Genomic DNA, 144,179 nt, shown 5'->3' with positions numbered 1-144,179 from the left:
TGCACTTGAGAGTGTCAGCAGAATCCAGGGAGCAGGTGTGCTTTGAGGTGGCATGGGTGGGGATGCAAGGTCAAAGACGCAAGAGGATGGAACAACTTGCCTCTGAGGAAAAGTATGCCAGTGTTTGGGGCTTTTTAGTTTAGGGGAAAGGTGAATCAGGGATGGTATGATACAAGTCTATAGAATCATACCTGGCACAGAAAAAGTGGATGCAGAAATGTTTTCCCCCTCTCTCTCATAACACTATAACGTGTGGACATTCAATGAAGTTGAGTGTTAGAAGACTCAAGAAGGGCTTCTTTACACAGCCCATCGTTCAACTATGGAACTCCCTCCTGCAAGGGAGGCAGCAATTTGGATGGCTTTAAAAGAGGACTGGACAAATTCATGGAAGATAAAGCTATCAACTCCTATGCTCTGCCTCCTTGGTTGGAAGCAGGAATGTTTCTGAATACCAGTTGCTAGAAGTTTCAGGAGGGGGAAATGCTCTCGTGCTTGGATCCTGCTTGCTGGTTTCCCATTGGGGCATCTGATTGACCACTTTGAGAACAGGATGCTGGACTAGATGGGCCACTGGCCTGATCCAGCAGGCTCTTCTTATGTTCCAGAAGGGTGGCAGGCAGGATGACCAACAACCAGAGGCAGAATATGGCCAATTGAAGACCAAAGAGTGGTCATTGCCCAAGCCTGACTTGGAAACATTATAGTTCGGCCAGGTCAGGTAGAAACAATGCGCTCTCTGGAGAGCATCCCTATGGTGTACCAGTTAGTTTTCTTACTCCTATATTCCACCTTCTTCCATTGTGGAACTCAAGGCTGTATACATGTGGTCTCCAGGCAGTCACCCATCTATCCACTGACCAGATCCAGTTTTGCTTCAGTACCGTATTTTTCGCTCTATAAGATGCACCTTTTCCCCTCCAAAAATTAAGGGGAAATGTGTGTGCGTCTTACGGAGCGAATGCAGGCTCCATGGCTTCAGCGAAAGCAACGCGAAGCCTCCGAAGTGCAGCAGGAGCGTTCCTGCCACGCTCCGGAGGCTTCGCGTTGCTTTTACTGAAGCCTGGAGAGTGAGAGGGGTTGGTGCGCACCAATCCCTCTTGCTCTCCTGGTTTCGCTTCGCTGGAGAGGCACCGCACAGCTTTCCCTCTGTGCACAGCACCCCTTCAGCGAAGCGGGAGGAGAAATGGAAGGGGCTCTGTTTCTCCTGCTGCTTCGCTGAAGGGGCGCTGCGCAGAGAGGGAGAGGGTTTTTTTTTCTTGTTCTCCCCCTTAAAGCTAGGTGCGTCCTATGGTCGGGTGTGTCCTATAGAGTGAGAAATACGGTAAATTTCCATTTGTTGCTCTGCTCCCTTTCTGCCTCTGGCATTGCCCACCACTCACTCCCGCATGGCCCTTGGGAGAATGCCCAGAAAGGAAGGTGGCCCTCAGGTTGAAAAAAACACCACATTTTCTCAGCCCTGCCCTGTTATCTTTCTTGGTTCATATCCGCACCATACATTTAAAGCACATGACACCCCTCCAAGGAATCTTGGGAGCTGTAGTTTATGCCCCAGACAGCTGGAATTCTCAGCACCCTTAAACAACTACCGCTCCCAGGATTCCCATGGGGGAAGCCATGTGAGTGATGCGGATGTGACCTTAGAGCCACCCTACCTGATCACCATTATGGTGCAGCAGTGAACCTTAAGAAAATAGTAAGACTCCAGGAAGCTCATAGGTAGGGCATGGAGGCAAAAGCCCTCCTTTACTGAACATAAGTAGAGCCTTGCTGCTGGGTCAGGCCAAAGGCCCTTCCAGTATCCTCTTCCCACAGTGGCCAACCAGATGCCTATGGGAAGCCCACAAGCAGAACCTGAGCATAAGAGCCTTCTCCCCTCCTGTGGCTTAAGACCATCACATAAGGGCAAAAAGAGAGCCTGCTGGTCCATCTATTCCAGCATCCTGTTCTCACGGGGTCAGCCAGATGTGCAAAAATTGCCTTGATTGGGGGGGGGGGAGAGATGCTCAGGGACCACCAGTGAGGAGCATCCTGCCTCCTGCCCCTCTGAGCACCGGCCGTTTGACACTCGAGCCGCTCGGCAGTTTGATGGACGAGGAAGTGCTGATACAGCCAGCACTGTCTTCCGACTAACATCGCTCGATACTTTGCCGAATGCATCCATTTATACGCCGTGATATATAAGGCTATCAAGCGGGTGCAGTAATAGCTCCTGCGAGGATTGGGTTGGGCTCCCCTCCCCTCCCTTCCCGCAGTCCAGGGAGGAGGCGTAAATTTAGCAAAACAGCTTCACTAACCTTTGCCTGTCTATTATGCCCAGGCCTCTGGGGCCTGGTTGGAAATTCATATGTTGCCTGGGCTGGCCAAGAGTGGAGATGTTGGGGCCTCTGCCTGGCTGTAGCCAGCACCACACTGCATGGAGGACTGGTCTGCTAGGAAGAATGAGGCACTGCCCGCACCAACTTCACTCTGTGCTGAGCCAGCCTCCACCTACCTGCCTTCTTACACAAGCAGTCCAGAGGGTGGCCCTAGCTATTAGCATCCTCCCCTTTCCATGCCTTTGTAGAACTCAGCATGGAGGAGGGGAAAACTAGAACTGGCTCTGCCTGTCATTGCCTCTGGTGCCACCTACTGTTGGCCTCCTGCCTTGCACCCTGCTTTTCCCAATGGATGCCAGGCCACGGCCTTTGCTAGCCCTGCTGTGCACCCTCCTTGAGTGTCTTTGACTTGCTGGTTGTGTCCTTGAACTCTGAACTTGCCTCCTGCTTGTGTGAGAGTGTGCCTAGAAACCAGTCTGTTGTCTTTCTCGCTCCACCCACTTTTGCCCTGTGACTGGCATGTGGCCCCCTGAAGGTTGCCCAGAAAGGAATGACAACTGTCCTCCACTTCTGCCCTTTGTCAAAGGTAGAATCTAGTTCCACACCATCATCCTTTCTGCTGAGTAAGTTGCTAAGGCTCTTCTGGAGAGATGGCTCTGTATTGTTGCACCAAGCTGGCTCTCACTCCATTCAATCAGTCAATGACTCAGTTCAATGACAGGCGTGGGGGGGGGAGATTAATTGGACCTTTTAGTGTCAAGAAAAGGCAAGTAGAGACTTAATCTCAGGGGTTTGGGTTTGAGTCCCACATTGGGTGAAATATTCCTGCATTGCAGGGGGTTGCACTAGATCAGCCTTTCTCAACCTGTGGGTCCCCAGATGTTGTTGAACTACAACTCCCATCACGTCTAGCTAGCAAGGCCAGAGCTCAGGGATGATGGGAGTTGTAGTCCAACAACATCTGGGGACCCAAAGGTTGAGAACCACTGTGCTAGATGGTCCTTGTGGCCCCTAACAACTCTGCAGTTTATGACTGTAAAATTACGCATGAAGAAGAGTTTGGAAGAAGAAGAGTTTGGACTTGATATCCTGCCTTTCACTCCCCTTAAGGAATCTCCAAGTGGCTAACAAGCTCCTTTCCCTTCCTCCCCCACAACAAACACTCTGTGAGCTGAGTGAGGCTGGGAGACTTCAGAGAAGTGTGACTGGCCCAAGGTCACCCAGCAGCTGCATGTGGAGGCACGGGGAAGCGAACCCGGTTCACCAGATTACGAGTCCACTGCTATTAACAACTATACCATGCATGGTGCAGAGAAAATGGATAGAGCAAAGTTTTGCTCTATCAGGACAATAAAAGAAAGAATTTATTCAGGCAGCACAGAGTTAACTCACTCCCACTGGAGGCATCTATGCCCATCAACCTGGGTGGTTTTAAAAGAGGATTGGGCAAATCAGGTGGAGAATAAGGCTATCTATGCTGGCTATGCATTGCTTCCACAGTTGTAGAGATTGTGCATCTGATGACCAGTTGCTGGAGCCCTCAGGAGGGGAGAGTGGCTCTTGTGCTCATGACCTGCTTGCAAGATGGGGACGTTTCCCACAGTTGTCAGGGTGGCCACCATGAGAATAGGATATGGACATGTGGATAGCACAGTTGGGTAGAGCGTGGTGTTGATAACGCCAAGGTCACAGGTTCGATTCCCTTATGGGACAGCTGCATATCCCTGCACTGCAGGGGGCTGGACCAGATGGTCCTCAGGGTCCCTTCCAACTCTATGATTCTGAGTGCACTAGATGGTTCCTAAGTTGTTGGACTATATGGAAATGGCAAAAATGACCAGGAAAATCAGGAGGACCAAAACTTCAGCAAAGGATGAAGGAGATTTATATTATATTTGGGAGACCACTGTAAACAGTAGAACTCTTTAGCAGGTCTTAAATAACTCTTGTAATGAAACAAAGACTTTGGACATAATGGAGAACTGGAAAATTAAAGTGACTTATAGTATGCAGTTGAAAAGGTTAAGTAAAGAACCTACGGAGGGGAGGAAGGGAGGCTAGAGATTCGGAAGAATATGGTGCATTTGTTATTATTTGTGATTTTGAATGTGAATATTAATTTGTAAAACCAAATAAAAACTATTAAAAAAGAAGAAGGATGGGCCACTCTTCTTATGCATATTAGTCGGTTTAATGATTAACCACCTAAAGCCCTTGACTGGCCAACAGTCCTCACTTTGACATATGAGTTAAACCACAACCCTTCTGGTTTCTAACTGGCTTGCAAAATTGGCAGAGAGGCACGGCTTAACCTGGCCTTTGTGGACACCTCCCTTTCAGGCACAGATTACCCTGCGGATGTAGTCAAGAGTTTCCCCTGTTTAACCAGCCCGGCCACCGTGGCTTTTTTTGTGATAGGCGTATAACGTCGGCGGCTCCATCTCATCCTCCTTGCGCGAGAGCAGATAACATTCTGGGGTCAGTTTGCCCGGTGGAGTGTTTTCCTTGGGGACAGTCTTCGCCGGCTGCCAATATTGTTCTTCTCTTCCAGAAGTGAAGCTTCCCTCCGCCCCCAACCTTTGAAGTCCCCAAGGTGGTGGGACGGTGGGAGGGAGGGAGGTGTGATTCCAGAATCAAATATTCTGATTGTTTTGCGGGGAGACGATGCCATGCCACCCCTGTCCGAAACAAAAGAGGAAATCACCATAAACTGGGGGTGGGGTGGGTGTTGCACACAGCTGAGATTAAAATGCAGCAATTGACTCGGGTCCCTCTCAGCTGTGGGGCAGGCCGAGTGGGATTAGATATGATTCACAAAGGAAAGAGATTGTTTTATCGGGGGCGGGGGGGGGGGAGAAGGAAGCAGGGCCAGGAAGGGTCTGCTCAGAACACATGTCAAAACCCATCTTTACATTCCAGTGTCAAACCGTTTTGCTGAGAGAGAGAGAGAGAGAGAGAGAGAGAGAGAGAGAGAGAGAGAGACGGCAAGGCGAATGGCATTTAACTGCCTGGTGAGAAGAAGGAAGAGGCATTTCGAAATCAGCTGCTTTTCGGGGGCTGGGAAGAAGGCAATGCAACAGCGAGAAGGCAGTAGCTGAGTTACTTGAAAGGCTATGTAACCCCACCATGCAGGCGGCTCAGGATTGGTGGTGGTCCTACTCCAGGGGCCCTAGCTCGAGGAAATTCGGCAAGTATCCTCTAGGAGCTAGGCTTTTTCACAATTCCTTACTAGTAATGGGACGCGGGTGGCGCGGGTGGGTTAAAGCCTTAGCGCCTAGGGCTTGCCGATCGAAAGGTCGGCGGTTCGAATCCCTGTGGCGGGGTACGCTCCCGCTGTTCGGTCCCAGCGCCTGCCAACCTAGCAGTTCAAAAGCACCCCTGGGTGCAAGTAGATAAATAGGGACCGCTTACTAGCGGGAAGGTAAACGGCGTTTCCGTGTGCGGCTCTGGCTCGCCAGAGCAGCGATGTCACGCTGGCCACGTGACCCGGAAGTGTCTTCGGACAGCGCTGGCCCCCGGCCTCTTTGAGTGAGATGGGCGCACAACCCTAGAGTCTGTCAAGACTGGCCCGTACGGGCAGGGGTACCTTTACCTTAATACATACCCTCCAACATTGCTCTGATGAAAGTAGGGGTTAATAATAACAACAACAATAATACCCTGCCCATCTGACTGGGTTGCCCCAGACACTCTGAGTGGCTTCCAACATATATAAAAGCATAATAAAACATTAAACATTAAAAAAAACCCACCTTCCCTATACAGGGCTGTCTTCAGATAACTAGGGGGCTGGATAACTCCACACCCTCCAACATTTCTCCAATGATAAGAGACGCGCCCTAAGGAAAAATGGGACATTTTGGGATCAAATCAGAAACTGGGACAGATTCTGTAAATCTGGGGGTGTCCGTGGAAAATAGGGACACTTGGAGGCTCTGGCCATATCAATATACCTCCCTCAGCACACCTACATTCCACTTCTATTCAGTTGACATTCTGTGACATCACAGCAGCTCAGCGAATTGGTTTTGAGCATGGGAGGAACTTGCCAATATCTGCTAGATGGCAAACATTTTCAAAGCTCTCACTCACTCACTCACTCACTATATCAGTAGCTTAGTAATAAGAGCACCTACTTTGCATGCACAACATCCTAGGTTCTAGGTAGGGTTAGGAGATACTCCTGCCCGAAACCTTTGGACAGCTGCTGCCACTCAGCGTGGGCAAGACTGAGCTGGATGGACCAATGGCCTGACTCTGTACAAGGCAGCTTCCTCACATCTGTGTTAAAAAAGGCTTCTGAGTCTCACGGCACAAGGCAGAAATTGGAAACATCTGAAATGTATGGATGAGCATGGAGAATATCTGGCCGGGGTTCCATGGCGAAGAGCTTAAGAACAATACAGGACAAAACTGCCTGTGTCTCTTTGCAATTGGATGTGCAGCTAAACAGGCCCCTGCAATTCTAGCTCCTTGCCTCCCGCTAGCTCAGATGGAGAAGTTTGCTCAGGCGGCCTGACGCTGTGCACCTCAGGATGCGCAAGGCTGTTAAACAGCTGCCCAGCGTCCTCCAGGCCACGTGCCCTGCAGGCAGCAAGCCTGCGCCTGCGACAGCTTTGCAGTTTTATCAAGTGCCCAATTAAAATACTCTCACTCTGGTCGGAAGACAGCTGTGTCCTGCAAAGGCTGGGGTGACTTGACGTGTCCAGTCCAGCCTCTCACACTCTCCCATTTGCAGTAACAGGGGCTGCCCTGTTCCGAGATGAGGGTCCCCTCCTTCCTTCTTTCCCATCCTGCTGAGTTTTCAGCTTTGCACATCAGATACCATTTTTGTCTGAACTGCATGCGGTCATGACGATCGAGGCTGGAGGTTTCGCTCCGCGGGATCATCGCCGACCATTTACATAGCCCCTTTCCCCCCACCCTCCAGATCATTGCTGCATCTCCCCTGAAGTAGAATATGAAGCCCTGCAGAGGCAAACCAGCCTTCGGATATATTGGAAAATATTCCTGGAAAATTGCAAGAAGGGTATATAAGAAAGAGCTCTGCTGGATCAGAGCAACCGCCCATCTAGTCCAGCATCCTGTTCTCACAGCGGCCAACCAGATTGCTCTCTCTTATTGTGGCTTCCAGCAATGATCAAAACCTGTCCTGCTTTCATCAGACTACCAAGCCCATAATGCAGTGCAATTGTGAAGGACAGACCCCCACCCCCACGGCAAGACACGGCTCAAGCACTTTACCTGCACACACGCCAAAAATTTCAAGCACATGGCTTCCCCCAGAGAATACTGGGAAATGTAGTTCACCCTTCGTAGAGCTACAAACCTCAGCTCCCTTAACAAGCTACAGCCCCCAGGAGTCTTTGAGGCAAGTCATGTGCTTGAAATGTATGGCAGGCACATGGCCTTAGATAATCATCTGAGGCTCTGCTCCAGATCTTTTCTTCCCCACTGTCTGAGATTAGATTCCTGGTAAGCAAAGGCAGTGTCAGGAGTTCAGCCTACACTCGAGTAGGACTCTGGTAGAGACACATGCCTGACTGGCATGTTCTCTCCCTTCTGGTCAATCGTTCGGGAGCTTCAAAAGCTTTCTTCAGCCCGAACATCACAGCAACTGATGCCAACAGACATCGGGATCCGCAGAGTCTGTGCAGTTCGCGTGACAGACCTCAGCAACTCAGCATATTGGCTGATCTACTTTATTTACATATAAACACACACGGAGCACTACAACATGGCTCCCTCTCTCTCTAGCATCAGACAGCAAAGAGAAAAAACAAACAAAGGACAATAGTCCCACTTCATGGAACACAGCAACACAAACATCCTGTCTCTGTCACTTCCCACTCTGTGGAGTCAAAACATATACCGTCATGTGAAAGACAAAAATCCCATGACTGCAATCATAGATCAGGAATTCTAACAGGGAGGGCCTCCTCAGAGGTGGCACCATGCTTATGGAATGCCCTTCCCAGGGAGACTTGGCTAGTGTCAACTGTGTTATGATTCTGGCACCAGGAGAAAAATGTTTTATTTGCTCTGAATTTCCAGCATGCAACGTTTACTGGTTTAAATGACTGTTCTATCCACCTTGCGGAATTTTTATCTGATCTGCAGTTTTCTTTTAATAGTGATTTTTATCTATATTGGAAGAGTGTGTCCTCTTAGCCGAGGGCACTTTTTCTTATACAGAGTGCGCAGTGTTTAGCTAGTGAATCTTGTCTAGAGAGCAGGCTTTAGTTGTTACAAGCACACAAACACTCAGAGACGCTTGTAGGTAAGAAAATAATAAAGTCGTCTGTTGTAGGAAATGCAAGTTGGACAGAAAAGTTTCTAGTTCTCACTGAACTAATCTAGAGAAGGACAAGGGAGCCATCGTTGTGCCTTTGTTCTCTCAGATGATAGCTCCTGAGTGACCTCTCATCCTGAGATCCAAGAAGAAGTTGTAAAATAAGATGCCCCCTAAGACCTATCAGTCTAAACAACAAAGAGACAGAGAGAGAAGTCAGCATAGAGATCAAGGTATGGAAATTAGGCTAGAAATCTGGACGTTCCTCACCTTCTCTGTCTTAACTCCATGCATTCCCCTCTTTTGCAAGATGAGTTACACCCAAACTTCTAACCATCTACAGTGGTACCTCGAGTTACGTACTTAATTCGTTACGGAGGTCCGTACTTAACCTGAAACTGTTCTTAACCTGAAGCACCACTTTAGCTAATGGGGCCTCCCGCTGCCGCCAGAGCACGATTTCTGTTCTCATCCTGAAGCAAAGTTCTTAACCTGAAGCACTATTTCTGGGTTAGCGGAGTCTGTAACCTGAAGCGCATGTAACCTGAAGCGTATGTAACCCAAGGTACCACTGTACCTATTATTCATTCATTCTGTTGCTTTCTCTGTTTTTAATTCCCCGAGCGCTGTGCCACGGAGCTCCTGATATAGCTCGATCTCTGAGCAAATATGGAAGAGCGCTGTTAGTCTTCCTCCACGTTACAGAGGCGTGGCTGGCCTCATCTACAAATCAGGCTGGTGTTCTAAGAATTCTAAGGTCCCAAATATAAAATAAACGTTCCTAAATGTACAAGGCAAACACATACGTAAGTATATAAACCACAAGTGTCTGAAATAGTACAGGAGAGCAATCTTGAAGCCATTTTGACTCTTCCAGTGACCTCAAATATTTCTCTGCAAGGAGGAAGGAAATGGGAAACGCCCGCCCCCCCATTGTCTATTGCTTGCCCATCTAAAAGGCATATGCGTGTGTGAATAGGGTGAGCCTGTGACCTGGATTCAGGAATTAAAGTATTTACCATCACATAAGAATGGCCAGGCTGCCAAGGTAGAGCAATCAGTGACCATTATCAAGTATCCTGGCAAACAGGATTTCTGCTGGAGACCTCCTCTTTCTGTTATGTTATGTATGATGTTTCGGGGGGTGGTCTTGAGTTACAGGGTGGGCAATTTCAAAAGTCTATATAAGGGCTTGCACACTATTGTCCTGGGTGCCCCCTGCCTCTTGTGTGTGGCAGTGAGCACCTTGCTGCAACAGTTATTAAAGATCAGGCTCACTAGCTGCCTTGCTTCTCAATATTCTCTGATTGGCCTCTGTTATTTTCTCCTTCCGATAGGGGACCTACTTGCGGACTCTATACGGGCTCTTGGATACCCCATAAGGGGAAAGGAGCAGTATTTTCTTATAACACTAGTCTCATACGATGGAACGCTCTTCCAGCAGAGATTCAGCAGGCACCCTTGCTTCTGACTCCCAAGAGACTTATTTTCATGTTAATCTATCCAGTCTTCCTCTCCCCAGTCTTATGGGTCCACTCTTTTGTGGATTTACTCATTTCATTTATTTATACTCACTCGTGAGAAAGGCTTCAGGAGCAAACCCTGAGGGGAAGTCAGTGGCGTAGCGTGGGTTGTCAGCACCCGGGGCAAGGCAAGTAATTTGCCCCCCCCCGCTGCACTGTCCCTCCCCCAGATAGTCCCTCGCTCTCTCTGCACCGCACCGCACGCCTGGCACCCTCCCCTCCACAGTGGGCGGCGACCCGGCGGCTCAGATCGGATTCGCACAGCCAGCACTGCAGTGAGAGAGAGTGAGTGAGCCAGGTAGGGGCAGAGAGCTGCGAGTGCGAGCGCCCCCCCCCAGATGTTGCGCCTGGTGCGGCCGGCCCCCCCTGCACCCCCCACGCTACGCCACTGGGGGAAGTCCCAGCCCATTGCCTTGCAGAAATCTTTGGGAGAGTAGAGTCCCTAAGGCGGTTGCACACCTCCTTCCAGCAACTCCTGCAGCCAAGTTGGTGCCAGATGTATCGCTCTGCTTTCCTTTGGACCACATCAGTGAGGCTGAGAGGGGACAACCCAGGACCTCCATACACACTGCCCAGAGAGGTCATTTTTGGTGCTGCTAATGCAGGAAAAACAATGCAGGAGGCAGCAGTGACGAGTTACTAGTCTTTGCAGCCACAGCAGGCGCTGTGATCCTCCAGCAGTTTGACTTCACCCCCAGAGGCACACTCCATTGTCTCTCAAGACAGATGGACATCACCAACAATGTATTTGTGAAATATTGTTGTACACTGCCTTGATGTTATGCATGAGATGGTGGTCTATAAATATTTTATAAATAAATAAATTTGATAACAAAAACCAACAGCCTTGCCGATCCTAAGGGGGGAGAAGTCCGGTAGTTTTGAGATTTTGGGGTGTGTTTGGAAGGGGTGGTGCAACCTTAGGACCCCCTGTGTTCCATATGTGAAATATTTATTTTATTTATTTCCTGAATTTTATATGCTGCTTGATTGTAAAACAACGAAATTATCAGTAAAAACAGTGAAAAACATTTTTTAAAAACATCCAATTTTTAAATGAATAAACTGAAATTCAGATTAAAATATTTGGAGAGGCTTGCCTAAACAAAAATAAGAACAGAAGAACAGCCTCCTAGATCAGGCCAATGATCCACTTAGACCAGCATCCTGCTCTCACAGTGGCCAACCAGCTACCCTTAATAGGAAACCAGTAAGCAGAATTCGTATAGTTAAAGCTATGGTTTTCCCAGTAGTGATGTATGGAAGTGAAAGCTGGACCATAAAGAAGGCTGATCGCTGAAGAATTGATGCTTTTGAATTACGGTGCTGGAGGAGACTCTTGAGAGTCCCATGGACTGCAAGAAGATCAAACCTATCCATTCTGAAGGAAATCAGCCCTGAGAGCTCACTGTAAGGACAGATCCTGAAGCTGAGACTCCAATACTTTGGCCACCTCATGAGAAGAGAAGACTCCCTGGAAATACACTGATGTTGGGAAAGATGGAGGGCACAAGGAGAAGGGGACGACAGAGGACGAGATGGTTGGACAGTGTTCATGAAGCTACCAGCATGAGTTTGACCAAACTGCGGGAGGCAGTGGAAGACAGGAGTGCCTGGTGTGCTCTGGTCCATGGGGTCATGAAGAGTCGGACACGACTAAACGGCTAAACAACAACAAGCAGAATTTAAGCACAAGAGCACTCTCCCCTCTGTGGTTTCCAGCAATGGGTATTCAGAAGCATTGTTGCCTCCAGCTGTGGAGGATAGAGCATAGCCATCAACTCTTGGTCTTCTCCTCCATGAATTTTTCCAATACTCTTTTAAAGTCATCCAAGTTGGTGACCATCACTTCCTCCTATGGCAATTCAATACAGTGGTGCCTCGCAAGACGAAATTAATTCGCTCTGCGAATTTTTTTCGTCTTGTGAATTTTTTCGTCTTGCGAAGCACCACTGTGTATTGACGGTTTCCCATAGGAATGCATTGGCGGTTTTAAAAAAAAAGGCGCAAGACGTTTTCGTCTTGCGAAGCAAGCCCATAGGGAAATCCGTCTTGCGAAGCAACTCAGAAAATGAAAAACTCTTTCGTCTTGCGAGTTTTTCGTCTTGAGAGGCATTCGTCTTGCGAGGTACCACTGTAGTTTAACTATCTGCGGTTTGAAGAAGTGCTTTCTGTTGGGCAGAGAGAGAGAGGTTTGGAAGAGATTCTTACTTGCTCATAGCAGAGTTAGCCCAATGGCAATTACTCCAAGCACATAAAAAATTGGTTAGATTTTCATCTGCCCTCATCCACCTTTAAACAAACATACCACACCAAAACATTTAGGTTAGAATAAATCACAGGCATTTAGCTTTGTAAACAGGTGAACTTTTTCACTTCCAAAAGCTTCAGAAGCTACAGCAACCAAATTTCCATCCATTGGCCGTAAAATAAGAAAAGGGGCTCCAAGTGACTTAAAAACAAAGGATTTAGTTTCTTTACAAAAAAAAATAATCATGTGGTTGTTGCAAATGCAGGCAGTAGAAATATCATTTTAGAGAGATTCATTCACTTGTTTTTTCTCTACAGCTGGTAGCCATGCTGCAGCTCCAGCTTCTTTGATGAAGCTCAGAGAGAGAGAAAGGGAGGAAGCAAAGCCTGCTGGAAGCCTGCTAAGTCTCACCCACTGGCTACTTGAGCTCAAGGCTCAGGTTAACCCTTTCATGAACACAAGCTAATAACTAACTGTTACAACATTCCTCCCCACCAGGTGCCAAAAAGAGTAAAGTGAAGGCATCTGCCTGACGTCATTAGGCAGGGAGTGGGTCAACAGACAAGTGTGGGTGCTTGATTTCATTATATATATGTAACATCACTAACAACAGAAAGTGTGGGTTTTTGCTCTGAGGAGCAAAATATATATAAAAGGATGTCACATAGAGGAGGGAGAAAGGTTGTTTTCTGCTGCTCCAGAGAAGCGGACACGGAGCAATGGATCCAAACTACAAGAAAGAAGATTCCACCTAAACATTAGGAAGAACTTCCTGACAGTAAGAGCTGTTCGACAGTGGAATTTGCTGCCAAGGAGTGTGGTGGAGTCTCCTTCTTTGGAGGTCTTTAAGCAGAGGCTTGACAACCATATGTCAGGAGTGCTCTGATGTTGTTTCCTGCTTGGCAGGGGGTTGGACTCGATGGCCCTTGTGGTCTCTTCCAACTCTATGATTCTATGATTCTATGATTCTATGATTCTATGATTCTAGGAGCTTGCAATCCAAAGGTATACAGTAAAGGAAACCAGAGAGGAAGGTGACAGGTAAGAAGGATCAGAATATTTTTCATTTCTGTGGGGGGAAATTTTGCAGATCCGTTTTTGCCTGAAGGCTGCTTTTATACCTTGAATACATCTGAATGACAAAAATCTCAAACGAAAAATCTTATTTGATTGCATTTGCATAAAAATTGACGCTGTATATAACACATTCTTTCTCTGAACGTTTTTGATATTCCTATTATAGGTATCATTGGGTTTAACAGTTTTAGGAAAAGAACTGAATCTTGTGCAACTGAATATGTTAAATATTGTTGCCTTAAATCTCACCACCTAACCTCACCAAGATAAATTACAAGAGCAAAACTTGGAAGAGTCATAAAGTTGGAAGGGAACCCCTAAGAGCCATCTAGTCTAATTCCCTTCAATGCAAGTATCACAGCTAAATAATCCCTGGCAACCTCTGTTTAAAAAACTCTAAAGTTTAGGTAGTTAATTTAAAAAAATCTGGATGAGGGATAAGGAAATATTTTGAGAGGCATTTCAAATTTCATATTTCATATTTTGAAAGACACACACACACACACACACACACACACACCACTTGTAGGAGAACTGAAACTGACCATGTGGAGAAACCTTACGCACTGTTCTGCTGATGCAAAACTTCATTCAAAAAATCAAAAATGAATCAGACCATTTCGACAAACTTCTCATCTTGTTTCAGCTCATTTCTCAACCTGCTTTTGGTGCTGTGGGTAAATAAATGTCCCTGAAGTTCAGATTTTTGGGTTTGTTTGTTGGTTCACATAATCAAGAAACTGGGTTCTTGGCTAGCAAACAATAAACCTCCAGTGTTCGGCTCTCGGTTTCACTGTTTGGATTGTGTGTCCTGGTGGATCAGTGAAAGAGGCTCCAGTGGAAGTTTGCTAGTTGAGACCACTGGTCTTCAACTAGTAGGTCAGAATCCTCTCCTGGGTCACGGCCTGATCCAAGCTGGGTCACAAGAGGAGCACTACCACCAAGCAGATACAGTGGAACCTCGGTTTTTGAGCGTCTCAGAAGCCAAACGATTTGGAACCCAAATGCTGAAAACTCGGAAGTGAATGCTTCCATTTTCAAACGCGCCTCAGAAGTCAAACAGCTTCAGGGGCGCATTTCTCCATTTTCTCAATGGACTTTGCCGACCGACCATTGCGCCTCGGTTGTCAAATGTTTTGGAAGCCAAATGGTCTTCCAGAATGGATTACGTTCAACAACCAAGGCTCCACTGTATAGGGGGAAAGAATAGGAATGAGTTCCAAAATACATAACTGGGTTTAAGGCAGGTCCTTGGTCTGAAATGGTTCAAGTCTAATGGTTTAAACTAATTTTGAATCTGGATCAGGGTTTGATCCCCCCCCCCCCGAGGTTTAAACTCCAAAGTCCACAGCTGGACAACACCTTTGTTGTCCAGTATGCAGATCCTCCAAGTGTCCCTATTTTCCAGGGACAGTCCTTGATTTACAGAAGCTGTCCCAGTTTCTAATTAGATGCAGGCATATGCATACCCCAAACATTTTGTGAATCTTTGTACTTTTGTCCATTTACTGTATTTATTTTTCCTGATTTGAACTATAAAGTGGTGATTTTCTTGAGTCAAAATGAGAGTACCCCTTAACATATTTTTTTAAGACAGAAAAGCACTGGATGTCCCTATTTTCATCCAAGAAAAGTTGGAGGGTATGGAGTTATGTGACTATACAACCTTTAGTAACTCTCTCCTCCGAGGAGATAAGTACCGGTAACTATACAACTTTTAGAAGACATCTGAAGGCAGCCCTGTACAGGGAAGTTTCTTTTAACATTTTGTGTTTTACAGTGGTACCTCAGGTTACAAACACTTCGGGTTACAGACTCCGCTAACCCGGAAGTAGTACCTAGGGTTAAGAACTTTACCTCAGGATGAGAACAGAAATTGTGCGGTGGCGGCATGGCAGCAGCAGTGGGAGGCCCCATTAGCTAAAGTGGCACCTCAGGTTAAGAATGGACCTCCGGAACGAATTAAGTTCGTAAGAGGTACCATTCTGTTATGTTTTTATATGTGTTGGAAGTTGCCCAACACATATAAAAACATAGTAGCCACAGTTGGAGGCAGCAATACTGGTATTCAGGAGAAAACCAGGGAGAGGGCTTTTCAGCATCAGTTTGTCCACTGTGAGAACAGGATGCTGGAATAGAGGGACCATTGGCTGGATCCAGGAGGAATCTTCTCATGTAGAGACATTCTAGGAGGGTGAAGGCAGGGCAACCCACAAAGTCTCGCTCAAGGGTGCATGAGGCTGGCCAGAGCCAGTGTGGTGTAGTGGTTAAGAGCGATAGTCTCGTAATCTGGGGAACCGGGTTCGCGTCTCCGCTCCTCCACATGCACATGGGTGACCTTGGGCCAGTCACACTTCTCTGAAGTCTCTCAGCCCCAGCACAGAGTGTTTGTTGTGGGGGAGGAGACTGTTAGCCGCTTTGAGACTCCTTAGGGTAGTGATAAAGCGGGATATCAAATCCAAACTCTTCTTCTTCTTCTTCACCACGAAAGCTGGACGCTGGGACATATGGGCTGCTGGCCTGATCTCGCAGGCCCTTCGTGTGCGCTCATGCATTCCCATGTATGGGCTTGCGGTCCTTCACCCCAAGATATTCACAGCCTCTCCCCCGCCATAGCCCCAGATGGAACCATCGCCCGGAATGGAGAGGTCGCTGGAAATGGCAGGCAAGGCAGGCCAGAAGTAATCAACCCGCCGGGCGACCCTTCACCCCTTCCTCGGCGTTACACATGCCCGGGCTAATACACTTGAGTCCAGCTGCTTGAGCAGCTGACCCCCCCTTCTCCCCCCCCAAAGGCCCCCTTGCTGACAAAAGGCCTATCTTCTCTCCACCTAAATGATTTAAATTCTAATCAAACATCATTTATAGTACATCTCGCAGCCGTCTCCTGGGAACGGCTCCCACGTGAGCTGTTGCCAGGGCAACCAGGGGGTCTCATTTCAGAAATGTCAGATTGCATTATTGTCTTCACACTTCTCTGATAACCTGGTGTCTCTCTCCTCCTCTCCACCATCCCTGTGGTTTTCACTGTCTCCCCCCCCCCCTTCAACTCCTCCCCGCACCAATCCGCCGCCCCCCCCTTTGCAAACCCCTGCATCCCAGGAGAAAATTACCAGCTCTATTTCATTACCTGCTCTAGCCTCCATCATCACCCCTCCTCTTACACACACACACACACACACACACACGCTTCTCCCCTTTGGGGCTTGACTGTGTGGTCTGGTGTCATTTCATTTCACTAGATATGAAAATGAGACATGGATTTTGTGTGTGCGCGCACCAGCGATGATAGCACAAGCACAGTTGTTCCTGCGAATCTCCCTGGAATCGGGCTGGGGTTTTTTTTGGGGGGGGGGGAGGTCGGGAGGCTACAGGTTCTAGACCTAGGTTCTGTCACCCATGGCTATGAGACCCGGGAGAAATCTGGGGCTATAGGAGCAAGGTGCGTGCCACAGGCCTCTTACGTGGCTTTTAAAGATCTGTTTCAAAAGGGAAAACATATTTTCAGCAAGGAACAGGGCTGTTCCTTGTACACCAAGTCATAAAACACACACATTTCAAGGACTCAAGGGAACTGTAGTTTTGTTAAAGGTGCTGGCAATTGCTGCTACATGAGGTGTAAACTATAGTTCCCATGGTTTTTTGGGGGTGTATGTGTGTGTGGAATGTGCTTTAAATTTGCAAAAGAGTAGTCTCTGTATAGGAGAAAGACCTCAGAGTAAAAGAGCAGTCTCGTCTAGGAGAAAAACCAGTCAGTCCCTCACTTTGATTTAGTCTGACACCTCATTGCATGGGACTGTCCTTTGGTTTGAGGGAGCCCAGAGCAAAATGCCCTCTGCAGAACGCCTCTTACATCAGTGAACCAGCAGTGGGTGCCCAGTTATGCCTCACCAAAGAAGGATGCACAGACTTGCACGTGCTATTTTTTCCCTCTAGATGCAAATTTAGGAAAAAAACTCCCCCAAATTTAAATAGAAATACAGTACAACTCACTGTACTGAGGAAGGTTGTCCTTCATTTGTGATGATTTGTGCTTGCGGCAGTCACACACGAACCTGCTTTCTTTTCTCTTCTATATAATTTTTTAATTAATTTTTCAACAATAAACGTACTTTTGCATCTTATACATTTTTTTTTACTTCCATCAATCACATCTGAAAACTTTCCAATCTATTCTCTTAATTTTCATTTCTTATTTTCACTATTACAATTAAATCTCATAACTAATATCTCTCTTCTTTCTCCTCTTTGCAATATTTCATATATTTCTCCTTACAAAACTTCTTGAAGTCCTACTAGCGTAATTTGTTGATTACAGTTGCTCTTCAAATAATTTGTATATTTCTTCCCATCTTCTGTAAATCTCTGGTCCCACAGGTTTCGAATCCTTCCTGTCATTTTATCCAATTCTGCATAGTCCATTAATTTTGTCTGCCATTCTTCTTTCGTCGGTATTTCTTCTTGCTTCCATTTCTGAGCCAACAATACTCTTGCCGCTCACCCACGGACCTGCTTTCAACACCATTGGTGCCTGCAAAAGTTTGCACACCCCATTGCTTCTTGCTGAAATCCAGTAACTTTTTAACACCACAAATGTTCCAGTTATTATTGATGACAATTGATATCCTGCCATTCCTCCAAGTTGCTCAAGGAGTGTTGCTCAGGGAGCTCTCCTCTTCCTCCCCTTTTAAATCCTTATGACGAATCTGAGAGGTAAACTTAGACTGAGAGACTATGACTAGCCTAAGGCCACACAGTGAGTTTTGTGGCTGAGCAGAGATTTGACCCCTGGTCTCCTAGGTCCTAGCCTGATGTTCTTAACCACTATGCAACACTGCCCTTCTCTTGTTGCACTGGGGCACCAGGGTGTCGCTCCAGACAGCAAGAATGTGGTAACGCTGGAGAATCGTGGCAGAACAACATGCAGCAGGCCTGGCATAAATTCACACTGAGGCACTCTTATTGCACCAATGACACGTTTCAGGCTACACCTGCAAAATAATCATAATAATCCTCTGGCCAGGAGGTCTATGGCCCCATTCACAGCTTGCATTTAAAGTGCTATGATATCACTTTAACAGTCATGGCTTCCCCCAAAGGATTCTGGGAGATTTAGTTCATTAAGGGTGCAGACAGTTGTTAGCAGGCACCCCCCCCCCCATTCCAATCACAGAGGTAAAATTCCCATAGTTCCCTGGGAAGAGGGATTGATTGTTAAACCACTCTGGGAATTGTAGCTCTGTGAGGGGAACAGGGGGCTCCTCACAATTCTCAGCACCCTTGCCAAACTACAGTTCCCAGGCTGTTTTGGGAGAAGCCATGTTTAAAGTGTCACGATTCTGCTTTGGATGCATAGTGGGATTGGGGCATTAAAGATCAACTTGTTGGAGTGGTCATGTTGTTCGGATGTCTGATTATCATCTTCCAAAGCAACTACTCTATTCCAAACTTTAAAATGGAAAGCGTAATGCTGGTGGTCAACAAAAGAGGTTGAAAGGCTGTCTCAAGGCAAATCTAACAAAATCTATAAACACCAACAATTGGGAAACACTGGTCTGCAAGCGCTCCAGTTGGAGAACAGCCTTTACCAATGGTGTCATGGGCTTTGAAGACACTCAAACTCAGGACACAAGGGAGAAACGTGCTAAGAGGAAGGCACGCTTTGCAAATCCACACCGTGATCAACTCCCACCCGGAAACCTATGTCCCCACTGTGGAAGGACACGTGGATCCAGAATTGGCCTCCACAGTCACTTATGGGCTCACTGTGTTTATGGAAGACAATCTTACTCGGCTACGAGTGATCGCCAAAGAAGAAGAAAGATTTACAAAATGTCATTGGAATGGGGAGCAGGCAGGGCTTGAAGTTGCCCACCCACAGGTAGCACCTTTATAGCAGACAAATCCAAGCTTTTATCCCCCCCCCAGCCATTATTTCTAAATTTGCATCTATACTTACGCTCTAAAACTTTTGGGCACACCCACATAGCACATTCCACAGAAAACCAATCCTTCGCCCTTCAAAATAAGGAAATGTTCCCTGAGAAAATTACACATTGTTTTAGCACATAGAATGATCCCATTTGTGACCTCTCTTAATTACTCTAAATATTTCCTCTACAGAAGGAGATATCTTGGAGACCCCTTTTCCAATAGTTCTTTCCCTTACAAACCCTACAAATTCTGTCTTAAGGGCATATTTTGTGTGTGAATAGGGTATGCGTGTGACCTGGATTCAAGAACCAATGTATTTGCCATCTCAAAAGAATGGCCAGGCTGCCCAGGTAATGCAATCAGTAAAACATTATCAGGGATCTTGGCAGACAGGAGAGAAGCTACACTCTCAAATTTCTGTGATAGACTGCCTATTTCTGTGGTGTATGTATGATGCTTTTAGGGTGGTCTTTGGTTAAGGGGTTGGGCAATGTCTAAAGTTTTTAAAGAGACTTGCAAGGTGGGGGTGGAGGGTGGGAACTCTGTTTTGCAACAGAAAAATAAAGACCTGCCTTGCTTTTTCTGGATCCTGCCTCCATCTATTCTTCTCTGACCAATCATGGACTTAGGGGACTCAGAGTCCCTTGGTGAGTTGAGCAGCAAAAGCCATCCCCCCAGTTTTTCTACAACACATATACATTAGATTTTGTGCAGCTTGTGTGCAAACTGGTCTCCTTTTACTTAGTGAGGCATCAGCGGCCAACCTGTTTAAAGGGCATCCCATATATATCTTCCCCAGGGACAAAATAAAGACACTGCTTCATCAGGGGCAGGGACCAGGAAACAGGGATTGTCCTTGGTTAGGGATGGGGGCAGAAATTAGATCCGGTTTGCATTCAAAGGCAAGCCTGCCTGATTTGCACCTTCCAGAGCAAAGGGAAACCGCAGCCCACCTTCAAAATTTGTCTTTCTCCAAATTCTGCAAGGAAGTTCCTCCTGCTAAGTAATGTGTGCGAAGCTGCATGGGTTCAAAAGTGTGAGTAAAAAGGTGTGCGTTTGTGAGAAACGAAATGCAAAAATTCATTGCATTGGGAAAACTGCTTTGCAATTTTGCAAAGTGTGCATTAGGCAGAAACCACAAACAAAAAAGGCCTATTTTCAGCATAGTGAATGCTACAATGCTGATGATTTTTCAAAAGGACTGTTTTTATATATTTTAAAAATTGCAAACTGCTTTGGAAATGTGGTGAAGTGAGCTTAAGTGTGGGAAAATGAGCTGCTGAAGGAAACTTATCGTAATCTTTGCTCTACAAGACTCACTTTTTCCCTCCTAAAAAGTAAGGGGGAATGTGTGTGCGTCTTATGGAGCGAATGCAGGCTGCGCAGCTATCCCAGAAGCCAGAACAGCAAGAGGGATTGCTGCTTTCACTGCGCAGGGATCCCTCTTGCTGTTCTGGCTTCTGAGATTCAGAATATATTTTTTCTTGTTTTCCTCTTCCAAAAACTATCTTACTTTCCAAAAACTAACTAACTTTCCAAAAACATGCATCTTATGGTCTGGTGCGTCTTATAGAGCGAAAAATACGGTAGTAAATAGGATGCCTGGATTTTGGGCAACCCCCCCCCCCGTTCTTTGGTTGCCCTTGATATCCAGCTCCTTCATTGGCAACCCTTTCCTCCTCCCTCCTCTTTCCTTTACCTTGTGTGTCATGTGCTTTTAAATGTTGGCCCAAAGGGCCGGACCCTTATTTACACACTGTGTGTGTCTGTGAGGTGAGTGAGGCTGAGAGACTTCAGAGCAGTGTGACTAGCCCAGGGTCACCCAGCAGCTGCATGTGGAGGAGCGGAGAAGCGAACCTGGTTCACCAGATTACGAGTCTACCGCTCTTAACCACTACACCACACTCGGTCCCTGAGAATCTTTTTGGCAAAGGGGTGTGGGGCATTGTTATTATTTTTTTAATGCCACTAATACAACATATGCCCCCTTAAAATCCCCCAATGCTTTTGGTTCCTGCCTGGCACCTGTGTGCGCCTGGGCACATTAGAAGGGAACACGTCCACTCGCAGACTGGCACTGCCAAGTCAGAGTGGGTGGGCTCTCTCTGATGAATGTGTGCGCCTGTAATGAACCTTCTCTGCGAAGAATAAACCCGCCCTGGCCCAGGCGGTTAATATTTAACTGAATCAAGAGCCATAAATATGGAAAATGGGACTTTTAATTAAATAAGCAGCTTTTAAAAAGACCCTTGGGCCGGAGAGGCTTTTGTTTAAATATGATTGATTGGTCTCCTTTTCTCGTCTGCTTGTTAAAAGTCCAATGAGAGGGGCTGCTTGGTCCCTGTCACACTCCAGAGGCCTGGCTGCTTACAGGGATGTCTTCCAGGTGGGCCGGGCACAGGGGGACAGTTTCTGAAAGAAGGAGGGTTTCGTATTTTAGTGGGGAAGGGCCTTAGCTTGGTGCTTGGAGAATCTCCTTTGCAAGCAGAAGGTTCACAGGTTCAATCCCCAACATCTGCAGGTGGGGCTGGGAATATCACCTGCCTAAAATCCCGGACAGCAGCTGCCAGTCAGTGCAGACAATACTGGCCTGAATGGACCAATGTTCAGACTGATATATGAGAGCCTCCTATGTTCCTATTTAATTCAGCACTTCGTTCATAACACTGAGGACTAGAACCTCATTTTTTTCCCTTTAGAGGAAGGGCTGCAACTCATTTCATTTCACTTTTAATTTGTATACAACCTTTCTATATTACTAAAAAAGGTAAAGGACCCCTGGATGGTTAAGTCCATTCAAAGGTGACTATGAGGTTGCAGTGCTCATCTCGCTTTCAGGCCAAGGGAGCCAGCATTTGTCTACAGAGAGCTTTCTGGGTCATGTGGTTTACAAGCTGAAGAAACGACAAAATATACAACCATCACACACCTTACAACAACATGATTCAATGCAAAGAATAATAATAATGACAACAACAACAACATAACTTTAACAACTTATATCAAAGTAATATTCAATAATCCATTAGGATATAATTCAATGGTACCTTGGTTTCCGAACGTAATCCATTCCAGACGACCGTTCGGCTTCCGAAATGTTCAAAAACTGAAGCGTTTTCTTCTGGAAGCATTTACTTACGGAAAACTCAATACGGAAGCCGCGTGGCATGTTCGACTTCCGAAAAGCGTTCATAAACCGAAGCAGTTATTTCTGGGTTTCCGGCATTCGAAAACTGAAATGTTCAACTTTGGAGACATTTGAAAACCGAGGTACCACTGTAGTACACAAAAAACAAATATCAGCAAATAATAATTAGAAATAAAATCCCTCTTAACAATTACAACAATTAATTACTAAATGATATGCAATGTAAATAACAGCAATAAGAATAATGCAATAAATAAAACCACAATACAGGCAAACCACGTTAAAGGATGAAATTGAGAAAGAGACATAACTTGCAAAATTAATGTTTTTTTTCAAACCCTGAACTCCTCCTCTCTCTTTTCCCAGCTGCTTCTGCTGTCATCGTCTGGGAGAGGCTCCTTGGACTGGAGGGTGGGGCAAGGCAGGTGGAATAAACCATTCCTTGACAGCCAGCACAAAACCTCTCTTTCCTCAGTAGTAGCACATCTGCTTTGCATGCAGAAGGTCTCAGGTTCAACCCCCAAGCATCTCCAGGGGTGGGTTGCAATATCCCCTGCCTCAAACCATGGAAACCCTGAGGCAGTGCCGGATTTACATATAAGCTAAACAAGCGATAGCTTAGGGCCCCAAAAAATTAAAGGAAAAGAAAACTGGATGTACATTTCCAAAATATAAGATAAAAAACAAATAAAATAAAACCTACATACAGTACAGCAACTGTGTTTTGTGTTGTGTAGGCTCCTTTGATGTAAGTAATGGGCCCCGCCTGCACCCTCAAATATCACCGGTTTGTTCATTTCTATATATAGGGTGCCTACATTCTGCATGGACTAGTTGCATAGCAACATGTGCAAATGGCTTTCGATACCTATTAGGTCCATCAATGACCATACAGCATATATTCAACACAAAAAACAGTGACAATTTGTTGTTGACAAAGGACAGCTGGACATATAAAAGGCCCCATTACTTTCAGTAGCTTAGGGCCTCATCAAACCTAAATCTGGCCCTGCCCTGAGGAATAGATGTGAGCATGCTGGCAAAAGTTGTGATGGCTTGAACCCTGGACAGGAATTCATACTGCAACAATTTGCCCGTGGTCTCATTTCTCCTTGTACTACATCAGTAAAGAAAAAAGAAATGTGTGTATGGATCTCTGCATTGCCTCATTTGCAGGTGCCTTAGTTCTGCAACACCGAACAAAAATTGCATGCAGAAATGCACAAGCCATGTGCTATTCTAAAAATACAGCTGGTTACTTTATACCGAGTAAAGAGTATCAGTCCACCCAGTTCAGCTCACACAGACTGGCAGCAACTCTCCAGGGTTTTGGGCAGGAGGCTTCCCCCAATGTATTTATACACACAGCCTATAGTTAAACTATGGAACTCCCTTCCACATGGGGCTGTGATGGCCACCAACTTGGATGGCTTTAAAAGAGGATTAGGCAATTTCTTGGAGGCTAAGGCTAGCCATGATGGAGGCTAACAAATTTCTGAGTTTGTTGTGAATAAAAAACAAACTAATAAACTTAGGATCAATCTTGGTTTGAATTATGCAAACAATAAATTTTGTTGGGTCAAAGTGAGGACTCATTTTCCAGAGGTAAAGGTAAAGGTAAAGGTACCCCTGCCCATACGGGCCAGTCTTGACAGACTCTAGGGTTGTGCGCCCATCTCACTCAAGAGGCCGGGGGCCAGCGCTGTCCGGAGACACTTCCGGGTCACGTGGCCAGCGTGACAAAGCTGCATCTGGTGAGCCAGCGCAGCACACGGAAACGCCGTTTACCTTCCCGCTGGTAAGCGGTCCCTATTTATCTACTTGCACCCAGAGGTGCTTTCGAACTGCTAGGTTGGCAGGTGCTGGGACCGAGCAACGGGAGCGCACCCCGCCGCGGGGATTCGAACCGCCGACCTTTCGATCGGCAAGCCCTAGGTGCTGAGGCTTTTACCCACAGCGCCACCTGCGTTTCCAGAGGTACGGCCATACTAAGTTTGACTTGCAAAGCAACTAATTATGGATCTCAGAAGTATCTCTTAGTCAAATGACCAGGACCAGCCCAACACGTTTTGCTGCCTGAGGCAAAGGTCAATATATCCCCTCTCTCCTGTTTCCATGTGCAAAAGCCAACCAGTTTGGCAGCTGCATCTTACTTGACACTGTAACTGGGTCAGGATCCCCCGCTGCACCTGAGAGACATTGGCGAGATTAGGGCTGTCCGTGTGACATATGCTTAAATGTCTCCCCATTAACTTGTCAGCTATTACACCTGAGCTCAGACAACTGCACTGGTCATCGTTTTGCTACCAGGATGAGCTCAAGGTGTTACTATTAGCATGTAAAGCTCTCAACATCGTGAGACCAGTTTACCAGCAAGATCACCTTGCCCACTTCAATCAGGTTACAGGTCCCACATAACACCATATTTTGGTATGGCATCACTTACAACGTTGGAACTCCTTGTTTGTTGACGCCAGGCAAACACCTTCACCATATTCTTTTTGGTGCCCGCGCAAAGCATTCTTGTTTAGACAAGACTACCCAAATGTTTACAAAACTGATGCGAGTTTTATTCTGTTTTTACTCTGTTGCCATTTTAACTATTCATTATTGCTCATTTTTCTTAGGTGCAGTCATACTTTGGTTTTCAAACAGCTTAGGTCTCTAACATATCGGTTCCCGAACGCTGCAACCCCGGAAGTGAGTGTTCTGGTTTGCTAACTATTTTTGGAAGCCAAACATCTGACAGGGCTTCCGTGCAGGAGCTTCCTGCAGCCAATCAGAAGCCATGCTTTGGTTTTTGAACATTTTGGAAGTCGAACAGATTCTGTTCTTCCAAGGTACGACCATGTGTGTGCGCGCGTGTGTGTGCGTGTGTAAACCACTTTGAGGTTTGTTTTCTGCAGTCAAGCGGCGTATTCCTTTTATGATATAAAATAAATTGCTGACCACCCTGCAAATTATGAGGCACCCATTGAAACCACCCAAATAGTCACATACAGTAAGCTGCCTTGTGATTGTGCTCAGGTCCTTCCTATTGTGTGCCCTGGGGAGACTATAATAATATAATAATAATAATTTATTATTTATACCCCGCCCATCTGGCTGGGTTTCCCCAGCCACTCTGGGCGGCTTCCAAAAGAATATTAAAATACTGTGATACATCAAACATTAAAAGCTTCCCTAAACAGGGCTGCCTTCAGATGTCTTCTAAAAGTCTGGTAGTTGTTGTTCTCTTTGACATCTGGTGGGAGGGCGTTCCACAGGGAGGGCGCCACTACCGAGAAGGCCCTCTGCCTGGTTCCCTGTAACTTGGCTTCTCGCAGTGAGGGAACCGCCAGAAGGCCCTCGGTGCTGGACCTCAGTGTCCGGGTAGAGCGATGGGGGTGGAGACGCTCCTTCAGGTATACTGGACCGAGGCCGTTTAGGGCTTTAAAGGTCAACACCAACACTTTGAATTGTGCTCGGAAACGTACTGGGAGCCAATGTAGGTCTTTCAAGACCGGTGTTATATGGTCTCGGCGGCTGCTCCCAGTCACCAGTCTGGCCGCTGCATTCTGGATTAGTTGTAGTTTCCGGGTCACCTTCAAAGGTAGCCCCACGTAGAGCGCATTGCAGTAGTCCAAGCGGGAGATAACCAGAGCATGCACCACTCTGGCAAGGCAGTCCGTGGGCAGATAGGGTCTCAGCCTACGTACCAGATGGAGCTGGTACACAGCTGCCCTGGACACGGATTTAACCTGTGCCTCCATGGACAGCTGTGAGTCCAAAATGACTCCCAGGCTGCGCACCTGGTCCTTCAGGGGCACAGTTACCCCATTCAGGACCAGGGAATCCTCCACACCTGCCCGCCTCCTGTCCCCCAGAAACAGTACTTCTGTCTTGTCAGGATTCAATCTCAATCTGTTTGCCGCCATCCATCCTCCAACCGCCTCCAGACACTCACACAGGACCGCCACCGCCTTCACTGGTTCTGATTTGAAAGAGAGGTAGAGCTGGGTATCATCTGCATACTGATGAACACCCAGCCCAAACCTCCTGATGATCTCTCCCAGCGGCTGCATATAGATGTTAAAAAGCATGGGGGAGAGGACAGAACCCTGAGGCACCCCACAAGTGAGAGCCCAGGGGTCTGAACACTCATCCCCCACCACAACTTTCTGAACACGGCCCAGGAGGAAGGAGCGGAACCACTGTATGACAGTACCCCCAGCTCCCAGCCCCTCAAGACGGTCCAGAAGGATGTTATGGTCGATGGTATCAAACGCCGCTGAGAGATCCAGCAGAACTAGGAAACAGCTCTCACCTTTGTCCCTAGCCCGCCGGAGATCATCAACCAGTGCGACCAAGGCAGTTTCAGTCCCGTGATGAGGCCTGAATCCCGACTGGAAGGGATCCAAATGGTCCGCTTCTTCCAGGCGTGCCTGGAGTTGTTCAGCCACCACTAGCTCAATCACCTTGCCCAAGAATGGAAGATTTGAGACTGGGCGATAGTTGGCCATTGTGGCCGCATCTAAAGATGGTTTTTTAAGAAGCGGTTTAATAACCGCCTCTTTCAGCGGGTCTGGGAAGACTCCCTCACGGAGGGAAGCATTCACCACCCCACGAAGCCCATCGCCCAGCCCTTCCCAGCTAGCTTTTATAAGCCAGGATGGGCAAGGATCAAGGAGACAGGTGGTTGGTTTCACTCGTCCAAGCAGCCTGTCCACATCCTCGGAGGTAACAGATTGGAATTGATCCCACGCAATTTGACTAGACAGGACTCTAGCACTCTCCCGCCCCGGCCCTGCTCCCACGGTGGCATCGACCTCTTCCCGAATCTTAGCGACTTTATCTGCAAAAAACTTTGCAAAATCATTGCAGGAGATCATGTGGCCCGTACTGGGTCCCGATGTAGCAGGTGGTTCCGCTAGATTGCGGACCACCTGAAAAAGTCTCCTGCTGCTGTTTTCTGCAGATGCAATAGAGGCGGTGAAGAAAGTCTTCTTCGCCGTCGCTACTGCCACTTGGTAGGCTCGACATTGAGCTCTAACCTGTATCCGGTCAGCTTCAGAATGGGTCCTCCGCCACCGGCGCTCTAGCCGTCTCAACGATTGTTTCATTGCCCTCAGATCCGTGGAAAACCACGGGGCTGTCCGGGCTCCATGCAATCGGAGAGGGCGCTTCGGAGCCAAACAGTCAATAGCCCTGGTTAACTCCACATTCCAGCGGGCCACCAGGGAATCAGCTGAAAGGCCATCAACATGGGATAAAGCATCCCCTACCACTCTCTGGAAACCATTTGGATCCATTAAGTGGCGGGGGCGGACCATCTGAATCGGTCCCACCTCCCTGCAGAGGGGAAGGGTTGCGGAGAAGTCAAGTTGCACCAGGAAGTGGTCTGACTAGGACAAACCCCTTCGCCGCATGAATCATTTCAAAGCGGACAGTGCCCTCCAGATGTGAAAAGGAAGCCCATGTCAAGTTCAAATGGCTTGATGAGGATTAATTGCCCCCAGCTGTTTTAGGAATAACAGAACTGGTAGCACAGAGGATGGATTGGTTGGATGGCTAGACAGATACACAACTAAGTTCTACTTAGCAGAAGTGTGCCTAGGACGCGGATAGCACTGTTGTCTAAACCACTAAGCCCCTTGGGCTTGCCAATCCGAAGGTCGGCAGTTCGAATCCCCGTGACGGGGTGAGCTCCCGTTGTTCGGTCCCAGCTCCTGCCAACCTAGCAGTTCGAAAGCACACCAGTGCAAGTAGATAAATAGGTACCACTGTGGCGGGAAGGTAAACGGCGTTTCTGTGCACTCTGGTTTCCATCACAGTGTTCTGTTGCGCCAGAAGCAGTTTAGTTATGCTGGCCACATGACCCGGAAAGCTGTCTGTAAGCAAGCACTGGCTCCCTTGGCCTGAAGTGAGATAAGTGCTGCAACTCCATAGTCGCCTTTGACTGGACTTAACTGTCATGGGGTCTTTTTTACCTAGGGTCCCTTGCACTCTTTGGCAAGGAGGTGTATCTGCACCCCCCCCCCCAAATCACTTTACTTGAATAGACGCATTAGAAATTCCTACATTTTACACAACCCAAGGGGAGTGGAGGAGGAAGGGCGGGAAAAATTCACACACCTTTGTGTCACAGTACAAGAAGGACATGAAGCTTCTTTTGCGGTGGAATCTACACGCATATAAAAAGTGTCCGGAAAATGCTTTTTTAAAAAAAGCGTTTTTAAAAATACATTGAATTTTCCATAAGGCTCACCATCACCATCTAGTGTCACATTGTATATTGCACTAAAAACACACTATAAACATTTTATTTGCGGCTGTATGGCTGAGTCCACATGGGTCTGATCCCGCTGAGGCAGCAGGGTTGTTTTGTCGCACAGTCCTGTGTCATACACTCCATAGGTGATTTTCGAGTCCCTCCCTTTGGCGAGCACCCGCAGCAGGGGCCGGTTTCGCTAACCCCTATGCACAACTCTGCTACTCAAGAGTAAACCTGAAGGAACCTCAGCTCATCACATCCATTATTTTTATGGATATGCTCTGAGCGGGACTAACATTGGATACAAATCCAGGTGAGGATGAAATAGTGATGGCCAGTAGCCATTCCCAATGAAACCTCCACACAGGTAGGAAACTTTAAGGCCACATTCACGCCATGCATTGAAAGCACTGTGATGCCACTTCAAATAGTCTCAGCTTCTCTCAAAGAATTCTGGGTGCTGTGGTTTGCTAAGGGTGCTAAGCATTTTTAGGTGACCCCCTTGTTCCTCTCAGAGAGCTACAATTCCCAGAGTTCCCTGGGAAGATGGATTGACTGTTAAACCACTCTAGGAATTGCACAATGCAGTGGTTCCTAATGAGTTCTTCAAAAGCCAAGCCAGAAGCCTAGGCTTTTGAAACTATTGACATTTCTACAGTAGTTTTTGTTATGTGAATGGTGCTACGGACCACCAACTGGGAACCACTGGTATATGATATAGTGGTACCTCGGGTTAAGTACTTAATTCGTTCCGGAGGTCCGTTCTTAACCTGAAACTGTTCTTAACCTGAAGCACCACTTTAGCTAATGGGGCCTCCCGCTGCCGCCGTGCCGCCGGAGCACGATTTCTGTTCTCATCCTGAAGCAAAGTTCTTAACCCGAGGTACTATTTCTTGGTTAGCGGAGTCTGTAACCTGAAGCGTATGTAACCTGAAGTGTATGTAACCCAAGGTACCACTGTATAAGGTTAGCTTCCTATGTCTTAAAAGAAGGACTGGAGAGCCTCTCTTCTATGTGCAGAAGGTCCCAGGTTCAATCCCCAGCATCTCCAGGTAGGGCTGGGAGGGACTCCTGCCTGAAACCCTGGAGAGCAACTGCCAGTTAGTGTAGGCAATATTGAGCTCAATGGTTTAGGGGTCTTACTTGGGATAAGCCAGCTTCTTTCTGCTGCCTTTTCAATCAACCTTTTGTTCGGAACCATGAGGGCTGGAATCTTGCATTATTTTCGCATATTTTGCATATCCGTATCAGAGCTTTGTGTACAGAAAGTCCCAGGTTCGGTCCCCAGGTACAGCTATGAGAGACTCCCTGCCTGAAACCACTACCTGTCAGTGTAGACATTGCTAGTGTAGATGGACCAAGGGCTAGGCTCAGTAGAAAGCAGCTTCCGAGGTTTCCTCTTGGGCAGCCGAAGTGATGGAGGTGACTGTAAGTTGCCTCTGGCTCAGCTAAGGTGGCTGGTCTTGCTGCAGCTGTGTGTGTGTGTGGAGTGACATTGGAGCTTAGATGTGAGACGGTTACACACACACACACACACCCTCCGTGGCCCCCTCCTCACACGCTGCTCATCTGTGGTGGTTCGCAGCTACCTGAGCTGAGAAAAAAGAGAGAAGGGGGGGAGAGAGAGGCAACTCATCATCCGAGGGGTCCAGCCACTCGCCCCGTTGCCATGGCAGCAGCTGTGGCTTGGCGGAGGCAGGCATGAGTGATGGCGCAAGGATGTGCCCCAAGGCTCTCTCCATAAAGCCGGGATACGGCAGCTGTAAATCGCCCTCCTCGGAGCCGGTGGGCCTGGAGGAGGAGGCAGCCTCGGCCCTTCCTGCCAGGAAAGAAAAGAGGGAAGAAAAGCAAAAAAGAAAGGGATGGGGGGAGAGCGCAGCGAGGAAATATTGAAGGCTGTCTGGGCCCTTTTGATGGAAGGCACATGCCATCCCTGAGCATCTTTGGGGTGTCCAGGTGCACACATGGATTGTGCAACAGACTGAACGCTGGCCTTGGATCTGGGAAGCAGGGGCATTGTTAGATTGCAGCTCTCTCTTCTGCCAGGAATCAATTGTCTTCGCTTCCCCCCTCCTCTTCCTCATCCAATTTCTTATTTCTTTCTCTTCATATGTGGCCACCAAAACTGGGCTGTTATCCATCCTTCCTTCCTTCCTTCCTTCCTTCCTTCCTTCCTTCCTTCCTTCCTTCCTTCCTTCTCCCTCCCTCCCTCCCTCCCTCCCTCCCTCTGTTTCTCCTTCCTTCCTTCCTTCCTTCCTTCCTTCCTTCCTTCCTTCCTTCCTTCCTTCCTTCCCTCCCTCCTCCCTCCCTCCCTTCTGCCAATGCTGTTTCCAAAGACCAATCCAACCCTTTGGCTTGGTTTTTATGTACTAAGATCAATTCAAATCTCAAATTGTGGGACGAGCCGTGGCTCAATGCCAGAGCATCTGCCCTGCATGCAAAACGTTCCAGGTTCAATCCTCAGCAACTCCAGGTAGGCCTGTGTGTCTCCTCTGCCCAGAAACGAAAGCGATTTGTTGGTCAAAAGGTTCATCAACCTAAAGCAGTAAAATGAATAACCTATGGGGTAGTGGTGGATTCGCGGAAGGTCAGGTCGTCTCAATTGCAGAGAAAAGTGAAACTGAAAGTGTTAACCACAGGCTGCCCCTGAAGCAGACCAACTGAAATCGACGGAGAGGATTAATTTCGGCCCATTGATGTCAATCAATTGTCCAAAACTGGGTGATGCCTTGTGTGTCTCCTTCCAGCAACTCCTGCAGCCAAGCTGGTTCCAAATGTCTTGCTCTGCTTTCCTTTGGACCAAATCCGTGAGGCCGACAGAGGGAGCGTTGTCATTGGGGCAGGCCAGGACCTCCATACACACTGCCCAGGCTTGCGCCCTGGGGAGGTCACTTTAGGGCTGCTAATGCAGCGGTTTGGCTTCTCCCCTGGAGGTGCACTCCATTGTCTCTTAAGGCAGATGGACGCCTACAACACCAACTTTTGAGTAGAACTTAGGCTACAGCCCTCTGTCTGCTATAGGACCGATCACATTTCAAACCATCCTCCAGTCGATTTGCAACAACCGGAGGGGCATGGCCCAGTCCAGTCACTGTCTTTCAGCCTAACCTACCTCGCAGGGTTGTTGTGAGGATAAAATAAGGAGGAGAATTGTGTGCACCAACTTGAGCACCTTGGAGGAAAGCTGGGGTATAAATGTAATAATAATAATAATAATAATAATAATAATAATAATAATAATAATACAGAAGGTCTCAGATTCAATCCCTGCAATCTCCTGGTAGTGCAAGGAAACTTCTCTATCTGAAACCCCAGAGTACTGCTGCTCAGTCAGTATAGATGGCAACTCATAGAATCATAGAATTGTAAAGGGACCCCACAGGCCATCTAGTCCAGCCCTCTGCAATGCAGGAATTTCAACTAAGGGAAAGGGACCCCTGACCATTAGGTCCAGTCGTGACCGACTCTGGGGTTGCGCTTTACTGGCCGAGGGAGCTGGCGTACAGCTTCCGGGTCATGTGGCCAGCATGACTAAGCCGCTTCTGGCGAATCAGAGCAGCGCACGGAAACACCGTTTATCTTCCCACCGGAGTGGTACCTATTTATCTACTTGAACTTTGACGTGCTTTCGAACTGCTAGGTTTGCAGGAGCAGGCACCAAGCAATGGGAGCTCACCCCATCGTGGGGATTCAAACCGCCAACCTTGTGATCAGCAAGTCCTAGGCTCTGTGGTATAACCCACAGCGCCACCCGCACCCCAATCTCAACTAAAGCATCCATTATATGCATACTGCTACCCTATGACTCAGATTTTCAGGAGCTTCAGTGTGACCAGTCTTCCCTGTTCCGTAGTAGACTGTTGGAGAGGCACCTTTCAGGGAGGGCAGAGCTTGCTACTGGAATACAATTTACCTGGGGATTGGTCCGAGTGTGTGATTGTTGCTGAAACTTGCCCTCTGTTAGTATTCAGCCTGAACCTTGCGAAAGGTTGCCTCGCCAGAGAGCAGAAGGGAGGGGGGGGAGAGATCTTTGCCTTTCATTCCATAGATTTATTCTGCATTCTCACTCCCTCGTCGTGAACCCAAGGCATCCTCAACGGACTGACTCAGTAGAGAACAGCTTCCTGTGTAAACTCATGATCCACAGATTATGAGCACTGGCGATTTTTGCGCCAGTGGTTTCCCTTCGGTCAAGGCACCACCTTAGCTTCCTGATTTATTTATTTTTTCTCCGTTGTGTTTTAGTGGGATTTTAGGATGGTGCTCGTACCCAATGCTTTTTTTCTAAATAAAAATATTTAGGGGTACTCTCATTTTCCTACTCATATTGAAATACTGCCCCTCAATGAGGCCAAACTTAGATTCAGGAAATGTTTAGGGGTCTGCGCCCCCCCCCCCCCAGAAATAAAGCACTGCTCGTTCCTTTGCCTCTTGGCTCTGATTCTCTGTGCCACAGCTCCTGGCTCCCCCGTGCCTGAAGGCTCATGCCTGATGGACAAAAAAACCCCAAGCAGAATCTATTCCGGCTGCTGGAGTAAACCTGCCCCCCCCCAAAGGTACTCCAAATCACTGGGAAGAACTGCAAGGGGGTTTTTCCAACCCCCTCCACATGCCCCCCCCCCAATCTCTAGGTAAGGAAGAGGAACAGAAACGGCACCCTCTGGTGGCGAGAGAGAATACTGCTAGACCTTCTTAGGAAGTGGCGGCTCCATATTCTCCGGTTAATGTCCCATTGCTCAGCCAACTCTAAATTATCACCTCTTCCTGTTGCCACAGGGAACTCCAATAAGGCGGCAGCGGACACAACCATTCCACCTCATATATGCCGCTTACTTTTTCTTTTTTTTTGTAAAAAAGAGGACTTAATAGCTCTGGCATTGTTTGACATTTGGGTTTTACTCACTGTAGAAAGCAGCACTAATTACTTCTGCGTCTCACTGCAGCGGCAGCAAGCTCAAGGCTTTTTATGGAGTGCCGGAGACAGCTGTGGCAAAGACCTACCTGCTGCCTGGTGTGGAACTGGCGAGATCCACATGCACCCCGATCCAACACCTCTTGTGCTATCAATACTTAGATCAGCCCAGAGGCAGTGAGGAGTAGTGGTTAGAGGGTTGGACTATGACCTGGGAGACCAGGCTTCACATCCCCACTGGGTGACCTTGCCCCAGTCCCCTCCTCTCAGCCCAACCAACTTCACAGGGTTGTTATGAGGACAAACAGCTCTGGCAGTAAGTCAGAGGGGAACGGTCTCCCACAGGAGGCTGAGGGCTCTCCTTCCTCGGAGGTTTTTAAGCAGAGGTTGGAGGAGCCACCTGTCATGGATGCTTTAGCTGAGATCCCTGCATTGCAGGGGGTTGGACTAGATGACCTTTGGGGATCCCCCTTCCAACTCTACAATTCTATGATTCTATGAAATGGGGCAGAGAACCATGTACGTCACCTCGGGTTCCCTGGGCAAGAAGGTGGTACATAGATAGTGACAAATACAATGCAATAAAAACACATCTCAAGTTGGGGCCTGGGGAGGAATAAAAGAATGAAATCATTAGGGCAGGGATGGCGAGCCTCAGAGCTGGGGAGCAATGTGGCGCTTCAGATCTCTTTCGCCCATGGGAATCCCCTCAGATCACACTTTTCAACATCCCTTCTTTTGCCTGGGTGGAATGAGGTGGAATGAGGACAGCTGAATGGGCTTGATGGACCACTGGCCTGATCCACCAGGCTCCTCTTATGTTCTCATGTTTAATTACAACTCCCGTCAGCTTTGGCCCCTGGCCATGCATGCTAGGACTGATGGGGTTTGTAGTTCCGCAACATCTGGAAAGCCAGAAGCTCCCCCACTTTTCTCCTACAATAATAATTTGTTACTTATACCCCACCCATCTGGCCAAGCCTCCCTAGCCACTCTGGGCGGCTTCCAACAAAATATTAAAATACAGTAATGCATCGAACATTAAAAGCTTCCCTAAACAGGGCTGACTTCAGATGTCTTCTCAAAGTCTGGTAATTGTTGTTCTCTTTGACATCTGGTGGGAGGGCGTTCCACAGGGCGGGTGCCACTACCGAGAAGGCCCTCTGCCTGGTTCCCTGTAACTTGGCTTCTCGCAGTCAGGGAACCGCCAGAAGGTCCTTGGAGGTGGACCTCAGTGTCCAGGCAGAACGATGGGGGTGGAGATGCTCCTTCAGATATACTGGACCAAGGCTGTTTAGGGCTTTAAAGGTGAGCACCAACACTTTGAATTGTTTGGGACCTATGCCAATTCCATTCTTGGTGCTGAACATCTCTGCCCTTTTCAAAGCAGGCTGCAGAAGAACTCCCGATGACCGTCCTGGCTGGATCTCCCTCCTCACTCCTTGTAAGATGCCTCCCTCCTCCGGCTCCTCCTTTCCCCAGCCAGGAAGCCGACAATGAAAATTCACACCTCCCGAGGAAATTATCTCCTCCTCGCTTAATTCTCAGGGCCGCAAGAGCTGCCTGGACAAGCCTGTGCAAGAGACAGCGGTGGCAAACCATCCCCCGCTTCTTTTTCTTCCTTTTTTTTTAAAAAAAAGGAGGGGAGGGAGCGAATCTTTCAAGGAGAAAATCCCCCACTGGCTCCACAAGGCAGAGGTGGGAATGAGATGCAGCTGTCTCTGGTGGGGCCCAGTGAGAGCTGCCGATTTCACGCTTCTGGATGCAGTAACTGGATTCGAAAGACGGCCAAGCGGATGCTCAAACGCCTCTCCTCTCCCAGCCCCTCGGTGGCTCAAAGAGCGCTATCAAATGGGGAGCAGCCTCTCCTCCCCACACCGCAAGGAGTGAAGGGCACCCATTGCAGCTGGACCACAGCCAAGAAGCCACAGCCAGCCTCCAGGAGAGATGAGCTAAGCTGTCCATTTTTTGTTCCTATCAGTTATTATTATTATATCCCAAGGTGGTGCACACAATTCTTCTTCTCCTCATTTTATCCTCACCACAACCCTGTGAGGTACGTTAGGCTGAGAGAAGGCGACTGGCCCAAGGACACCCACTGAGCTTCATGCCCAAGTAGGGTTTGAACTCTGGTCTCCCAAGCCCTAGTCCAGCATTCTAACCCAGGCTTCCTCAACCTCGGCCCTCCAGATCTTTTTGGCTTACAGCTCCCATGATCCCTAGCTAGCAGGACCAGTGGTCAGGGATGATGGGAACTGTAGTCTCAAAACATCTGGAAGGCTGAGGTTGAAGAAGCCTGCTCTAACCACTACACCACACGGGCTCCTGTTAATGCAGGTGGTGGTGGTGGGGAATGTTTTGCGCTCCAGACGTTGTGGAACCTTTGGCCCGCCATGCTTGCCAAGGGGTTTCTGGGAGTTGTAGTTCCACAACATCCAGAGCCAACTGTTCTCCACACCTGCATCAGCGCCAGACATTTACAGCTCTCTTATCCCATAGTCACAGATTCCCACAGAGAATCCTGGGAGATGTAGTTTGTGAGGGATTCTTGAGAGCTGTTAGGAGACCCATATTCCCCTAACAAGAGGCACCATTTCCAGAGTTCCCTGGCAAGAGGGGCGGACTGTCAAATCACTGTAATATAGTGTGTGTGCTTTCCAAAGGCGGCCGGTTGCGAAATGCAGAAACAGGATACTGGACTGAGTGAGCCACCAGCTTCATCCAGGACGGCTTGTCTTGCCTATCTTTGGGTGAATTTCTCCAGCTGAACCCATCTCCCATTTTGGACTCTTCTGCAGGGAGACTTTCTGTGATGGAAGGTTGCAGCATTTGGGACTTTTGAGTTCAGAGGAAAAGCGAGGGAGAGGTGACCTGGTCAGACAGTAATAAAATTACATATACTATGGAAAAAGTGGGTGGAGAACAGTTTCCTTTCTTTCTCTCCTAATGCTAGAACTCATAGATAACCCATGAAGATGAATGTTGGAAGAACGTTGGAGCAATTTCTTCACACAGCACATAGCTAAACTGTGGAACTCCCTCCCACAGGATACAGTGATGGTCACTGGTAGATGGCTTTAAAAGAGGACAGGACAGATTCATGGAGGAGAAGGCTACTATCCCGGATGGCTATGATCTGCCTCCACAGCTGGAGATAGTAAAATGCTTCTGAACACCACTTGCTGGAAACCACCAGAGGGGAGAGGGCTCTTGAGTTCAGGTCCTGTTTGTGGGTTACCCAAAGGCATCTGGTTGGACCCCATGAGAGAACAGGATGCTAGACTAGATGGGCCATTGGCCTGATCCAGCAGGTTCTTCTTAATGTTTTAATCTATTCTGGTGCCCCACACAACTCTGGTGCTTCCAACCCTACCAGGATTCCTATTTCTGTTCTTACATCCCTGGCTGCAAATGCTGGGAAACTGGAGGGAGAGCAAAATAATGGAATAGTGAACACTAGTTGGGAGTAAAACAGAGAAACCAGGCAGTGGGAACAAAGGATAGGTTGTTTTATATTAGGACGTGTTATGTAGGAATAAGTTATGTACACATTTTCTCTCTTTCAAAACTATACAAGTTATTAAGGAAGGGCAAAAACTGAACTGCGAATAGCTTTTTCTTCCTTTTGCTGGTTCATCAAGCCGAGTTGTTGCTTTTCCTAGCCAGGAAACGGCAGACAAATGAAAGTGATGAGTGCCATCGCTTCGAAGCTGCTTGTTCCAAGGACTCTCCTCTTCGGGGTTCACGGGACAGATCCACTTGGCTTCGAGGAGGGGCCAGGACCCCCTTGTTGTTCTCTCGGCCGTGACTCAGTTCTGAACTGGGGCTGGCGGGGGAGAGAAAAGATACAGAGTGTTACGTGGGTGGCTTGATCTTTGGAAGGGAGCATTCTGCCCAGCAGAACTTGAGCACCAGAGAAGGACCTGTGGAAGATCACGTAATTGGGACATGCCGACCCAATACCGCGGAGGAGGCTGTTTCATTTGGGCAAATGGGGGCACTGCCCCTCCAATTTCACGCTGCCCCCAGGCAGCCCCACCTTGCCTTTCTTCTTGCCTTACAGCTCTTCCAAGGGGTGGCACTGCCTGCCTCCTGCTCTTCCGTCTTAGGCCTCATTCGCATCAAATGTTTAAAGCAGTGCAATACCACTGTGGCTCCCTCCACAGAATCTTGGGAGCTATCCAGGGTGCTGAAAGTTGCTAAGGGACCTCCCCATCACCTTCCCCTTCCAGAGCTAAGCTTTCCAGAATTCTCTGGGAACAGGGAATGAAGGTTAAGCCAGACTGTTAAAGGGTCACGTAACAAGCACCCTTAAGCCTCTATCCCTCTTCCCAGGGAACTCTGAGAACTGTGGCTCTAGGAGAGGAATAGGGGTCTCCCAACAACTCACCATCCTGGACAACCCCCAGTTTCCCCAATGGTATGGCACGAATGTGGCTTCAGTGCTGCCCCTTGTAAGGAGAAGGATGGAGACAAAGTTGGAATTTGTTGGCTCCGCCTCTCAATGGCTCAGGCTCCGCCTACTGCATGGGCTCCCCACGTTCTGCCCCACCGGACTCGACAGGCACCTGTCGCCTCTGAAGCACACTGCAGCCGAGAAGGTTGAGACACAGAGAGAAAGCAGTTCCGCAGATGCAGATCTAGGTGCCTGCAAACTATAAATGCGAAATAATTGGTTTGAGGGCCACTGGCAGTGGCGAAGCAGCTCTGCAATGGCATCCGGCAGAGCCCACCACCCCACAACTCTCCCCCCCTCCCCACCCAGCAAGAATTGAAGAGCTTGGGGAGGGAAGAAAGTAAAGAAGGAAAGAGGGGAACGCAATCCCATCTGGGCAATGCATCACGCTGAAAACGGCGCCCCGCATTAAAAATTCACCAGCCAGTGAATTTTCAAGGGATTTGTAGTAATTAGATGACAAAATGCTGGCAAATCTCAAGCTTGCCGAAGATGTTACTGAGGGGTCAAAGACTCGACACTTTTGGCTGGGTAATTTGTAAGTGTCAATCACGCTCAGCCATCAGAGGGAGAGGCAAAGCTCTGGCGGCTGAATTCCAACTAAGTCCAAGGCTCCCAGCCCTTTAGTCACCCTCTCCCCTCCGCCTCCTCCCCGAATAATCTCAGAGGCCTGCATGCAAATGCAGAGGCTTCTCCTTCCCCTCTCAGACTTAATTCATTTATTTATACCCAGCGCCTCCAGAAGGAGAGAGTGTAAATTCCCTGTCTACATGTACCAACGATGCGCGCACACATATTCCCGTAGGAGGGCCACCAACTTGGGAGAGGATTAGCACAGGTTCATGGGGGGCAGGGCTACCAATGGCTACTGGCCATGATGGCTGTCTTTTGCCCCCGCTGTCACGAGGCAGTTTGGCTCCGAATGCAATAAATAAAGCAGGGATTGGAAATCTCTGACCCTCCAGACGTTGTTGGACTCCCAACTCCCATCAGCCCCAGCCCTCATGACCAATGGCCAGAGATGGTGGGAGCTGTGATCCAACAGCGTCACTGATTCCACAACCCAGTCTTACATTCTTAGGCATCCAGACTAGACTACTGCAATGTGCTCTGTGTGGGGCTGCCTTTGAAGACTGTTTTTGAAACTGCCAGTGGCCATGGATGGTGGAAGCTGTAGTTCTGCAACATATCTGGGGATAAAAGCTAAATCTTTGAGCTTTTCTTCTTCTTCTTTTTAAAAAAGTACAGCCAAAATAAATTGAGAGTAGCTTGCATGGTACTCTGAAGATTGCAATGAGGAGTGAATTCCCAGTTAATGCCAAGTTTCCCACTTAATGCCAAGGTGTGGCACCTATGCTTGACTCTTCCTCTGGTCTGGGACTCTTCCCACTGTCTGAGACTGCTGGACATGCTGGCTGGAGTTGATGAGAGTTGGGATCCACCAACACCTAGAGAGCCACAGGTTCCTTATCCTTGCCTTAAGTCAGGGGGATAGGGAACACTGGGGCCTTCCCAGCAGTGATGTATGGAAGTGAGAGCTGGACCATAAAGAAGGCTGATCGCCGAAGAATGGATGCTTTTGAATCATGGTGCTGGAGGAGACTCTTGAGAGTCCCATGGACTGCAAGAAGATCAAACCTCTCCATTCTTAAGGAAATCAAGCCTGAGTGCTCACTGGAAGGACAGATCGTGAAGCTGAGGCTCCAATACTTTGGCCACCTCATGAGAAGAGAAGACTCCCTGGAAAAGACCCTGGTGTTGGGAAAGATTGAGGGCACAAGGAGAAGGGGACGACAGAGGATGAGATAATTGGACAGTGTTCTTGAAGCTACAAACGTGAGTTAGACCAAACTGCGGGAGGCAGTGGAAGACAGGAGTGCCTGGCGTGCTTTGGTCCAAGAGGTCACAAAGAGTCGGACACAACTAAACGACTAAACAACAACAACAACCTTATAATGAGTCAGGCCATTGGCCTATGCAGGTCAGTATTACCTGCACCTCAGAAGGTGGCAGGCTCTCCTTCATCAGAGGCTTTTAAACCGAGATTGGATGGCCATCAGTTGGGGATTTTTCAGTTGCAATTCCTGCTACCACAGGGGGTTAGACAAGATGAGCCTTGGAGATACCTTCCACCTCTACAGTTCTGTGATTCTGTGAGAGCGGACGTTGCTGTGACTCAGCTGAGCAGGCAGCGGCGAGAGCCAGGAAGAAGTTAACCAGGGCCCCAGGCGCCAAATGGGAAGCCCCCGCCAAGGCTGCTAAGCTGTCAGCCTGCCAGCCTTGCTCTCTCCTCCGTCTGCTAACAGAGATGCCTATTATTTTGCTGGCACCCTGGCCCTGGTTTGCATATTTCACTGATTCAGGTCACATCGCCGTACACACACATGCCACAGCCAACGTCTGTTGATATTCTCGGTCTCTCGCCCAGCTCCAGTTTGAGGTGAAAGCCTTCCTTATTAGCCAATTTGGATACCCATTTACTGTGAATTGCTCAGCCTGATTATTATTCATGAATGGATAAATCTGAAATCTCAGCTCCCTGCTACGCCATTTCTCCCTCTCCCGAATGAATACGCTTGGAGGGGGAAAACAGGGAGGCAGAAGTGCCGCTCGTTCTCCGGGGCACAAGGGAGGAGGATGCCTTCTTCCCTGCAGCCCCAAATGGGGGGGGGCATTAAACCATATGGGATCCAATGCCCCCCCCCCACTGAGAAACACGTGGATTTTTAACTCCCACCCCCAAATGTAAAGGAAAGCATCATGGCAAAATGCATGTTTGCTCCTAACTTGGCAGCAAGGGCAAAGGAGCTTCCTGGATATATAACCCGAGGTTTGGAAATGAAGGTACTGTCTCTGTGCACCTGATGCCTCCCTGCAGGAAGCACAGGCAGCTGCCCTGTAATCCAATTAACGCAGCCCCTTGTTTAAACTTCCCGCTCCCCCCCCCCCATTTATTTTTGAAAGGACAACCTAAGACATGGCCATCCTCAAAAGGACCACCTGAGGCGCCTTGGACTCCCATCGCAGAGATTGTGTGTGATGCATGCTGCACCTGCCCTCTGGTTTTTCGAGTCAAGGTGTTGGTGTTAACTTTCCAAATACCGGGAAGGGGCTCCTCAGGCCTATTACAGTCATATCTTGAATCCTGAACACTTTGCAAGTTGAATGTTTTGGCTCCCAAATGCCACAAACCCATAAGTGAGTGTTCCGGTTTGTGAACGTTCTTTGGAATCCTAATGTCCAATGCGGGTTCCATGGTTTCCGATTGGCTGCAGGAGCTTCTTGCAGCCAATCAGAAGCTGCGCTTTTGTTTCTGAACGTTTTGGAAGTCGAACGGACTTCCGGAATGGATTTGACTTCCAAGGTATGACTTTATTATCCTCAGGCTTGTTTCTGCTGCTGCTGCTGTTATGCCTGAACAGGACTCAAGACAGCTAACAGGTAAAACCGGAACAGCTAAAACATTGGGGGGGGGGGGAGAAGCAATCATTTTAAAAAAACCTAAACATTAATAAAGTCAGAACTCTCTCTCTTTCTGATTTATTAAAACATAGATAATTACAATAAAAACAACACAGCACCATCCCTTTCCTTAGAAGAGCGAGTTCTCCAGAGCCTGCTGCAATAAAAAAAGTCTTCACCTGGCAGCAGAAGGACAAAGAGGGAGCCAGTCTGACTTCCCTAGAGAGGGAGTTCCACAGTCTGGGAGCAGTCACCGTGAAGGCCCTGTCCTGCAGACACCATGAGCCTGCCTGTGAGGGTGGCAGGATACAGCCCTCCAGGCCTCTCTAACTGGCCATTGGAACTCTCCCCAGGACATACCCCATCTCCCCAGACCCCATACATTTTCCCAGCCTTGCTTTCTATCCCCTGTTAGTAAGAAGGTAAGAAGAGCCTGCTGGATCAGGCCAATGGCTCAGCATCCTGCTCTCTCAGTGGGCCCAGAAAATGCCTTTGGGGTCCCGCAAGCAGGACCCAAGCACAAGAGCATTCTCCCCTTCCTGTGGTTTCCAGCAATAGGTTTTCGGAAACCTCTAGCCATGAAGGCTGAGCACAGCCATCATGGCTGGTCACCAAGAATAGCCTTATCTATGAATTTGTCCAATCCTTTTTAAAACCATCCAAGTGGGTACTCCTGTGGGAGTGAGTTCCGCAGATTAACTATACATGAAGCAGTCCTTCCTTTTATCTCTCCTGAACCTTCTGACACTCAGCTTAATCAAACGTCCACGAGTTCTACTGTTATGAGAAAGGGAGAGAAAAACTTTTCCTCTACCATTTTTTCAAACCTTGCTGGGTTGTGTCCTGGCTTAGCTGGATGGAGAATGGAGAGAGAGAGAGAGGAATGTGTACAGAAGCCAGTCAACTGTACAAAGGGGGCAGCAAGCGCATTATTTGCTTTGCGCACTTTTGCCTATGGCTATGCCCACCAATAAGGGACGCGGGTGGCGCTGTGGGTTAAACCACAGAGCCTAGGGCTTGCCGATCAGAAGGTCAGTAGTTCGAATCCCCATGACAGGGTGAGCTCCTGTTGCTCGGTCCCTGCTCCTGCCAACCTAGCAGTTCGGAAGCACGTCAAAGTGCATGTAGATAAATAGGCACTGCTCTGGCGGGAAGGTAAATGGCGTTTCTGTGTGCTGCTCTGGTTGGCGAGAAGCGGCTTAGTCATGCTGGCCACATGACCCAGAAGCTGTACGCCGGCTCCCTCGGCCAGTAAAGCGAGATGAGCGCCGCAACCCCAGAGTCGGCCACGACTGGACCTAATGGTCAGGGGTCCCTTTACCTTTATGCCCACCAATGTCGCTTACTTGAGCTACTGACCTTCCCCACTGATCCCCAACTGCCTCCTCCATTGACCAAGCAGCAAGTAGGTGGGAAAAGATCTCTCTCCGCCTGAGGCTCTGGAGAGCCACAGACAGTCAGGCTTAAGATGAACCTTGCAGGATCATGCCCAAGGCTCATCTGGTTCCAGTATCCTCTTCTCACCGTGCCCAACCAGATGCCCTTGGGGAAACCCTTGAGCAGGACCCGGGAGCAACAGCGCTCTCCCCACTTGCGATCCCCAGCAACCGCTGCTCAGAGGCATGCAGGCTCTCTCGGTGGATGCAGAACATAGTGGATGGGGCTAGTAGTCATCATAGATAGCCTCCTCCTCCATGAATTTCTCCAATCCTGTTTTAAAGCCACTCAAGTTGATGGCCATCACTGTCTCCCCTGGGAGTTTCATTGTCCACGAGTCCTAGTGTTATGCAAGAGGGAGGAAAGCTTTGCCCTATCCCACCTTCTCTGCACCAGGCACCACGGGATTAAAGACCATCTGAAGATGGTTCTTCAGAAACGTCAGCAAATTTTGGCAGCCCAGTTGCTCACTGGACATGCTTGGACTGCAACAATATAGCCCCTAACGAACTACTGCCATCATCCGATAATCACGAGTCCTTCCCTGGCTGAGGAACAAAAAAAGTTAACTCCTCGACCTCCACCACATCTTTCCCACCTCCGGAACCCAGACATCAGAAGGCAGCCCTGTGGAGGAAAGTTTTTAATGCCTGATGTTTCGCGGTGCTTTTATGTTTTGCTGGAAGCCGCCCAGAGTGGCAGGGGCAACCCAGTCAGATGGGCAGTGTATAAATAATGAAATTATTATTATTATTATTATTAATCTTCCGTTATGTTTTATCTTCCTGCTCGTCTCACTGAAAACAGGAGGGAGGTCCGTTAACAACAGGCAGATATAAGTCTAAAAAGCTCCTTTATTCTGGATTGCCTCAAGCAGGTGTGGGGAACCTTTAGTTCTCCAGATATCTCTTCCGAACGTAGCAATAACCCTTTTCTTTTGAGTAATTAATAACACAACAATCATTGAAACAAACAAGCCAACTGGAGTGTAAAATGTGAAGGGGCAGGATCCAGCCTTCCAGATATATAAAAGTGAATTATTATTATTATTATTATTATTATTATTATTATTATTATTATTACTACTACTACTACTACAATAATAATAATAATAATAATAATAATAACAATAACAACAACCTGCACTGCCTCAGTGTTATCTTCAATACAAGAAGAAAAACAGCCAACCAGCCACTGCTCTACTACTTAAAACTCTTAATTAAGATTGAAGTTTCACCCACTCTGGTGTAATTAATGAATTAACTTGCAATTCCCTCCCCCACCACTAAATTCAGTGTGATTAGAATATTTCAGGGGAGGAGGAGCAAGAGCAGCATTTATTTATTTATTTAAACCCGCCCTGCCCCCCGCCCCCAAAACTGATCACAGAGGCCAGAGTCTCCTTTTGACGGAGAAACTGCCAACAAGTGGTCCTTGCAGCTGTGTGTGCAATTGTCCATCAAAAGAGATTCCTTTTATACTTGTAACATTATTAGGACAAAACAAAACACTTTTTTAAAAAAGCTCCAAACAAACCCCTGGTGAAAGGAGATAAACATCATTATTGAGGGGATGTTGTGTGGTTTGAGATATTAAAAGTCTTCATCAAGGCTGGAAAGGGGGTGTGGGTGTGGGGGGAAAAACAAACCCAATCGCGTGCTGCGGGTGGGGAGGGGGGGGGAAACGGTTAAATTGATTTTCATAAAAATGCAAACTTCAGAAAGCGCTCTCTGTTCTCTTCAACCTCTCCCTCCTCGCCCCCCCATCCCAACCTCTGGTGCCTTTGAACATCTGACTGGCAAGCATTTCATATTTCAATCTCAGCAGAACAAATTGAATTAGATGTTGAAACCAAGCTCGCCTCTGTACGCGAAAGCCTACCTGCTCTGCCTGCACTAATCCTTTGCCTTGGTACTGCAGGGGAGGCAGCTGGGGGGGGGGCGAGGAATCCACCCTGCTATGGAAGACGGTATGAGGAGGGGAGATACATGCTGCCTGTGGCTGAACACTTTTGCTGCATGCTTGTTAGGGGTGTCCGTCTCGCTCGTTATTATCCATGAGCGTCACTTGCAGCTGGGAGTGCTGGAGTAAGAGGCCGGGAGGCCAACAGTAGGTGGCGCCAGAGCCAATGACAGGCAGAGCCAACTCAATCCTAGATGGGTTGCCTGCATTTGTATCTCCAAGGTAGCGTACATTGTTCTCTCTCCCCCTCCTCATTTAATCCCCACAACAAGCCTGTGGGGTAGGCTAGGCTGAGAGGCAGGCAGGGACTGGCCCCCTCCCCAAGGTCCCCTAAGAGAGCTTCGTGGCCAAGAGGGAATTCAAACTGCTCTCCAAGGCACTAATAGACCACTCTCCACTCTTGTCATTTATATGGGAGCCAGGGCTAGGCGATATCTGGTTTTCAACATCGTGATATATCACCAGCTGAACATTGCGATATACTGATAAATCGCGATGTCTGAAATAAGGATGGAGCTATGTAGAGGCAGTGGATGGCTTCATGGTTTTTGCGACAATGTGATTTTTGCATCAAACACACACACACCACGATTCGCAATATACTGCCAGGTCAAAAATTATGAAACCAGTATCACAATATGGACTTGAAACTTTTTTTGAACTATCTATTGATAACATCGCCCAGCCCTAAGGGGTGCATTCATTTCAGTACATGATTCTCAGTGAAGAATTGCCACCAACACCAGCTGAAGATTGATCTACGTTACATAGTGTGTTGACCAGAGTTGGCCACTGTGGTCCCCTCCCCCCGGATGACTCCAACTCCTATCATCCTTGACCATTAGGGCTGATGGGAGCTAGAGTCCAATGACACTTGGAAGGCACCATGTTGGCTGCCCCTGGTGTAAACCCAGAGGGAGGGAGGTCAACAGTAGGTGGCGCCAGAGCCAATGACAGGCACAGGAAATGAAATTCTAGTTTTGTCCCCATCCTCCTCCTCCCTGCTGAATTATACACCTCCTGAACTGCTTGCAAGTAAGAAGGCAGGCAGGTGGGGGCTGTCTGAGAGCAGACTACTAGCCATGATGGGTACATTTTCCAGTTGCTGGAGGGGAGAATTGTTCTCATGCTCAGGTCCTGTTTGCAGGTTTCCCAGGAGCATCTGGTTGGCCACGGTGAGAAGTGGATGCTGGGCTAGATGGACCTGATCCAGCAGGGCTCTCCTTGAGATGTTCTTGAGACTGAGCTTGGTGGAGCAGTGGTCCAGGAGCCCAAATGGACCAATCATCTCCACCGCTTACAAGGGCCAGAGGCTTGTGACTCAACTTCCTCTGGTGTTTTCTTTTGAAATTTAGCGTGGTGCAAAATTAGCAGTGCCTACTGATGTACAGAAATGGCTGTGAGCGTATGTGGGTTGTTGTTGTTCTAAAACAGGGATGTCCAACCGGTCGACCATGACCAACAGCTTGATCCCCTGGTGATAGCAGTCAATCGTGGTCTCATTTTCCTCTGCCGGGGAAAAAGAGCACGATTGCAAAAATGGAAGATGGAATTATCACTGCTAGCGTGTTTGGCAGAACTCTAGCGCCCCCGTCTAAAAAAATCTCAACAACTTTGGGTCATCCTCTCCATGGGTTGACCACTGCTAGTTTTTTCCCCAGAAGTAGGTCGCAGTCTCTTGGGAGTTGGATGTCCCTGATCTAAACCAAGGAAACATTTTGTCCCCAGAAGTGGAAATAATTATCCCAGCTGTTTGGGGGAGGAAAAGATATTTTACATACACTTGGCAAACAAAGCAGGCTTCGCTGAGAAGCGAGCAAACTCTGTCCTTAAGAAACAAGAAGGTTAAGGATCATAATGCATGTTGGTGCAGAAACGGTTTTAGACCCAGTCTGTAGGTGAATGTTTAGGGGACGCGGGTGGTGCTGTGGTCTAAACCACAGAGCCTAGGACTTGCCGATCAGAAGGTTGGCGGTTCAAATCCCCATGACGGGGTGAGCTCCTGTTGCTCGGTGCCAGCTCCTGCCAACCTAGCAGTTCAAAAGCACGTCAAAGTGCAAGTAGATAAATAGGTACCGTTCCAGCGGGAAGGTAAAATGCGTTTCCATGCGCTGCTCTGGTTCGCCAGAAGCGGCTTAGTCCTGCTGGCCACATGACCCAGAAGCTGTACGCCGGCTCCCTCGGCCAATAAAGCGAAATGAGCACCGCAACCCCAGAGTCGTCTGCAACTGGACCTAATGGTCAGGCGTACCTTTACCTTTAGGGGAATGTTGGATCAGCCTGGGTCACCCCATCCATAAATACATAAGCAGAGCTTTGCTGGATCAGGCCAATGGCCCATCTAGTCTGGCATCCTCTTCTTACAGTGGCCAACCAGACGCTTGTTGCAGGATTTGAGCACAAGAGCCCTCTCCCCTCCTGTGGTTTCCAGCAAGTTGCGTTCAGAAGCATCACTGCTTCTGACGCCTGCATTCTCTGGCTGCTGTCAAGGCATCTCTCCCTCTGCAATGGTTCGGAGTTTTCCCACCTCTCCCCTTTTGAGCCGCAGAGGTGCCATCACTGATCTGCATGGAAGACGGTCACAGATAACCTGCAATGGTGCGAGGAGCCCCCCAGCCAGAACCCAAATTACCCGAGACGATGTGCTCTCTCTCCCTCCCTCCTGCTCCTGGCCTATTGCTGCGCGGTACTCTTGCTGATGGGCCAAGCAGTGGGGTGGCCGCAACTCACTCCCCACCCCCCGGCAGATTACTGGGCTTTTTTTTTGGAGACCCCTCGGCGGCGGGGAAGCCTCTCGAGTGGCGGCTCAGGGCTCCATCTGGCCAACAATTGCCTCTCGAATACACCTGCCTCCTTGGTGGGAGGCATCAGGGGGCTCTCGTGATGAAAGGGAAGCTGCCGGCTAATCCCCGCCAGGTTAAGTCGCAGCCACCTTCCCACTGCGCTTCTGGAATAAGCACAGGGCCTCTGGAAGAGCTCTTAATTTCAGGGTGCCTCTGGATGCCTCTGACTCTGACATCTTCCTCTGGAGAGCACAGCTTGGATTCGGGGAGGGGGGGTGGGAAGAGAGGGGAGGGCGGGCAGCAGCCAATCTCGATGAGGGCCAGTGCTCAATGCCAGCAGCAGCAGCAGCAGCCAGAGGGAAGGTTGGGGAACGTCCGGGGTGGCCAAAGATCTGAGAGCAAAACACTGCCTTCTGGCCTATGAGGAGGCTTCACCATGAGCCCAATCAGTGGCCCAGATTATGAGGCTTGCCCACATGGGCGTAGCCAGGGGGGTGCAGCTGCCCCCTCTCCAAATCAAGTACAGTGGTACCTCGGGTTACAGATGCTTCAGGTTACAGATGCTTCAGGTTACAGATGCTTCAGGTTACAGACTCCGCTAACCCAGGAATAGTACCTCAGGTTAAGAACTTTGCTTCAGGATGAGAACAGAAATCACGCGGCGGTGGCAGCGGGAGGCCCCATTAGCTAAAGTGGTACCTCAGCTTAAGAACAGTTTCAGGTTAAGAATGGACCTCTAGAACGAATTAAGTTCTTAACCCGAGGTATCACTGTAAATCAATAAAAATACTTAACTAAAAAACTGACCAACCGAGTCGCAGATAGCTCGGTTCTGCCCCCCACACCAAAGTCCTGCCCTCCCCTATCATATATCCTGGCTATGCCCATGCTTGCTCACAAGTCACGGCTCTGCAGCAGTCCAGGATGAAATGGCAAGATTCGGGACAGGCAAAAGCAGGAATTTCTTCATGCACTGCACAGTTAAACTGTGGAACTCACTCCCACAGGAGGCAGTGACAAACAACACTTTGCAGGGCTCTCTCTGCCTCCACTGTCGGAGGCAGCGATGCTTCTGAATGCCAGATGTTGGAAACCACAGGAGGGGAGGGGCTCTTGTGCTCAGATCATGCTTGCTGGTTTCCCAGAAAAGGGAAACCAGGTTGGCCATTGTGAGAACAGGACGCAGGACTTGATGGGCCGCTGGCCTGATCCAGAAAGCTCTTCTTATGTTCGATATTTATTGAATTTACACCCTGCCCACAAGGAGGCAAACAGGCACACAATTCAAAAGCAAAAGCAACCTGAAACAGCTAAGACGTTATAACTTAAAACATGTAAATATGGTAGAGGAGGACAGCGCTCCCCAAACTTTGCAGGCCCCCTTCGGGTGGGGTGGGGGAATGAGGGAAAACAGCAAGCATGACTTCCAGAATCCAGGTCCTTCGTTTTAGAGAGAAGGAACGGTTTCGTCTGCTTTCTTCAATTGTTATCGATCAGAGGAGCTTGGTCCACTAGGGGGAAATTGGACAATGCCCCACTGTCCTCAACCAGCCCCCACTTGCCTGCCTCCTTAACTGCTACCAGTCCTGGGGGCAGGCTTATTATTTTTTGAATTTATATACCACCCTATACCTGGAGGTCTCAGGGCGGTTTCGGAGGTGTCAAGGCTGTTGGCTTCCTCCTCCTTAATCTCCGTATTCTCCTTTTTTAATTCAACAGGGAGAAGGATATGGGGACTAAACTAGGACCCACTCTGGCTATTGTTGGCTCTAGCCCCACCTACTGGTGGCCTTCCTCCCTTCTGCCCAATCGGAATCATCCGCTATTGCCTGTAAGTCTGGGGTGCCCTACTTTAAGCTGAAGCCTTGTTGCTCCAGGTCAAAGGCATCCTTCCAAACATGGCTGGCTTTCAGGACTCTCTCCTCTGCCATCCTTTGTACTTGCCCAAATCCACTTTCGCCCCTGGTCCTGTCCGTCTCTCCAAAGGTTGCCCACAGGGGGACGCAGCCCTTGGGCTTCAAAAAGACTGTTGACCTATTAGCAACATTATCTCCCACCTTCCCTCCAGGAGCTTAATCTGATGTTCAAGAGTCCTCTCCCCTGCATCTTTATATTTCACAATGACCCTACGAGGTAGGTTAGGCTGAGGGGCTGAGACTGTGGCCTCCAGGTCACCCAGCGTGCTTCACTTGAATGCTAGTCTCCCAAGGTCCTAGTCCAGCACTATGACAACTACACCTTACTTCACCCACCCAGCCTTAGTGGAATAGGAACAAAAGAGGTTTACAACTGGATGGAGGATCCTCTCTTACGTCTTCTTTCAAATAACCTTCCCTGTTATCAAGTTAACAGTAGAGAGGAAGAAAGAGAGAGATACCTCCCCTTACCTCATCCTTCTGGGGCCAGTGGCATCAGCTGCTTTCCTCACCCCCTTCATCCTCCAGCTTCTCCAGGATTTCTTCCAGAGCAGCTGATCGCTTTGTTTTCTTCGCGGTCGGGGAATCTGCAAAGGACCAAGCGAGAAAAAGTTGAGGTTGTGTTGAGGGGGAAGCAGGCAGCTGTCACTTCGTGCTCCCAGCAGCCAATCAGCATGAAGACATTTCACTGAGAATGTGTCCCACCTGAAACCTTGTTCTCTGGCAACACAAAGTTCGGTGGGTCAATTGTTTGGCTCAGTAGAAGACAGCTTCCTTTCCGTATGCTCTGCCAACGAGCTGTGGCTCTTCCCAATGGGGCACAACCCACCAGAATATTCTCCTGTGAAGATCCCCACATCTGTTATGGATGTTTGGCAACTGTGACGTATGTAACATGACCTCTGGAACTTTTTATTCATTGAGGAGGTCATGATGTGCTAACTGGCCCTAAGCCCAACCCCAACCTTTTCTGTGTTTTATATTCTATGGATTTTCTAGCAAGAATCTCCAGAAGAGCACACATGGTTGCTTTCTCTGTCCTTCCCTCCCCCAGTGTGAACAAATGAATCAATTTATTTCGCCCGCTGACCAGAGTTTTCTCCCAATGAAGCTCTCAGCAATCACTTCTTGCTGCAAGGGCAGAAAGGCGATGCCACTGCACAAAGACCGCCAGAAACCAAACCTGCCGCGGCGTAATGAGAGCACGGTGGCAGCAGCTGATGGCGGTGGTGGGAAGAATGGGGAACTGGTGTGCAGATGCAGGGAAATCCCCAGGCAAGTGAGCCAGGCTGTGGCTCTAAATGCGGGAGAGGAAGCAGCTCCCCACCCCCCCACCCTGATTCAGGTGGGGGTGGTGTCGGTAACATGGGAGGAACTGAGGCAGAAGGGTCACTGAGGCCGGTCCCCTCCTGCCGCGGCTCTCTCCGCAAGGCTGCTCCAGCCAGCAATCAGAAAAGACCCTCCAGGCAGTAACAGATGCTGCCGCCGCAGCCCAAATGTGGCCACCTCTGGGGCTGCGGAAGGGCAAGGCATGGTGGCTGCAGCTAAGGATGTAAGGAAGGTCCCCGTGGGGTCAGGCCAAAGGCCCACCTAGCTGGCGCTCTGCCCACCAAGTGCCACGCAGGAGCTTGCAAACAGGCCACAAGGGCAAAGAGTTTATCCTGCAGAGACGGTGGCGTTCAGAGCTGCACTCTGCTTTTTCCTGACTCTGACGGCTATGCCCTGTTGCAGGCAGCAAATGCTTCTGAATACCAGCTGCTGGAGACCGCAGGAGGGGAGAGGGCTCTTGGGCTTGGGGGTCCTGCTTGGCGGCTTCCTATAAGCATCTGGTTGGCCACTGCAAGAACAGGGTGCTGAAGAAGATGGGCCACTGGTCTGATGCAGCAGGCTCGCGCAATTCCGCTGGAGCCGCACCCGGATTTCCCTGGCTATGGCCTCGCAGTTCTGCCTTTATCTTTAGGTGGCTTTGCCAACTGCCTCACAGCAGCCCATGAGGAGCGTTTAAGATGCAGGAGGAAATAATTGCTCCCCGCTCTGACTGCTCACTGCTATGAACTTGAAATATTTCGCGGGCACCATGCAGACTTTTCTCGAAGGGGTGGAACAGGAGCTCTCAAAACCTCCACTTGCCGGAGGCGAAACTGAGGAAGGAGGTGACGAACCGGCTGGGTCGTAAAGCGGAAAAGAAGAGGAGGCGTATTCCTGCTCCCCCACCTGACCAACAGCCATTAGCACCACAACCACATTGCAGAATAGCAATGTAGAGCCCCACTAAGTATAATTAACGCCCAAAGGAGGACCTTCTGGCAGTTCCCTCGCTGCGAGAAGTGAAGTTACAAGGAACCAGGCAGAGGGCCTTCTCGGTAGTGGCACCCGCCCTGTGGAAAGCCCTCCCATCAGATGTCAAGGGAATAAGCAACTATCGTTTAGAAGACATCTGAAGGCAGCCCTGTTTAGGGAAGTTTTTAATGACTGATGTTTTAATGTATTTTTAATCTTTGGCTCGGGAAACCCAGCCAGATGGGTGGGGTAGAAATAAATTATTATTATTATTATTATTATTATTATTATTATCATCATCATCATTATCATCCTCCTCCTCCTCTTCGCATCTCTTGCCTCACTGTGAAGCCTGGTTTTCTTGCCTTTTACCCCCGCCGAACTTTCCTCTGCTCACTCAGTCTCCATTTCCTTTTGTTTCTCAGCAGATTTTTCTTTACCCCTCTTCTCTACCAACACCTTAGAGCTTCTTCCTGCCTCTAGACTCTGAGAGCCGCCCCCTCCCTGCCCAACATTTATTGCATGCTTTGCCCACATTCCATGACTGGCCCTTCCCCTGGAGACTGTTCGTCAGCATTCCGTGACCTCACACTATTTCAACCAATCCTGGGTGCTAATGGGCAGAATAGGGGGAAATGAAGTCTCCCCACTCCTTCGCCAAACTAAGTTTGGTTTAACTTCTGCAGGGCAAGTGTCAGTCATGGAATGTGGAAAGAGCATGCAAGAGGTGGCAAACAGGCTTCTTTTGGGGGAAACCTCATAGAGCCTAGGGAAAGGAAGAAAAACTAAGCAGTTGGCAGAGGAGTAAAGGGGAAAACACAAAGCCATATATACATATTTTATACAGATATCTCCTTTACTATTTCCCAAACTCAGAGAAGGATCAAGTGAACAGCAGAGGCTCACTGTGAACATTCCTTGCAAAACACGCCCCCCCTTCTGCGCTTCCTCCGCAATTTTAGAAAGCAGCTCTCCATGTGGGGAACAGCTGTTCAAAGCCCGATCTCAGCCATCAAAACACCCATCTCAAACAAACAAATAAAATGTACTTGCAGGACTCGGGGAGAGGGTGTAAAATAAACACATAGGACAAGCTGCTGCATTTTCTTTTAGCATTACAGCTGCTTCCAAAGATAAACAACAAGTAAATGTCACAAAACATCAATACGGGAGAAATTAACCTGACAAAAGCCGTGCTTTCCCCTGCTCCGTCCTCGACCAAACAATTTTGCATTTCTGGAGTCCCCCCATCTAATGATTTTTTTTTATTTTTCCAATTAATTCCTTGACAGAATGCCAGGACCAAGTTGTACTTCTGCTCTTGTACTTTATACGAACGTTGCGGGAGATGGAATAGGCGGCGGGGGGGGGGGGGGAGTGACAAGAGCCCTTCCTATCCCACCAACAACTTGACGTAGCTTTGTCCAAGCGTCAGAGCTGAGAGCCAGGGAAGGCGTCATTTGGAGACAGGTGCCCACACCTGTTTCGAGGCTGGGACAAGATTACGATTTGGCTGCATGCATTTATTTATTTTTTAATGGAGGTAAAAGTAATGTCTTGTCTCTACAGATTTGCTAACTCGCTAAAAAAAAAAAAAAATTTGAATGGGGGGCTAGGTGGGTGGATTTTCATTTTAACAAAAGAACGTAAGATGAGTATGCTGGATCAGGCCAGTGGCCCATCTAGTCCTTCTTTCTTCTTTGGTGATCACTTGTAGCCGAGTAAGATTGTCTTCCATAAACACGGTTTTAACAATGAGTCCATAAGTGACTTTGGAGGCCAATTCTTCTTCCTCCTAGCATGTTTCTCCCTTGCATCCTGAGTTCAAGTGTCTTCAAAGTCCATGACACCTTTGGTAAAGGCTGTTCTCCAACTGAGGCGCTCACAGGCCAGTGTTTCCTAGTTGTCAGTGTTTATACTACATGTTTAAAGATTTGCCTTGAGACAGTCTTTAAACCTCTTTTGTTGACCACCAGCATTACACTTTCCATTTTTAAGTTCGGAATAGAGTAGTTGCTTTGGAAGACGATCAACAGGCATCCGCACAACATGGCCAGTCCAACGGTGTTGAAGACTCATTGCTTCAACACTGGTGATCTTTGCCAGCATCCTGTTCTCATGGTGGCCAACCATAAGATGCTCGTAGAGAACCTGCAAGCGGGATATGAGCCCAATAGCACTCTGCCCACCTGAGATTCTCTGCCTAGCGCCTCTGACAGTGGAGGCAGAACATAGCCATTGTGGCTCGTAAAGGTAAAGGGACCCCTGACCATTAGGTCCAGTCGTGACCAACTCTGGGGTTGCGGCGCTCATCTCACTTTATTGCTTTATTGGCCGAGGGAGCCAGCATATAGCTTCCGGGTCATGTGGCCAGCATGACTAAGCCACTTCTGGCGAACCAGAGCAGCGCACGGAAACGCTGTTTACTTTCCCGCCAGAACGATACCTATTTCTCTACTTGCACTTTGACGTGCTTTCGAACTGCTAGATTGGCAGGAGCAGGGACCGAGCAACGGGAGCTCACCCCATCACAGGGATTCGAACCGCTGACCTTCTGATTGGCAAGTCCTAGGCTCTGTGGTTTAACCCACAGCACCACCTGCATCCCTATTGTGGCTCATAGCCTTGTCCTCAATGCATTTGTCTATTCCTAAGCCATCCAAGTTGCTGGCTATCACTGCCTCTTGTGGGAGTTACGTTTCCATAGCTTAACTATGAGCTGCATGAAGAAGTCCTTTTGTTCTATCTGTCCTGATTCTTCCAGCATTCAGCTTCATGCGACACCCACGATTTCTAGCATTATGAGGAAAAACTTTTCTCTATCCACTTTCTCTGGGTTATAAACTTTTCACATGCCTCCTTTTACTTGCCTTGTCTCTAAACTAGAAAGTCCCAAGCGCTCAGGAGCCCAGTTATGTCACCCCTTGCTTGCAGAGCTGGCAGCTTCTCGCCCTTTTTCAAACACCCTGCCTTGTGGAGTGTTCCCTCAGTCTCCTCTCACCTCTCCTTGAGAGTCATCTGGGCAGCTGCCACCCCTGGTCTCTTGAGCTGCCCCCTTCCACCCCAAAGAGAGGTGCCTCCTCACACTGCCCCACAGGGGCCTGGGAAGCCCTCCCTGGCCAGCCCCAGAGGCACCATTCACCTGCAGAGCTTGTAGCCAGGGCTGCTGCAACAAACAGCTGTGTAAGCCCTTGGAAGGGAGAGACAGAAGAGGGCATCAGAGGAGGGAGGGAAGGAAAGAGGGACAGAGGCCAGTGTTGCCCGCGGCACCCCTGACCATCATTCACGGCACCCCAGGGGGCCATGGCACACAGGTTGAAAACCACTGCTTTATGGCTTAGATTTTTTGATTGTTTGCTTTCTTCCTCTCGTTTTGCACTTTTTGCTGTTGTTAACAAATCAATAACTTTTAAAAAAGAAGTTTCTTAACCACTCTTTGTGCAAAGATTTCAGAGGAGGGGGGTGTGTCGTTCTGCACAAAGACCCTTTTGCAACAGCTTCATTAATTACACAGCGAAAAATGAAAACAGGGGACTCACCGCAAGTTACAAAACTTTCTGGATAACCATCTATCACCTTTCTATACCCATGATCCAAGTTAAGAACTTGTGCTATTTGATTGTTATTCTGCATGCATTGCCTAAACACCAGCTCCTGGGTTACGGTTATTTATCTGAAGGGTGGGTTTGTTTGTTTTTTAGCTGAGTTCCCTTACTTTTTAAAAAATAAAATAATAATAATTTTTTTGTCTGGGTGTGCTGGAACGGATATACACCCAATGCCTCAACCAAAAATCCACCTATATCTGTATTCAATAAAGTTGTGGCCGTTGCTACTCTAGATCATTGTCTGCTTACGTTTATTAATCACATCTTACGTTTAACCACTGCCTGGTAGGGGGCTGTGGCACTGTGACTGGGCCCGCAATAAACTAACTTGCTTTTTGGTGAGTTCCCCCGCCTTTTTTCCAGAAAAAGCATTGTTTATCTGTATGATGTTGCTATATGTCGAAAGAATTTAATAAAAATGGGGGGGGGGGGGGGAGAGAGAAAAGAAACAACACAACACAACCAGGCTTGGATGAAGCACTTCTGGCTAAATCTGCTCTCATCATTTCAGCGCCTGACATATGAAACAGAGACACCCCTGCCTCCCCACATCCTGGACCCCCACGACCTCCCAAGCTTTCCATTTGCGTCTCGTCCCGCCCCCCTCCGTCCAAGGCGTGCTCGCTTCCCCCCCACCCTCCATCCCAAGCCTCAGCCGGGCCTGAAAATTTCCCCTCCTGTCAGTTTAATTCTTTGATCGATGGGGAAGAGCAGGATGCTTGGCCTCGCGCAGCTGGCCTCCCAAGTTACCCCTGGCAGGAGACCGCCGGCCCTGCTGGTGACGGCTGAGTGAAATGTTTGTGGAGCGCACGGAACACAAGTCAATAGTAATTTAGCGGGATTGGGAGCGGGCACCTCCTCCGCACGAACCGCGGCTCCCGAGAGGGGGGAAGTGTGCACAGGATTATTACTGACTCACTCGGAAATATTTCCAAAACAAGCCTCCGATTAAAGGGGGTGGGGGGGTGGGGAGGAAGGGCGGGGGGCCACAGGAGCTGGCGGCTGCCGTGCTCGGCACTAAAATGTCTCGCAAACCCATCACGGAGCTCGCAAGCGGAGAGAGGAAAATTCAGGCAGTCACGAAGGAAGCTGGTTGCTCAGCTTGGGAGCAGAAGGAATGGGCGAGGCCCAGGATTTGAAGGAAGCCTTGGTGGGTTCTGGAAGGGATAGCGGTGCTCTTGAGATGCCTTGCAATCCGGAATATGGACGGTAAGGCTGTCCGGGATCACTAGGTACAATGGTTACGCTCTCCCTCCTGTGTCAGAGGTAAGATGTCTCCAAATACCAGCTACAGTGGTACCTCTGGATGCGAACGGGATCCGTTCTGGAGCCCTGTTTGCATCATGAGCAGAACGCAACCCGCAATTCACCGTTTCTGCACATGTGCGTGAAATCATTCTGAGCGTCTGTGAATGCAGCGAAACCGGGAAATAACCCATTCCATTACTTCCGGGTCGCCGCGGGACACAACCTGAAAAGATGTAACCTGAACCGAATGTAACAAGAGATATGACTGTACAGTGGTACCTCAGGTTACATACGCTTCAGGTTACATACGCTTCAGGTTACAGACTCCGCTAACCCAGAAATAGTGCTTCAGGTTAAGAACTTTACTTCAGGATGAGAACAGAAATCCTGCTCCGGCAGCACAGCGGCAGCTGGAGGCCCCATTAACTAAAGTGGTGCCTTCTGGTGGTTCCCTCAATGCGAGAAGTGAAATTATAGGGAACCAGGCAGAGGGCCTTCTTGGTAGTGGCGCCCGCCCTGTGGAACGCCCTCCCACCAGATGTCAAGGAAATAAACAAATACCTGCTGCTTAGAAGACATCTGAAGGCAGCCCTGTATAGGGAAGTATTTAATGTTTGATGTTTTATTGTGGTTTTAATATTCTGTTGGGAGCCACCCAGAGTGGCTGGGGAAACCCAGCCAGATGGGCGGGGTATAAACATTATTATTATTATACTTGAACCGTGGTGATGTGTCTTGCGTCCAGGGGTGGAGATGCGGCGTCTGCTTTGGCCACAGCCACTGCTGGCATGCGGACCCCAGAAAGCCACTTGTGAGAAAACACGGCCCTTGGGCTGGGGGCGGAAATCCCTCACTCCAGATAAACCCTGGGGAAAGAGCTATGGTTCCAGAGACCCTGCCTATGTGCTGCCCACCCCAGTAAAAGACAATCCTCAGCCTCAAGGAAAGCAGATTGGGGCTGGCTCCCTTTTTGCCCAGGGAAGCCAGCCCTTCAGGGACAAGTGGCACGCGGCCAGCTGCAGAGGTCGCAGCGTCCAAGGTGAGTGGATAAGTGCACTGACCTTCTGCATGGAGTGGTCTGCCAGCAACAAAAGGGACCGGCGATGGAAGGAGGGGGCCGGAGAGGAAAGGCAGAGAGGAGCATGTAGCCAAATACTAAAACCCATTTCCTCCGACCCGAGAGAACAGCAAACAAAGATTTTTCGAGCAGATACCTCCGGCACCATTATGCTCTGTCCAACGGGTTTCTAGGTACTGCAGCCGGGAAATGGGGGCTGAAAGCCTCTCTCTGCTGCGGGCCTGCTGTTTGAAATGCCCTCTGGATGAATAGCACACAGCTAGCAGCGTTCGCTCTCTGCCCCCGCTTGCACTTGGCTTTTCTGCCAGCATCTTTCTCTCCCCCCCCCCAAAAAAAACCCCAAACAAACACATCCCCAGAAGCATGTTCCCTCTTTGCTGGCTTGGAGAAGTGAGGGACAGACACAAGAAATAAAAATAAATAGTAGTCTAGGCTTTGACAGAGGGGAAAAAGGCGATGCATACAATTAGTTGTTTGCAAATGTGTAAAACCTCATCAGGAAAGGGGGTGACTTGTTTCCTGCCTTTCAAAATCAAAAGCACTGGTTTCAGAAATGCATTTAGCACTCCATAGTCTGCGGGGGTTTGCTTCCATTGCTCTATGCATACCTCAAGGCCGGCCCTACCATTGGGGGAACATTAGTGAGGGACATTTGGCCCATCAAATGTTGCTGAACTACAACGCTCAACATTGCTGGCCATTGGCCATGCTCAGTAGAGCTGACAGAAATGGCCATTCATACGGAGGACCAAAGGCTCCCCACTCCTGCGTTAGGAAAAGTGAGGTGGCTGCCTCAGGTACGATAAGCTGGGGGGTCAGGGTGGGCAGGGAGTGGTGATGCAGTGTCAGAGAACAGAGCTCTGGGCACCATGCATGGGTTGGCCTGTCCACCCTAAGCCGGTCTGCTGTCTTCAGGTATGGTGGAGGATGCTGCCCGATTGTAATGACGTCAGGTGTTTTAAAGAATTGTCCAACCTACCTGTCAAAGTCAGCCCATAGGGCTAGCAGGGTGGAAGGAAGATAGCGACTAAGCAGGATTGAGCTCTCTGCCCATCAGCTAATGTGCAGGTAGTTCAATCCTGCTTTCTGCAAAGTGCAAGTGCGCTAGTGAGTTTGCTGCAGGGAACTTGCTCGTGTACCTGAAACAAACAGGACTGAATTGTACACCCGCCATCTTTTGAACAGGGAGTTCCAGCCTGCTTTCCGCAGGGATTATGTATGCGATGTGTGGTTTGGGGGGAAAGGCTCTGTGGGCCATGTAGAGAGGCGTGGTGAGCCAAATCTGACCTGCAGGGGAGAGGTTCTCAACCCCTGGCATTGGATAAATTGATTCTGAGTGACCCCCCTAGGCCTCATCTATCCAAGATCCTGATTCCGTTTCAACACCTTCCTCGCTCTTGAGCGGATTCTCTCAACCTCAAGTCTGCAGTGATGGGGTCCCAACATTTACAACATGTGTGGATCCCTTTTTCAGCCCGAGGGCCACATTCCCCTTTGGGCAAACTCCCAAGGGCCGTGTGTTGGTGGTGGGCGGGGCCAGAGGCAAAAGTGGGTGGAGCAAGAAACACAAAATGTTATCTTTGCGGTTTCAGCGCAGGCCCCTCTGCATCCTCCCTCCAAACAAACAAGGGACTTGACATCAGCTCTTTTCCGAGAAGTGCAAAGTGGGCAGGGGGAGATTGAGCCAAAGGAAGACCATTGATCTACGTCTTATTCCCTGTGCTAGGTTGGGGGGGACAGGGGACAAGAGCCTTACACTAATATTTGCCAACCAGTACATTTGCACCTGTCAATGCTTGTCGATAGCTGCGTCGGACAGCAGTTTCCGTCTCTGGCCCTGTCAATGCTGGGACTCTGATCCAAAGAGACTAATCCACTGCTCCTCAGAGGAGCCTTCTCCCTTTCAGTAGGATTGCACATCCCCGTCAACAGAGGCAGCACAGAAGAGCAGCGGCTAACCGGAGGGAGCTATGCGGGGCTTTGTGAATCCAGGTTTCAGGGCCCTCTTTAGGAAGCGAAGGGTGAAATTGGTGGTGTAGTGGTCAGAGCATGGGGAGGCAAACTAAGGCCCAGGGGCCGGATCTGGCCCAATCGCTTTCTAAATCCGGCCCATGGACAGTCTAGGAATCAGCGTGTTTTTACATGAGTAGAATGTGTCCTTTTATTTAAAATGCATCTCTGGGTTATTTGTGGGGCATAGGAATTCATTCATTATTATTTTCTCAAAATATAGTCCAGCCCCCCACAAGGTCTGAGGGACAGTGGACCGGCCCCCTGCTGAAAAAGTTTGCTGACCCCTGAGTTAGAGTGTTGGACTAGGATCTGGGAGAGACAAGGGTTCATATCCCCACTCGGCCAAGAAGCTGGCTGGGTGCGACCTTGGCCCAGTCCCTGCCTCTCTCAGCATAACCTACCTCACAGGGTTGTTGTGAGGATGAGATGAGATGGGGGAGAAGCCTTGAGATGAGATGATTAGATGGGAGAGTACAACTGCAGCCGTTGGCAGGCAATATGGGGCCAGTGAATGGGACCCATCTGCTACAAATACAGTCATACCTTGGAAGTCGAACAGAATCCATTCCGGAAGTCCGTTCAACTTCCAAAACGTTCAAAAACCAAATCGCGGATTCTGGTTGGCTGCAGGAAGCTCCTACAGCCAATCAGAAGCCCCGTAAGCCCCGCCCGACGTTCGGCTTCCAAAAGAACGTTCACAAACTGGAACAACCACTTCCGGGTTTGCGGCATTTGGGAGCCAAAACGTCCGAGTTCCAGGGCGTTCGGGATCGAAGGTACGACTGTACTAGAAGCCTGGCACAGGAATGCAGGAGGCTGTCTTATACTGAATCAGGCCATCAGCCCATCTTGGTCAACGGCCCACGCTGACTAGCAGCAACTCTCCGGGGTTATACTGAGTCATACGCTTGGTCCATCTAGCTCACTATAAGTCTGCACTGACCGGCAGTAGCTCTGCCTGTCTGGTTTCAGGGGTCACTCCCGAAATGAAGATGCTGGGGATTGAATTTAGGACCACTAAGCTGCAGCCATATCCCCCCCCCCCCCGGAATATCCACATGCACAGCCTAATTCGAGCTACGGCAAAAGGGCAGGGGCAAAGCTTGAACAAGCTGAGAGAAGAACCATTCCTTATGAGGAACAGTCGAGGGAGCTGGGTATATTTAGCCTGGAGAAGACTGAGAGGTGATATGATAAGCAGCTTTCAAATATCTGAAGGTCTATCCCTTGGGAGATGCAGCAAGCTTGTTTTCTTTTGCTCCAGGAGGTAGGGCCCAAATCAAGTTACAAGAAAGGCAATTTTGACGATACACTAGGGAGAACTGTCTGACAATAAGAACTGTTCATCAGTGGGACAGGCAGAGCCTCAGAAGGTGGTAGGACTCTCTGTCAGTGGAGGTTTTCAAACTGAGGTGAGGTGGCCTTCTGCCAGGGATTCCTTAGCTGTGACCCCTGCATTGCAGAGGGCTGGACCAGATGAACCCCATGGGTTTCCTTCCAATTCTACAACTCTGTGATTTCATTATTCTAGGTGCAACATTCTACAGTGGTACCTCGGGTTACAGACGCTTCAGGTTACATACACTTCAGGCTATAGATGCTTCAGGTTACAGACCAGAAATAGTACCTCAGGTTAAGAACTTTGCTTCAGGATGAGAACAGAAATCGTGCGGCAGAGGCGCGGTGGCAGCGGGAGGCCCCATTAGCTAAAGTGGTACCTCAGGTTAAGAACAGTTTCAGGTTAAGAAAGGACCTCCGGAACAAATTAAGTCCTTAACCTGAGGTACCACTGTACTGCCACAGCTTAGCCCTGACAGACAATGGCTTGCATGTTACAAAAAAAGCGGGATACAAATTCCACTAAACAATAATAGCAATAATGAGTGGAAACAAAATCAACAGAAATGACAACTGAAATAGTGCATATGTGCTACAGTACCGTGAAAATGCTCCGCCGTTTTCCGCCTGAGGGCCTCCACTGTTTCCTCCGAGTCAGCCCATTCCAAGACCAGCCTCCTGCCGTACAAATGAGTGCTGTGGCAGAGGGCGCTGAAGGCTCTCTGTGGAAAAAGGAAGCAGGAAGGATGTTGTTCAGCTGGTTTTAAAGAAAAGTTGTCACCGCTGCACCTCTCTCGTTCTGCCCTCCCCACAAATGCAGAGGTCGATGGAGCCCCGGTGTGCACCGAATTCCCTCAGTAGGGGAACCGAATTGGTTTGGCTGAGCTTCCTGGTAAAGGAGCACTTTTGGAGAGACGAGATCCATCACAAATTGAGCCATGTGAAAGATAAAGGGGGAAAGGGGGTGCATTTTTTTCTAAAAGGGCATTTTCTGGTAGCACCTTCCCCCAAAAGTATATGTACGTGGTTGGAAGATAGGGAGAGGGGCTGGAAAGCTAGCTGCTCAATGCACAATATAAAGCTTGCTGCTTGAGACACAAGGGAAAGCTAGCTGCTCAAGATACAACAGAAATGCACCCACTGTCAATACAATAGATATCTACATTGATGTCTGAGATGTCTGAGCTACATGTCTGCACTGAGTGACAGTGGCTCTCTGGGGTTTCAGACAGGGGTCTCTCTCAGCCCTACCTGGCAATGCCTTGGACTGAACCTGGGACCTTCTGCATGCAAACAGATGTTCCAACCCAGGCATAGGCAAACTCGGCCCTCCAGATGTTTTGGGACTACAACTCCCATCACCCCTAGCTAACAGGACCAGTGGCCAGGGATGATGGAAGTTGTAGTCCCAAAACATCTGGAGGGCCGAGTTTGCCTCTGCCTGTTCTAACCACTGAGCTATGGCCCTCTAACTAGGATACACCTCATCCTGGTGGACAACATAAGGAAGTGCCTTGGACCACCCAGCTTAGTAGTGTCTACACTGACTGGCAGCAGCTCTCCAGTGTTTCAGACTGGGGACATTCCCGGCCCTACCTGGAGATGCCACCTGGGACTTCGGGAACAAAGGCAGATGCTCTACCACTGAGCTACGGCCCTGGTCCTTCCCTTGGGCAGAGAGGACTCCTGTTTTTCTGCTGGAAGTTCTTCCAAGCCCAAGGGTGGAAGAGTCTTTGATGGGAGAGCTGCCACAGGAACATCCATCTCAGAGGTGGCCAGGTCTCACATTGTGCCATCAGGAAGATGGTGGAGTTTATCACAGAAGTGATGGGGTGATTTGGGTCATTTCTTGCAGACAACATGACTGTAGGTGGGCAGAAAAGGAGCCAGCTGGGGCTCAAGGGAAGAGGCCTTTCCTGGAAATGGGAACTGTAGAGAAGACCTTCCCTGGGCCCTGGAAAGGGTGCCTTTCCTTGACACTAGCTGTGTCTTCTTCCGGAGAATGAAAATACTTTTTTTTTATTTGCTTAAGGTTACCTTCTCCTGCGGTTGACATTCCTTGCAATGCCGCAAGCTTACGGTTGTTTTTATTTGCTGCTGCTGTTGTGTGCGTGTTTCTAAATGCCTATTTTCACACCGAAATGTTACCCAATTAGCAGCGCAATGTGTTGGCTTAAATAAACACCACTGTGGGGTGGAGGGAGAGGAGAGGAGAGGCGAGGAGAGGAGGAGCCAGCTGCAGGGAGTTGCAATAGCTGTTTATGTTGGCAGAAACCGTCGTCGTCCCGGCCCTGGCAAGCAACTGTGGCTCTAATTGTAGGCTCTCGTCTACTAATTTGTACTTTTTAATTTCACACTTCCCAGAGTCGCGTGCGAGAGGGAGAGCACGCGAGGTTGCGTTGCGCAAACCTGCATGCACATGAAACCTCGACAGCTGGGCGCCACCAGATTCTTGAGGTCTCACCCAGGCGGAGTGTCATGTCAGTTCCAAAGCCCTACCAGTTTCCATTCAGCTTTTCACAGCCTTAAGGACAGGTGGTAGGAATGCTCTTGGAACCATATTGCACCAGTGGTGGTGTAATGGTTAGCATGTTGGACTAGGACCTGCGGGAGCAGGGTTCAAATCCCCACTCAGCCACAAAGCTCACTGGGTGAACTAATAATATGTGCGACTCCATATTTAGCGAGAGCGAAAGCTAAACAGAGCTTCGTGATGCCTCTGAATTTCCACCCCTGCTTGCAGAAAGGCGACAGACTTCTGGGAAATGATACATGATGAATTTTAAAAAGATGTTTAAAATAGCCATTCCCAAGAGGCCTGAAGCATTTCTTCTGGGGATTATAGGGGCAGAGATTCCAAAAGATGTTTAGGTATGCTCCTACCGTAGCCAGTATTCTGTATGTGCAGAAGTGGAAGGAAGTATCAATGAAAGAAGAATGGATTTTAAAGTTAATGAACTGGGCGGAGATGGTGAAGTTGACAGCAAAAGTAAGAGACCAAGAGAATGAGAACTTCGTTGAAGAGTGGAGGTTCTTTTCAGACTACAGTGGTACCTCGGGTTACAGACGCTTTAGGTTACAGACTCCGCTAACCCAGAAATAGTACCTCGGGTTAAGAACTTTGCTTCAGGATGAGAACAGAAATCGTGCTCCGGCAGCAGGAGGACCCATTGGCTAAAGCGGTACCTCAGGTTAAGAACAGTTTCAGGTTAAGAACGGACCTCCAGAACAAATTAAATTCTTAACCTGAGGTACCACTGTATTTGAGAAAAGAACTACAGAAATGAAATGAAATCGCGAGCAGGATATTTGAATAATAGGCAAGGGAAGGAGAATAAATAAATGATTTTAATACAAGCTGTAATATGTATAGTTAAAGATACGGTTTTCCCAGTAGTGATGTACGGAAGTGAGAGCTGGGCCATAAAGAAGGCTGATCGCCGAAGAATTGATGCTTTTGAATTATGGTGCTGGAGGAGACTCTTGAGAGTCCCATGGACTGCAAGAAGATTAAACCTCTCCATTCTGAAGGAAATCAGCCCTGAGTGCTCACTGGAAGGACAGATCGTGAAGCTGAGGCTCCAGTACTTTGGCCACCTCATGAGAAGAGAAGACTCCCTGGAAAAGACCCTGATGTTGGGAAAGATGGAGGGCACAAGGAGAAGGGGACGACAGAGGACAAGATGGCTGGACAGTGTTCTCGAAGCTACCAGCATGAGTTTGACCAAACTGCAGGAGGCAGTGGAAGACAGGAGTGCCTGGCGTGCTCTGGTCCATGGGGTCATGAAGAGTCGGACACGACTAAACAACAACAAATAATACAATAGAAAATAAATGGCTGTTGTGGCAGCAGATAAAGGAATGCGACAGGAACATCACAGAGCATAGCTGTCAACTTTTTCCATTTTTGCGAGGAATCCTATTCGGAATAAGGGAATTTCCCTTAAAAAGGGGAAATGTTGACAGCTATGTCACAGAGGGGGAAGCCAAAATGTTGGAAATTATTATATTGAAAGGGAATTAAATAATGTCAAACTTTGTGTAAACCCCCCCCAAATAAATTATTATTAAAAAATGAATTTCCATTCCTGAGGGTTTTTTTTTGTTGTTCTTTCCTTAATATGCACATGTATCAGGTGTCAATCTACATGCAGTGCCCAGCTTCAAATATCTGGCTTACTGTTGGTGCTGCACATGATTTATTTCTAAAAATGCAATATATGAAGCATCTGTAAGCATGGGTGTACAAGCAAATCTCCACCTGTCAGCCTGTTCTGTCTGTAAGGTAAAGGGACCCCTGACCATTAGGTCCAGTCGTGACCAACTCTGGGGTTGCGGCGCTCATCTCACTTTATTGGCCGAGGGAGCCAGCGTACAGCTTCCGGGTCATGTGGCCAGCATGACTAAGCTGCTTCTGGCGAACCAGAGCAGCGCACGGAAACGCCGTTTACCTTCCCACCGGAGCGGTACCTATTTATCTACTTGCACTTTGACGTGCTTTCGAACTGCTAGGTTGGCAGGAGCAGGGACCGAGCTCACCCCATCGCGGGGATTCGAACTGCCGACCTTCTGATCGGCAAGCCCTAGGCTCTGTGGTTTAACCCACAGTGCCACCAACGTCCCTCTGTCTGTATTCTGTCTGTATTGGGGCTTAAATCCCACACACCTTGGGAGTCTTGTTGGCATGACTGTACATATAGCTCACAGATGCAAGGAGGGAGGGAGGGAGGCAACTGTCTGGGTTCCAGAGCTGCCATAGATCAAGGAAGCAGGCCACCCGAGTTCACCTCCCAGGGGGACAACAGCTCACCAGATCTAAATGCTCTTAATTTGGGGGACAGGGCCACTCTGCCTCTCAGCTCCCCGTTGCCCTATTAAATGCTCGGCCCAAAGAGCCTGGAGGCAAAGACCATTAGCAGGACACAAAAGGCAGACAACATTAGGCTGCTGATAGATTTCCCATTCTTCCTAAAAAACAAAGGCTCATCAGCGCTTGGGTGGAGGACGTTCCCTGCAGTGCCAGCTGAGCTCCTCCTCCTGCTGCTGCTACTGTGAGAGGTCTGTGCCTCACTCCTAAATGGGCGGTTTCTTGGTCCGAAGGAGCAGCTGAATTTTTAATACCCCAGCGCCAGGCCTCCGCTCTGGACAGCCACACAGACTAGGGCCGGGGAAAAGAGGAACACTTTGCAAAGATGATGCCGAAACAGATCCCATATTGATATCTTTTCCTGGGGTAGCCAAAGCAGTGCCCTCCAGATGTCTTAGATCAGGAGCGTCCAACTCCCAAGAGAATGAGATCTACTCCCAGTATAAAAAAAACTGGCAGTGTTCTACCCATTGTCAATGAGGATTGACCAGAGTTGCTGAGCTGTTTGGGGGGATATCAGAGTTGTTGAGCTTCTTTTGGGGAGGATTAAAAAGAGTCGCGGGATGTGGGTGGCGCTGTGGGTTAAACCAGAGAGCCTAGGGCTTGCCGATCAGAAGGTCGATGGTTTGAATCCCCGTGTAGGGGTGAGCTCCCATTGCTCAGTCCAGCTCCTGCCAACCTAGCAGTTCGAAAGCACATCAAAGTGCAAGTAGATAAATAGGTACCGCTCCAGTGGGAAGGTAAACTGCGTTTCCGTGTGCTGCTCTGGTTTGCCAGAAGCAGCTTAGTCATGCTGGCTACATGACCCGGAAGCTGTACGCCTGGTCCCTCAGCCAATAAAGTGAGATGAGTGTCGCAACCCCAGAGTCGCTCATGACTGGACCTAATGGTCAGGGGTCCCTTTACCTTTACCTTTACCTAAAAAGAGTTGCATAGCTATTTTTAAGGGGAAATGACATACTGCTCACATCAAACTCCAAAAACGGACAAACAGCGACCACTTTACGCAATGGAGGGACAGAGCCTGGGGGGAGGATAAGGATCCCACAATCAACTAGAAAAACCAGGGGATCTACTTGTCGATCACAGCTGACCGGTTGAACACCTCTGTTTTAGATTATAACTAGCATCCTCCTGGACCATGGGCCATGCAGTCTGAGGCTGTAGTCCAAAATTTTTAGATCAGTGGTGTCTCAAAGTGGAAGGAACCGCTCTTGGGGGGGGGGGGCAGTGGCATTACCCAGGCAGGGAGCCAAGGGGCAAGAGGGAAACACAACATACGAACAGGTTGCTTATAGATGTAGACTTTGTTCAGACATTTGGAACGAGTTTATGCAGAATATAGTAGGTTATTATCAACCATACACATATTAGGACAATAATATTACAGTCAGACCTTGGAAGTCGAACAGAATCCATTCCGGAAGTCCGTTTCGACTTCCGAAACATTCAACTTCCAAAGCACGGTTTCTGATTGGCTGCAAGAAGCTCCTGGAGCCAATCGGAAGCCACGGAAGCCCCGTCAGACTTTCAGCTTCTGAAAGAATGTTCAAAAAGCGGAACACTCACTTCCGGTTTTAGATCATTCGGGAGGTGGAAGGCGTTCGGGAGCCGAGGTATGACTGTATTAATATTTCTATATAACAATATATGGAAATGTAACTGATACTATTTGGTGTATTACACTATATCTTTCTTAACGTATTTTTTTAAACTTTCTTCTCTTATTTATTTTTATTTCATCACTTTATTTTCTATAACTTAAAATCTTTTAATAAAATATTAATTTCTTTTTTTAAAAAAAGAGGCAAGGGGGCAGCAGGGGGAGCCTAGAGGTGCAAATGACTATCAGACTTTTAAAAGGCTGGTATCGCTGGCTCATGTTCATCTGTTTTGTTGAATTAATTAAACTGAGTAGTTTTTATTGGATTCTGAATAGATGTGCAAATAATTGTTCCTGTTTTGAATATTTACTGCGTTGCTACCTTCCTTAGAGGCTCTTGCAAACCACTCTTCCAAATGCTGCTTTTTATGGGGTAGGGAATTCTGGGGGTGAGTTTATAGAGCCAAGGAGGCAGTGGCCTAAAAAGATCATTTGGGAGGTACTGATCCAGAAGGCACCAAATTGGCTACCCTGGTGTTATAGGGTTAAGAACGTATGTACAGAAGACGACCATGCTGGCTATCAGGCCAATGGCCCATCAAGTCCAGCACTCTGTTCTCAAAGCAGCCAACCAGATCAGGCGTCAGCAAACTTTTTCAGCAGGGGGCCGGTCCACTGTCCCTCAGACCTTGTGGGGGGCCGGACTATTTTTTTTTGGGGGGGGGGGAATGATGAAGGAGCAACACGAGCCCTGGTGGCTGCTTACCCGTTTACCTGCTTACCCGCAGCAGCAGGACAATGAGTGGTGCACAAAAGGGCTCCGGAGAGGGGCTGCTTATAATGCAGCCGCTTGAGCGCTGCTGCTGCTGCTGCTGCTGGCACCAATAAAGCCCAGCCCCCTTCCTCCTCTAGGCAGGGTGGGGAGAAGCCAGGAGGAGGGAGGGAGGAGGCACCGCCAGCGCCGCCGTGTGAGGGAGAGGGAGGCAGAGGGAAAGAACATGCGCGCTGATGATCCACACGGTGATTCCTGGACTGTCCGCAGACCGGATCCAAAAGGCAATTGGGCCTCATCTGGCCCATGGACCTTAGTTTGCCTACCCATGAGATACCCCAACGGAATGCCCCAAAGGAGCACCTGTGTGCAGGAGAACCTCTCCCCGCTTTTGACTCCCAGCAGAGGCATGCTGCCTCCATCAATGGAGAGAGAACAAAGGCATCATGGCTAGCCACTGATAGTCTGATCCTCTGTAACAAACTGCTTATAGAAATTAATTCGCTCTGATTCGTTGGGAGGTGGATTAGGCGACTCTGGCCTGATTTGTTTGCAGGGGAGGTTAGGCGATGCTGCGCCGAAACGAGTGTGACCCCCCACACTTTCTAGGGAATTTCCCCGTTACCTTCCTTAATTGTCACGCAAGAGCGCCATATCGGCTTTAAATGCACAGGTAGGATTTGCCGGCACACGACTGAATCTCACCCCAAGATCAGCCACAGACCCGAAGCGCCTCTCACTGCTCACCTTAGCGTCCTGCTTTGTGAGGAAGTCCACGAAACCGAAACCACGGTGCGTTCCTGTTCCAGCCATTTTCTTCGGCAGGCGAACGGTTTTCAGTTCTCCAAAGGTACTAAAGGCAGGGGATTGGGGAGCAAGGGAGAGAACAAGAACAATAAATAAATCAAAAGCAATAAATAATCAAGAGCATAAAAGGGGGGGGTTACTTCCCTTTCAACACATGCTCACAGGCAGCGTTAGAAACTCAAGATATATAATCTAATCGCCAAATAGCACCTTAAACCTAGGTATCCAGGAGCCTTTTTTTGTTGTTATTTTCATTTCTATACCGCTTCGTATTTCAAAGAGCAAATCTCAAAGCAGTTTACAACACACTGAAACATCAAATAAAACCATTCAGAACAAAACAAATTCAAGCTTGAAGGAAAATATTTCAGATCCTTCTCTAAGTGACGTTTTGCTTTCTGCAGTCGCTGCCGTCCTGGCATCCAGAGATTCCCATGAAACGTTAGGAAGGACTTTCTAATGGTAAGAGTGGTTAGACAGCGGAACTGACTTCCTCGGAAGGTGGGGGTCTCTCCTTCACTGGGGGTTTCTAAACATGGATTGGATGGCCGTCTGTATGTGATTCCTTGGCTGTTATTCCTTCATCGTAGGTAGTTGGACTTGTAGACTCCTGAGGTCACTTCCAACTCTACAATTCTATGATTCTAATGAAGGGGTCAGCAACCTTTTTTGGCCGTGGGCTGGTCCACCGTCCCTCAGACCATGTGGTGGGCTGGACTATATTTTGAAAAAAAATATGAACCAATTCCTATGCCCCACAAATAACCCAGAGATGCATTTTAAATAAAAGGACACATTCTACTCATCTAAAAACACACTGATTCCCGGACCGGCCACACGCTGGATTTAGAAGGTGATTGGGCTGGATTCAGCCCTGGGCCTTAGGTTGCAAACCCCTGCATAGACAACCCACCTATCTGCTTGAGCAAGTGCCTTCCTTACAGTGGACAAAGAATGTTGGATATGTGACCCACAGAATGAAAAAAGACACCCCCCCCCAGCCCCACTTTGCAGGGAAGTGAGTTCTCTCTTTGTAGACCTATAAAGCCCTATCTCAAGCTTTTTTAATCCACGGCCCCCTTGACCATCTACATTCTTTCTGTGACACCCTGTGGGGCTCAGGAGCCCAGGTATGTCGCCCTTGCCTGCGGAGCTGGCAGCATCTGGCCCGTTTTCGAACACCCTCCCTTGTGGAGCGTTCCCTCAGCCTCCTCTCCTCTCCCCTCTCCTTGGGAGTCCTCTGGGCAGCTGCTGCTGCTGCCCCTGGTCTCTGAGGTGCCCCCTTCTGCCCCAAAGAGAGGTGCCTCCTCATATTGCCCCACAGGGGCCTTGGAAGAGGATGCTCCTAGCTTTAGTGGCCCAACGGAGACTGGCCAAAGGTGAACATGTGGCCAACACCTTACGTTGGGAGGCAGCCGTGGCAGGAACAGGCGCTGCTGGGCCTGCATGGCGGAAAGGCTCCCCTTCAGCACCAGACACTCAACTCCCACTCAGACCTTGCACACAGCAAGCACAAGAAATGCCAGTGCCCGGCCTCCCACTTGCCCGTCCATTCCCAAAAGCAAAGACTGGTGGACTGACTGGGCTCCCTCACCCGCTTGTTTGCTAACTCTGATGCTGCCTCAGCTCCTGGCAACCAGCACCCCCTGGCCAGCCCCAGACGCACCATTCGCCTGCGGAGCTTGTAGCCAGGGCTGCTGCAACAAACAGCTGTGCAAGCCTTTGGGAGGCAGAGACTTGAGAGGGCATCAGAGGAGGGAGGGAAGGAAAGAGAGACAGAGGCCAGCGTTGCCCAAGGCACCCCTGACCATCATTCACAACACCCCAGGGTGCCACAGCACACTGTTTGAAAACCCTTGCCCTATACGGTTTGGGCCCAAAATTATTGTTTTCAACTGGTTTGTTTTAATTGCTTAGCATTTTGTAATCTGGTTTGTAAATGCTGGGTGCCGCCTTGAGTCCCAACTTGGGAGAAAGGCAAGGTATAAATGCATAAATAGAGCCCAATGAATTATATACGCCTCGCTTTACGATCCAGTGTGTGCATGTGGTACCAAGGTGGGGGCAGCAGCCTACCTGTCCCATAGATTTTAACTGCCCCCCTGCTCCACCTTGAAATTCCACTGTGATGTTTCCCCCCCACTGCCAAGAACTAGTCGCTTCTTCGCCAGGTCTGCTTATCAACACCTATGCACAAATTGGGAACAATGAATATTTAATGCATGAGCTCCAGAATAAGGAGGGAGGGGGGATATTTTTCTCCAGCAATCTCCACGCTAGCGGGGCGGGGTTGGGGGGGGCGGCAGTTGGCTGGGCCAGTGCACCGGCTGGGAATAAACGCGGTAAAGTGCCGTAAACGCTCTCGTGAAATGATAGAAGCTAAATCCGGGGAGTTAACCTGCTGCACTGCCAGCATGACCAGGCATCCATCTGCCGAATTTCCTCGGGATGCGCCTTGTGTAAGTAGGGCATTATGAAGCCTCAAAATGAATCTGCACGTCTCCCTCCTCCTCCGAGCCTCCCCCCTCTTCTCCCTGCCTCCCTCCCTCTTTTTCTTTGAAAGCAGCATTAACGAAAACACAAAACAAACTAAAACAAGGGAGAGGCAGCGGCGGCCTCGGAGAATCAGCAGCGCTGTCGGGAGGCTAAAGCAGCGGGAACCTTGCACGTAATCTTCCAGGAGTCAGGGAAGGAAGGAAGTAAACAAGAAGCCGAGGGCCTTTGTTGTTAAGCGGGTCATTGTCGGCTGCAAAGTTGAGACTCCTACAACACCCCTTCGGGCGTTCTGCCGGCATGGAAGGACAGCGCATGATTGACTTCGGAGCCCTTGATAGATCTCTCACCCGCAGTTTCATATGATCTGCCTCTGAAGCCATTGGAACTCCCCGCCTGTTGACACTTGGCATACACTCCTTTTTGGCACCCGTTTAAAACATTTGTCTTACCAGTCTACCAGTCACGGATAATGTTTACATATGTTTTAATCTCTCTCTCTTTATCTTATGGATTATTTTCATTATCCTTTGAATGTTTTTTACGTACTGTGATACCTCGGGTTAAGAACTTAATTCGTTTCAGAGGTCCTTTCTTAACCTGAAGCACCACTTTAGCTAATGGGGCCTCCCGCTGCCGCACGATTTCTGTTCTCATCCTGAAGCAAAGTTCTTAACCCGAGGTACTATTTCTGGGTTAACGGAGTCTGTAACCTGAAATGTCTGTAACCCGAGGTACCACTGTATCTGTATTTAACTGTTTTTTTACTGATAAGGGCCAGTACAGTATACAGTGGAACTTCGGAAGCCAAACGCCTTGGAACTTGAACGTTTCGGCTCCCTAGCGATCGAAAACCGGAAGTGATTTTCAGAAGCCTAATCGGCGTGGCTTCCGATTAGTTAGAGGACACTCCTGCAGCCAATCGGAAGCCGCGCCTTGGTTTTCAAACTGTTTCGGGAGTCGAACGGACTCCCAGAATGGATTAAATTTGAAAGTGAAGGTACAACTAATGCTTAAGCATTTTGGACTAGGACCTGGGAGACCAGGGTTCAAATCTGTACTCTGCCCATGAAGCTCATCGGGTGACCTTGGGCCATTCACTGTCTCTCAGCCTAATCTACTCCCTCACAGGGCTGTTGTGGAAAATAACTGATGAGGGAGCGAGGAGGACCATGCATGCCACCTGGACTTCCTGGAGGAAGAAAAGCTAGGATATATATATGGATGGCTCAGTTGGTTAGAGCTTGGTGCCGATAACACCAAGGTTGCAGGCTTGATTCCCATATGGGGCAGATGCATTCCTGCATTGCAGGAGGTTGGACTAGATGATCTTCGGGGTCCCTTCCAACTCTACCATTCTATAATTCACAAAATAAATAAGTAAAATAAAAATAAAATTTAACACCTTTTTTTTTGTAAACAGCGTTGAGGTTTTAATACAATGAAGCAGTATATAAATTTTGTTAAATAAGTATCACAGAAACAAATACATTTAAGCTGGCAGTCATCACCCCATCTTGGGGCGGTGAGTTCCAAAAGCTAACTCTGCATCATATAAAGAACCGATTCCCTTTTTCTGCCCCGTATCAAGGGCTCCTAAGCCACTCGTGGAGTATTTGACCAGGATGTGAAATGACCCCACGTATGCAGTGATGCAGAAGCAAAGCTTCTTCATACGTCAGCTAAACATTGTGGAGGAGAGTATAGATGCTGTGAGCCACAATGGAGGGGGTAGCCAGCACTGCTTTCTGCGGTCCCCCACCCCTCCTTACAAGGAAGGGCTGTTGTCGCTTGTCTGAACCACTCTACAATGAAGCTGCTGAGGTTAAGAACCTGGACCCAAACGCGGGCTGCTCTCGCTAAACTTTGCCTGCAGAGAAAGGACCTGGGGTCCCTTAGACCCTTGTGCAAGGAGCTGCATTTGGGGGGACCCCCCCAAAAAAAATCCACTTTACTGCATGCGTTTGTGCCGCAGTGTGAGAATGAAAGGAAGCTTCTCCTGCCTTTGATCTCGCAGAGATAGCGGCAGCGCATCACCACAGGCATATATGTCATACATCCCACAGTCTGACAGATTATCTGCACCGGCCAGTTTTGCCAACTCCTAAGCACGCCACTGTTTGTCTGAATCAAGCCCTTTCGGGTCTCATCCAAGAATGTAGCCACGCTAATCTCTAGTAGCAAAAAAGAGAGGCCTCATCCTGACGTGCTGTCAATTCTCCTCTGCTGCAGCCACAAGATTGTAAGCTTTCACTTCCGACTTGAAGTAACCAGTGTCTGGTGACACCCGAACCCAGATGTAAACTGTGGTCAGCCTTAAACTTATAATTTAGGTTAGTGAAACAAAGACAACTTCTAAACGATGGTTAACAACCATGGCTCGTTTCTCCCGGGGTCCACAGAAGGGATCTAATGGGCACATGGCAGAATTTTTTTTATTTTACTTCATCCTAGGTTTTGGGGTGTTTTTTTTTAAGCTGGCAAAAACAATACAAAGATAAGATAGTGCTATAAAACTACGCCCAAATTGTCTTCACCTGAGAAGGGAGTACACCGGTAAGACTATAAACTCTCAAAAGGAGTACACAATTCCTGTAAGTTTGAGCAACACTGCCCTAAATCATACTTCTAAAACTAACCTCTGGTTTGGGTTAGTTAAAAACAGCTTCCTCTTCCCCAAGATTCTATTTTCTAGATGCAAGGAATTTTTCCTTCTTTCCATGGAAGAGTGTTCAAATTATGACAGCTCCTGCTTGCAATTTGAAGCGGTACAGTTCTGACCCAAGTCGATGACCTCAGTGAGAACAGGGCTGCAGTTATAACCCAAAAGTATACCGTATTTTTTGCTCTATAAGACTCACTTTTCCCCTCCTAAAAAGTAAGGGGAAATGTGTGTGCGTCTTATGGAGCGAATGCAGGCTGCGCAGCTATCCCAGAAGCCAGAACAGCAAGAGGGATTGTTGCTTTCACTGCACAGCGATCCCTCTTGCTGTTCTGGCTTCTGAGATTTAGAATATTTTTTTTCTTGTTTTCCTCCTCCAAAAACTAGGTGCGTCTTGTGGTCTGGTGCGTCTTATAGAGCGAAAAATACGGTATATGGGGGGAGCGAGGGTTGTATATGAGAGAGAGAGAGAGAGAGAGAGAGAGAGAGAAGGGGGGAGGTTTTTGGGAATCAACTGTTTTCTAGGCAGCCACAGGAAGGAGAGAAGATTCCGGCAGGCTTCCTTACCCACCGAGCCGGGGGGAACAATGGGGTAACCAAGGACTCCTTGTCCAGGGACACCCCCCTCCCTCCCCCACTGTGTTGATAATTAGAATCCATAACATGGCCATTGACATCCCCAAGCTGCGAAAAAAACGGAGGGGAGGGGGGATGCTTTAATGCCCCCCCTTCCTCTCCAAGCCCAAGCAAGCCGCTAACACCTCTCTTTTCCAATTACGATGTTCACCTTTTGAGGAGTGGGAGAAGGCACCAATTACCCTCTCCAGAGCACAATGTGCCCTGCCTGTGAAGAATAATTTATGTTTTGATCAACAAGAAGAGTTCTCACGTTCCTAATTTGTTTTGTAGCATGGGGTGGGGTTGGGGGGTCTGTGCGCACATGAGTAGAAAGGGTGCGCACTGGGGGGGTGGGGAACACCCCCCCCCTCCATGGAACCCAGGAATAATTATGGGCCTCTTGAGCTCTGGCAGCTAAAATGTGCACAAGCCCCTGTTTGTATGCAGATGCGTGGAGGTGGCAACAGGGAGGGGGTGCGCTTGGATACAGTGTGTGTGTGTGTGTGCGCGCGCGTGTGCATGTGCAAGGCTGGACAGTAATCTGTTAAAGGCTCCTAGCACTGCACATGCTACTCAATGCGTTCAACGGCATGCGCCACAACAACCCTGGCACAGCGGAGATGCAGTGTGGTGCGGTGGTGAGAGTGTCGGACTAGAACCAGGGTTTGAATCCCCAGCACTGAAGCTTGCTGGGTTTGACCTTGGACCAGTCGCTGCCACTCAGCCAAACCTACCTCGAAGGGTTGTCGTGATCCTTGGGAGGAAAAATGCAGGATATGAATGCAATAAACAAAAAAAATAAAAATGTGCGGATACTATATTTTTTGCTCTAGAAGACTCACTTTTTCCCTCCTAAAAAGTAAGGGGAAATGTGTGCGCATCTTATGGAGCGAATGCGGGCTGCGCAGCTATCCCAGAAGCCAAAACAGCAAGAGGGATCACGGCGTTCACTGCGCAGCGATTCCTCTTGCTGTTCTGGCTTCTGAGATTCAGAATATTTTTTTCTTGTTTTCTTCCTCCAAAAACTAGGTGCGTCTTGTGGTCTGGTGCATCTTATAGAGCGAAAAATACAGTAATTTGTTCATTTTTTAAAGGCGCGGGCTTCCTGTATGCGACTTAGAAGGATACAACAACCCCCCAAGGATTTTATCTGCACTGGGGAGGTGTGGGGCAACCTCTTCCAGTCTGAGGGGTGTGCTCCTCAGAGGGCAAGCTGCCAGGGTGCTGCATGCCAGGGGCAAAAGTGGGTGTGGCCAGAGGCAAAAGAGGTGTGTCCTGAAGACCAGAACAGAGAGGAAAGGAGGGTCACATTTGACCCCTGGACCCAAGGTTCTCCCGCACCTCCGACTCATGCCTATTAATAGGCATTACCCAATATGCATTGTGAGAGGCACAAAAAGTATGCTGCATTATACAAGGGAAGGCCCTCACGCCCAGCTAGCCCAGAATGGTTTCTTTTTCTCCTGACAGGCAAATGGATCTGAGGGAAGAGAGAGAGATTTTGTGCTGGCCACCATTGCTTCTTCCACTTGCCTTGCCCCTAGGAGCCTTTCCTAGACCATGACTTTGAGAAAATCAGGAGCAGCTGGGAAGAGAGGAGTACAGGGGTTATTTAAAAAAAAAAAAAATTATAAGTTGTGTGTCCCTGTTTCTCAAGTGGATCCTTTTACATGGTTTTGTATGATTTGTGGTATTTTATGCATTATGACTTGCCATTATTTTATGGATTATAGTTGAGTAATTCTTTATTCTAACTGTTAGGTGTAAACTCTTTAATTACTATTATTTGTTGAAATTTAATTTTACTGTTTGCTTTTATATTCTAATGGATTATTGAATGTTTCTTTATTTGATATGAGTTGTTGATTTGATCAAAGTTGTTTTGTTTATTTATTTTATATAAGCTGTTTATTTGATATAAGTTGTTACTTTTAAAGTTACATTTTTATTGCGACTTTTGTTTTGCATTGGATCAGATCGTTATTGGGTATGTGGTCTTTCGCTGGCAATTTTGTTGTTTCTTCAGCTTCTAAACCGCCCTGTGTATAGTATAGAATATAGAAAGGCGGTGTGCAAATCAAAAGTGAAACAAAATGAAATCTTCAAGGTGGGTTGCTTACCCAGTGTTGCAAACGCATGCATTTATTTAACAAAATTGCACTTGACTGCAATAAAGCCTCAAGAGAGATTTACAAGCGCGCGCACACAAAATCACCTTTTTTTAAAAAAAAAACAGCAACAAGGGTATTTAAGAACATACAAACACAGGAAGAATTGCTGGATCAGGCCAATGACCCATCTAGTCCAGTATCCTGTTCTTACAGTGGCCAACTAGATGCCCCAATGGGAAACACACAAATGGGACCTGAGTTCCAGAACACTATCACCCACCCTGCAGTTTGCAGGAACTGTAATTCAGAGGCATTCACTGCCTTCAGCTATGAAGGAAGAGAAAGGGCATCAGGAATAGTAGCTGTTATGGCCTCTTCCTCTAGGGATACAGTGGTATCTCGGATTACAGACGCTTCAGGTTACAGACGCTTCAGGTTACAGACTCCGCTAACCCAGAAATAGTACCTTGGGTTAAGAACTTTGCTTCAGGATGAGAACAGAAATCGTGCTCCGGCAGCGCGGCAGCAGCAGGAGGCCCCATTAGCTAAAGTGGTGCTTCAGGTTAAGAACAGTTTCAGGTTAAGAATGGACCTCCGGAAAGAATTAAGTACTTGACCCGAGGTACCACTGTATATCCAACCACACAGCTTTATTGCAGTCCATAAACCCCAAATACATGGATATATATGTCCAATCTTCTCTTAAAACCACCCGAGTCGGTGGCCATCACTGCCTCCTGTGAGAGGGGCAGTTTAAACTATGCGCTGGCATGTAGAAATACTTTTCTTTTTGCTGTCCTTAATCTTCTCCCTCCCTCTCTCTCTCTCTCTCTCTCTCTCACACACACACACACACATAACCCCACAGCTTCATTGGATGGCCCAACAACCCACGGCTTCCTTGTTCTCCCATCTCCTTTCTCCTGCATCTGCCATCTTCCAAAAAAAAAAAAAAAATCCAAAGCAAGAACAACAGGATGGAGCCAGGGAGGGGGAAAGAAAGTTTCCAGCCAGCTCTGGAGGATTTAAAAGGCAATCCAGGAGTCACAGATGGCAAACGAGCCATTGGAACAGATTTGCTCAGCAATTCCACTTCCCCAACCTGCCCACCTCACCCCCCCCCCGCAGTCTCTGTGGCGCATTCTGCGTTCACAACAGCGTGCATGGGACTTCACAAGTCAAAAAACAACAACAGAAAAAAAGCAGAAATGAAAAGAACAAACACATTCCGACGACACCGAGCGCTCCCCTCCATAAATCTTTATTATTAACCTGATTATCTGCAAAGCATTCTCTTCCGATGTGGTACAGAAGAACAAGCTGGTCTTTTTCCACAACGGGAAGAAGCAGCCCGTTCAAATTGTGTGTGTGTGTGTCTTCAAGCTCCGCAAAGGATGGTGGGAGCTGCCTTGGGAAGGGTCTTAAATAGGCTCCCTCCTCAGTCACACCCTCCCAAACCAGCCATGGCCTTCCCTGAAGGCAGTGGCAGGGCAGCTGCAAGTTGCCACTGTAAAACCCAGTGTGGCAAAGTGGTTAGAGTGTTGGACTAGGACCTGGGGGGACCAGGGTTCGAATGCTAACTCAGCCCTGAAGCTCACCAGGTAGGTGAAATTGGGCCAGTTATTTCCTCTCAGCCTAACCTACCTCACAGGGTTGTTGTGAGGACGAACTTGGGGGGGGGGGGGATAAGCATGCACACCACATCGAGCTCTTTGGTGGAAAAGGTGGGATATAAATGTAACAAACAAACAAACAAAAGCATTTCCAAACCACTTAAAAATCTAACCACCAACTGGCTTGGCACCCGCAGCCGTATTCTATTTACAGTGGTGCCTCACAAGACAAAAAGAATCCGTTACGTGAGTCTCTTCGTCTAGCGGTTTTTTCGTCTTGCGAAGCAAGCCCATTAGCGGATTAGCGCTATTAGCGGTTTAGCGGCTATTAGCGGCTATTAAAGGTTTAAGGGATTAGCGGATTAGCTGCTAAAAGGCTATTAGCAGCTTAGTGCCTTAGAAAAAGGGGGTGGGGAGCGGACCCCCCCCCCCCAGGAATCGCAAGACATTTTCGTCTTGGGAAGCAAGCCCATAGCAAATTCGTCCTGCGAAGCACCTCCAAAACGGAAAACCCTTTCATCTAGCGGGTTTTCCGTCTTGCGAGGCATTCATCTTGCAGGGCACCACTGTACTTGCTTATTCACTCACTCATTCATTCATTCCTGCAGGGATGGCTCCATCGGCAGGGCATGAGACTCTTCATCTAAGGGTTGTGGGTTTGAACCCCATATTGGGCTAAAGATTCCTGCATTGCAGAGGGTTGGACTAGATGACCCTTGGGGTCCCTTCCAACTCTACCATTTGTTCATTTGTTTGTTTGCAGATTTAACAAAATAAGGCATGGAAACAAAGATTATTAATAATAATAGATGAATAATACTAATAGTGACCAACCCCCTCCCCCAAACTCACCACCCATTTATATTACAGATACAGATACTCTCGCTTCATTCAGTGTAAGCTCAAGTTAATATAAGCCTCCTGCACATCCCATAGGTTATTCACATGTCTGATGTCTACATGAAATTTGTTTAGACGTTGCCCGGGCAGCGAGACCCTGAGACTGCGCTAAGTCTCTGTTTGTGAGGCCTACGAGATTGGAGGGATTCGAGCAGAAACACAGTGTTAATGTTAGTTTTCAAGAAGGGAGAAAAATAAAGATATTGTGGCGATGCTGAGAATTAAATACAGTGGTACCTTGGGTTACATACGCTTCAGGTTACAGATGCTTCAGGTTGCAGACTCTGCTAACCCTGAAATAGTACCTTGGGTTAAGAACTTTGCTTCAGGATGAGAACAGAAATCGTGCTATGGCGGCACGGCAGCAGCAGCAGGAGGCCCCATTAGCTAAAGTGGTGCTTCAGGTTAAGAATGGTTTCAGGTTAAGAACGGACCTCGGGAACCAATTAAGTACTTAACCCGAGGTACCACTGTAAGTTCTTAACCCAAAGTACCACTGTACTGGCTTTAAAAAAACAAAAAGAAAAGAAAACACTCCTTTATTTCAAACAAAGCCCAGGGAAAAAGCAAGTTTCGGTTCTACGGCTCGCAGAGGCTTTGTGGGCCTGGATGAGCCATGAATCGCAATCCTGCAGCCCCACCCACCCCCTGTCCCTGGCGTGGGGGTGAAGATTGGCTTCATCTCTGCGAAATGCATCCCATTGCCACAAAATCTCTCTCGTTTTTAACCACTGCAAAAACAGCACCACCCGCCCCTCTGCAAACTATCTTTAAACATCTCTGCTTTCCACCAATTGGACGATTAGAGAGGGATAATAGCTGATTTTCTCCATCCTATCTCATCCCTTTCTTCTCAGAAGGAAGGAATGAGTGTTCTGCCCAATAGGGCGAGCTTTTTTCCTCTGCCAAGGTTCCCATCCACGGTCAGTACCAGCCCCTTGGCGTAAGACGGTTAAATGAAACATGCAAGGCAGAAAATGCTCTCTCTCCCCACCCCTACTCCTCAAAAAAGGCCCCTTCCCCTCCCCGCCATCCCACCCTTCGCTCTTCAGATGACTCCAGTTCAGCTAATCCCATTACAAGAAAATAACGTGGATAATTCAAGCTAATGAAATCATTACAAGGATGCAGACAGCCAGAGGTGGACATTGAGAGCTAATTTAAACACTCTTTCTCCAGCGTCGGCGCAGGAAATATCTGTAGGTGGAGGAGAAAGGAAGAAGGAGGGGAGGGGGAACCCCCTAAAAAAAAAAGGCAGCCCTCCTCTCTCATTATTGCAGAGATCTGGGCAGCAAATTCAAGGGGAAATGGTCTGAACCATTTCTTCCCCCCACCCTTCCCCATATTACTATGATCACGGTCATCAATAACGTCTCCTTGGTAACCTGGGGGGGGGGGGGAATAATGAATGAACGATGTGCAAAAAGGAAAGGATGGGAATATACCTCCTGACACGCTACAGCAAGCCTGTTCCCCGTCTGCAGGAGGAAAGAGCGGAAGCTTTTCGACACAGCCAAACATAAGAACTGAAGAGGAGGCTGCTGGATCAGGCCAGGGGCCCATCTTAGTCCAGCATCCTGCTCTCAAAGGGGCCAGAGCCAGATGCCTGAAGGGAGACCGCAAGCAGAAACTGAGATTCAGAAGCGCTGCTGCCCAATTGCACAGGCAGAGCATAGCCCATCACTGCCAAAAGCCATCAACAGCCTCATCCTTCATGAATTTCTCCCGTCCTCTTTTAAAGTCAGCCAGGTCGACAGCCGTCACTGCCTCCTGTGGAAGGGAGTTCCGCAGTTTACAGAGGCGCAGAGTGAAGAAGTCCGTCTTCAATCTTCCAGCATTTGGCTTCAATGGATGCCCACGAGTTCTCATTTTGTGAGAGAAGGAGAAAAACCTTTCTCTATCTGCTCTCTCTGTGCCATGCCTGGTTATACAGTCCACCTAAGTCAGGCATAAGCCAACTCGGTCCTCCGGATGTTTTGAGACTGGTCCTGTTAGCTAGGGATGATGGGAGCTGTAGTCCCAAAACATCTGGAGGGCCGAGTTTGCCTATGCCTGGTCTAAATCCACTGAAATCCACAGCAGAAGTCTTCTCAGATGGATGGATGCACAGTGGTTTATGATGAACACACAACTCTCATTCATCTGCAACTACTAACATAGGAAGCTGCCTTATATTGAGTTGGGCCCGTGGTCTATGTGGTTCAGTATTGTCTACACTGACTTGCAGCAGCTCTCCAGGGTTTCCAGGGGAGAGGCTCTTTCCGTCCTACATGGAGATGCTGGAGATTGAACCCAGGACCTTTGGCATGTGAAGCTGATGCCCTCTCACTGGGCTACAGCCCTTCTCTGAGAGTGGCTGGATTTCACAGTGGTTGTGGCTGGGTTTTCCTGGCGTGGGTTTGAGTGTAAGATGACTCTGATGTTATCCCCTCTACCCTTGAAATGTTACAGATGCTACCAGTTCTGCCAGACAGAGGATGCAGGAATGAACCAGAGGAAGTGCTATTAAAATGCACTGAGTATAGCATTTCAAGAGTCTCAGCTTTTAATTTAAAACAAAATACAACAAAACCAAGATGCTAGTCCTCATCACTGAGAAGATATTCTGGAATGCGGATCAGTACAGTCTGCTTAACAAACCTCAAACTGGAAGGAGCAAGCCCTTGTGAAGCAGTTCTCAAACAACTGCCTCGGAAAAAGGCGTGGAACAACAACAACAACAACAACAACAACAACAAGCCCACTGGTTTGCAAGAGATCCCTTTAAAAATTTGAATAAAGTTTTGTCATGTCAGAAAATAGCAGAACTCTGAAGAGTTGGGGAATTTAAGTTATCTAAATCCACCCAGCTTGCACATTGCATATTGCCAATGAATCCAGGATGAAAGTGTACTGAATAAATAAAATCTGTGCATTCTAGGTGTGTGGTTATTTTGCAAATCCTTTAATGCTTTTCTGCTCTCAGAATTCTCACCCACCCACCAAGCTGCAGTGCTGGCAGTAACCAGATGCCAGACAGAGAAACCAGCACCATTGGGTTCCTCCAGTGTTTGAAACTCCCATTTTGCGACAGGGAATTTCATCAGCACGTGCAGTTTCTGAGCTCTGGGCGCAGTACTGCGCCTAAGATTTCAGATTAGAACTGCAGAGTGGAAGGAAAGAAGGACCTTTCTCTGCCTCCCCACTTCCAGCTACTCTCTGAAGACTGGAGAAGAGACCCTCTTAAGCATATCAGGGGCGTGGGTGGGGGAAGGACTAGACCATGTGAAAAATGAACATAGTATTTTAGCTGCAGTTCATTCATTTTCAGCTTTGTATTCTTGTTACAGTGGTACCTTGGGTTACATATGCTTCAGGTTACATACGCTTCAGGTTACAGATTCCACTAACCCAGAAATATTACCTCGGGTTAAGTACTTTGCTTCAGGATGAGAACAGAAATCGTGCTGTGGCAGCAGCAGGAGGCTCTATTAGCTAAAGTGGTGCTTCAGGTTAAGAACAGTTTCAGGTTAAGTACGGACCTCCGGAACAAATTAAGTACTTAACCTGAGGTACCACTGTATTAAAAAAGCGTGCCTAGACATTCCATTGTTGCACGCATAACCTAGGTTTAATGTGCCATTTAGCTCGTAGCTTTCACATCTCAGTTTCTAACACTGGGCTCCTCCTCTCTTTGAACTGTTTCTACTCCAGCTGGTTATACAAGAACCTTGCACCTAAGAATTAGTGCCCATGCTTACTTTTTTCCTCCTCCCTCCAAACCCGTTTTCCTCTTCTGCCAACCTGAGGGAAGGGACTGCCTTGCTAATGAAGCTTCAGAGTTAACAATGCTTTAAATAAATGTAATTCAGTTTCTTAAAATGGCACAAACTATTTAAACCTTTCACCCTCAGAGAAGGTGATTCATACCCACTGGTTCCTTGATCTGTTGTTGGACCCTAACTCCCATCATCCCTGATGGGCCATGTTGGGCTGGGGAAGATGGGAGTTAGCTGCCTGCCTTGTAAGTAGCTCTTCTGTGTCAGTTGGTAAAAACATGGCGCTGATAACGCCAAAGTTGAAGGTTCAATCCCCAAAAGAGACAGCGGCATATTCTTGCTTTGCAGGGGGTTAAACTAATATCAGGGGTCAGCAAACTTTTTCAGCAGGGCGCTGGTCCACTGTCCCTCAGACCTTGTGGGGGGTCGGTCTATATTTTTTTGGGGGGGGGGGTGAACAAATTCCTATGCCCCACAAATAACCCAGAGATGCGTTTTAAATAAAAGGACACATTCTACTCATGCAAAAACACGCTGATTCCTGGACCGTCCGCGGGCTGGATTTAGAAGGCGATTGGACAGGATCCGGCCCCCGGGCCTTAGTTTGCCTACCCATGGACTAGATGATCCTCAGGGTCTCTTCCAACTCTACCATTCTATAATTCCAAACCTTCTCCAGTTCTGCTCTTTGCCAAAAAATGCTCCCCACTCTTTCATGATTAGTTTAAGGAATTTCTCAGCCACCTTCAAAGTGCAAACATCTTCCCAGCATAGCAATCAGTATTTAAACATTTTAAGGCAAACATCAAAAATTCACCATTAGAACAAGCAAAACAAGCCAGCCACACACACACACACACACACACACACACAATTACAAAACGCTAACTCACACTTAATGAAAACAACGGTGAAGCTTTTCCAGCTCAAGGGCCACATTCCCATCTAGGAAGACCTCCAGGGCCACATGGGTGGGGTGGCCAGAGGCAAAAGTGGCCAGAGCAGTGGGTGAAAATGTTACCTTTGTACAGCAGGCCACTTTATACACACAGCCTTCTATGCTCCCATAACAGCAAGCAAGATAGTCACACCACTGGGGTTTAAGAATGCGTCCCAGTCAGGCAAAAAATCTGGGAGAGTATGAAGAAGGTTCTGACAAGGGGTGTGGCCCGAGGAGAGTCCCGAGGGCCAGATATGGAAACCCGGAGAGCTCCGTTTGGCCCTCGGGGCTGAGGTTCCCCACCCCTGGCATACAGCAACGCAAATGAATGAGAAACAGATTTGCTTATTGAAAATCTTCAAATCACAGCTGAAAGAAAACAAGGAGGGAGTTGAGCGTACCTCTGAGGGGGAGTTTCACAAATATGGAGCCACCATTAAGAAGGCCCTGCCCCTTGCAGCCACTATCCTAATGCCCCGTTGCTTCTACTCAGAAGGGGAACATAAGCAACCACGCCTCTTCGACTGGGTTGTTTGCAAAAGCTTGGTGGCCAAGTGCCTGATAATTAAGATGTGTTCACGGTGAGCGGCCGTGTTTTTGCTTTTTGGAGGTTTTATTGCTTCGTCTGGTACTGTAGGTTTTTTCTTTCTTTCGAGGTATCTTTATCTCTGCCTATATCTACTGTATTTAGAAACTCTTTAATAAACAAATTTATTTTTGTTAGTCACTTTTCAGGCAACACATCGTGGCAGAGACTCATTCATCCATTTTAGAGACCATTATGGTATAAAGCAGTCTTTCTCTTTTCTCCCTCTATCCCTCGCTCTGTGAATGAAATAAACAGCCCCTACCACCGCCACAGCTACCACAGGGGTGATGGGGGAAGAGAAAGAGTGGCACGCTTAGCATGAGTGCTGCCTTTAAAAACCCCCCTCCAGTAGAACCTTCTATTTCTGCCTCTCTCCCTCCCTCCCACTTTTGACCCGTTTTTCATTCATCCTGCAACACACGTTCCCCGAAACTGGCGAGGTGTCACAAGGCAAGCAAGGATCGGGCAGCCTCTGAATAAAATAACCAAAAAAAAGGCAGCCGTGAGATATCATAATTAGAACGGTCATTAGCGGCACACTCAGCAGAGGGTCTTGCAAATGAAGTGTAGATTCGGGTCTCTTTTCAACCTACCGGGAATATGAACAATCAGTCGGATTAGTTAATGGGACCAGTTGCCAGGGGTGGCAGGAAACGAAAAATGACACTTTTTGCCGACAAGTTTTTTTTTCTTCTTTTTTTTTTAACATGCAGCTAAGAAAGCAGGTGACATCGGAGAAAGAGAGTGGAGCTACTCTCTAATCTTCAATTCAAGCCCCAGACCAAATGATTCTGTCCTTATTTATCACATTTAGATATTTCTCTCAAAAATAGAGAGCACTCTGCACCCTGATTTATCTTCACAACAACCCTGTGAGGTAGGGTGTGTGTGTGTGTGAGAGAGAGAGAGAGAGTGAGAGAGAGAGAGAGAGAGAGAGAGAGAGGGAGAGAGAGAGAGAGAGAGAGAGAGAATATGTGGCAGTGATAAGTAGGCCTGATACATCGCCCATGATCGTTTTGAGGGCCAGAGAGCAATGGCGCCCTCACTCCGAGGTATATTGTGGGTGAGGCTTGTCTGTTCATTGCCTTCTCTGCTGCCTCCTTCCTCCCTGTGCCGGACGCTGGTGGTGGAGGGAACTGAGGCCGGGCGGTCAATGCTGCTTGTTCCTCCCTCTGCTTTTCAACATCATAGCATATCACTATACAGTGGTACCTCGGCTTATGTACTTAATTCGTTCCAGAGGTCTGTACTTAACCTGAAACTGTTCTTAACCTGAAGCACCACTTTAGCTAATGGGGCCTCCCGCTGCTGCCGTGCCGCTGCTGCGCGATTTCCGTTCTCATCCTGAAGCAAAGTTCTTAACCTGAGGTAATATTTCTGGGTTAGCGGAGTCTGTAACCTGAAGCGTATGTAACCTGAAGCATAGGTAACCCAAGGTACCACTGTATTGCAATGTTTGGCTAGTGATACATCATGATGTTAAAAAGCTAACATCGCCCAGCCCTAGCGATGAGAACAGAATGCTGAGCTAGATAGGCCTTTGGGCTGATGCAGGAGGGATTTTGTTGCTTCTTATTATTTCGGGGGGGGGGGGTGCGTAAGTGTGTTTGTCCACAGCAAATGTCAGAATCTGGGTTAAAATCTTCTGGTTCAGGCCAGTGGGAAGAACACAAGAAGGACCCGAGCCACAAGAGTGATTCTTCCTGACTGTGGTTTCTAGCAATTGGTTCTTCTGAAGCATGACTTCCTCCAATGGCTTTCGAGGAGGATTGGACAAATTCACGGAGGATAAGGCTATCAATGGCTACTAGCCATGATGAGGATGCTGTGCTTTGCATCCGTGTTTGGGGGACAGTCATGCTTCTGAATACCAGTTGCAGGAAGCCACCAGAGAGGAAAGTGCTCTTGCGCTCATGTATTGCTTGAGACCTTGCCATGGAAATCTTGTTAGCCACTGTGAGAACAGGATGCTGGACTAGATGGACCACTGGCCTGACCCAGCAGGTAAACGGTAAAGGGACCCCTGACCATTAGGTCCAGTCGTGACCGACTTTAGGGTTGCGGCGCTCATCTCACTTTATTGGCCGAGGGAGCCGGCGTACAGCATGACTAAGCCGCTTCTGGCGAACCAGAGCAGTGCACGGAAATGCCGTTTACCTTCCCGCCGGAGCGGTACCTATTTATCTACTTGCACTTTGACGTGCTTTCGAACTGCTAGGTTGGCAGGAGCAGGGACCGAGCAACGGGAGCTCACTCCATCGTGGGGATTCGAACCGCCGACCTTCTGATTGGCAAGTCCTAGGCTCTGTGGTTTAACCCACAGCGCCACCCGCGTCCCTCAGAATACCTCTGAGCTGCAGCCCTTTTGCAGTTCTGCAATAGCTAACTCTGCAGGATTACAGGGGGGGGGGAGCAAGAGAACCTGTGGGTGGGGAAAGGGGATTAAACAGAAATGGGAACACAGATCTGAGGTGGTGTTGCAGAAAGAACACACGAATACTAATACACACACACACACACACACACACACACACACACACACCCCCAAGTGATGACATGCATAAGTGAATGTGTAATCGCAGATCCACCACCACTGGCAAAGCTGTCACACTGCCTCTCCTCAGCGAAAAGTGTGATATCTCTCTGGTGGAGCCAGTTCACACATAGGCAGCTGCCAGTCATCAGTTGAGAGCCAGTCGGACCGAGACTGGGGAGAACCTATGTTCAAATCTCCCCACATGTCATGCATTTTGCTGGATTGACCATCCAGACTTCAGAGGGACAGTTATCCTGGGGAGGGGAGGGGGCTGTGATTCAACAGCTGATCTGATGTCTGAGTAAGCAGTCAAAAGCAGGTGCAGATGTTGCTCTGGAAATGTGGGCAACTGGAGGGCATGGGTTGGGCTGGGTGCAATTGTTAGATCAGGTCTGAGGTTGCTAGTCCCCTTGCAACCCACTGGCAGCTCACAGTCTGAATTGTGTGCTTGGATGTTTGTTTAGGGAAGGGCAGGAGCTAAGTGGTAGAGCATCTGCATTGCACACCAAAGGCTTTAGGTTCAACCCCCAGCCTCTCCAGGTTGCTTTAGAAGCCTCCTGCCTGAAAGCCCAGAGAACAGCTGCCCATCACTGCAGAGCAGGCATGGGGACAGAAATGCAGTGGTATGCTTGCGATGGTCACAGCAACACCCCTTCTAATATTATACGGCAACCTTATGGTTGCAGAATAACAGCATTTAAGGATGCATTGTAATGTTCCGGGGCCACCGCACGTGTAAGTGAAATGGCATAAAGTGAGGAACATCCCACTTTAATAGCAAGGGGTGCCGGGAATGGCATGTGGACATGGAAAAGGCACCTCACACTCTGTGCCACCTCCCCTCACTTGGGCAGCACTCCCAAGCAACTTCCAGGCAGCAGTCCCAAGAAAGGGAAAGCCGATTTATTTATTTATTTCGCAGCGACACGAATGGGATGCCTGTACAGATCTCCATGTGTTGCCTTTCAGCTAGATCGACTCTTTTCTGGAACGTGAACCTGGAGAAACGATTTAGAGTGCTCCAATATCTGCTTTCAGAGTAACTTAAGTTGTGCTTTCCTTGAAGTCCCATTGTACGTGAGAGAACTTGCACCCCTTTCTCTTGACACTGGACGCCTTCTGCTTTCAGTGCCCCTTAAGGCTTAGCTTTGGAGCATACCTCCCCCAGAGTGGTCCTAGGAGCCCACCCTCAGCGGCTGACTCTCCTCCTTTGATTGGCTCCAATCAAAGGGTTCAAATGAAGGGTGAGAAGGCTTCTTCTCAGTGGCTATGAAATGTTCCCCTTTCATGCTGTTTGGGTGGCTCTGGAATGCTGGATACAGGGACTCTGCTGCAGAAATAGTGATGGGTCTTCCACCAACACCTCCCTCCCGGCAACCCTAGACCACTATATGGGGAAGCTTTGGCCCACTGGATGTTGCTCAACAACAGGGCATAGGCAAACTTGGCCCTCCAGATGTTTTGGAACACCCACCATCCCTAGCTAACGGGATCACTGGTCAAGGATGATGGGAGTTGTAGTCCCAAAACATCTGGAGGGCCGAGTTTGCCTATGCCTGCTCAACAACTCCCATCATCCCTGGTTGCTTGTTAGGGATGATGGGAGTTGTAGTACAGCAACATCTGGAGGGACAGAAAGTGTCCCACGCTTGGTGAAGACAATGCCAAGATAAGACGGACCAATGCTCAGATTCAATATAAGGCAGCTTCCTAAGACTTAATAACCTGGGCCAATTTTCTCAAAATTGGAATCCGTGCTGCATTGTCTCAGCTCCCGGCCAGCCCCTGCCTGCCCGCCACCCTCTCCAACAGCCCACTCCCCGAATGATTACTTCTTGACAGCTTCTCAACCGCAGCTGGAGCGGAGAATGACAGGCAGAGACAGGTACGTCTGCGTTGCTACAACTGTCACAGTAATTTAGCACTCCAGAGCGGCTCCCACGGAATAATTTAACCAAGGAGGAGGTGGGCGAATGGGGTGGGTGCTGCTGGGTGGTGTTGCCCAAGGGATCTCAGTTGTCCTGCCAGCACAAGACTCTCTTCCCTCCGCCTCTGTGCCCATAGCTAACGAAAGGGGTATTTTGGAGGCTCCGCACTTAATTGTGAAGGCCTGGGACTCAGGCTCGGAGCCAGAGGAGTCTCAGTCTGCACTGGATCCTTTGCCTCAGGCGAAATCTGAACCAAGTCTGGGGCCTGATTCCGAAGAGCCTCAGTCGGCACAAGTTCCCTTGCAGCAAGCACCAGCTGGGCCGAGTCAGGGGCCTGAGCCTGCCCTGGCTCCAGATGTGGGGAATACCTCATTGCCTTCAGCTGGGCAATCACTTAAAGCTGGTCCACTACCAGTTGGGTCAGGAGAAGCTGAGGCGGCTTCTGGGTCTAGTAACCCACCGACATCTCCCAAGCTGCAGAGACTAAGGCCTGAGAGAAAGAGAGACCTGAGTACTCGCAGGAGGAGTGCTCGCCTTCGGGTAAAACAGGGAGGTGAGTCACCGGGGGATCAGGACCGGCCGTTACCCCGACAAAGATAAAGGGCTGTCGGATCCCGCCCCAGGTTGCAGGAGCAACATTGCTGTTTGCTAGTACCTGCCTAAGACCCTGTGCCTGACCTTGCCTGGTTTCCTGCCTCATGTCCTGCCTTGGCCCTGTCAGACTGGCTCCTCGCGGAACCCCTGGATTTGGGACCGGACTTGGACCGTGTTGCTCGGGTTACCCCCGGGCCCAGCACATTAATAACCAGAGAAATGAAGGCATATTAAGACTACAAACAGGCGGCCAAGGTGAATCAAACCTGGACCGGACCCTGCTTCCATGACCCGGATTGGGTGGGGAGGGGGGACAGGAGGGGGCGTGGCCACAGGCCCCTCCATGTCACCAACTGAACTGTCAACTGTGGCACCATCAACACAGCTGGTGGCGCCACCCTCACCTTTGCCGTCCCCTTCATCAACCATCATTGGAGGGGGGTGAGTCTCTGCCCCACCACCGGTGGGGAATTCTGGTCTTCAGGAATCATGGGAGGGGGCTGCTGTAAGATTGATGGCAATGCGCTACACGTCGGCGAGGGCTCCCGAGGTGGCATGGCAGGGGAGCCAGCCAGAAGGTCTCCCCACCCAGGGCCAAGGAGGGTGTCCCGGCTGGCGGTGGTCGGTGCCATGCTGCATAAAGTGGCAAAGACATGGAAGCTGCCCGTGGATATTGAGCTGGGACCACTTAGTCCTGTAGCTGGGATTTGGGCTGGGATGCTGGGATCCCAGTAGGAGCCATGACCACCCCTGCCATGACAAGGATCCAAGAGCTTTAGAGGTGGAAGCAATCTAGTCCAATGTCCTGCAATGCAGTTATCAAAGGCTCATCGCCTCTGGATGGGCAACTGGGGCTCATCTTTAATTGAATAACTCACCCTGGAATACAGTTTGGGAGTCATTGTACTAGATATTACAGGAGCAGTTTCTGGGGAATTTCAGCAGTGAGTAATTGTTCAGATGCAATGCAACAGGTTACTTACGCCCATCCACACCTGATTTGTTCATTGAAACTGAAGACAAGTTTAAAGAAGCCAGGTGGCCACATGGGGGTCAAACTGTATAGTGACCAAATTGCAAAAGAATGAAACTAGGAGGGAGGTGTCCTTATCAAAAATTAAATGATGCTTTCTTTTTTCTTTAAACTAAGTAGACTTTGAAGAACTTTACTTTGTATAATTCCAGAAAACGACTTTGGCTAGATTAATTATTTTAATGAGGGGAATGGGGAAAACGTGCACAGAAGATCAAATAAATGCAAATCCACTAAGGTTGTGGGGATTCTCATTAAGCATTTCCATTAAAGAAATGGCAAGATCTTGGAATGTGAAATAATTCTCCAAAAGAAAAGGAAGAGGTTGCTCGCTCTCTCCTTCAGGGCTTCAAAGCCAGGAAAATGGGCACAGAAAACTGAACTGGAGCCAGAAAGATCTGGCACAGCCTTAGAAGAGAAATGAAAAAATTCTCTGTCGTTAGCTCATCTGCCACAGAGGCAATCGTTCTTAATGGGGTTTTCCGAGTAACGTCTACTACATATTTTGGAAAGTTGTTTGCTTGCTCTGCATTTGGACAGCTCTCGAGATATCATAGCCAAATCTGCCATGGCAGTTCCTAAGATCAAGGAGCAGGGTTTTTCCCCCTAATGTTTCTATACAACTGGGTGCCGTTTTAAAAAAAGATAGCAGACTTAAACTTTCAAAACGCCACTGATTATATAACAAAATCCTGGGAGAAAAGAGGAGGTTTCCGTCTATGTTGCAATACAACTGGACGCCATTTTGAACCAAGATTGTGAATCAAAACTGCACTGATTCTGTGGTTTCTCAAAATTCCTAAACAGCACCAAGTACATTGACCTTCTTAACAGATAAAATAAAAGGAACCACTTATAGAATAATACAGATGTTAGAATGATCTATGATATTGTTAGTTGACAGATGTTTTTTAAAAAAATGCACTCTACATTATTCTACAGTTTTTATAATATGGTACTAAAAAGGGACCACACCTTTCCTTGTGCCTATATAGGAGCAACTGCTATTAATTTCGACTTTTCTGCAATTAACATGCATTAATTTACAAAGCCCTGAACAACTTAGGTCTGGGGCGCCGTAGGGACCATCTGTACCCTTATATCCCAGTTTGATGACTGAGATCATCTGTAGGAACATTGTTGTCCATTCCCTGAGTTAGCGAGGCTCATTTGATAGCCACAAGAAACCAAGCCTTTATTGTCATTGGCCCAATCCTGTGGAATACTCAATAGAGATTCAGCAGGCGCCTTCTGTTTCAATTTTCAACAGCCAGCTGAAAACTTTGCTATGGCGTCAGGCTTATTTATGCAGGCAATTAAGAGTACTTCTTTCCACAACAGCTGATTTCTGATCTTAAAATTTGTATGGCTTTATGCATGGCTGTTGCAAACCACCCTGATTTCTTTAATGAACGGGTAACTGCTTGGCCACTGTGAGAACAGGGAGCTGAGGTAGATGGGCCTTTGGACTGATCCAGGAGGATTAGACAAATCCATGCACTCTACATGGGGCTACCTTTGAAGGTGACTCGGAAACTACAACTAATCCAGGATGCAGCAGCTAGACTGGTGACTGGGAGCAGCCACAGGGACCATACCACACCAGTCCTGAAAGACCTACCGTATTTTTCGCCCCATAGGACGCACTTTTTCCCCTCCAAAAATGAAGGGGAAATGTGTGTGCGTCCTATGGGGCGAATGCAGGCTTTCGCTGAAGCCTGGAGAGCGAGAGGCATCGGTGCGCACCGACCCCTCTTGCTCTCCAGGCTTCAGGAAGCTATCCGCAAGCCTTGCAAGCCCTGTGGGAGTTCCCACGGGCTCACAAGGCTTGGGGGCAGCAGCCTGCCGCCCGAAGCACAGGGAGCCCTCTGGAGGACTCCCCGTGCTTCGGGCGAGTATCCGCAAGCGTTGCGCGCCCGACGGGAGGTCCCACCGAGCGTGCGAGGCTTGGGGCGGCAGCCTGCCGCCCGAAGCACGGGGAGCCCTCTGGAGGACTCCCCGTGCTTCGGGCGAGTGTCCGCAAGCGTTGCGCGCCCGACGGGAGGTCCCGCCGAGCGCGCGAGGCTTGGGGCGGCAGCCTGCCGCCCGAAGCACGGGGAGCCCTCAGGAGGGCTCTCCTTGCTTCTGGTGGGTGTCCGCAAGGCTTGGGGCGGCAGCCGCAGCTGGGGGGGGGGGATAATTTTTTTTTATTCATTTCCCCCCCAAAAAAATGAGGTGCGTCCTATGGGCCGGTGCGCCCTATAGGACGAAAAATACGGTACATTGGCTCCCAGTATGTTTCCGAGCACAATTCAAATTGTTGGTGCTGACCTTTAAAGCACTAAACAGCTTTGGCCCTGTATACCTGAAGGAGCATCTCCACCCCCATCATTCAGCCCGGATCCTGAGGTCCAGCACTGAGGGCCTTCTGGTGGTTCCCTCACTGCAAGAAGTGAAGCTACAGGGCACCAGGCAGAGGACCTTCTCAGTAGTGGCGCCCGCCCTGTTAGAATGTCAGGTGTCAAGGAGATGAGTAACTATATCACCTTTAGAAGACATCTGAAGATAGTCCTATATAAGGAAACTTGTGAATGTTTAATGTTTTATGATGTTTTTATATATGTTGGAAGCCTCCCACAGCGGCTGGGGCAACCCAGTCAGGTGTGTGGGATACAAATAATCATCACCATCATGACAGCTATGTTCACCTCCTGCTTTGAGGCCTTACCACTTTTTGGTCACTCTGAGAACAGGATGCCTGGCAAGGTGGGCCATCAGCCTGATCCAGCAGCAAATGTCTTCTTAGCTTCACTGTCTATGCTGGCTAGGAACACTGGGAACTTGTATTCCGCCATGTTGGCTATACCTATCAGTCTCAACTCCACCCCCCCAAAATCAATGATGTGAAAAGACTATCCAGGGGCCATTAGCACACATCCTTTTGTTTATTTCTTCTCTGGGCCCCAGCACTTGGAGAAATACAAACAGCCCTAGCGGCCTTTGGAACAGTTTAAGATGGTGGTGTTGCAAGGTGCTTGTTTGGGGTGGGGAGCACCTACTTCGCCTCCTCCCCTCCGCCATTAATCAGATTTTAATCATATTCAGCATGATGCCAGAGGTGTCTGCAGCCAATAAGAGGTGATGGCAGCCAGCTGCACTTTACTGACAGAAGCTGTCAAAACAGACTTGCAAACAGGAGCTGGAGAAGGAGGGGGAAGAGCTCGATGATAGTGCGAAAATGAGATACAAAACAAGGGGGCATGGGGAAAGGTGTGGGGATGTAGCTGCTCACCCCCCACCCCCCAATTTGAGTAGCTTAGGGATAAAAAGGAAATATCCAAGCAGATGTTAAAGATGCGGCATAAACACTTAATCGTTGGTGGAGGTCGACACACACAAACACAAAGAGGTACCAGGTGGAGGAAGGAAGAGTGGTGGCCGCCACAGGGAGATAGTTGAAGACATTGTGTCGGTGCTCCAAACATCCCTACAGAAGAGATCAACTCTTGTTTCCATTATGCAGGTGGGGGAATCGAAGCTTTGAGAGGTCGTGGCTTACCAAATGAGGCCGGATTCTGAGATTTGTTGTGGACAAATCCAGCCCATAAGAAGCCCAGAGCAGCCCTCCTAGCTCAGACCAAAGGACTATTTACTCCAGCATCTTGGTCACTCGCAGTGGCCAACCAGGTGCCCCAATGGGAAGCCCACAAGCAGGTGGTGAGGGTGGGGAAAAAGTTCTCTCCCACTGCTGAAGACCAGCAGCTGGTCTTCAGAAGCATACTGGCTTGGCCAGGGAAGGTAGAAGGCAGCCATTGTGGCTGTTGTTGTTTAGTCGTTTAGTCGTGTCTGACTTTTCGTGACCCCATGGACCAAAGCACGCCAGGCACTCCTGTCTTCCACTGCCTCCCGCAGTTTGGTCAAACTCATGCTGATAGCTTCGAGAACACTGTCCAACCATCTCGTCCTCTGTCGTCCCCTTCTCCTTGTGTCCTCCATCTTTCCCAGCATCAGGGTCTTTTCCAGGGAGTCTTCTCTTCTCATGAGGTGGCCAAAGTCTTGGAGCCTCAGCTTCAGGATCTGTCCTTCCAGTGAGCACTCAGGGCTGATTTCCTTAAGAATGGATAGGTTTGATCTTCTTGCAGTCCATGGGACTCTCAAGAGTCTCCTTCAGCACCATAATTCAAAAGTATCAATTCTTCGGCGATCAGCCTTCTTTATGGTCCAAGCTCTCACTTCCATTCATCACTACTGGGAAAACCACAGCTTTAACTATATGGACCTTTGTCAGCAAGGTGATGTCTCTGCTTTTTAAGATGCTGTCTAGGTTTGTCTTGGATGTCATCACTAACTCTTGTGGAAGTGAGTTCCATAGTTCAACAACGCAGTGTGTGACAAACTTGCTTTCGCCTATCTTGAATCTCCTAACATTCAGCTTCTTCGGGTCAAATTCAAAGCCGACCTTATTCATGCCTATCATCTACAACATCCTGCTCAATCATCCACATCTATAATCATCCATAGATTTCGAAGTTTCTTTGTCTGTCTGTCCATCTAATTCCTATGCATTCAGACAACTCATAATGATATCGTAACAAAATTTGGCGTGATGGTTCCTGAGACTGAGGAGCAGGTTATCCTCTATGTTTGACTACAAATTGGATGCCATTTTGAAGCAAGATGGCAGACCCCAACCTTTCAAAACTCCAATGCTTTTAACAAAATTTGGCAAGATTATATGCCATACCCAACAACCTTAGAATGAAAATAGGTGTCATCGTCCCCCTGGCCTTATGAAGTAGGGCTGGGCAATATCTGGTTTTCAATATCACAATATATCATCAGCTAAACATAATGATATACCAATAGATCACAAAGTCTGAAATAAGGATAGAGCTATGTAGAGGCATTGTCTGGCTTCGCGGTTTCTCCCACATTGTGATTTTTGTATAGCATGCACACGTGATGATTCACAATATATTGCCAGGTCAAACATTATGAAACCCATATCATGATATGGACTTGAAACCGGTTTTGGACGACACAACATGATTCACAATATATTGCCATGTCAAAAAATATGAAACAGATATCAAGATATGAACTTCAAAACAGTTTTGGAAGATATATCGCCCAGCCCTATTAAGAAGCTATACAAATAATTATCCACGTATAAATCTCAGTGTTTTTTGGTTTCTAAGAATTCCTGTGCAATGCCAGGAAGTACTGTCAGCTAACATATATAAAATACAAACACAGATACGGGAAAAGATTTAATCTTCTCCTTGATATGCTTGTTTTCTTCTCCTTAATATGCTTGCTTTATTCATACAGGAAGTTTTTGTTTACATAAAGGAAAGAAGATTTTATCTCCTACCTGTAGCCAAAACATAGGACAACCCAGTAAATGCTTAGGGATGAGAACATGAATAGATGTATGCAGAAGAGGTAGGAAAATCGGACTGGTCTTTCTCTATACCAGGGCTAGCCAATACAATGGCAGCTTCAAGTTCCCATCAGCCTCAGCCAGCATGGCCAACAGTCAAGGATGATTAGAGTTGTAGTCCCACATCCAGAGAGCAGCATGCTGACTACTCATTCTCCGTACAGCCATGTAGACAAGGTTCTAGTCCTCATGGAACCATAGGTAAAATTGCAGGCTACAAAGGGGGGAGTTTTTAAGGGGTAGAAAGACCATACATAGCAGCTTATGAGGGCGGGTGTTATAGTCTCCTACAGAATTGGTTCCCAAGTGCTGCTCCACAAACCACAGGGGGTCAGTGGCACCATTCACGTAACATAACAAAAACTACCACAGAGATACCAAAATTTTGAAAAGTAGGGGATCCATGGCTTGGCTTTTGAAAAAGCGGGGGCCCACAGCACTTTAGCCCATTGGGAACCATTGTCCCACAGGGTTCCTCACTCCTCTCCGATAAATATATGGAGCTGGGTGTTACCTTGGTGTAGGAGGTTAAATGCAAATACAGTGGCACCTCTGGTTAAGTACTTAATTCGTTCCGGAGGTCTGTTCTTAACCTGAAACTGTTCTTAACCTGAAGCACCACTTTAGCTAATGGGGCCTCCCGCTGCTGCCGTGCCGCCGGAGCACGATTTCTGTTCTTAACCTGAAACACTATTTCTGGGTTAGCGGAGTCTGTAACCTGAAGCGTATGTAACCCGAGGTACCACTGCAAAATACAACAGCACCTAATTTCTCAAGAGGATACGCCTTCCCTGCAACCCGCCATGAAATTTTGGAATAACCAGTTGTGTAGCTAAGGGGGGGGGGGAGAATTTGAAGGGAGAAGCGCAACACAGGGCACCCAACCCCACCAGCTTCCCAGACTAAAGGTACTCAGGATGGGGAAGAAGCAAAATAAATACCCCCCCTTTTTTTAAAAAAAACAGCCAAAGCTGCTCCTTCAAGAAAGAAAAAAAGCAAGAAAGAAAAAAAGCATCCATTTGGCAGGGAGGCCGGGTGCACCTTCCCCACCCAGCCCCTGCTAGGCTCCACTGCAACAGACACGATGCAGTCCTGCGTGACAGCACGAAATTAATACCATTTTGGGGAAAGCTGGCAGTGAATAATGAGAGCCTGAAATACCTTGTTTCCTCCGTTCGCCTCTTTTAACCCTTGCACTGCTACAGCTCTCTAGCAGGGCCACGGCATGAACACTGCCAAGTTTGGGAAATTTGTGGGGAGCGTTGGCGACGGTCCCTGGTTGTTGTTGGGAGTTGGGTGCGAGAATGGGGGTCTCTGGGCAAGAAGATGCTCTCTACCTGTGGGTCTCTTCTCCTTCCGAGTGAACGTACCCTCTCTTCCTTCTGTTGTCTCCACTGCCTGCTCACCTGCCCACTGCCTATGGACCCAACCAGCACCACCTTCCACAGAGAAAAGACGATGAGCAAATGAACGATGTCTCAGTGTTTTTAGTTTAGAGAAAAGGAGAGCCAAGAGGCAACGTGACAAAAGTTGATAAAATTGTGCAGTGCGTAGAGAAAGTGGACAGAGAAAAGTTTTTCCTCTTTTCTCATGACGCTAGAATGCCTAGACATCCAATGAATATCAGTAATGTCTTCTGCGAATTTGGGCGATGCTCTCCAGACTGGTGACTGGGAGTGGCCGCCGAGACCATATTACACCGGTCCTGAAAGACCTACATTGGCTCCCAGGACGTTTCCGAGCACAATTCAAAGTGTTGGTGCTGACCTTTAAAGCCCTAAACGGCCACGGTCCTGTATACCTGAAGGAGCGTCTCCACCCCCAGCTCCGAGGGCCTTCTGGTGGTTCCCTCCCTGCGAGAAGCAAGGTTACAGGGAAACAGGCAGAGGGCCGTCTCGGTAGTAGTGCCCTCGCTGTGGAACGCCCTCCCATCAGATGTCAAGGAAATAAGCAACTATCTTACTTTTAAAAGACATCTGAAGGCAGCCCTGTTTATTGAAGTTTTTAATGTTTAATGATGTATTGTGTTTTGAACATTCGGTTGGGAGCCGCCCAGAGTGGCTGGGGAAACCCAGCCATATGGGTGGGGTATAAATAAAATATTTATTCTTACTATTATTATTATTATTATTACTATTACTACTACTACTACTACTACACTGACTGGCAGCAGCTCCCTGGACTCTCAGGCAGGAGTTCTTCCCAACCCTAACCTAGGAGATGCCTGGAGCCGCATGCAAAGCAGAAGATTCAGGGAGGATAAGAAAAAAGGACTTTTTCATGCAGCTCTTAGTTAAACTATGGAACTCGCTTCTGCAGAAGGCAGCAACGGCTGCCAACTTAGATGGCTTTAAAAGAGGATTGGACAAATTCATGGAGGAAAGGGGTTATCAGTGGCCACAATGGCTGTGCTCTGCCTCCGTGGTCGAAAGAAGTGATGCACTTGAAAACCGGTTGCTGCAAACTGCAGGAGGGGAGAGAGCTCTTGTCAGGTCCTGCTTTGCAGGTTTCTCACGGCATCTGGTTGGCCGCTGTGAGAACAGAGTTTGGGTCTACATGGGCCCACTGGCCTGATCCAGAACCCTCTTCTTACTTTCTTTGACTGCCCTTGCTTCGCCTTCCCTTGCTGATTGGGAACCTGATTGCCAGCCTACCTTTGACAACATCACCTGCCTCTGAGTCTTTCGACTTTGGTCTGTCCGTGCCAGAATGGGACCAGCTGGTGCCAGCTGTCTCAGAGCTTGGCTGAAGACACACACACACGCCACAAATATATATTAGGCATTTTAAGAACTCAGCCACAGTCTACCTGCATTTGCACCTAAAACTACCAGGGAGAGTTTTCAATTCTGCTGCCAGCTAGAAAAATCCTTTGCCCACTGCCATTTCGATTGCAGTCACCGCAGGAGGAGAAAAACTACTTCTGAGAAGTGTTCATTTCAGTGTGCGTGTGTTTTGCAGGAGGGAAACGAAGCCACTGCTGAGTTTTGTTTAGATGCTCTTCTGGAATATATATCTTTGCTCTAAAGCCCAGAGTGAAGGAGCTGCCCGGCACAAACAACTGACAGCAAGACTCCTTGTTCTCTGGAGCGAGGCTGTTATCTGTGGGTCTGGGCTCCTCTGTGCATGGAACAAAAAAGAGAAGAATAAAAACTAGCTGGCAGCCAGTGCAGTCAGACCAGGTTTGGCGTTATATGCTCAAACTGCCTTGCCCCTGTGAGCAGCCTAGCTCCTGAATTTTGCACCAGCTGAAGTTTCCAAACTGTCTTCAGAGGAAGCCCCACAGAGGTTAGGCTATCCCTGTCCAGAAAGGGGTGCAGCTGGGCCACAGAGGCCACTTGAGCCTCAAGCGACAGAGATGGATCCAGCAGTAGCCCCAAGTTACGGACCCACTCTTCAGAGGATGTGCAACAGCATTAAGAGCAGCCCAGACACTGAGATCCAGCTCCAAGGGCCTTCTAGTGTTTCCCTCACTGCGAGAAGTGAGGTTACAGGAAACGAGGCAGTGAGGGCCTTCTCGGTAGTGGCACCCACCCTGTGGAACATCCACCCATCAGATGTCAAGGAGATACGTAACTATACAATCTTTGGAGGACATCTGAAGGCAGCCCTGTATCGGGAAGTTTTTAATGTTTAAAGTTTTATTATGTTTTTATATACGTTGGAAGCCGCCCAGAGTGGCTGGGGCAACCCAATCAGATGGGCAGGATATGAATAATAAAATTATTAATATTATTATTAAGAGCAGGCTACATCTCAGACACCTGATGAAGGCACTAACAGTGCCTCAGCCTATTCTGGATTGAGCTTCACTTTATTGGCTCTCATCCAGTCCATTTACGAGGCCAGTCCAGCACCTGCAGATGTCAACATAACCTTGTGGCTGGACTACTGCATACCCTCCAACATTCCTCCAATGAAAATAGGGACGTCCCATTACATAATGATGATTTTACTATTTATATCCCCCACATCTTACTGGGGTGCCCCAGTCACTCTGGGCAGCTTCCAACATATATAAAAACATAATAAAACATTTTTTAACAAAAAACCCCAACCCTTCCCTATACAGTGGTGCCCCGCAAGACGAATGCCTCGCAAGACAGAAAACCCGCAAGACGAAAGGGTTTTCCGTTTGCAGAGGCGCTTCGCAGGACGAATTTCCCTATGGGCTTGCTTCGCAAGACGAAAAATGACGAAAAAAATTGAATATTTTTTTTTGCTCCAAAACCCCTTATTTTGAATCGCTAAGCTGCTAAAAGCATTTTAGCAGCAAAACCGCTAATCCCCCACCCCTTAAAAAGCCGTTTTTAGCCCTTAAATCGCCAATAGCGCTAATAGCGCTACTCCGTCAATGGGCTTGCTTCGCAAGACGAAAAAACCGCAAGACGAAAAGACCCGCGGAACGGATTCTTTTCGTCTTGCGAGGCACCACTGTACAAGGTTTCCTTTGGATGCCTTGGGGGTCGGATAACTCCATACCTTCCAACATTTCTCCAATGAAAATAGGGACATCCTAAGGAAAAGCGGGACATTCCGGGATCAAAACAGAAACTGGGATGGCTTCTCTAAATCAAGGATGTCCTTGGAAAATAGGGACACGTGGAGGGTTTGCTATTGCAATGGGCTGCCCTTGGGCCTGGTTTGGAAGCTCCAGCTGATGTAGAACATGGTGGCCAGAGAGCTGATGGGGCACATAGCTGACCCCATTGCCAAAATATTTGCACGGGCTGCCCAACTACCACCAATACAGGTTCAGGGTCTTGTGTTACTACAAAGCCTGAACAACTTAGGTCCAGGGTACCTTAGGGATCGGCTTAACCCTTACATGTAAACTCGACCACTGAGATTTTTGGCAGTCCTGTGGAATACTCTGCCAACAGTGTTTCTGCTTTAGTCTTTAAACTCCTGCTGAAAGCTTTTCTATCGCCAAGCTTATATGCACGGGCAATTCAGAAAACATCTGCACGTAACAGTTACTCGATATCTGATTTTAAATGTTTACATGGTTTTTCATGGTATAGATATATACCTCTGTCGTAATCGCTTTGATTTCTTTTCTGATGAACAGCGATCTTCAAGCATTTTAATAAATAAATGACAATAAACATTTCGATGTTTTAAGCAAAATAATATTGGTCTAAGCTACGGCTACCTAAACCGCCAAACACAGCTGAGCAATTATTTGTTTAAGATACTTAGATGCTGTCCAATGACAAAAGATCTCTGCGTGTACTTCAGCAGAAGTTAAGAACACAATTAGGTAACAAAAGACATAGACCATAGAATCGAAATGCAGCATGAAAGCCAGCAATCACAGACTGCATGCGCAGAGCTTAATAACAGTAAAAGGCAGAGGTTTTCACAAGAGTCAGAAATTTCCCAAATCCTTAAAACTCCAAATAAGCAAATAAAAGCAGAATAAATTACCAGTTGATATTACCTGGAGCCACGCACAAGCAAAAGAAAACCTGGTTCCCCACCCCCATACCAACAGAAACCCAGGATAATGGGAGTGAGATTCCCGGGGTCTAGGTCCCATACAAAATTCACACATGCTCTCACCATAAAATCACATGAGAATATAGGAAGTTGCCTTATACCAAGCCAGACCATTAATCCATCTAAGTTAACAGTGTCTACAATGATGGGAAATGGCGCTCCAAGGTTTCATCCTCTCCCAAGTTTTCAGGTTCCTGATCAAAGGGGCGATTTCCAAGCACATTCAGCTGAACATGGGTAGCACTGTCCTGCAGACCTACAAGCTCAATGCGCAAAGTTTCAAGGGGGGAGGGTGTGGCATGCAGGAGGGTCCCTGAGAATCACATACAGCTCCACCCATTTAGAGTCCTTGCTCTAGGAGTCATCCATGTTTTAGGTCAATGGGCACAGTTGGATTTTTGAGGTCGTACCACGGGGGTGCCACCCACTCTGGTCATTTCTCTCACCCGCTCCTGTACACACACAGACCCTACCCCTTGAGACAGAAAAGAGGGAGAAAATGCCCACGCAATTCACTTTGGTAGGGATCTGAGCAAGAGCCTCACCCGGAAGAGTTAACCTGAGCCTTGAAAAGCACATAGACCTGAAAGATGAAGCGAGAAAGAGTGCCATTCTTCCACCTTCCTCCTTCAACGCTCTGCATTTTCCAAGTTTTCCTCTATTGTATTTCGAACCAATTATCTCTACCCTCCCTTTATGTTGTTTGTATGCTGATAAATGATTTCCCTCCACCCACCCCACGTAAAAATGCTCTGGGCTCATAATAAACCATTTAAAGCACCTGGAGATCCTCCTTTGTTCTTTAAACCAGGTCAAAGCACCTGTCAATCAAGCCGGGCATTGATAATTCTGACTGGCAGTGGCTCTCCAGAGTTTCAGCCAGAGAAGGGTCTTTTCCTGTCACCTGGTACCTGATCCTTTTCCCCTGAAGATGCCAAGAACTGAACTGGGGTCTACGTGCAGAGAAAGTGCTCTGATATTGAACTATGACCCACCCCCCTACCTAGTGGCTTTCCTCCCTGGCTCCTAAAATAACCTCTGATCCCAAAGACTACATTTTCCTACCTCATTCATTTTTCTCCATGCTACACCTGCACTAGAATCGTGCTGAGTTCCAGAGTTCTAAACGTGGGATGGGGACTGAATGAAGCTTCTGCTCCTGCCAACTTTGCTCTCTTGCCTTTGACTTTCCCTTACTCAATGGGGGAGGGAAAGGCACTCCACACATGCTCAGAGGAGCCTTTTTTGCACACAGTCTAACTGGTGGTTAGCCAAGGGAGCAAGCAAGGAAGCAGCCCCCACCCCCTGGTTCTTCTAAAATGGGACACTGGCCAAGCACTCTTTAACTCCTCATTCCCCATTCCCAATGTTTCTCCCCCCCACACACACACACTGCAAGACTACTGCTAACTCCTGTCCACAAGCAGATACGCAAAGCAAAAAAAGGGATGGGTATATGCCACTGTCATGCAAAAGGGAAGGTCTCCACCGATGCCCCTCTCGGCTCATTGCGCCTGGGAGCCTTCTCCCCCATCTTTCAGAGCAGGCAGAGAAGTCAAAGGGCAAAGCAGCCATCACCAGTCCTCCGACCCTCACTTAGTTCAAAATGCAGCAGTCATTGCAAAAGAGACAGAAATAGTCACCCGCTAGGAAATACAAGAGAGAGATTTGACACCAGTCCTGAATTTTCCTGGGTTTCACATCTGCTGAGACAAGAAGCCTGAGGCAGGGGGCAAGGGGTGCTGGTCTTTGTATTGTGGCATGTACTCAGAAGGTCCCCGAACAAAATCAAAATCAAAACCAAACCATTGGGTAAATTCTAAGTCTTCAGCCTTTACACACTGTCAGCACAGGAACAACAAGACAAAACTAAAAAAAATAAAAATTAAAATGCTCTGGAGGATGAGAAAATGGGACATGCGTTTTTTGGTCCCACTGAGATGCTCTGAGCCACGCTTGTGGCTTCTGAGAAAGGTACAAAGGCGAGGGGGCAACCTTTTGGCTCCGAGCTGGGAAGCAAAATCCTCTGTGCGTTTTGTGCTTCCTCTCCCTCGGCCATCTCCCCTCCCCCGCTAATTTGTAAGCTTGCAAATCCTGGTGGGGAAATGAGCATTTCCTCCAGCTCATATGGAAGGGAAAAAAAATAGTGACTGGCCACAGAGGAAAGGAAATGTCTCTCCAGCCATTCCCATCATCAATGCAGGGGGGAGCATCCCTGGCCCAGGCCAACAACCATTTCTGAGGATGCAGGTTAAGGCAACAGACGCCAGCTTCCGCACACACAAGAACCTTGGTTTCTCCCACCTCCACCTGACCAGAGCCTTTAACCTCCACCGGCAGCTATCATTGCCTAGCAAAGAGCCTTCCAGGCAGAGCTTGAGCTCTCCTCTCCAGCAAAGGCTAAGAGTGCCCCCTGGCGGTCCGGCAAAGGAAGAGCAGTTGGTACCCACACAACCCTTCTATTCACAGGGGTGTAAAAAGAATAGAGCCGCGGTGATACCAGGGTTCCCCGTTAAAGGGGACTTGGGGGGAGGCATTGGCCATATACCGAGAGGTTGTCATTGCTCTCCCCTCCAACAGCGGCGAGACTGGGGGGCTGGCTCTCTGCTTGAACACACGTTCTCCAGAGCCAGCCCAATCCCCACACATTCTGGATAACCCTGAAGTCTCCCAGTTCCCCGGCTGGGGACTTGGAAGGATAAACTCCCAGTGCCTGAGCCAAGGTCTCCTTACATCTGAAACTTAATAAAGTTGTGGCCAATTTTAATCCCATAACACATTGTCTTGAGTCATTATTTTGCTCAGGGGTCGCCTGGGGTTGAGGGGACTAAACCTGTCCACGCAATGACTGCTCCTCACATCAAATGGGGGGGGGCACCTTTTGTGTGGTCGCACGTGGCCCCCTGGATCCCAGTGCGGCTCCTGGTAGTTCGGGTTGGCTTTATCCTCCCCAGGCTGGATACCTGGAGGTCTCCGCTTACCCCAATCGCCCAATCCTGCCTGCGGAGGCGTTGCCAGGGGATTGGCCAGGTAAGGGGAAAGGGAGGGGTCCCCCAAAGGTAATCACAATCCGCGGCAGCTGGTGTGCACTGGGACTGGTGGGGCAGGACGCAGGGAGGTGGACCCAGAAGCAATGGCAGATGGCAGAGCCATCTAATGCTAGCTTTGGCTCCATCCTCCTCCCCGCTCAGTTCCAGAAGGGCATAATCGAGGGGAGGAAGATGCCCCGAATTAGGCCAATGGGTTCATCTCTCTCAATATTGTCAACACTGATCAGCAGCAGCTCCCAAGGACATCAGATGGGTGGCAGGGAGAGGGGGGGTCTCTCTTTTCCAACCCAATAATGGGGTCTCTTCCAGACTACTGTAAGGGAGAGACAGAAAACCGGGGGGTGCAGAGGTGGAACAGCATATCACTGAAGAGATTGTGGCGGGAACCCTGAACGAGAGCACTCGATTCCACAACAGGCAGTGGTAGATTACACCCACCCCAACACCCTGTTAAAGGCAACCCCTCTTTGTTTTCAGCCAGTTCAACTTGGCTAACGAAAGCCACAGCTCGTGCCCTTTGCTAGTCCAGGGTGCAGCAAAAGCCAGTGAAATAACACAGGCGGGAGTCCGAAGAAAGGAAAGACGATCGTGATAGAACTGTACTGAGCCAACTGAACAAGAACAGCATATAACTTGAGGGGGAAACAAGAAGACAGGGGTGTAAGTCTGTCTCATTCTGGGCCTTGTTCATAGCAGGAATACATTCAACGAAATGTATAAAAATAAAACTCCCTCAGAACTACGCAGCCAATCAGAGCACACTATGTGTGGATCATGCCGCAGTGATTGGTTGCTAAGCAACACCTGCCCTTGTCCCGCTCTGGGCTAGGTGACTTGAACACGAACAGAATCAACAAATCCCTACTGTCGCACTTCCAAGACATGGGACATTGAATGTGGCTACAAGAAATATCTCCTTACCTGAAAAGCTCTCTGATTTCTTTCACGGTTGCCTGGAAGGGGATATTACGCACTAAGATCTTGGAGCTCTTTTGCTTCTTGCCGGTTTGCTTCTTCCGGGCCGAGACCACAGCTGACCTGGTGGATCAAAAGAGACAAGGGTGGGCTCATCCCTCCATCACCCCCAGGATATGCCTCCTCCCCAACTAACAGGAGTTTTTGTCAATGTCGGCACTGCTAATTTTCCTTGGGGTCCAAGGATGTACAGCTTTGCTCCAGCCAAGATCACCACCCTGGGGTGAAGTGGCAGGATAGATGTCAAAGCCAGCTGGCAAAAGATGCCCAACTCCACATGTCTATAAAATAGGAGAATCCACTGAAAGGTTTCGGCTCTTGGGAACTCCTGACGTGGATGGTGGCGGCTGCCAGAACCTCAACTGCCCCCAAACGCAAAAACCAGCTTTTAAGTTTGTATAAAAATATGTGGAATAATAATAATAATAATAATTCATTTATTCATACCCCGCCCATCTGTTTGGGTTTCCCCAGCCACTCTGGGCGGCTCCCAACAGAATATTAAAAACACTGAACATTAGAAGAAGAAGAAGAAGAAGAGGAGGAGGAGGAGGAGTTTGGATTTGATATCCCGCCTTTCACTCCCCTTCAGGAGTCTCAAAGCAGCTAACATTCTCCTTTCCCTTCCTCCCCCACAACAAACACTCTGTGAGGTGAGTGGGCTGAAAGAAGTGTGACTGGCCCAAGGTCACCCAGCAGCTGCATGTGGAGGAGCGGAGACACGAACCCGGTTCCCCAGATTACGTGACTACCGCTCTTAACCACTACACCACACATTAAAAACTTCCTCAAACAGGGCTGCTTTCAGATGTCTTCTAAAAGTCAGGTACTTGTTTATTTCCTTGACATCTGATGGGAGGACATTCCACACAGAGGGTGCCACTACCAAAAAGGCCCTCTGGCTGGTTCCCTGTAACCTCACTTCTCGCAGGGAGGGAACTGCCAGGAGGCCCTCGGTGCTGGACCTCATTGTCCGGCTGAATGATGGGGGTGGATACACTCCTTCAGGTATACAAGACCAAGGCCGTTTAAGGCTTTAAAGGTCAGCACCGACACTTTGAATTGTGCTCGGAAACGTCCTGGGAGCCAATGTAGGTCTTTCAGGACCGGTGTTATGTGGTCTCGGTAGCCACTCCCAGTCACCAGTCTAGCTGCTGCGTTCTGGATTAGTTGTAGTTTCCAAGTCAACTTCAAAGGTAGCCCCACGTACAGAGTATTGCAGTAGTCCAAGCGGGAGAAAACTAGAGCATGCACGACTCTGGCGAGTTTAGCACTAGCTGAAAAGGCAACATAAAAGGCCTACAAGCCCTGGAAAAAAACCACATGCTGTTTGGTGGGGTTTTATCTTATATACCGCAAATGCACACACAGACAGGACTCCCTCTCCATTGTGCAACGTGAAATTAAGGCTCTCCCGGATACACTGCACTGCTGGGGAGTTTATTTGCACCTCTATTATGTTTATTGCATTGATTTGTTTCATTTACTTCAATAAATTCAGGTTCGTTTGATTTTGTTTTTAAAGCAGGAGCTTTAGTTTGGGCAAGGCTAGGAAGAAGAAGAAGAAGAGTTTGGATTTGATATCCCGCCTTTCACTCCCTTTAAGGAGTCTCAAAGCGGCTAACATTCTCCTTTCCCTTCCTCCCCCACAACAAACACTCTGTGAGGTGAGTGGGGCTGAGAGACTTCAGAGAAGTGTGACTAGCCCAAGGTCACCCAGCATCTGCATGTGGAGGAGCGAAGATGCGAACCCGGTTCCCCAGATTACGAGACTACCGCTCTTAACCACTACACCACACTGGCTCTCAGACCAGGAGCAGGTTTCGATTCCTGCACTGCAGGGGGTTGGGCTGGATGACCCCTGGGGTCCCTTTTCCAACTCTACAATTCTAGGTTCAACTCCCAAGTTAGGAACTTACTTGACAGCTCTTTCGGAGATCTTCACTTCCAGCTGATGACCGTCCACGGAGCAACCCTGTAAGAAAGCAAAGACTGCTAAGGGGGGAATGCAAGAGACCTCCAAGTATAAGACACCCAAAGCTGCCTTATATCTAGAATCAGACCACTGGTCCACCTAGTTCAGTATTGTCTACACTGACTGGCAGTGGCCCTCCAGGGTTTCAAGGCAAGGGCGCTATCTGGAGAGGCCAGGGATTGAACTTGGGACTTTCTGCATGCAAGGCAGATGATCTACCACTGCGCCATGGCCCTTCTCCAACTTAGGAAGCAGACTTACGCCAGGTCAGACCATTTGTCCATCTACTCCAGTACTGCCTACTCTGACTGGCAGCAGCTCTCAGGCAGAGAAGAGTCCTTTCTTGCTGCCTGGTCCCTTTTAAACTGGAGGGGCCAAGAATTGAACTCAGGACCTTCAGCACACCAAGCATGCACTCTTAACAAGCTACAGTCCCCACTCTCTGCATGTGGAAGAGAAGAGGCGTTCAGCCATTACCTGTAGCTGTTTGAGGGCTTTCTGAGCATGCTCTGGTTTCTTGTATTCCACAAATCCAAACCCCATGGAAAGGAGCGCTCCTGGAAAAGAAGGGCAAAAGGCGTTGGGGGCACTGGAGGGAGGAGAAAACATTACCTACCAGGTCTAGAGAGAAAGATATATTGGAAGCTGTCCAGGCGAGAGACCACGGTGACATGATGACTGGTGTTTGCTGATAGGGCAGAAAGCAGGGAGGCCAACAGTAGGTGGCGCCAGAGGCAACGGCAGGCTAAGCCAATTAATTCTTGGTTTGTTCCCATCCTTCTGCTTGCTCAGTTCCACAACGGCAAAACAGAGAGGAGGAAGTTGGCAGCAGGGCCCATCCCATGGGTTGGTTTTTATGTAAAAAGGCAGGCAGGTGGGGCAGTGCCCCACTCGCTCCAACAGACCAGCCTCCTCTGCACTGGCCCAATGAGCTGAAACTTTGCTGGTGGTGCTGCCATTGAGCCATGACAGGGTCTCCCCCTTTGAGCGATGCCCTCCCTGGCGAGGTGCAAAAACATCCCTGTTTACCGAGGCATTTGGCAGCTAAAATATCTTGTTCCTGGCAACCCTGTGGACCAGTGACTTTATAACACTTTTAACCGTTTCTAGATTTTTAATTTTACCTCAAGGAATGTTTCATTCTTGGTTTGTTTGCTGCCCTGGGCTCCTTCAGGATGAAGGGCCATATACACACTGAAATGCTAATAATAAGCATCATTACTTATATTTTTATATAGTCGTACTTCGGAAGCCGAACTCCTTGTGAATCAAACATTTTGGCTCCCGAACGCCGCAAACCCAGAAGTGAGTGTTCCGGTTTGTGAACGTTCTTTGGAACCCAAACGTCCGACGCAGGTTCTGATTGGCTGTAGCAGCTTCTTGCAACCAACTGAAAGCCGTGCCTTGGTTTCTGAACATTTTGGAAGTCAAACGGACTTCCGGAACGGATTCCGTTCGACTTCTGAGTTATGACTGTATTGTTGTTTTATGTTTTTATATCAATGCAAACTGCTGTAATAAGATTCTTATGACACAACGATATTTTATTTATAATTTTAGGGGGGGAAATACGTAAGTTGGTGTTTTTTGTGGCAGTACTTACTGGTACCAAATAATTTTGACTCTTTTTCTACTGCTCATGGCATCCATCCTGCTATAACAACCCTTTGACCAAGATATGAGTTCCAGCACCTGTTTTTTTTCACAAAAAAGGGGGGGGGGGAAATGCACCCTAGAGCAGTTTTTGCCAACCTGGACTACAGCTGCCACCAGCCCCTCCCAGCACAGCCATTTTGTACCTCAGCTCCCACTAGGTCCCAGCCAACGTAGCCATTTTGGACTACAACTCCCACCAGTCCCACCTAGCTCATCTTTGCTAAGGGGATGATGGGAGTTGTAGTCCAAAGCACACAGAGGGTGACCGGTTTGGCACAGGCTGCCCTAGAAGGTGACAGAACACCAAGAGATAATTAATCGGACAAGAGGACGTACCAGCTTTATCTTTCTTCCTTGAGATGGTGCAACTCTTCACGGCTCCCACCTTGGAAAAAACCTGGAAAGAAAAAGTTGTGCGCTTCTTAGTTTAACCCCAGAGGAGGGAAAAAATAACAACAATTTGCAAACCACCCAGAAACAAATGCTAAACTTGCGCCACACAGTATATTTCTGGAAGCAGCTTTTACTTCACGTAAAAAAAAAGCTCAGATATAACGCAGACAACTAACAGTTAGGAAAACTGCAGAAAAACAGAACAGACTGTCGTGTGAATGCAAAATAAAAGTTGAAGTTCCTGCCTTTGGCCAGAGGCCCGAGGAATAAACACAATGCACTCAGCCATTAGACACGCACCTCTTGTAGAGTCTCCTCTTTGGTGACAAAGTTGAGGTTCTTTATGAAGAGCGTGCACCCAGGAATGCTTTCCTCCTCTTCTTCTTCGTCATCCTCCTCTATTTCGGCTTCCACTGGCTGCGTCTGAGCTCCGTGGCTTCCACAATCACCTGCAAAATATCAGGCAGGATCACAGCCATCGCCACCAAGCAGCCAGTCACTCAGATTTAGCTTGGATTCCCACCCCTCCTAAAAAGAGGGGACATTATAGCAAGCTTGAAACCTGGTGGTAAGTCAGCATTGCAGTTTTCCCACTTTTTCAGGGACTCAAAACAGGCAGGTGGCACAACTGAGCGTTGACACTCCTAAATGTTAAAGAGGATTCCAGCCAGGCAAAAGAAAGTATTTCCTTCATACGCTACAATTGCGGAATTTGTTCCCATGTGATGTTGTGACAGCCACCAGCGTGGATGGCTTTGAAAGAGACACATTTGCGGAGGGTAAGACTAGACAGGGTGCTACCAGACAGGGGTGACAGTGTTCTGCCTCCACTGTCGGAGGAAGCATTTATTTATTTTATTTGTTTCATAAAATTCACATGCCGCTGGATTTGTGAAAATAAAATGCTCAAAGCGGTTTGCAAGAGGAAGGGAAAAAATTGAAATTATCAGTTGATGTTTTTAAAACTATCTAAAACCTGGGGGGGGGGGGATTAAAATCAAGGATAAGTGGATGAAAACACATGCAACTACATGTCTGGATAGGTTCGTCTACACAAAAACATTTTAAGTGGGTGCAAGAAAGAGCACAGGGAAGGCGCTGGCCTGATTTCAAGAGGCAGGGAGTTCCAAAGTGTAGGTGAAATACCGATTTCTTACAAATGTGGAATGGGTGTCATGTTGCACCTGGTACAATGCCAGCTCTTCAGACAGAAAAGATCCCAAAGGTAAACTGCCCCCAAGTTGTTAAGAGCTTTATATACTAATATTAACACCTCGAACTTGGCCCAGTAGCAAACTGGCAACCAGGGCAGGTCTGTAATATGCTGACAGTCTCTCACTCCTGTCAGCAACTGTGCACTAACTGCAGCTTCCAGATCAAGTAATATAATAATAATAATAATAATAATAATAATAATAATGTACTGTGGTGCCTCGCAAGACGAAAAGAATCCGTTCCGCGAGTCTTTTCGTCTTGCGGTTTTTTCGTCTTGCGAAGCAAGCCCATTGACGGATTAGCGCTATTAGCGCTATTGACATTTTAAGGGCTAAAAACGGCTTTTTAAGGCTTAAGGGATTAGCGGTTTTGCTGCTAAAATGCTTTTAGCAGCTTAGCGATTCAGAAAAAGGGGTTTTGGAGCGGAAAACCCCCCCGAAAATTTTCGTAAATTTTCATCTTGCGAAGCAAGCCCATAAGGAAATTCGTCTTGCGAAGCGCCTCTGCAAACGGAAAACCCTTTCGTCTTGCGGGTTTTCCGTCTTGCGAGGCATTCGTCTTGCGGGGCACCACTGTACAAGGAAAACGCCACATAAGTTTTGGAGCGAGGTGCAGAAGCACACTGGGGACAAGGGGAACACGCCAAACCCTTCTTCCTCTACACCAGCCATATTTGGCCTTCAGTCCTCCAGATATTTCTGAATTACACTTCCCAGCATCTTTGACCACTGGACTATGCTGGCCGGAGACAACGTCTGGGGGCGTGAGGCTGAAGAAGCCCGCTCTTCACACTTCTGACCTGACACATCCAGGCTGAACATTTGCAGAGAGCTTCTCTCTATGTATTTAGCCCCAATACGGGGAACCTCAGATCCAGCTCCCCACCCCCACCCGATGAGACATATTTCAAAATGCAGTCAAACCAACGATTCATGTCTTGCTAGACAGGCACACGGCAGGAGCTGACGCTCACAGAGTTTTCTTGCAAGTTTGCTAGAGAGAGACTTTGTGAAAGACACTCTCACCGTGCCCTGACAGTGGGAGGGCATAGCTATACGTAGTTTCCTACCTGCCTGGGCACAATCTCTTTCTCGGCTCTTTCCACCAAGCCAGAAATGTGAAAACATCTGCACTGGAGCTCAGGCTCCATCTCAAACAAGACTAAAGAATGCTTTTGTAAATGAATTGCCATTTTTAGGCTGCCGGAACAAAGCACCAGTTCTTATTCTTCAACAAATATTCTGAGACAGTAAACGTTATATTCACCTTTTACAAGACTGTTTATGTCAATATTGTTTTGTGGGGAAGAAAAGGCGGGTTGGGGTGGGTGGTGGAATACCAGGAGAATCCAGTCTGCCTTAAGGCATCCTGGATTATTTAAAACTAAAAGGCTAAAACTAGCCTATCTAAGCTTCCTTTTAAGCTGCAAAAGGGATGCCACTCTGCTGAACTCACAAACATGAGGAAGGAAGGATAATATCTAATAAATATATCCACTCCTAGAATCTATTCAAATCCCAACAGGAAATTTGTCCCTGAACTTTGATAATGCTTGAAGGATGAAGGGTATGCAACTATGTAGAAACAAGCCTACTGCACAAACGAGGGGGGGGGTTTCATTTGTTGCTCCACCCACTTTTGACTCTAGCCCCACCCACTGCTGGAATGTGGCCCCCAGGAGGTCTCCCAGAAGGAAATGCGGCCCTCAGTCTGGGAGAAAAAAAAGAGTCCCCCTCCCCTTTGTTTAAAGCCAGGCAAAAATTCCTATTACAGGCCTTTTCTAAATGGGGAGGGGGGACCCTAGAGAGGCAGCGAATTAGCAAACATAGACATTCACTTTGTTGATTCTCTGGAAAAGAAACCAGATTAGAGCCATGGGGAATGAAGACAACCCCCCCCTTTCCCCCCGATCTACCGTTTCCACAATAATAATAAAACGAAGTCAGCCTCACGGAGCTCTTTTGTAATCAGACGGAGGAATTTACTGCCACTTTCCCCCTGGGTGCCAGAGGCTGGCAGCGGAGACCCTTATCGGCCGCGAGCAGATTTCTGAGGGCCGCAGTGCTAAAAGCCCTTTATCTAGAGGTGAGGGTCCTGGCTGTGGAAAAAGGGGAATTTGCTTGCCGGGGCTGGCGTGCAGAAAGGACGTGTGGCTTTGCCTCCGTGCCTCCCTTCTCCTTTGGGAAGGAGTACATACAAGCAGGAGATGGTGGGGGTTTTTAAAATATTTTTAAAATTAGTGGGGAGAAGCAAAACGCAAGTTGATAAATGGAAACAAAGGAGGGTTGTGTTGCCGAAATCAGGGCATCTGCAGCAGAGCTGGGAATTAAAAACATAAGAAAGAAGAGATCCCTGCTGGATCAAGCCAGTAGCCCAACTGGTCCAGCATCCTGTTCCTGGACCTGTGGGAAAACCTGCAAGCAGGATTCAAGAACAAGAGAAGACTCCTGTGGCTTCTAGCAACTGGTATTCAGAAGCATCGCTGCCTCAGGCTGTGGAGGCAGAGCTTCACCATCATGACTGGCAGCCCTCTCCTCCACAAATTTGTCTAATCCTCTTTCTCAAGCCATCCAAGCTGGTGTATCCTGCGGCAGGGAGTTCCACAGTTTAATTACGAGCTGCATGAAGAAGTACTTTCGATAGATAATTTATTACAAAGACCAGCTCACATAACAAAACACAACAAAAACAGCGTTTGTAAAGATAAAATATACAATCAGAGCAGATTGCAGCAATAGCTCATGAGTTAAAATTGAGATATATACGTACAACCGTAAAACTGAGATTTGGGTTACTATAAAAAAATAACCCTGAGGTGCCCCAAACGGCAACTTCAACATTTCCCTAGTAAGCTATTTTAAAGAAGTACTTTTAACACACAAAGAGGGCCTGCCAACCACAGATTTGCTCCTCCTTCTGCCCTCTCTGGAAGAGTCACCCAGGAGGTGATCAACGAGCCTGGGTTGTAGCCAACCAAATTCTTTTCAGCAAAGCCGCAACGAAAACAATGGGCCTAAGTTAGGCCCTATCAGCAGCATTTTTAAAGTTCATTTATTAAATTTCTTCACTGCCCTTCATCCAAGGATCACAGGGCGGTTTCCGTATAAAAACATAAAAATATGTAACATAGTAACAAACAAAAACGAAACGCCCCCAACCCACAAATTTAAAAGGCTATAGGTAAGCCATAGGCCTGTGAGGAGAGGAATATACTGTCCAAAATTAATGTCCAAAATTAGGGGGGCACCTAATACATGGATAGTGCTGAGGGTGGATTTTCTTAAATCTGAGTCTCCGAAAATAAGGAGCGTCTTATACATGGGGGCGTCTTATAGACGGGAAAATACGGTAATTAGGCCTGGCGCCTAATGATATGTAATGAAGGCGTCACACGAGTCTCCCTGGGGAGCCCGTTCTTGTGTTGCCCTTTTTCAGTCTTCCACACGAAGAAGGGCCTCAGATGATGATTGCATTACACGTACATTCATTTAAAGCTGCAGGATTGGACCCTGAGGAGCTTGGGCAAAGCATCTTTTAGAATTCCCTCTCCCTCTCTAGGAGGAGAGTGCTGCAGGATTCCAGCCCGCAATTTCTTCAGGAGGGAAAAGGTGACCGGCCACAGAGCAAGTGGGAAGTGGGGGTCTGGATGCAAACCATTAAAAAAAACCAACAACAACAACAACCCACACATACATTAAAAACAGACAGTGCCTACCAGTTCCAGACTGTCCATCACCTTCCTTCTTGCCTCCTGGAATCTCAGGTTCTCTCTTTGCAGGGCCAGAGAAGACACCCATAGGTGCCCATTCTAAGTACAGGGGGATATTCTTGAACTGAGTGGTGGGGAGAAAAATATCAGTGTTTGTAAAAAAGAAAAGGTTCTGACCTCCTTTTTACTGCTTTGCCTAGTCCTCAGACCTTAGTTGGCACAAAAGAGTCTTTGAGAAAGAGTGTTCTTGCAGAGTATTGCTGCTTTTATTGTTTAAAAGTCTTCTTCTCAAACCATGACCAACAGCTTTTACACACACACCAAATGCAACCAGCTTTCTATCACCCAACCAACCCACACCCAACACTAACACTGACCACTCTATTTATACAGGTACAATTTGGTGAAAGGTTGCATGAGTCATTGTAGGCCACTGACTCATGCTGACAGTTCTTTTAGCATTAAAGAAACAACGGCCAATTTTTAGCCATGACAAAAAATTGCCATTAGTGCAAACAGCAGAAAGGAGAAGCCGCTGCTTTAAACTTCCTAGCATCCGGGCTTGTAAATTGTTATTTCAGTTTCTATTTTCGTACACCCCACCTTTCCTCCAAAAAGCTCAACATGGCACACTCTTCCCCATATTTCTCTCACAACAACCCTGTGAGGTAGGTTAGGCTGTGAGGTGATGGCTGCTACCCAAGGTCACCCAGTGAGCTTAATGGCCGATTGGGGGGTCTGAACCCTGGTCTCCCAGATCCTAGTCCGACACTCTTAACCACTGCACCACACTGGCAGTCAGATTCATCCCAAAGGTTATTATTTTTTTACTGTTAATTTTTCTCGTAATCTAACCCACTCCATCTCCCATCTAAGAATTCTCAGACAATGGTGGGTGTTTTCCAGGACAAATGTCTACGTAGGTGCTCTCAGAAGCCAATCTCAATGGGCTTTCCTGCTCAGTTAATAAATATCATCAGCAATGTCTAGGCAACACGACGACCATGTAATATGCAACAGATAATCTTTATAGAATTCCTTCAAACCATAACAAGTACAAAATGAAATCTTTAGTCTCAAAGACTCTCATTATAAGCACTGTTCCACAGCATTTGATATTTTCATTTACATACATCCATTCGATATAAGATGGGTTTATGAAGCAATTCTATATCCGCCCACCACGCTGACGAAGAATTCTACGAAACAGTAGTCAATATCCGGAATCACTGTTCAGTGTTGGACATCATATTTGCTGAATATTCAAAGCTTCACAGCTTGTCTTTCATTGTACAAAGTCTGGTACCTCGCTTCATTTAAAGATTTTCAGAGACTTTGAGACTAAAGATTTCATTTTGTACTTGTTATGCTTTGAAGGAATTCTATAAAGATTGTTTATTGCGTATGTACACGGTCACCATGTTACCTAGACATTGCTGATGTTCTCTTTGCAACACAGGGGTTTGTCCAGTTAATGGATATAACAGATATAAATAAGTAAGCAAACAAAATTAAATTAAATTAAATGTAGTCGGGGAAGGAGTTAAAAGTCAGAGCTCCACAGAAATAGCCCTGCGGGTGCATAGTATTCCATGAGGCTACTTGGGAGTGGGCAGCCACCTTGGCTAAGCCCAAGCTATGCACATTTATTCATTTATTTACTTAAGGAGCAAAAGGTGGTATGCATGGTTCTCAAAACACCCCCCCCCCCGGCCCTCCTCATTTCATCTGCAAACAACAGCCCTGTGAGGTAGGCTAGGCTGAGAGGCAGGGGCTGTGGTCCAAGGGTCACCCACCGTGGCCTTCATGGCTGAGCAGGGGATCTGAACTGTGGTCTCCCAGGGCCCAGCCCAGTGCTCTAACCACTACACCGCACATCCTCACCTTCGAGTAAGCCAATTTCATGAATGCCCGCTTAGCTTCGGTGGGCTCCAGGAACTCTACAATGGCCGTCACCCCTCCTTCGGGGAGCAGCACCCGGCCAAGGCTGCCGTGGGCCTCAAAGGCCTTCTCTATTTCGGCCGCCTGTGTTCCAGCAGGCAGGTTCTTCACCAGAATCACGGTCTTGCTCCGCTCGCCGGCAGCCTGGAGGAAGAAGAGGGAAGATCGTGACTGCCCTACGAAGGAAGCTTTTGCAACGTTTGGGACTTCTTAGGCTGCAGAAGAGGCAAGTTAAGAGGCAACACAACAGAAGTTTACAAAAACTGATAGACAAAAGTTTTCCTCCCTCTCTCATTGAGCCAGAACTTGTGGACGTCCAATGAAACTAAATGTTGGAAGATTCATGCAGTAAGGTTAAAGCTTACTGGGAAATGATATACAGAGCCTAGGACTTGCCGATCAGAAGGTTGGCGGTTTGAATCCCCGCAACGGGGTGAGCTCCCGTTGCTCGGTCCCTGCTCCTGCCAACCTAGCAGTTCGAAAGCACGTCAAAGTGCAAGTAGAAAGCTCCAGCGGAAAGGTAAATGACGTTTCCGTGTGCTGCTCTGGTTCACCAGAAGCGGCTTTATCAAGCTGGCCACATGACCCGGAAGTTGTACACCGTATCCCTCGGCCAGTAAAGCAAGATGAGCGCCGCAACCCCAGAGTCAGCCACGACTGGACCTAATGGTCAGGGGTCCCCCCTTTATCAAAGGCTACTAGCCAGGATGGCTATGCTCTGCCCTTCATAGCTGGAGGCAGCAAGGCTTCTGAATCCCAGTTGTTGGAAAGAACAAGAGGGAACGCTCAAATCATGTTTGCTGGTTTCCCACGTGCTGTGGCCATTGTGGGAACAGGATGCTGGACTAGATGAGCCATTGGCCTGATCCAGCAGCCTCTTCTTCAAATGGAAAGCAGGCGCAGGATTCATTTCCGTCCGGGCTCCAAAATGCATTCCACCTGGCCTCCCAAGTTATCCAGCACGTTCTAGGGTAAGAAAAGGCCTCTCCTCCCAAGTGAGACAAGCAGGGTGTGTGCCTCTCTACAGGAACATAGTGGGTGAAGGCCATGGGCTTGGTGGGAAAGCATCTGCCTTGCATTTAGGTCCCCGGTTTGATCCCCAGCATCTCCAGTTAGGGCTGGAAGAGTCCCTTGTGTGACTCCCTGGAGAACAGCTGCCAGTCCGTGTAGACAATCACTAGCCTAAATTGACCGGTGGTCTTCCTCTGTATAAGGCACCTTCCTCTGTCTAAAGGGAAGGGCTGTAGGCTCAGTGGTTAGGATGCCTGCTTTGCATATGCAACGTCCCAGGTTCAACCCCCAACATCTCCAGGTAGGGCTGTATGTCCCTGCCGGAAACCCAGGAGAGCTGCTGCAATTCAGTGCTGACAATATTGAGCTAGATGGGCAAATGGTTGTAGTTTAGTCGTTCAGTCGTGTCCGACTCTTCGTGACCCCATGGACCAGAGCACGCCGGGCACTCCTGTCTTCCACTGCCTCCCGCAGTTTGGTCAAACTCATGCTGGTAGCCTTGAGAACACTGTCCAGCCATCTTGTCCTCTGTCGTCCCCTTCTCCTTGTGCCCTCCATCTTTCCCAACATCAGGGTCTTTTCCAGGGCGTCCTCTCTTCTCATGAGGTGGCCAAAGTATTGGAGCCTCAGCTTCAGGATCTGTCCTTCCAGTGAGCACACAGGGCTGATTTCCTTAAGAATGGATAGGTTTGATCTTCTTGCAGTCCATGGGACTCTCAAGAGTCTCCTCCAGCACCAGAATTCAAAAGCATCCATTCTTTGGCGATCAGCTTTCTTTACGCTCCAGCTCTCACTTCCATACATCACTACTGGGAAAACCATAGCTTTAACTATACAGACCTTTGTTGGCAAGGTGATGTCTCTGCTTTTTAAGATGCTGTCTAGGGCCAATGGTATGACAGTATAAAACAGTTTCTTATGCTCCTGTGTCTTGAAGGGGAGAAGCCATAGCTCAGTGGTTGAGAATTTGGCTTTGCATGCAGAAGGTCTCAGGTTCAATCCCCACCATCTCCTACCAGGGCTGGGAAAGGCTCTTCTCCTGAAACCCTGTAGAGCTGCTGCCAGCCAGTGTGGTCAACAATGAGCCAGTGATTTAAGATTTCAAAGCCAGTACACATTTACAGGGAGGTAAATCCCAGTAGAAGGGCAATTCTGACTGGGGGGAACTCCCTGCTTGAAACCCTGGACTGCTGCTGCCAGTCAGTGTATACAATATTGAGCTAGATGGACCAAAGATCTGAACTCAGTAGAAGGAACACCTGCATGTTCCTCTCCCGGGGGCACATGGTGTTTACCTGGCTGAAGGAATCCAGGCTGACGCCGTTGTCCAGCAGGAACTGTCGGACCTTCTGAACAAGCTCCGTTTCCCCCAGAGCCACTCTCACGGCCACACTCCCCTTGCCTTCCTGCCAAGAGACAATAATATCATTTATTTATTTCATAAAATACACCACCCGATCTTTTTTTAAAAACAACAACAACCTCAAAGCAATCTGCAAACAGACAAAAACAACTGCAACATCCGAAAGAATTAAAACCAGAAAGAAATTAAATACAGTGGTGCCTCGCAAGACGAAATTAATCCGTTCCACGAGTCTCTTCGTCTAGCGGTTTTTTCGTCTTGCGAAGCAACCCTATTAGCGGATTAGCGCTATTAGCGCTATTAGCGGCTATTAAAGGCTTAAGGGATTAGCTGCTAAAAGGCTATTAGAAGCTTAGCGCCTTACAAAAAGGGGGTGGGGAGCGAAAAAAACCCTCAAGAATCGCAAGACATTTTCGTCTTGAAAAGCAAGCCCATAGAGAAATTCGTCCTGCGAAGCACCTCTGAAAACGGAAAACCCTTTCGTCTAGCGGGTTTTCCGTCTTGCGAGGCATTCGTCTTGCGGGGCACCACTGTATGCACCAGAATTCTAGATGTCTGGGTAGGCTTGGACTAAACAAAAATGCTTTTAGCAGGTGCCAAAATGAGTACACAGTGATGGCGCCAGCCTGATGTCAATAGGCAGGGAGTTCCAAAGTGCATTGCACTAGATGACCTTTGGGGTCCTTTCCAAGTCTACAATTCTGTGATTCTACATAGGCAACATGTTTCCCTTGTTCTCCTGGCAAGAGAGAATTTTAGATACGTAAATAGATATGGATATTGCCATTAACGTAGCTGAAAGACGGGATAGGTTTTAAAAAATGATATATAATGAACTGAAAAGGATGTTCAAAATAACATTTATTTTTTTAAAAAAGAAAACCAAAGTTTTCTTTAGGGAATCAGGGGACAGAACTGTATAGAAATTTATTTATGTATGCTACTACAGCAGCAAGAATGTTACTTGCCCGAAAGTGGAAAGAAACAGAAGTCCCAGTAAAGGAAGAATGGATACAAAAACTTATGGAATATGCAGAAATGGCAAAACTTACTGGAAGAATAAGAAATCAAGATAACAAACCGTTTATAAAAGAATGGGAACGGGATTTGTTGGATATTTATAGTTGAATTGTAAACAGATAAAAACATTAGCATGGTTATTGTAACAGGCTGCAGTTTTATAAGAGTATGTATTTACAATAGATAATTAAATGAGCAAGTTAAACGAATTTGGATATGCAGAAGATACAAAAAAATAAATTTAAGGAACTCCAGAAAGAGGGGGAAGGAAGTCAAATTTTGAAATGTTAAATGGATTGTAAAATTGATGAAATGTTAAATTTTAAAAGTATAAATAAAAAACAATTTTTAAAAATATTTAAAGGCGGCTCACGTCATCAAACACTTGGCTCTTCGTGGCGTTGTACTTCTGCGCAACAGCATCGGCGACCGCGTTCACTCCCATGAAGAGGGTGTTCCAGTTATGAGAGCTATATTCGGGAGGGGGGGGGGAGAGAGAGAAAAATAAAATAAATATTTATCCCATTCGGTGGCAGTTTTGGAGCTGAACTGATTTTACGTATGCACTGTTTAAAACCTCTTATGAAATGATGCACGGCACTTCGCAAGGCTAGGACTCGTGAATACCCAGTGAAGCTGAATGCTGGAGGATTCAGGCCATCTTCACGCAATGCGTCGTTAAACTATGGAACTCCCTGCCGCAGGAGTTAGCAATGTCCACCAGCTTGGATGGCTTTCAAAGAGGATTGGACAAATCCATGCCAGACAAGGCTATCGATGGCTACTAGCCACGACGGCTATTAGGGCGGTTCATAAAAAAACTTTTTTTAAAAAATGCCTGCTCTAAAGGTCTTATCTTACTACACTAAGGATTATATAGCTATATCTGAAGTCTCATGCATATCAGCTAATATCTTGACCCTCCTCCACAAAAATAGCTGTTTACTTGGCCATTTTCCTATGTCTTAAAGGCTGAAATTTCAATTCAGTGGAGAAGGGTCAAGATATGAACTGATATGCATGAAATTTCAGGCTTGTGTTATGTCCTTATGCTGTATGTTTCTAATTGCTTTTTTCTTCTGATTGTTTAGGTAAAGGTAAAGGACCCCTGGACAGTTAAGAACAGTCAAAGGGAACTATGGAGTTGTGACACTTATCTCGCTTTCAGGTCAAAGGAGCTGGTGTTTGTCCACAGACAACTTTCCTGGTCATGTGGCCAGCAGGACTAAACCGCTTCTGGTGCAATGGGACACCATGACGGAAACCAGAGCACACGGAAATGTCGTTTACCTTCCCGCCGCAGTGGTATCTATTTGTCTAATTGCACCGGCGTGCTTTCGAATTGCTAGGTTGGCAGCAGCTAGGACAGAGCAACGGGAGCTCACTCCATTGCGGGGATTCAAACTGCCGACCTTCTGATCGGCAAGCTCAAGAGGCTCAGTAGTTTAAACCACAGCGCCACCTGCACCCATATGTATGTTTCATAGAGATTCATTTGTAAATTGCTTCAGGGTGCCTCGTGGGAAGTGATTCATTAATGAAATAACTACACAGTTAGTAAGATTAACAATAAGTAGGCAGCGCTGGGGCTTAGCGAACACACAAACAAACCTGGAACTATTGGCTTTGTCCCTGGACGCCTTTTGCTTCTTGTAAGAAGACGCCCCAGCAGCATCTGAGTCCTCGCCTTCTTCCTTCTTAATGGTGGAGGGCAGAACGTGCAGCATCCGGCCCTAGGAGAAAAGACAGCAACTCTGGAACTCCATGCCAGATGAAAATAGACAACATAAAGAAAGAAAAAGAAAAAAACCCTTCTCAGACTCTGGCCCCACTTCAACAGTGTCTTCCAAGCCATAAAATGTCTTGGGTGAACAGGAATGTTCTTAAATGACGACTACTGAATGAAGCACTTCACGAGGGAAGGCATTTCAAAAAGGGGGAGCCACCACCAAGAAGGTCCCGCCATGGATCAGCACCCAGAGGCAGAACCAAAACCAAAAGGAGCTTCCCTTCCAACCACAGAGCCTGAGATGGTTCCAGGCTGGGTCTTTCCCATTCCTTGCAACCTGATCCTTAAAAAAGAAAAATCGAGAAACCTGGGATGGAACTTGGGGACCCTGCTGCCTGCAAACCCAGTGGATTTCCTCACAAAGTGACAACCCGTCCCAAATCAGTCGTACCTGGAAAACCTGCCCATCCACTTCTGCAAAGGCTTTCACGGCATGTTCCGGGATCATGTAGGTGATGAAAGCAAAACCTTTGGGTTTCTTGGTGAGACTGTCAATGGGGAAATGGATCTCAGAGAGGGGCCCTGGACAGTACGAGAAACAAACACACATTTCCGCAAAGAAACTCTTGTGGCTGCAGAACGCAGCGGCCAAAGAAGACACAATATGGTGCTGAGGCAACAATCGAACCATAGATTAAATAGTGCTGTGGTATCACTTTTAAAAAACCATGGCTTCCCCCAAAGAATTCTGGGGGCTGTAGTTTGCAAAGGGTGCTGAGGGTTGCTAGGAGACTCCTGCTATAGTGGTTGCGAACTGGTTGCGAACAGGATCCGTTCCAGAGCCCTGTTCATAACATGAGCAGAACGCAACCCGCATCTGCGCATGTGTGGGTCATGATTCACCGCTTCTGTGCATGTGCGTGATGTCATTTTGAGCACCTGCGCATGCGCAAGCAGCAAAACCCGGAAGTAACCCTTTTCAGTACTTCCGGGTCGCTGCAGGACGCAACCTGAAAAGACCTAACCTGAACCTAACATAACATGAGGTATGACTGTATTTCCCTCACAGAGCTAGAAACCCAGAGTTCCCTGCAAAGAGCAATTTATTGTTCAACTGCCGAAGGCCTACCATATTTGGAAAATATTGCTTCCAAGTCTTCTTCGGTGCTGGAGTAGGGAAGGTTCCTCACAAAGAGCCTCCCGGATTCGGAGAGGTCTTCCTCCTCTTCATCATCCTTCTTCGTCCTTTGCCAGACCTGGGCCAGGTGTTTTGAAGGGAGTTTCGCCTTCCCAGCGCTCTCTTCGGGAAACACCTCGATGTACCGCCCACCTGTGAAACCAAAGCACAGGCGGAGGGGAGAAATAAATATAAAAAACACAGCACAAAAGGAAAACAGAATGAGAGGGAAGAGGAAAGAGGCAAGCCTAGGTACAAGTTCAAAGCCATCTGCAAAGCTCTGATTATATTGTACCCAAATGGTACCCAAGTTTGTAATGTGTTTGTGACATTCGCACGCTATAATTTTAGACATGTATTTGAGTATCAGGAAAGAAAAGCATCTTTGGCAAACCCAGAGATTCAGAAACTAAACCTATTAAACCTCCTCGTGGATACATACCCATGTATTCGTGATTTCGTTTCAATGCTTTTTGCACCTCTTCCTCACTGTTAAAATCAACAAACACATAACCTGGGAGAGGGATGAAAACACACAGGGAAGAACATTATGACGTTTCATTCAGGTCTTACAAAGAGCAGATCTTACGTTGGGGCAGAACAGGAAGCTGCCTTATACTGAGTCAGGCCATTGGTCCATTTAGCTCAGCAGTGTCTACACTGACTAGCAGCAGCTTTCCAGGGCTGCAGATGGGAGTCCTTCCCCAGTCCTAACTGAAGATGCCACAGACTGAACCCCGGACCTTCTGCATGCAAGGCAGATGCTCTGCCACCGAGCGATGTGCCTTCGCTGCAAAAAAAAAAATTCCCCACATCATAGGCCACTCGTTACGGTGCTTGGAGACCTTCGGGTGACGAGCAACGTATTTTTTGCTCCATAAGACGCACCTGACCATAAGCCACACCTATTTTTAAGAGGGGGAATGCAAGGAAAAAAGTATTCTTTAAAGGGAGCGCTGAGCAGAGCCTGTATGCATCACAGGCTCTGCTCAGCGCTCCCTTTCACGAGCCGCCTAGAGCGTATGTGCGGCGCTTATGGGCTTTTCCCCGAGGAGGGAGAAGGGCAGTCCGTCACTGACTTAGTGAAAAGCCCCCAAGAGCCACACACACGCTCCACGTAGCTCTTTAAAGGGAGCGCGGCTCTTGGGGGCTTTTCCAGGAGGTGGGGGAAGGGACTGAGGGGCCAAGCGAGAAGCTAGAACAATGAGAGGGAGCACAACGCAGTGATCCCTCTCACTGTTCTGGCTTCTGGGATAGCCGCGCAAAGCCTCCTCAGGGCAGCGGGATGCAGGCTCCCCCTGCCCTGAAGAGGCTTCGCGCGGCTAAGCTAGAACAGCAAGAGGGAGTGCTGCGCAGTGCTCCCTCTTGCTGTTCTGGCTTCTGGGATCGCTGTGCAGCCTGCATTCGCTCCCTAAGACGCACACACATTTCCCCTTACCTTTTAGGAGGGAAGAAGTGTTTCTTATAGAGCAAAAAATACGGCAGTAAGTTTAATAAATGGAATGAATGTTACCTGTCTTATTCCCATGGGCGTTCCTTGCAATCCTGATCGCCACTGGCCGGAGAGGCACAAGAAACTCCTTGATGTTTTGCTGCAGAGAGTAGAAGTTCAAGTCAGTTCACAGGGGAGTCATTAGGAGGCCCCTATTTCCCACACTACAATTCTCAGAGTTTCTTGTGAAGAATTATTAACTGTTCAGCCACATGGGGAACTGTAGCTCTGGGAGAGGACATGGGGTCCCCCAACTTCATCATCGTTATTCTATTTACATCTCACCTATTTCCCAGGCCGGGACTCAAAGCAGCTTGCAAAAATTAAAACAACGGTCTGGCTTCTCTAGGAGGAAGAGTTCCAAAATCTGGGAGCAGACACCGAAAAGGCCCTACTCCTGCAACCCCAGCAAGCATGGTAGGAAGGCCTTCCCCAAAGATCTCAGAGCTCGGGCAGGTTTGCATGGGATAATGCATTCCCTAGGATAGCCCAGACCTAAGCCATATATAGCAAACTACAGCTCCCAGGATTCTCTGGGAGAAGCCAAGGCTGTTTAAAGTGGTATCACAGTGTTTTAAATAAATGGAGCGAATGGAGCCCTAGATAAGCTCCTGCAAAGGCCACCTACCTCTGTGACATTGAACGGGGCGCCTCGCAGCTTCACAGTATAGGGAGTGGTAGGCTCATTTGCACCAGCCGGAGTTTTTGCCTGTGTGAAGAAAGACACATGTCGTCAACGAAAGTCTAAAGAGGTATTTTTTGGTGGTTCCTTTATAACCTCTCTAGGCCAAGGCATGCTGGAACACAACACAAACTGCCTAATATCAGGTCAGACAATCCGTTCAACATACCTAACACCTGCCTGGTTTGAACATCAACAGTGAGTGTGGACTAAGACCTGGGAGGCCACAGTTCAAATCCCAACTCAGCCATGAAGCTTACTAGGTGACCTTGGGCCAGTCGATGCCTCTCAGCCCACCCCGCCTCGCAGGGTTGTTGTGAAGGTAAAATGGAGAGGAAGAGAACTTTGTATGCCACCTTGAGTTCCTTGGAGGAAAAGTGGGATACAAATATAATAAACAAAGAAACAGAAACTAGCCTAATGTACAAAAGATAAAATTTACATTTATTACTCTGCCTCCCCCTTTAGACTCTGGCCCCGACCACTGCTGATATGTGGCTTCCAGAAGGTTGCTGAGAACGGAATGTGGCCCTCATCTTGAAAACTCTTCCCTTCCCTTACACCAGTGTTTCCCAAACTTGGGTCTCCAGGTGTTTTTGGACTACAACTCCCATCACTCCTCGCTAGCAAGACCAGTGGTCAGGGATGATAGGAATTGTAGTCCGAATACAGCTGGAGACTCAAGTTTGGGAAACCCTGGTCTACACTATAAGTAGAATGCCATCCAGGGTTGGGGACCTACCTGGGATGCAGCTTTCAGTTTCTTCTTCCCCGTGACACTTCCCTGTCCCTTGATCTTTTCATCCAGCCCAGGTCCCGTGGCGAGGACAGCGCCTGGGGCTTGCTTCTGGTGGGGCTTCTCATCCTCTGCCTCCTCTTCTTCTCCATCGAAGCCCCTGCTGTCTAACTCCTCGGTCTCACTCTCCTCCCCAGACGAAGGCAAGGACCCATCGCCCTTCACCACTTTAGACCTCAGGTAGTCCATGTCAGAGAGCTCCTGCCTGGCCGCCATCTTGCCCTCAGAGGTTTTCTCTTTTCCTGCAAGTTAGGAACAAGGGGAAGGAACAGAGTGTCACCTCCTTGTGTGCTTTTTGGGGCGTCTACCTGGTAAGCAAAGGAATTGCTCACAGACCAATATTTAGGACTTGCTCACAGACCGATATTCAGATTAGAGAGGGAGACTCCCATTCACCTCCCAGAGCTACAACTCCCAGAGTTGCCTATGAAGAGGGACTGACTGTTAAACCACTCTGGGAATGGCAGCTCTGTGAGGGTAACAGAGAGCCTCTCCGAACAATTGTCACCACCCTTAAGGAATTACAGTTAAGGGTGCTCAGAGCTGAAGATCCCAATATCCCAGGGAACTCTGAGAATTGTAGTTCTCTGAAGGGAACTGTCCCCTGACCACTTTTAACAATTCTTTGGGCCTGTTGAAAGTGGTAGAGTAGCACTTTCAATGTGTGGTGTTAATGTGGCCACAGAGCAGGCATAGGCAAACTCAGCCCTTCAGATGCTTGGGGACTACAACATCCATCATCCCTGACCACTGGTCCTGTTAGCCAGGGATGATGGGAGTTGTAGCCCCAAAACATCTGGAGGGCCGAGTTTGCCTATGCCTGCCATAGAGGGAGCAAATCTCACTATTAGTAAATACCTATATAGTGGCAGGGAGGGACGTGGATGGCGCTGTGGGTTAAACCACAGAGCCTAGGGCTTGCTGATCAGAAGGTCGGCAGTTCAAATCCCTGTGACGGGGTGAGCTGCCATTGCTCGGTCCCTGCTCCTGCCAACCTAGCAGCTCAAAAGCACGTCAGAGTGCAAGTAGATAAATAGGTACCGCTCCGGCGGGAAGGGAAACGGAAGCTGTACGCCGGCTCCCTCGGCCAGTAAAGCGAGATGAGTGCCGCAACCCCAGAGTCGGCCACGACTGGACCTAATGGTCAGGGGTCCCTTTACCTTTTTATAGTGGCAGGAGAAGAACTTTTTCCCCCCTATAAAGGTCTGCTAATCCACTGGGAGGAATCAGTCAGGGGCCTTGGCACATGGTGGACGGTGCCAGAGCCTGCTACAGGGCCCGCCAACAAATGAAAACAGAAGCAAATCGCTCCAAAGAAAAAGAGACCCCTCAGTGGCGGCACCATGGCTGTTAAATGCTGTCCCTAGAGAGGCTGCCCTGGTACCTTCCTGTAGTCTTTTGCAAACCTGTGAAACGTTTTATTCTTCCAGTCTTCTTTTTTTAAAAAACAAACAAACCAATTTTAACAAGTATGTAATTTAGCGTTAAATATATTTTACTTCCATGCAGAGTTTTAACATGGTTTATTCTGTTTTTATGGGATCAATGGACTACCGTATTTTTCGCCCTATAGGACGCACTTTTTCCCCTCCAAAAATGAAGGGGAAATGTGTGTGCGTCCTATGGGGCGAATGCAGGCTTTCGCTGAAGCCTCGAGAGCAAGAGGCATCGGTGCGCACCGACCCCCCTCTCTCTCCAGGCTTCAGGAAGCTATCCGTAAGCCTGGGGAGCCCGCGGGAGTTCCCGCAGGGCTCCCTAGGCTGCGGATAGCAGCCTGCTTGCCCAAGCGCAGGGCGCACTGAAGCAGAGCGCCCCGCACTTCAGGAAGCTATCTGCAGCCTAGGAAGCCCTGCGGGAGTTCCCGCGACTGGGGGGGGGGGATAATTTTGTTTTCTTTATTCCCCCCCCCAAAAAAAAACTAGGTGCGTCCTATGGGCCGGTGCGTCCTATAGGGCAGAAAATACAGTAATTCAATAAAATTCCATTGTGTTCCAGTGCCGTTAGTCCATTTGTGAGATGAGTACTTTTGAATCATCTGGTTTTCATCCTTTCTTTCTTTTAGGAAAGCCTTTTATGCTGCAAACAGTGGCACTGTATTGTAAATATTCGTTTTGCATTCATATTACACAGACCCCGTCACTGCATTGTGTTCAACACCTGCTGGAAACCTTTCTGTTTAGACATGTAATTTTATTATGTCCGTAAATGTGTTTAAAAAATGTGCCGATTCTTATCTTGATAATTTTTTTGTGTCTACTTGTTATTAAAGTATGTTGACTCTATTGGTATATCCTTATTAATATTTTACATTGTTGTGACATAAAACAGTTGAAGGTATGTGGGTTTACAAAAAAAGCCAATTAAAAATTGATATAAAATTGGTTAACTAAATAAACGTTTTCTATTGCTTTGTAAATATACATATATATTGTGCATACATATTTATTGGGCTGCATCCAGCAGTATGAGTAGACCAATTGAAAAAAATGGACATGGGTAACTTAGGCCTATTAATTTCAACAGGTCTACTTTGAGTAGATCTTAAGTTGGCTATGCAACCCGTTATATATTTTCATTTCTGTTTTATGGGCTCCACCAAGAAATCAGCATTATTGGGCAGCCTTTTAAGACATCAGTTTATATCCACCTAAGCTATATCCACAAGCAGAGTGGATCCATCGAAATCAGTGGGCCAAACTTAGTCATGTCCATTAATCTCAGTGGGTTTCCTCTGAGAAGGACTAATATTGGCTAGGACTAATGAGATACTGAACTAAAATAAATAAAGCATCTTGCCCTATGAAAAAGGATTATACTGAAGGCAAATGAGCATAATGGTCACAAATCCAATACATTCAGGACTGGCACAGTCCATAAGAAATTTAGTTGCAGCAGACTTAAAACTTAAAGTAACTTACAAGAACTTATTATAAGACTAAACCTTAACACTGTAGCATACAGAACAGAACACTAGAACAAAGAGGTAGAAAGAGAAAGTAAGAAACCCAGGCTCCTCCTGACCTAACTACAGTGGTACCTCGGGTTAAGTACTTAATTCGTTCCGGAGGTCCATTCTTAACCTGAAACTGTTCTTAAACTGAAGCACCACTTTAGCTAATGGCGCCTCCCGCTGCTGACACGCCGCTGGAGCACGATTTCTGTTCTCATCCTGAAGCAAAGTTCTTAACCTGAAACACTATTTCTGGGTTAGCGGAGTCTGTAACCTGAAACGTATGTAACCCAAGGTACCACTGTACAAGCACAAGCTTGGCAGAAAGGATAACAAAACCAGTTTAAACCAGCTGTACTCAGCTTCCCAGGAAAAATAACCCAAACTAGAGCCTTCTGACTGTTTCTTTCACATAGAGAGAAACCTTCCTAGAACCCTCTTGAATTAAGCAAAACAAGAAAGATCTCTACTCGTCAGATCAATACTTTCTGTACTAAGAAACGCAAACTGACAATTCTGTACTCAGGTGGCGTCGCAAAAACCAAGGAAATGACACTCGTCCTTCTTCCCCCTCCCCCCTCAAAAAACACAGGTAATTAAGGTGTTAAACCAGGGGTTGGAAACCTAAAGGCCCATGGGCCACAAGCAGCCCATGAGGGTCGTTTAACCAGCCCATGAACCCCCGCTGCTGCTCAGTCGGCTCCTGTGCGCCACGCTAAACTGGCACAGAGCAGAGCAGGGACCGCCTTCCGCGATGCTGGCCGGCTTCCCATTGGCTGCTGGAAGCTCCTGCAGCCAATGGGAAGTTGCACATGCCTCCTCCGCACCGGAAGGAGCACCGGAAATAGCATTTGTGCATGCGTGCATACTCCGGCCCACCGTGGCGTCTGTGGGACCATGAACTGCCCCAAGACACAAAAACTTTGGCGATCCCTGTGTTAAATCCTAATTAAACTGGGCACAGCTCAGTTCGGTTCAGGACTCAACCCCCTTCTCCCCTGTGATGCTTGGAGTGAGTGTGTATGCATGCATGCATAGCCCTGCTGTTCTGCTATACAGTGGTACCTCGGGTTACATACGCTTCAGGTTACACACTCCGCTAACCCAGAAATAGTGCTTCAGGTTAAGAACTTTGCTTCAGGATAAGAACAGAAATTGGGCTCCGGTGGCGCGGCAACAGCAGGAGGCCACATTAGCTAAAGTGGTGCTTCAGCTTCAGAACGGTTTTAGGTTAAGAACGGACCTCTGGAACGAATTAAGTTCTTAACCTGAGGTACCACTGTACTAACTAGACCAGTGTTTCCCAAACTTGAGTCTCCAGGTGTTTTTGGACTACAATTCCCATCATCCCTAGCTGGCAGGACCAGTGGCCAGGGATGATGGGAATTGTAGTTCAAAAACAGCTGGAGACCCAAATCTGAGAAACACTGAGCTAGTGTCCTTGCAGAGCAAAGCCACTTGTGAGACACAGAGTCTCCCAAACAAGCCCTATGTCCAATTACCTCGGGTAATTCCCTCCTCTCGTTCCTCCTCTCCATCCTCGGCTTCCCTCTCGCTTAGGCTCTCTGACCCGTCAGAGTCAAAGTTCAGATAATCGTCCGTCTGCTTGGCTCTGCTCTTCTTGGGCTCCTCCACTTTGGCATCGTTGGACCACGTGGCTGCCTTAGACCGCTTCTGGTGCACTGCCAGGAAGTCTTGAAACGTCTCCTCTTCTTCCAGCTGTCAAAAAGAGGGAGATGGAAAAGGGGTCACCAAGGTAAGAAAGAACCTCAAAAGTTGGCATGAAGGGACTTGCCAGCACTGTAGGAGAGTCCATCTTTCATGTGCAGAAGGCCCCTGGTTTCACCCCAGCATTTCCCCTCTTTTTTTCAAAAACAAGTTTTTTACACATGGTTTACATTAAACCATAATTCATATCTGTATCTTTATGGGTTCCCTGAACCCCCAGACTTCCCCCCAGCCCGCCTTTGGCTTCCAAAATTTATCTTCCTTTTTTAACTGCATCTAATTACCTTTATCCAAATTATTATACAGTGGTACCTCGGTTTAAGAACATCCCTGTTTACAAACTTTACCTTGGTCTAAGAATGGAATCCGAATGGAGGAAGAGCACTGGTGACGGGAGGCCTCATTAGGGAAAGCGCGCCTTGGTTTAAGAATGGTTTCAGTTTAAGAATGGGCTTCCGGAACAAATTAAGTATGTAAACCAAGGTACCACTGTACTTCATTTTTATCCTTTGTCGTTTTAAGTTACAGTGCTATGTCAATCCTGCTAATGTTTTTAAATCTTTACAATGTTCTTTAATATATTCTATATAAAGTTATGCCATTCTCTATTAATTTTTTTATTCTCTTAATGCTTGATCTTCTCAGTCAGCCTTGCCATTTCCGCATAGTCCATCATCTTCATTATCCATTCTTCTTTCAATGGGGCTCTTTCTTCTTTCCATCCCTGGGCAAATAGTATTCTAGCCACAGTCTTCACATACATAAACAGTACTTTCTTATCCTTCGGTAATTCCACCCCTGGCATTTCCAAGTTATTGCTGCATATGTAGCATGCTTTATGGGGAGTTGGCAGTGAATCTGGTCAGACTAGGACCTGGGAGACCAGGGTTCAAATCTCCACTCATCCATGAAGTTTACTGGGTGATCTTCTGCCAGTCACCGTCTCTTAGCCCACAACCAACCTCCCAGGTTTTTTTTTTTGGGGGGGGGGGAGATTAAGTGAGATGAGGGAGAACCACGTACACAACCTTAAACTCCTTTGAGAAAAAGGTGGGACATAAATGCAGCCAATAAATAAATAGCTTATGCTTGCCTCCTTTAACTCCCCCGGTCGATTCTTCTTTTTCTTTTTCTCCTGAAAAATATGATTTTTTTAAATGGTTACTTTAAAATGACAGGAGACATTTAATACCAATTTGCAGACAGCTTTCAAGAGAAGAAAAGACAGAGCCAAGGAAATCAAACACCAGAGGACTTTCCTTAAGATATTTTTGACAAAGTGATTTTTTTAAAAAAAAACTTACTTGCTTTGCTTCTTTATTACCAGAACCTTTTGTAAACTTTTCAGGAGCTTCCTTTAACACTGGGGGCTTGAGAGAGTGTTTGCTCCAGGCTCTGGGTTTCTGTGGGTCCCCAAAAGACTTACAAAATTCAACCTGCAAAAGAATAAAAAATGGTTACGGTGCAGGTCTTTATGATTCAATGGCACATTAGACTCGAGTAAATATGGTATATATGAACTTTCACACAACAGAAAGGCTACTTCCAGAAATATAGTGCATGTTTAGTACAAATTTCTGTGGGAGGTTTTCTGGAAGCAAATCACAGAGAGATTAACACTAAACTTGTGCTGTATTACATTATATTTCTGGAAGTAAATCATGTGCAGATATAGGCAAGGAAACGACAGGGAAATGGAATAAGCTGCTATGTGAATGCAGTCTTAGTTGGATACAAATCACTCCAGATTTTTTTGTTGTCTTCCTGATAGGCAGCTAGGTTCAGAGTAGTGCACAGTAATCCCGACTCTTTCTCCCCACCTGGTAAAAAAACAAAAAACCTCAACATCCCGCACCATTACTTGACATTTTAGTGCATCTGAAAGACACCTCACCGTCACTCTGGCTGTGTCTATGAAGCTTTTGTTGAAATGGGCAAGGGCCACATTGGCTTCCTCTTCTGATTTAAAGCCAATAAACCCAAATTTGCGGAATTTGCCATCCTTGGTGAATTTCAAACTGCAGTCAGTCAGCGTGCCAAATGCAGCAAAGAGGTTCCGGAAGCGTTCTTCCTTCATCTAGAGGAAACAGATTTATTCAAGCAGTGTTAAGAACACAACATGTCGATAACAGGAAACCCGAAGCCCTTCAGGTCTTGCTGGACTATAGCTCTCATCACAGGAAGCTGCCTTACACTGAGTCTGACCATTGGTCCACCTACCTTAGGACTGTCAACACTGATTCATAGTGGCTCTTCAGAATTACAGGCTGGGGTCTCTCCAAGCCCTACCAGGGATTGAACCTGAGACCTTCTGGAAGCAAAACAGATGTTCTGCCACTGAGCTGCAACCCTTTATCCCTAGCAATGGGGCTGATGGGAGCTGGGATTCAAAAACCATCTGGAGGACCACAGCAGACAGTCCGCGGGCAGGAGGAATCTTCAAGCCACTGTGGGAGGCTGGAAGTTGGGCTAGGTAGATTTTTGGTCTGATCCATCAGGCCTGTTTTTATAAGGAAGTGGCAAACATCTGGGGCTATTTGCAGTGGTTCTCAACCTGTGGGTCCCCAGATGTTGTTGGACTACAACTCCCATCATCCCTGAGCTCTGGCCTGCTAGCTAGGGGTGATGGGAGTTGTAGTTCAGCAACATCTGGGGACCCACAGGTTGAGAAAGGCTGGTTTACAGAAAAGGTGAAGAGGAAGCAGCACGATAGAGATGAATAGGATTATGCATTGTGATAGGAATTTTGAGGTCTTAGATATACGGTAATGTTCACAAGCGTGTGTACATAGATCAGCACAGGAAGACGGACCTGAAGCCATTTTGATTCCTAAACTGAGCAAATGTTTTCTCTGCAAGGTCAAAGTGGAAAAGCCTCCCCGTTGTCTTTTCCTTCACAAATCCTGTCTTAAGGGTATGTCTGTGTTTGAATAGGGTGTGAGCCTGTAACATGGCCCAGGAACTAAGTATTTATCACTACAAAAGATTGGCCAGGCTCCCCAGGCAATCCAATCAAGTAACCTGCCAGACAAGGGATAAACAAGGACAAGAGAAAAACAACATTTTAATTTCTGTTTAGACCGCCTTTTTTGTGATGTAGGTATGGTGTATCTGAGGGGTGGTCTTGGGTTACACCCCTTCTGTGATGTATGTATGTATGTATGATGTTTCTGGGGGTGGTCTTGATCTATAGGGTGGCAATTTCAAAAGTCTTTATAAGGCCTTGCACACTATTTTTCTGGGTCCTCCTCCTTTCCTGCGTGTGAGGGGAGCACCCTGTTGCAACAGATCAATAAAGATCAAGCATACTAGCTGCTTTGCTTCTCAATATTCTCTGGTTGGCCTCTGTTATTCTCTCCTACCATTAGGGAACCTATGTTAGGACTCTATATGGGCTCTTGGATACCGCATAAGGGAAAAGGGCAATTTTTGTTTACAACAGCATGATGCAGAGAACATCCCCATCTCCCATAACACTAGACATCCAATAAAACTGAATGCTGAAGCATTCAAGAAGAAAATAAATTTATCCCTGCAACATAGTTAAACTATGGAATTCTCTTCCACAACAGGCAGTGATTGACACCAACACGGATGGCTTTATAAGAGGCTTAGACAAATACTAGCCCCAATGGCTGTGTGCTGATCCCACTGCCAGAGGAAGTATGCCTCTGGATACCAGTTGCTGGGGATCACAAGCAGCGGGGAGTGCTGCTGTGTTCACATTTGTGCCTTAAGCACATAGAAACATAAGATCCCCGCTAGATCAGGCCAATGGCCCACCTAGTGCAGCCTCCTGTGCTCACCCTGGCCAACCAGATGGCTGTGGGAAAGCAGGATTCGAGCCCAGGAACAACTCTCCCCACCTATGAATCCCCTCAGATGGGAACCAGAGGCATAACGCCTCTAGCACTGGAAATAGAGCATAGCCATTATGGCTAGTAGCACGCAGTTGCCGTGATCCAGCGGACTGTTATGCTCTTGGCCCAGAGTCCCTTTACCCCACGCGAGTCACGTCCACACCAGCCCAAACGGCCTTCTGCACACCGCCTCTCACCCCGTTCGGCAGGTTCTTCACGATAAGTCGCGACATCTTGAAGCAGCTGCGTTTTCTCCCCCTCTTTCAGGACAGGAATCCAACGAGAAGCGCTTCAAGGGAGAAATAACATTACTCCTGGCAGCCACGCCGCTCCCTGGGCGCCGCCATGTTGCGATGTAGCTCGAGGTCACGTGACAAGAGGCTCCACCCTCCCGCTAAAACGCATGCTCGGCGGAGGAAAAGCTCCTCCTCTGTTAAAGCGGCTGAGGCTAGCTTGGGAAGTAACCCAAAGGGGATGCAGAGCAAAATGATGCCTTGTCGCCACTTCCGGTTCTGAGTGAAGTTTCTGCGGGGGAAATCCTCGCACGGGAATAGGACCAGGGGACCATAGACATATAGACATATAGAGTGACTTCCCTATTTTTTCCCTATTTTAGGCGAGACATATAACAACTGATATCCTTTTGGATGTGCTGGGCAAGCAGGGATTCATGGTATCTTTCTGGCTTTTTTGGTTTTTTATTATGCATTTTGTTATATATATATATATAGACATATATATATATATATAGATAATATATATATATATATATATATATATATATATATATATATATATATAAAACACACAAAATGCATAATAAAAAAAAAGAAACCAGAAAGATACCGAGAAAATATATATATATATATATATATATATATATATATATATAAATTTTTGGTGAACCGCCCTGAGATCTAGGGATGAAAGGCAGCAAAGATATATTATAAATAAATTAATAAGAATAATAATTGGTAAGCAAATGAAAAGCCATACTGAGTGGCATGAGTCTATAGTGCTGCACTGAAAGCCCCCTTTAAATGTTTGTACACCTGTGCATTGTCGTACTGTTAAATTATGGCTATCTAGTGATCTTTGAGACTTGTGGGTGAAGGGCATATTTATGCATTTCCATATAGTATAAATAGCAACATAACATTAACAGATGGAGAGGTCACGGACATGGTTATAAGGTGCTTTGGGATTGGCTGAGAATACTAATTTCCACCACCAGGGGGCATTAAAATATTATATATGATACTGTACTTCCTTTCCCATCAGTGGGATTTCTTACCTGCCGTATTTTGGAATCTGTGTAATCCACCAGAGAATAAACAGTCAAATATATACATATTTCAGGGAAGCAATTTTGTGTCAATAAAAGCTTCATTGTGTAATAATTGTGTACTATTTATGGCTGTAGAGATATAGCCTGCTCACTAAGCACACTTTTCCAATTTCTGTTATTTCTGCAGAATTTATTCTCAAATGTTTGCCATTTAGATTATTTTTATTTTTTATTTTTACTGATCTTGTTTGCCAAGCTGTTAGAGTGTCAGACTAGGACCTGGGAGACCAAGGTTCGAATCCACACTCAGCTTTTTTGGTGGCCTTGGGCCTGACACTGCCTCAGTTGTTGTGGAGATTAAATGAGGACGGGGAGAGTCATGTATGCCACCTTGATCTCCTTGGAGAAAAAAAGTGGGTTATGAAAGCAATAAACAAATCAATCTTCTTCTTCTTCGGCAATCACTCATAGCCAAGTAAGATTGTCTTCCATAAACACAGTTTTAACCATGAGTCCATAAGTGACTGTGGAGGCCAATTCTGGATCCACGTGTCCTTCCACCGTGGGAACATAGGTTTCTGGGCGGGAGCTGATCACGGTGTGGATTTGCCAAGCATGCCTGCCTCTTAGCACATTTCTCCCTTGCGTCCTGAGTTCGAGTGTCTTCAAAGCCCATGACACCTTTGGTAAAGGCTGTTTTCCAATTGGAGCGCTCCCAGACCAGTGTTTCCCAATTGTCGGTGTTTATACTACATTTTTTAGATTTGCCTTGAGACAGTCTTTAAACCTCTTTTGTTGACTACCAGCATTACGCTTTCCATTCTTAAGTTCGGAATAGAGTAGTTGCTTTGGAAGACGATCATCAGGCATCCGCACAACATGACCAGTCCAACGAAGTTGATGTTGAAGATTCATTGCTTCAACACTGGTGATCTTTGCTTCTTCCAATACACTGGTATTAGTTCGCCTGTCTTCCCAAGTGATGTGTAAAATTTTTCGGAGACATCGTTGATGAAGCAATAAACCTGTGGTGCTTTTGGCAAGGTGTTGTTCCACACAGTTTCCAGGTGGTGGCAGTATTCTGGTTTTAAAACCTCATGTTCTGCCAAGCTTTGAAGGTGAACATGTTGATTCAGTCAAATTGAACAAGAAGCTGTTTTCCCCCTTCCCCCCAAACCCTGATGATTAAAGGCACTAATTGATTGCTGCAGGACATTGGATGTGGCTAAGTCACTGATAACAGCTGCAGAAGGATGCAAGGATGGAAGACCCAAAACCACAAGACTGTAAAACTCTCAACAGCCTCCTGCATAATCTCTTTCAAAGAGGGCGTGTTTGACAGTGGAACTCATGGACACAGGATATACAGTGGTACCTTGGTTCCCAAACTTAATCCGTTCCGGAAGTCCGTTCAACTCCTGAAACCGTTCGAAAACCAAGGTGCGGCTTCTGATTGGCTTATTGGCCCCAGAAACAATGCCGATAGCTGAAAAATACATTTGGCTTCCAAAAAACGTTCGCAAACCAGAACACTCACTTCTGGGTTTTCGGCGTTCAGGAGCCAATTTGTTCGACAACTAAGCCATTCGAGAACCAAGGTACCACTGCATTGCACTAATATTTACACCACAGGGAAAACACTTTTTTAAAAAAATGTAAGCAGAGAGCTTATAATTGAATTGGGTTTTGAGGTAGAGATTGTTTTTAAAAAAAAAAAAAAAAAAACAGTGCAACTGTTATTCCTTGCTAGGTATGAGCTACTGGTGTTATTGTCTGAATTTAATCTCGTACAGTGGTACCTCAGGTTAAGTACTTAATTCGATCCGGAGGTCTGTACTTAACCTGAAACTCTGCTTAACCTGAATCACCACTTTAGCTAATGGGGCCTCCTGCTGCCGCCGGAGCCTGATTTCTGTTCTCATCCTGAAGCAAAGTTCTTAACCTGAGGTAATATTTCTGGGTTAGCGGAGTCTGTAACCTGAAGCGTATGTAACCTGAGGTACCACTGTAGTGCAAAACCACTCTGTGAGTTACACTGTCATGTGGTCAAGAAATTTAACATAAGATCCCTGTTGGTATCAGGCAACCCCTGCCCCCAAACATTCAGTCCTGTTCTCAGAGTGGCCAACTGCAAGCAGGATCTGAGCACAAGAGATTTCCTTTGTCTGTCCTGAATCTTCCAGGGTTTCACTTTCAGGGTGAGGATTTAAAATGTTGCCTGTTTTAAAATTTATTTGCTTATCCTCTTAATCGTCATTCTTCACTGTAACCAAGCATTAAGTGCAAGAACCAGCAATTCGCCTCCCCGTTTTTCTCTGCTCCCCTATTTTCTTCTGTTGTCAATTTTAGATTATAAGTCCCATCACCTCCTGGCAAATAGAAGGGGAAGAAATGGAGGCAGTGAGAGATTTTACTTTCTTGGATTCCATGATCACTGCAGATCGTGACAGCAGCCATGAAATTAAAAGACGCCTGCTTCTTGGGAGAAAAGTGATGACAAACCTAGACAGCATCTTAAAAAGCAGAGACATCATGTTGCCGGCCAAGGTCCTTGTAGTTAAAGCTATGGTTTTCCCAGTAGTGATGTATAGAAGTGAGAGCTGGACCATAAAGAAGGCTGATCGCCGAAGAATTGATGCTTTTGAGTTAAGGTGCTGGAGGAGACTCTTGAGAGTCCCATGGACTGCTAGAAGATCAGATCTATCCATTCTGAAGGAAATCAGCCCTGAGTGCTCACTGGAAGGACAGATCCTGAAGCTGAGGCTCCAGTACTTTGGCCACCTCATGAGAAGAGAAGACTCCCTGGAAAAGACCCTGATGTTGGGAAAGATGGAGGGCACAAGGAGAAGGGGATGACAGAGGACAAGATGGCTGGACAGTGTCCTCGAAGCTACCAACATGAGTCTGACCAAACTGCGGGAGGCAGTGGAAGACAGGAGTGCCTGGCGTGCTCTGGTCCATGGGGTCACGAAGAGTCAGACACGACTAAACGACTAAACAACAACAACAAAGTGGGAGATACCTGCCTGTGTTGCCTATGTAACTCTGTCAGGTGCCTTGTAGTATACTGGTGGCATTACTGATTTCTTACATTATTTTATGGAGTAAATCCTGCCCTTCCTCCGAGGTAGATAAGGCAGCATACAAGCCCTTCCACCTGCAAATTGTATTCTTACCAGGGATGCGGGAGAAATTCTATTCTGTTTGCATTCAGTACCAAATCTATCAAATCTGCACTATCTGCAATGATAGGGAACCAAAACCTGACCGTCCTACAAAATCCACACTTATCGAAATGTTGCAATGCAGTTCTCTAACCAATCTACATCTACAAAAATACATATACTGTATTAGGGAAAATCTGTATACAAAAGCAGATATTAGTAAAAACAACATACAAATTGTATATGGGGAAGCTGCTGGCCAAAAAATGTGTACATTAGTCCAAACCGCATACAAAAAAACTGTTTTTAGGAGAAATTAGCACTAAAATGCTGGTGGATTTTCATAAGGATTTTTTAAAAGTAGGTTTTTTTGCAGAAAGGTGGAGAGATGAATTGGCTGGAGAAATGAGAATACCTTCAAGTGGCTGAAATGTTTTTAATTAGAATTAAATTAAACAGCATTAGAATTTTTAATCAGAAATGTACACAATCTTGCAAATAATTTTTGTACCCCTTAAACTGCTGGTGTGAATTAGGAAGGAGCCCCCCTTAGAGGAAAGGAAATAAACATTATTGTTCGTTCATTGATATTGGTATTTCTTAGATTTTTGTAAATATCTTTCAGGTGTCACAATATCCCATTTTAGCACTCGGGTTTTGAATGTGAAAACCAAAACATGAAATTGTACCTCGGTCAGCATTTAAATGTGACTCTAGAGGCATTTGAAGTCTTACCAGCTGTCTGCAATCAAATATAAAAGGTCATTACATACCAGCTCTTACAGAAGTCAAATAGTAAGAATCCTTAATGCAAAACCTCCGAGACAGTGAATGCACCATTGCATGAGATCAGCTGAATGCTGACAGATACTCAGCACCATTTCATGTCAGCTTCCAAATACTAGCACCATTGCATGCCAGCTATGCAATCAAAAAGTCATGCTACTACATGTGCCAGCCATCAAAATACTTTCAGATCTGAAATGCCATCGTAATTCAGCTATCCCATCTTTTCAAATATGGAATCTGTAGAACAAACAGGATCAGTGTTTTGTCTCAGAATAAAGCAGCTTTTGACCATGATCCAATCAAGCCCATAATTATCAGTACCAGAAATTGGGGGGGGGGGCGGATCTGGCCCTCCGGCTATTGTCAGATTGCAGCTCCCATCATTCCGCCCATTGACCATTTTGACTGGGGCTGATAGGAGTTTTGAGTTCAGGAGAATCTAGAGGACCACAGTTTCCAAATCTCTGACTGGCATCAGCGCTCCAGATTTTTAGACAGGAATAGCCCCACCTAGGAGTTAACCTGGGCCCTTTGCGTACAAAAGCATGTGCTCCAACCACTGTACACTACAGCCCTTCCCCTTCAGCCCAGATCCACCAGGATATCTCCTAAACAAGCAAGGCCTTTGGGTGATAACCCTAATCAGTTCTTATGAGAACAGTGGGAGAATATCGAAACTCCAAAATTCCCTGGGGGAAATTCCCGGGTTCTCAAATCTGTTTCAGCCCTGGGCATTTGCACATATACACAACATCACGGCTTTTTTTTTTTTTGGCTTTTTTGCTCTTCTTTTTTTTTTTAACAGGCTTCCAGCCTACTTGGGCTGACCTTGTCTCTCTCGGTGATTTAAGTTTTGAAGAAGGAATGGGTGAGGATTTGCTCTGACATTTAAAGGCAATCTGGGTAATTAATGACCCTGGCAGCGTCCATCTCTCCCTCCATATATCTGCGCAACAGTATCTATTTTTGACGTAGCTGACACGCCATTTCCTTTGGCTGCCCAAGGGCGGCTCATCTTTAAATTAAGCTCGTCTCCAGACCCCCTCCGATCTCCGAGCCGGTCCGAGGCAGACCACGGTGGCTCATATCATCTAGAGAATGTGCAGGCGTAGTCGAAGGAGGGTGATGTATTGACCTTGCCACTAGGCTGCATCTCTCCTGGAACCCAGGCAAACTCTTGAAGCATTAACTAATGGCATGAGAAGTCCCTTCAGTATCTAATCACCTTTAATGTTCAGATTTAGAAGACAACTTTAAGGGAAGAAAAAGAGATTAGCAGGTCAGGTCACGGCGCCCAGGAGAAGCAAAACAACTGGCTCTTTCAAAACCCAGCTTGAGATTTGGGTTCCATCTTTTTTTTTTACTTTTACGGAGAATTCCACTCTTTGGCAAGCGAGGGGCGGGAATCAAAACAATGTCAGGACAAAAGTTCAGAGGCCACTTTCTCGAAACAATGGCCTAGTCTGAGATGCAGCCATCTTAAGGGACCTTCCAGGGATATATAACATTCAGAGGCAAGATCATGTTTTCGGAAGCTGAGGAGTCGGGGCCCCAGTGAAAGTCCTTGAAATGGGAAGATGAGTATTGTGGCAGAGTTTGTAACAGCCTGATCCCGCGCGCATAACTCCAAGTTCCACAGAGTTTGGTAGAATTTACTCTCAAGTAAGCATGCATAGGATTTCAGCCTTAGCAATGCCCCCTGATATGAGGTGGTTGTTGACAGCATTGTTAAGGAAATGGTGATGGGATGATCATTTCTCATTCATTTCCTATCAATCCCTTTTGGCTGCCTATGCATGTTTACTTGAGAGTAAATCCTACTGAATGCATTTGGACTTCTTTCTGAGTTGACAGGTGTATAGCATTTTCATGGCTACTCTCCCTCTCTCTCTCTATATATATATATACAATTAATACTAATACTATTAATAATAATAATACAGTGGTGCCTCGGGTTAAGAACTTCATTCATTCCGGAGGTCTGTTCTTAACCTGAAACTGTTTTTAACCTGAAGCACCACTTTAGCTAATGGGGCCTCCTACTGCCACCGTGCCGCCGGAGCACAATTTCTGTTCTCATCCTGAAGCAAAGTTCTTAACCTGAGGTACTATTTCTGGGTTAGCGGAGTCTGTAACCTGAAGCGTATGTAACCTGAGGTACCACTGTAATAATAATAAAGCTGAAATGAGGAAATTGTTAAGTTTATTTCCTTACCTCAAATTGGCCTGCAAAGACATTGGGTTGCATCCCATGACCAACTCATGTGCATTAATTCCAATTGGCCTACTCTGAGAAGGACCTTGTTTGATATCTATATCTATATATCTATATCTATATCCATATCTATAATCTATCTATCATCTATCTAGCTATATCTTCCCCTCCCTTCCTGAGCCTTAATCAATTATGGGCACTGTTGTAATCTGGGATTTTATTCATTCATTCATTCATTCATTCATTTCATGAAATGTATATACTGCTTGAAACCTCAAAGCAGTTTCCAAAAAGAAGAAAACAACAAAATGATCCATAAAGGTAAAGGACCCTAGGATGGTTAAGTCCAGTTAATTTTGACTTTGGGGTGTGGAGCTCATTTCCACTTTCAGGCCAAGGGAGCCGGTGTTTGTCCACAGACAGCTTTCCGGGTCATGTGGCCAGCAGGACTAAACTGCTTCTGACACAATGGGACACCATGACAGAAAACAGAGCGCATGGAAATGCCGTTTACCTTCCCACTACAGCGGTAGCTATTTATCTACTCACGCTGGTATGCTTTTGAACTGCTAGGATGGCAGGAGCTGGGACAGAGCAACAGGAGCTCAATCTGACGCATGGATTCAAACCTTAGGATGATAGGCAAACTCAAGAGGTTTGGTGGTTTAGACCATAGCACCACTCACATCCCCAAAATAGTTTAAACCCACTATTTAAAATCTTCAAAAAATGATCAAAATCAGCAATGAACCAAAAGCAGATTAAAACATTTGTCAATATACTCAGTGGCGTAGCGTGGGTTGTCAGCACCCGGGGCAAGGCAAGTAATTTGCGCCCCCTAACCCGTGGATTTTAGTAGGGGCGGAGAGCTGCCAGTGCGAGCGCCCCCCCCCCCCCGATGTTGCGGCCGGTGTGGCCGGCCCCCCCCTGCACCCCCCACGCTACGCCACTGAATATACTTCATACTTGGGTAGGCCTGCATGTTTTTAGCAGGTGTCAGAAACGGTACACCAAATGCACCTGCCTGAGGTCAATAGGCAGAGAGTTCCAAAGACTGTTTTCTAACAAATGCAGAATGAATGTCATGCAGCACCTGGGGTTTTTGACAGTTCTGCAGATTGAAGCTGTTGAGAGGGTATATTGGGGTAGGCAATCTCACAGGTAAACTGGCAGGTCAATTTTAAAAGGGGAGGAAAGAGTGGTGGAATTTGGCTAGTTAATGGGACTTGATTTTCGTAGGGTTGACAGATTGCAAAAAGTGAAAATCCAGACATAAAAGTTGTTGAGCTTCTTTTGGCAATATCCCCCCAAAATAATTCTGAGCTATTTTTAAGGAAATTTGCCAAAATCTAGACTTCCAGTATGGGTTGCCATACGCCCAGATTTTTCTGGACATTTCAGCAATTTCCGCTCAGATGACTGCCATATCCCATCTATGTCTGGGAAATTCCAGATGTATGGCAGACCTAAATAATGTCCAAAGAAAACCCATTTTTACTTAAACAATCCTACTATTAAGTAGACTTTGCCTGCATGGAAAGTGTCCTCGAATAATGCCTCTTGCGACTGCAGTTGGAGGATAGAGGTACGGAAGGGAGATAAATTCAGTCCCATTTGCCTTTAACTTACCATATTCTCTTTTTCCAAAACAATGAGGGAACCAACACACACACACACACACACTTTGAAATCTGCACTTCTCCACATTTTGCAATGTGGTTCTCTGGCCAAGGAATGTACACCAAAGAATGCAAAGCCCAGGATAAAAGTTGGCTACAAAATGCATCTCTGAGTGAAAATAACATAGAAAAATGTTAGGCATAATTGCATTGAGAACTGTGGATATTAGGAGAAATTCACCCTAAAATGCAAATCAATTTTCACGAGAACATTATTTTTTTCAAAATAATAATAATACTGAAAAAAGCATAGAAAGATTCATTATGTTAGGAAAACTGCAGCAC

General features: G+C 47.7%; 1 protein-coding gene across 2 annotated transcripts; it reads right to left on the bottom strand.

The window, feature by feature from the left end:
• Positions 1-37,196: 37,196 nt before the first annotated feature.
• RBM19 (RNA binding motif protein 19) lies at positions 37,197-135,160 on the bottom strand. 2 transcript variants are annotated; one of them, XM_083417450.1, is made up of 25 exons: positions 134,957-135,160; positions 132,794-132,976; positions 132,204-132,335; positions 131,993-132,034; positions 130,674-130,890; positions 126,168-126,463; positions 125,372-125,452; positions 124,765-124,843; positions 123,694-123,765; positions 123,204-123,404; positions 122,526-122,656; positions 121,957-122,078; positions 120,719-120,815; positions 119,258-119,368; positions 116,895-117,095; positions 115,017-115,134; positions 110,387-110,535; positions 110,030-110,090; positions 108,515-108,594; positions 107,982-108,037; positions 106,009-106,125; positions 69,279-69,384; positions 61,891-62,011; positions 50,196-50,311; positions 37,197-37,534 (listed from the first exon to the last, which is right to left on the bottom strand). In XM_083417450.1, the coding sequence occupies exons 1-24, from the start codon at positions 134,990-134,992 to the stop codon at positions 50,220-50,222; spliced, it is 2,901 nt and encodes a 966-aa protein (XP_083273576.1). In that variant the 5' UTR covers positions 134,993-135,160; the 3' UTR covers positions 37,197-37,534; positions 50,196-50,219. The 2 variants fall into 2 exon arrangements, 1 of the variants encoding a protein (XP_083273576.1); XR_014505950.1 differs by lacking the exons at positions 37,197-37,534; positions 50,196-50,311; positions 61,891-62,011; positions 69,279-69,384; positions 106,009-106,125 and having other exon boundaries at positions 110,030-110,089; positions 110,385-110,535.
• Positions 135,161-144,179: the final 9,019 nt, after the last annotated feature.

The sequence above is a fragment of the Podarcis tiliguerta genome (genome assembly GCF_965153285.1).
Source record: "Podarcis tiliguerta genome assembly, chromosome: 16".
In the NCBI taxonomy this organism is placed as follows: Eukaryota; Metazoa; Chordata; class Lepidosauria; order Squamata; family Lacertidae; genus Podarcis; species Podarcis tiliguerta.
This window is presented reverse-complemented; position numbering and strand designations above follow the sequence as displayed.

Coding starts and splice junctions, on each gene's coding strand:
- RBM19 (XM_083417450.1), bottom strand. CDS start 134,992: ATGTCGCGACTTATCGTGAAGAACCTGCCGAACGGG. Junction 108,595..110,029: donor AAGGAAGAAAGATAAAGCTG/GTACGTCCTCTT, acceptor CTTCTTTTCCAG/GAGCGCTCCTTTCCATGGGG. Junction 106,126..107,981: donor ATCTCCGAAAGAGCTGTCAA/GTAAGTTCCTAA, acceptor TTGATCCACCAG/GTCAGCTGTGGTCTCGGCCC.